The sequence below is a fragment of the Papaver somniferum genome, chromosome 2, assembly GCF_003573695.1.
Source record: "Papaver somniferum cultivar HN1 chromosome 2, ASM357369v1, whole genome shotgun sequence".
Lineage (NCBI taxonomy): Eukaryota > Viridiplantae > Streptophyta > Magnoliopsida > Ranunculales > Papaveraceae > Papaver > Papaver somniferum.
Window position 1 is genome coordinate 216,616,593 of NC_039359.1, and position 115,372 is coordinate 216,731,964.

The 115,372-nt window shown below is 37.4% G+C and overlaps 4 protein-coding genes and 1 pseudogene across 5 annotated transcripts; 4 read left to right on the forward strand and 1 right to left on the reverse strand.

Moving 5' to 3' along the window:
• Positions 1 to 22,140: 22,140 nt before the first annotated feature.
• LOC113350523 (eukaryotic initiation factor 4A-1) lies at positions 22,141 to 25,558 on the forward strand. Its single transcript, XM_026594669.1, has 5 exons — positions 22,141 to 22,293; positions 23,074 to 23,143; positions 23,273 to 23,382; positions 23,730 to 24,160; positions 24,456 to 25,558. The coding sequence occupies exons 2-5, from the start codon at positions 23,076 to 23,078 to the stop codon at positions 25,089 to 25,091; spliced, it is 1,245 nt and encodes a 414-aa protein (XP_026450454.1). The 5' UTR covers positions 22,141 to 22,293; positions 23,074 to 23,075; the 3' UTR covers positions 25,092 to 25,558.
• Positions 25,559 to 27,053: 1,495 nt separating this feature from the next.
• LOC113350524 (diacylglycerol O-acyltransferase 1A-like) lies at positions 27,054 to 33,525 on the forward strand. Its single transcript, XM_026594670.1, has 16 exons — positions 27,054 to 27,999; positions 28,882 to 28,962; positions 29,128 to 29,201; positions 29,347 to 29,422; positions 29,712 to 29,779; positions 30,559 to 30,682; positions 30,848 to 30,949; positions 31,114 to 31,215; positions 31,311 to 31,447; positions 31,538 to 31,619; positions 31,722 to 31,742; positions 32,152 to 32,214; positions 32,381 to 32,428; positions 32,642 to 32,704; positions 32,901 to 32,954; positions 33,044 to 33,525. Exons 1-16 carry the CDS (start codon positions 27,631 to 27,633, stop codon positions 33,146 to 33,148), a joined length of 1,569 nt encoding a protein of 522 aa, XP_026450455.1. The 5' UTR covers positions 27,054 to 27,630; the 3' UTR covers positions 33,149 to 33,525.
• A 977-nt stretch (positions 33,526 to 34,502) lies between these two features.
• On the forward strand, positions 34,503 to 36,644 carry LOC113350526 (chitinase 5-like). Of its 2 annotated transcripts, XM_026594673.1 has the most exons (3): positions 34,506 to 34,832; positions 34,878 to 35,142; positions 36,235 to 36,644. In XM_026594673.1, exons 1-3 carry the CDS (start codon positions 34,766 to 34,768, stop codon positions 36,257 to 36,259), a joined length of 357 nt encoding a protein of 118 aa, XP_026450458.1. In that variant the 5' UTR covers positions 34,506 to 34,765; the 3' UTR covers positions 36,260 to 36,644. The 2 variants fall into 2 exon arrangements, with proteins under 2 accessions (XP_026450457.1, XP_026450458.1); XM_026594672.1 differs by having other exon boundaries at positions 34,503 to 35,142.
• Positions 36,645 to 59,925: 23,281 nt separating this feature from the next.
• Positions 59,926 to 63,935, forward strand: LOC113350525 (probable magnesium transporter NIPA9). Its single transcript, XM_026594671.1, has 9 exons — positions 59,926 to 60,204; positions 60,973 to 61,071; positions 61,177 to 61,306; positions 61,600 to 61,688; positions 62,297 to 62,353; positions 62,462 to 62,520; positions 62,655 to 62,775; positions 63,168 to 63,316; positions 63,451 to 63,935. Exons 1-9 carry the CDS (start codon positions 60,094 to 60,096, stop codon positions 63,671 to 63,673), a joined length of 1,038 nt encoding a protein of 345 aa, XP_026450456.1. The 5' UTR covers positions 59,926 to 60,093; the 3' UTR covers positions 63,674 to 63,935.
• Positions 63,936 to 64,727: 792 nt separating this feature from the next.
• On the reverse strand, positions 64,728 to 66,006 carry LOC113354547 (annotated as a pseudogene).
• Between the last annotated feature and the right edge of the window lie 49,366 nt (positions 66,007 to 115,372).

Here is a 115,372-nt window from a genome sequence, read left to right on the forward strand (position 1 = left end):
AGGACTTATTGGTTGAAACAAAACGATTGTGGTGTATTTGGGTACCCTCGTCTTTTCATGGAGCTTGTTCACTAATGTTGATTATTTTGATAATTGTGGGATCCAAATATCGAACCAATGATCATAGTGAAACCTAACCCCGTGGATACGTCGCACAGTCTTTGATTATTTCGCAAGAGAGGGTTAGCACAATTGGTCAGGAGGGATGAATGCAAGCAGCAGGTCACGGGATCAATTCTTGCTTCTTGCATGTTTATTTTTATTATGCGAAATTTATACAGAGTTTCCTCTTACACAGTTGGAATTTGATTATTTCGCAAGAACTTTGATTATTTCGCAAAAGAGGCTTAGCACAGTTGGTATGGTGCGAGAAAATCCAAGAAGCAGATCAAGGGTTCAAATCTCACTTCTCACGCTTCTTTTTGTTGCACGAAATTCATACATTTCAAGGCATTTATTCACTTCTCTGATAACAACAACGACTCACATGAAAGATAAGTACCACTTCCTTGAACATTTTACTTTATACTAAGAACGAATAAAAAGATTTTTGATTTGATTTACAAAAAACGATTCAATCGCACGATAACAAAAATTTCAAGATTACAAAAATTACTAAGATTTCAAGATAAAAAAAAAAATTACAGAAAATAAAAGATTTTTGATTTGATTTACAAAGATTTCAAAGATTTCAAGATTTAAAAGATTACTAAGATTTCAAGATTACAAAGATTTCAAAATTACAAAGATTGCGAGATTTCAAAATTACAGAAAACTGAGAAAATTCAATTTACATATTTCTCTAGAATATTTCTTTTCCAGAGAATAAAAAGATTTTTGATTTGATTTACAAAACGCGATAGAATTGCAGAATTACAAAGATTTCACAACTACAAAGATTTCAGAGTTACCATGTATTAGAATTTCTCTTGAATACTTATTTTGATTCAAATGATATGATATTATGAGAATGAAAGAATGAATGAAAGAGATGACATAAATGAAAGAATGAATGAAAAATATGACAGAAATGAAAAGATGAATGAGAGAATAAAGAAACGCGAACATTTTGCAGAAACAAAGAGACGCGAAAATTTCGCAGAAACGCGAATAAAATTTCGCAGATAGGGGGGAACCTTTATGGCGTACACCCTAGTTCGCGAATAAAATTTCGCAAGAGGCAAATGTAAGACCTAAAGTACGTCATATAAGGGGGTACCTATTGCATGGCTCAGTGAAAGGTTACACCGCCCCTGGAACCTGAGTCATGGAGATTTGGGGTCAATAAAGCCCATCCGGGAGAGGCACCCTGGATTCTCAGCTTAAGCATATGACTTAGGTTGGGCGACTAAGATAATAAGGACTCTCCCAAGGAGTGAAGAATCTGATCAAGGCGCCGAGGTACACGGTTGAGTCAAGAGTGCCAGGGGCGTTTGAAGCGTCCTTGCCATTCTTGACAAGTCTTGGCTTATACTGCACTCGGCCCGAAGAAAACCCCACTTAGGGTGCAGTATCGTAACCATAAGCCCTATAGGTAAAAGGGATAAGAGGCTGCGAAAACAACTGGTTATTTTTAAGACCGGATGAGAGGATCTAACCTTGTATGGTAGAAGTACGCCTCCTTGAAGGGGCAACCAGGGGGAGATAAGGGAGGCACCCTCCATTAGGGAGCTGATAAGTGTCTTAAGACGCAAATGTCATGAGGCTTTTTACTCGCAAGGGTATTAAGGCTTGTCATATTTGTGCAACAATCCTGAAGAGGCAATAATACTATAGAAAAAGATAAGATGAGATCAATGGGTCATTACATGAAAGTGTGAAGACGTCCTGCGATTTCGTCGCAAGACGGCAATGTCATGGGGCTTTATTTTCGCAAGAAAATTTAGGCCTGTCATATTGTGGCAACAATCCTGAAGAGGCAATAATACAAAAGAAAAAGTTAAGGCAAGATCAATGGGTTTTTGCATGAAAGTGCAAAGACGTCCAGCGATTTTGTCGCAATGACAAGAGGTGGCAAAATAAAACCTTTAACTAGGAAGGCAAAATAAGACCACATAAGAAAATGAGTAAGCAAGTAAGCTTTCGAGAATGATTATATGTAAGAAAACAAGCTTGCGAATATGTACATGGAAATGAAACTGAGGCAGTGAAAATGCCGCATACTTGATATTATGATCATACTGTTGTGAGATACTAATAGTGCAGGAAAGAGGAAAGATGAAACACAAGTAAGAACTTGTGAGGAACAATAAATACACGAAGAGGAATGCATACACTAAAGAAAAAGCCAGAGAAATGAAGAATGGAAGCAATTTAAAGCTACATCAATTTTAGACGGCAAAATGAGCTAAGTAACACAAACATTAACTATACATTGCAATAGATAAGCATTCTCATCATACAAGCATCATACTCGCATCATAAAAGCATTGCACAAGCATTTCATGGCATAAACATTGCATACACATTTCATAACATAATCATCACATAAGCATTAGATTCGCAGAGTTATTCAGAATTTCGCAGAATTATTCAGAATTTCGCAGAGTCATTCAGAATTTCGCAGAATTATTCAGAATTTCGCAGAATTATTCAAAATTTCGCAGAATTATTCAAAATTTCGCAGAGTTATTCAGAATTTCGCAGAATTATTCAGAATTTCGCAGAATTGTTCAGAATTTCGCAGAATTGTTCAGAATTTCGCAGGATTATTCAGAATTTCGCAAAATGATTCAGAATTTCGCAGAATGATTCAAAATTTCGTCAAATGTGTCAGAATTTTGCAGAATGTGATTATTCCGAACGATATGATTATTTCGCTCAATTATTTCACACAATTATACACAACTTGAAGAGATTATACTATCACATGAGCACAACACATGAGACAGAGGCAAGATAAGAATGAGGAAACAATTCGCATATTCAACATTTTCTCAAAGATTCTACCCTTATAAATAAAGAACATAGGCAACTATGGATTACCAAGAAAACATTTTATGTTCTTTATCTTCTCGGCAAGAATCACCAAAAATGGAGTAATAATTTCGCATGAATAGAAGAAATACTTATTATTCTCATTCAAGGACGAATACTTCTTATATTTTGAGAATTGAATATTTCTTATACTTCATCGAGGATACTTCATGCTTCTTATACTTTTTCAAGGATACTTCATACTTCGCATACTTCAAGAGATGATACTTCTTATTTACTTCGCAACGTTCCAGAACTTCACAAAATAATAGAGGCAAGTACGTACTTTTCAAGTCCAGTATTCTTTCGCTCGTTCCTTCATCAATAAAGATTAAAGACTACTCCAACAACTTCAACAAGACGGATTTTTCCTTAAAGATTGCTCTTCAAGCAATATTCAAGGAAAAAAGAGGCAAGATGTAGGATCCAAATATCGCACAATAATAAGATCTCGCGAGAATGTAGGGAAGCTTGCGAGAGAACGTAGCGTGTGTGCAAATTAAGATCCAACGTGAGCCTGCGAGAACATCGCACGGTGATTCCGAAATTAGGGGAAATATTAGTTGTATCCCACCACATATGAGCTGTCATCCACTATGTAAATATCTATATAAAGAGAAAGGTAGGAGAGAGAAAAGTAACTGGTATTATTATTATCTTCTTATTCTTCCCCAAAAACCAGAGAGAGAGCTCCAAATACTCATTAATGGAGCCTCAATGTAATTCAATGATCATAGGGAAACCTAACCCCGTGGATGTAGATCAAATTGATCGAACCACGTAAATATTGTGTCTTATTTTCTATTTTCATTATTTTTATCTTTATTTTCATATCAAATAAGTTTAGATCTAGAAATCATAATCATGATAATACAAGGGGTGTGTTGTAGGATTTCCTGCAACTAAAATAATCATTATTTTGGTTTGATCTTTGACCAAAAGAGTTTGTATTGATTCAACAGAAGATCCTTTACTCTACCTTATCTCGGATCTAAAGATTGATTTTGGAGATTAATAAGTGATACTGCAACATATTTAGTTCTTTGTTGTTTAGTGGTACGTGATAGACACATTTTTGTGTCTACTTTGTCCTCAATTTATGTATTGTTGGAACTCTATTTTTGTACTAATATTGTGTTTTTATGTATTTTTAGGAAATAAACATTTTTGCAAAATTCGGCTCGAAAAGTTGATTTTGGCACTCGGAGGACAAGTGTTATTCGGACTCTCGCTTTTGGATAAGGGGTAACCTAATTACTAAGGGGCACCCCAGGTCACCCCCAAGGCATCTTCTATTCGCACCCCAGTTCAGGATAGGGGGCATATCATCTTCAACATTCAAATTCGTGTTTTGGCGGGAAAACCATTTTCACTCCTGACAGATTTTCAATCAGCAAAATGAAGGTGTTCTAGTGCGATTCAATCGCTGAAAATTGGTGAGAAGTTGTGATTTAACATGGAAAAGTTGTTGTGAGTGTTATCTTAGCTCAAATTAGGATAGAATTGGATAGCCAATTCACGGGCTCAAAACAGGAAAAACACATGCAGAAGAGTTTCTCTATGACTTCTGGAAGATTTTGTGTGTGTTCTGCTCGTGTTTCATGCATCGAGCAACCTGTTGGAGCATGTGTAATCGAATTGGAGCGTGCTGGACCAGAGAAAACGCGTGAAAAGCTAAAACAGGAAAGAAAATATCCGAAAATATTTTCTTTCACTGCCGAGGATTTGTGGAGTTATGGAGGAGATTCGATGCATGCTTCGGGTTTAAATAGAGTCCTTGGAGGTCAGAGAAAGGGGTTGTCGAGAGTTTGGGGTCGATTGGGAGACCACAGGGAGGTTGCAGAGGCGAAGAGAAGAACTGCAGGAAAGTTTCCTGCTGTTGTTGAAGAAGAAGGAGAAGACGAAGAACAGACGTCCCAGGACCGTCGTTCTTCAACAGTGTCAACAGCAGCAGCTAAGTATCGTTGTTTTACAGCAGTACATTTCTATCGTTTATTTCTGGACGCCTTTTGTGGGTCGTAGATTCACTGTTTTATAATTTTTCACTCTTTTAATCAAATTTTGAGCATCAATTATGTATTTTGAGAACATGATTAATATGACGAGTTAAACCCCAAGCACTGGGACGACGGAGGAGGCCGTGTTTCATCCATGTGGTAATTTAAATTAATTCTTTATTTACTTTTTGCACCAATTTTAATTGAACTAAGATTTTAATTAGTTATTTGTGATTTTATTTGATGGAGCATGCTTAGTCTTAGGGATTCTTGATGCGCCATGCTCATAAAATACAAGTAATATTTTATAGAATCTACTTTGGCAAAGAATAGAGTTAATATTTGTTTTGTTTTGAACTATAATCGCCTAGAATTAAATTCTGAACCACTTGAAAATGAAAATTGGCCGAATCTTTAGTCCCAGTTTCTCGCACCAGTGTTAATATTTTTATTGTATATATTTATCTTTTTTATTAAGTTTAAAAAATTATCTTTCACAAGTCCGAGAGTTTGAACCTCATTACTACAACCCACAAAAAATCATTAATCAGTACGATTTAAAGGAGTTGAAAGCGGAAGTCTTCACAACTAGTGAAGAAAATTAAGATAATGAAATTTGTTTTGGGATTCACGTGCATGGACCAAATTAGTTGTAGGCGCAGAGATACTGAAGAAACTAAGTATCGAACGAGTGTTTACTTGGTCTCAACTTTGCGAAGTTGTGGTAGTCAATTTGTATAGCATCTTAATTCTAAGAGCATTCAAAACTGGGCTAGGTCTCGGGTTTTCTGCCAGGCATTTCCTCGTTAAAAAAATCATGTGTGACTGTGAGATTTACTTTACTTTCGCATTACATTATTTATATTAAAGTAAATACACTTGTAGGGTAATCCACTTGGTATGATCCAATAATAAGTTCGGTCCCAAACTTTGACTACATACCAAGTTACATCTTATTGAAGTAATTTTTTTGCCGTTATTGTTTTGGTAGAATTACACAAGGTGTGGCCATATAGGTTGATATCTAAAAGATTGAGTGTACTCGGTACCCTTGTTATCTCAATAATATCAAGTTATCAGTGTCGTCGAAACGACTATTGTATATCATTCCTTAGTGATACTTTGATCATAGTATAATAACCAAGTCACCAATACGAAAGTATTTGTAACAAACTAACTTCGTATGATATGTTTTCAATGAATATAAACTTGAAAGAACGAAAGATACAAACTGAACAAGTCAAGCTTTTAATTATCAACCTCGAATTGAAGGATGTTGTCTTCGTTATCTTTGATACCTATTCAGTTCTTCATGAGTAACTAGAGAAAGTCTCAACATTTCTATTTTCCTAGTCTAACCTAAAGAGACTCTGAGTTTTGGAATTAAACTTGATATACAGACGCTTGGTGGGTTCTACCAAGAAATACCCTACAATTGTCGTTGCATTACTCTTTTTAAAGAGAATGCAAGACTTCTCAATGCGACCAACTTCTCCAAAATGATAACAATACTTATCAGATTCAGAAATTCTCAAGGGATTCACCTTGTTTTCAAGTTGATCAAGACGATGCAAGAATTCAAGAATAAGTTTGATGGCACCAAAAATATCTCCGTATATAGACATTCCTTAAAGAAATTTAATGCCAATATTTTAAGACAACGAACCTGATATTCTTGACAAATGAATTTTTAATTTTTGCCTTTTTTTAAGGAGCATTCCTTTTTCCTATAGATTTCTTTTCACCAACTATCAAGTTTGGAACTTTAGTTGAGATGATAGCATTTAAGGGGATGAGAGCATCAATTGATTCTTTAGACAAAAAACTCCGACGAATCCATAAGAAATCCCGGTATACGTTGTAGGTGAACGAGACGAGCTTCCCGAAATAATTTCCCGTTAAGGTAAAATCTTTGGACCACTACAAACACAGACTAATTAGGTCCTTACAGTGCTTTTCTACTCTGATACCAATTTTTTTAAATTGAGAGGGTACCTAATACACCACCAACTTTTTCGTTCACGAACCTGTATGGAAATTTCCTTGTACAATCAACTAGTATATAAATTAAAATATATTTGTACCTGATTATAAAGCAAGGTCAACCTATTATGTACTCAAACTGTACATGAACTGAATTCTAACAAGGTAAGTTATCAAATGTATATTTTATAACAAGAATTCACATGAACAAGTCTTGTAGGTTCTTTACTTTTGAGTTAAAAATTATATAGGTTGATCAACATACTACATGTGATATTTCAATTATAAATATAAACACTATTAGGCATAAAGAAATAACACAAGGTACTAGAAATTTTCGTAACGAGGAAACTACAATCTTATAGAAAATCCTCGGAACCTCGTCCATCATGAACACCACACTGTATTAAAATACGATGATCAAGGTAAGATTCCAAATAACAAAGATCTATCAGGTAAAAAAATAATGTGATTGGGTTTCACGAGTTTCAAGTGAAGCCTTAAAAGTTGTAACCTAATTATGTTTCTCAAGGAAATATAGGTTTATGGAGGCAAACTCTTACAAAAGAAAAAATGCACAACATGCAAGGATTGAGAATCCTTGTTCCAGAGAGTCCTTATTCATAATGATAAATAAGGCTAGGTTGCTAAAGGTTCAAACAGTTATTACTTGCATTTCTAAGTAAGTTCGTGAACTAATTTCCATATTTACGAATTTCTTTGATCCCAAGTACTTTCAATACTGCTTAAATTACTTTTTTCTTGGTCTGAAGTAAACTTGTTTCTATAGTTAGAACATTCTAGAAATAAAGTTATTTCCTTTGATAGGAAATGTAACTGTTAATTAGCTTTTACTCAATTGGAAAAATAATTAACTTACTCACAATAACATGGCACCAAGAATGGAAACCAATATACGTGCGAAAAGTTTTCCTTGTAATACAAAGATGGATAGTGCATACATGTATTTGTTAATAATGACCGTGCACCATATGTCCATAAACTAACCAATATGGTCCGTGAATCAATCAAGCAAGTTACGGTTCAATACTACCAATTTCCATATAGTTCGTGAACTAAAAAATGAGGTTCGCGCATTCAAGGAGTTTTGGTGTCAACAGAACTAGCTAGCCAATATTAGAGTTCAGAAACATCTAAATTGCCAGTTCGATAACTGAAGCTTAGATTTTTAGGTACTTCTTGTGCAAGCATAATTTATTGAACTATTAGAGTTGTATCAACCTCCAATACAATAAGTTCTTTGAACATCTTCGCTCGCGTTTTAGTCCCTCAAATGTGGTAAGTCATTTGATAAAGATCTCGCTGATATCTTCGCGTGACCTTCAGTCTTCAAGGGTATTCATACGAGACTCAACTACCCAAGTCTAATCCTAGTTTAAGACTTATATTAATATACTTAAAAATCAAGAAATAGTTTTGGTAATTCAATATTGACAACAAACTTAACATACCCACACTTGTGGGTTCAACCGAACAGTGCTCTAATAGGTATTACCCCCATATTGGACGAGGTTAGGCCTAACTAATTCAGTTTCAAGTAATAACTACTCCTCACAAGGTTTGCTCTTAGAAAGGTTATGGACGTCTGTATTTTTAAATTAGTCTAATACCTGCAACTTAATGATTGATAATTTGTTTTCTGATCCATCCAATTGGCTTATATAGTAATTACAACGAAAAATTATAATTCAACACATATGCTACATATAACTATTTTTCAATGGATTCCGAAGCGAATGATAATATGACGGAGTACGAAGCAACTCACAAGTGTTTTCTGGATGATCATCAGACATATTAAGGAGCATTACCAAACATCGGATCACATCCACAAGACTTTTCCACAGGTTGTTTGGATACCACTGTGTACACATATATCTCACTATCAGACACGTGTATATAAAAAGATACGTGGAAAGCATGCAGGCCAAAACATCAAAACATGATGCGCCACGAAACACCAAATAAACCCCGAGGAGTTACTTTATCGCATCCCCAAAAGAGAAGCTAGGATCAACGGTGGAGAGAAAGTTAGCTGACACGGACGTGACAGGGGCAGAAGACACTTGTCTGACACGAGCAGACCCCTCAACTACCCACATTAAACACTCTGAGCAGTGTACGTGTCGATCAACCTGTGGAACGAGCGAGGATGCCTCTGCGGGATCAAGGGGAAAACGCAGACCTCTGCGTGATAGACGCAAGGACACAAGAAGATAAGGTTCCAACGGTCATCAGAGATGGGTCCCACATTCTAACCTTATAAATACCCCGTCTCCACCAAGAGGAAAGGGGATCGGAAGAATCAGGAAGGGAAGGAGAGAGAGAGAGAGTTTGCAAGTGTAAGTTAATCATTTAGAAGAGAGAAACATGTAAACCCAAAAGTCATTCGACTATTCGTGTAACCGTGAAGAATATAGTAAAACAACAAACCCCGTGGACGTAGGCCTTAGTGCTGAACCACGTAAACCTTGGTCTTATTTAAATTTCAACACTTTATATTTATTTAGCCCCATGGATCTTTACTTATACGTTTTGTTTTCTTTGCTTGTACTTATATCCCGTGCGCAAACGCCTCGCATGGAGTTGTTAGATGAGGCTATGATAAACCCGAAGGTTTTGAGCCAATGAATCAACACTAGGATATCATCATCACAAATCTCCTTAGATGATGATGATTGATTGTGATCACTCGGATACCTTCGTGATTTGTGTGTTCACAATTTGGCGCTAGAAACAGGGACTTCGTCCCGGTAAAAGATTTATCTTATCCTGTGATTTCATTTTAAATTGGCATATGATTGCTCTGATTTATCAGCTCGGACCGTATAAATCATTTGTTAACTGTATTGTGTTAAAAACCCACCTTTTATGTTCGATAAGATTTATTGTTCTAATCCGCGGATTTACGATTTTATTTAAATCCCATGCGAACCCGTCTCTCTGGGGGGTTTTTCGTAGTTTTTATACTAAGGATCTCCTTTAGTAAAACTTTAACCCGTATATTGTAACTTGCGTGTATTAATCCTCTCCAGGAAGAATGTATTTCGTCAACTAACCCGCTTCACGCGGATATTCCCGTTTTTCGTTTGAAATGCCTTATGCAGAAAGGACGTATTGTGAGTAAAGAAGGCGAGTTTCGGCGAGATTTCATTGTCAACAAAAGGACACGTGATGGAAAAGACGCAGGAAGCAGGAAAATCCAAAGCTTTGTCAAAAGAAACACCCAGGACAACCCCGGTCATCACCCGAAGCAAACAGAAGGGAGATAAAGCTAAAATGACCAGTCAAAGGCAAGATACTGCGGAAAGCACTTCACCTATGAACGCTAATTCAGTTGCAGCGGCGACTTTCAGAGCAGCAGCGACAAAGTACGGTGCGGCTGCGGTAGTCCCGAAGGCTGTAGAGGCTAGCAATACTTGCGCCATGAATAAACTTAACCAACCAAGAGAAAGGGTGGATGAATCCAGAACATTCCAACCCGTGCACCTTCTAACTTTTGGAATGCCACCAACAAATGATCAAAATCAAACCATACCGGCGGCTCTAGCACCGCAGAGGGGCACTCACCCCAATTTGGAAATGCCAGCGATCGAAGCTGAACCCCTTCCACCTTTAGTGCAGACCATGGAGGAGGGCGGCACCATGGATGTAGTAGCACGCGCTGGGACCCCCAATCAGGGGTCCAACCAATCACACCGACTGATGGCTGAGCTTGAGGAACTGAAGAAGAGACAGCAGGTTTACGCAGATGTTGTAGCCCTGTTGGCCAGAGAAAATCAAGATTTAAAGGAGCGGATTGCTCTAAGCACGAAGACCAGCCAACAACTTGATGAAGCAAACTCCAAAGCACCAGAGCCAAACCGAGACTATAGAGTCGTCATAGCGGCTAATGAAGACGCGACAAGGGGAAGTAGCGTATCTGACCCGGATTATGACGATGGAGAGTCAGACGGTAACGAACAGAAGAATTTATGGCACCACCGCGCAATGGAAGAACTACGAGATGAGATGATGGCCGAGATCAGGCAATTAAAAAATAAACAACGCGGGGGGAGGTTAGAAGAAGTCATGAGAGAATCTAACTCCATGCCCTTAACTCATCGCTTGGCCAACACCCCTATTCCACTGAAATGCCCTGTCCCAACGTTCGAATGCTATGATGGATCCAGCGACCCTGCTGCACATATTCGGTACTACAACCGTGTCTTAGATAGATGGGGTCAGAACGACGTCGTACTCTACAGATACTTCCCGTCAAGCCTGAAGGGATCGGCGTTATCATGGTTCGATAACCTGCCACCAAATTCTATCCACTCATACGACCAACTCGCAGAGAAATTCTTAAGAACGTATATGTACAACAAGACTTTAAACACCGGAATGGATAAGCTCTTTTTACTAGCGATTGGCTACAAGAAAACCACGAGGGAGTACACTAACAGATGGCACAAGATCTGCCAAGCCATAGGTAGCGTGGACCCAGTGGTAAGCATCAATTGCTACAAATGGGGCTTAGACCGAATGAGTCCCCTATTTGTTGAGATTCATGGGAGCGTGCCTAAGACAGAGGGAGATCTTTGAATAATTATCGAAAAGCACGCTCGACTTGAAGAAATTCAACGGGAAAACCCGAGGGCATATCCGCAGAGGTCTCACCGCACCAATTCAGCGGAACAAACCAATGGGGACAAAAGGAGTTGCTCAGGGGAGAGACCTCACGAAGATAGGAAGGAACGAAGGGATGAACGAAGAGCAGGTGACCTAAAATTCGAAGATCAAGTTTACACGAAACTCAATGCTAGCTATGCTCGTATCCTACGAGAGATCAAAGGGAGGGAAAACTTGGAGTGGCCATGGTCTAAGAGAAAGCAGCCCCCGAGATCCGAGAAGTCTAAAGATTACTGTGAATAACACTGTTTCAACGGACACCATACCGAAAAGTGCAAGAACCTTAAAATAATGATCCAAAAATTAATTGATGCGGGAGAGCTCAAACATTACGTACGAAAGGATGTTACCGAGGACAGATCTAAGCGAACCAAAACTATCCAACTTCCGGAAGGAAACCGAACAATCAACACAATCTCGTGTTCTGAAGCCACATGACCCTCACTTACAGCGCAGATAAGAAAGAGGTTACGGAAGAAATTCGAAGACCGCTGCGAATTATATAAGGTCGATGGGATAGTGGTGGACGAACACGAAGAATGGATGGAATCTCCTATCATCTTCGATGCCGAGGATATCGAAGAAGATATGGAAGACCATAACGATCCCTTGGTCCTAACACTACCAGTAGCTGGATGTAACCTCAAAAAGATCCTCATAGACGGGGGAAGCTCCGTAAACGTCCTATTTTACGATGCATTCAAACGGATGAAGCTCCATGATGAACAGTTAATGACCTCTTATCACACCATCTATGGATTCAATGGAGCAGCCACGAAGCCCTTGGGAGACATCGTGTTGCAGGTTAACGCAGGGCCCATGAAACTGGAAAACCGATTCAGTATGGTGGACACCCCTTCCCCCTACAACGCTATTATTGGACGAAAATGGATACATAAGCTCAAAGGAGTTGCGGCAACGTACCACCAATATCTCAGATTTCCAACACCTGAGGGAGTAATGGAAATCAAGGGAGATCGGATAACTACGAGAGAGTGCCAGGCCACTCAGGATCATATCAACAACGAGCAAGAAGAGCAGCGAAAAATCCGAAGAGTAAAAAATCAAGAAACCGCGAAAGAGAAGGCCATAGACCTGTTCCTCAAGGAAACTACAGGGAAGGGCTTGACGAAAGATGATAATGTCCTAAGCACAGAAACAAGTACTTCAACAACCAGCGAAGAACAGAAACACGCTAAATAGCAATTAAAGAACGTCCCAGTCCTCGGAAACCCGAAGCCTGTGTTCACACCAGTGGAGCCCGTAAAGGAAATCAACATAGGAACGGAAGAAAACCCGAAGATGATCAAAATCGGGACCATAATGGACGAAGGAAGGGAGCATTCCTTAACCAAATTACTTAAGGAATACGCGGATGTGTTCGCCTGGAAGCTAGGAGATATGCCGGGGATTGACCCAAAAGTAATCCAACATGAACTACGCATCAAACCGGGCACGCCCCCGTTCAGGCAGAAAATACGAAAAGTAGCTCCAGAGTATCATGAGGCAGTAGAAACAGAACTTCGGAAACTACTAGACGCAGGATTTATCAAGGAATTCAAGTATCCTACCTGGATCTCCAACATGGTCATTGTTCCTAAGAAAAATGGAGGGGTTAGAATATGCATCGACTTTACTAATCTCAACAAGGCATGTCCAAAGGACAGCTATCTCCTGCCGAGCATAGATCAACTGGTTGAAGCAGTGGAAGGGTACGAAGAGCTGTCGTTCATGGAAGGATATTCTGGTTACAACCAAGTAGCCCTGGCAGAAGAAGATCAGCCACACACAGCGTTCTACACCCCACATGGCCTTTATTGCTATACTAGAATGCCTTTCGGACTTCGAAACGCAGGGGCAACATACCAAAGGATGGTCGATGCTATCTTCAAGCCATGGATTGGAGGAACCCTAGAAGTCTACGTTGACGACATGCTCGTCAAAAGCAAGCTACGTAAAGATCACCACCAGGACCTGAGGAATATCTTCGAAGCAATGAGACAACATCACATGAAAGTGAATCCGGAGAAATGTACTTTCGGTGTCACCTCGGGGAAGTTCCTCGGGTATCTGGTAACAAAAAAGGGCATCGAGGTAGACCCAGCAAAGATTCAAGCCATAGTAGAGATTCCGTCCCCAAAGAATTTAAAGGAAGTACAGAAGCTCAATGGATCTATAGCAGCGTTGGGCAGATTTATTGCACGGTCTTCAGACAAATGCAAACATTTCTTCAATATTCTCAAAAAAGGGAGCAGGTTCGAATGGACCGCTGAATGCGAGGAAGCATTCCAAAAAATCAAAGAACACCTAGCCTCAATCCCGATCCTGCAGAAGCCAGACCCTGACGAGGTTTTGGCACTATACATAGCAGCAACAGAGGACGCAGTCAGCGCGGTATTAGTCAAAACCAATACAAAGGTAGAACAACCTATCTATTACGTCAGCAAGACCCTCAATTCTGCGGAAAGAAATTATACTAAGATTGAAAAACTCATCCTCGCACTGGTATGGGCTACCCAAAAACTGAGAACCTACTTCCTAACTCACCTCGTCAGGGTCCCATGCAAAGCACCATTGGAAAATGTCCTCAAAATCACGGGAAAAGTGGGCCGAATAGCCAAATGGAACACCCATCTGGATCAATTCAACATCATTCATGAAATTCAACATTCTCGGAAGTCCCAAGTTCTGGCGGATTTCTTAGCAGACCTCCCCCTTGACAACGACGAAGAGATTAAGGGAATACCAGAAGCCGAGGAAGAAAACAAGGATCCAATGGATATCCTCGAACCTGCGAGTCAAAGACAATGGGAAGTCTTCGTCGACGGATCCAAAAATAAGGAAGGAGCAGGAATAGGCATTGTCATTATCACCCCAACTGGAGAAAGGATTATACAGGCACTTAGATTGGAATTCAAAGAGCATACCAACAACATTGTTGAATACGAAGCTGTCGTACACGCCCTCCGTATAATAATAGAGATGGGGATAACCGATGTAAGGCTGACAAGTCATTCGCAGCTTGTCATACGGCAAATAGGGCTCGAGTATAATGTGTACGATGACACCCTCTCAGCTTACATGGCCTTGGTCCAAACATTGGCATCAAAAATCCCGAACATTAAGTTCCGGCACTTATGCAGAAGGGACCTCAGGCACGCGGATGCCCTAGCATATATATCATCCATGCTGAGGGATAAAAATGTCGAAGCTATTAAAATAGCAAGGGTATACGATCCTTCGATTGCATCTCAATTCTCCTTCTCTACCAACCAAGATACAGTGGAAGAAAATATCGAAGACCAGGTAGGAGAAGACATCCATAATGACTTTGACGAAGAGGATATCCTGTCAAGAGCAAATCAAGATGAAGACTTCAGCAACGAAGATGACTGGAGAGTGACAATTCATGCCTTTCTCGAAAAAGGAAGCTTACCTGCGGATCAGAAACAAGCTAGGAAGATACTCTCCAAAGTGGGAAGATATGATCTTCGGGATGGGGTCCTGTATAAGAAATCCTTCCTTGGACCATTACTACATTGCTTGTCCCGGAAAGAGGGGCATCGAATTCTAAATGATATCCATTATGGTGACGCGGGGAATCATAGCGGCATGAGATCACTAGCTGACAAAGCAAAAACGCAAGGATATTACTGGCCGACAATGATACAGGATGCCGCGAGGATGTCCCGACGATGTGAAGAATGTCAGCGCTTCGCAAAAAAGATCCACGCGCCGGCGACAATGTTAAACTCCGTTGATAGCCCGTGGACATTTGCAAAATGGGGCGTAGACATCGTCGGGCCTTTCACCGAAGGATCAGGGAAAAGACGATTTTTGATAGTAGCCATGGACTACTTCAGTAAATGGGTGGAGGCTAAGGCCTTGGCCAGGATCAGAGACGTGGATGTGTTTACTTTCATATTCCAGAACATCATTTGCAGATTTGGTATACCCGCTGAAATCGTATCTGATAATGGCAAGCAATTACAGGGGAAGAATATAGACATGCTCTTCGATACTTTCAAAATAAGAAAGAACAAGTCCACCCCCATATACCCTCAAAGCAACGGACAAGCGTAAGCTACCAACAAGACCCTCGCCCTTATACTCAAAAAACAATTAGACGAGCATAAGGGAAGATTGTGCGAACAACTGCACAATGTGTTATGGGCATACAGGACAACACGAAGATCCGCCACCGGGGAATCCCCGTTTCTTCTAACTTATGGAGCTGAAGCAGTCATACCTACGGAAATCCTCATGCCAACCACGAAGACCGAAGCTTGGGAGAAAAACCTCACAACAGATATGATGTTAGAAAGGTTGGACGACTTGGAAGGAAGAAGGGAAGTTGCATTACAAAAGATGGAAAATTATCAACGAAGACTAGCAAGGGAGTACAACAAAAAGGTAAAGCTGCGGAATTTTGTAGAGGGGCAGTATGTGTTGAGAACAATCCCACGGTATCATCAAGAAAAGAAATTGGGAAAATTAGCACCTACGTGGGGAGGACCTTTTGTAATACACGACGTTGCGGGTAACGGTTCCTACTACCTTCGTAATATAAAAGGCGAGGTCCTCCGGCATCCTTGGAATGCTAAGTGGCTCAAACCATACTTCCCATAGGAGCAACGCAGACTTGAATCTGCTTGGAGTGTACCAGAAGAAGAAGGGAGCCTAACCGCTCCACATGTTTCTATCTCTGGAAGAGGAATTGCAGGCCTCAACTTATCAATCAAACAAGCTTTCAAATTATCAAATCAGCGGAATCTATCGACAATATTGGGGAAAGTAGTTAATCTGCAATCTCTCAGGGCTCCCTCATCAGTGTCAATAAGTGTAAGACCAGGGGGAAGGCACCCAGGAGAAAGAGATACCCAACCAATCTTAAGGCAACGGGTCGACGGAATGGGTGTGTAAATATTTTAATCCCATATCCTAGAACGCTGCCCCGACCCCCACCGTCTGGGAATCCTCTGGCCCAGGATTCGCCAGCGGGGTGACAGGTCTCAAGACGAGCACGAAGGTACCTTCCTTCAGTATCGCACTCAAACACTTAAAAACTTTTGTTTTGTTTTTTCACAAATGCTTAAAATAAAAACAAACCAACATTGCAGGTATATCAAGAAAAGGATCCATTTCATAAAGGATGATTACAAAAAGTGAAAGGCCAATTCAAGGATACACATCAAAAAATATTCATTTTACAGGATATCAGCAAAAAATATTCTTGTTACATGATTACAAAAAGGGAAGGATAATGATGCCGCGGCCCCTACAAAATGCTGCGGTCTCTGCCTAGATTGCTGCCCCATCGGCAGGATTATTCCGAAGACTTGAAGGGACGCTCCCACCATAAGAGGGTCCCGAGAAGTCAGGAAAGGCAGAAGGAACTGGACGACGAGGATAGTTCTTCACGAGACCATGCTCGTTCTTTAGGCCAAGTTCTATCCTCTCCAGCATCTTGTTCGTCTCCTCAGCCAATTGACAACGAGCCTTGTGCTTAATAACTGTTGTCCGCTGTTGGGCTTGGGATAATAACGAAGATAGCCGATTCACTTCTCTAGAAGCATCACCAACGGCCTCCTCGCGGGTTGCCGCTAAATTCTTGAAATGATTGGTCTGTTCTTCCTGCTGCGCTAAGGAAGATTGAGCCTTTTCAAGTTTTTCATTTGTGACGCGAAGGTGTCCCTCGAGCTCTGAAAAAGACAACACCACGGAGTTAGCGCAGAAAAAAAACACGGTCACACTCGATGAAATAGGATTATACCTTCGACACAAGCCGAAGCCTCTTCATACTCATTAACAACGGCATCTCGCGCTTCATCAAGATGGTCATATTCCGCGGATAATTTCTTATAGTCTAGTTGAAGGTTGGTGAGAGTAAATTTACAGGCATCTAATTCTACCTGCTTCATCGAGTCCATGTGATGAAGATGGTCGACCTATTTATTTATCTCTGAGACCCCTTTGCTAAGTCTGTACATACACACTTCAAGATTCCTCTCAGACTCAGCCTGACGAGCTACTTCAACGCGGGACGCGGCAAGGGCCTTGCTTAGAGCATGGGCTTCGGCACGAGCATCATCTCTTTCTCTGACAAGACATAGCATATTATCCTTAACCCCTGAAAGAGGAATGGATCGAGCCTTCTGTAATTCTTCCTCCAGCAGCTGAATCCTAGACTCCAGCAAGGAAGTACGCTCACGGGCTTCCCGCAGACTATCACGTGTCCACAGCAGTGTGCCATTAAATAAAGCACGATCATGGTTGTACAGATTTTGCATGTCGACCATCTGAACATGCCTTGCGCGCCATACCTCAGCCCGAGCATCCCATTTCTTGGCTTCATTCTTAATTTTCTCAACCAGATCTCTAATACGATATTTTTGCCGAGCTCTTTCGTTTCGAAGCCATATCAGCTCGGGGACGCCACCCACTGGAGATAGGGTGGGGAGACTCAGACAGAACAACTAAGAAATAGAGGAATGACGACATACTGCGAGGGAAAAAGAACCAAACCTGTGAAAGTTGAAACTTGGCTGCGAGTTTGCTCTAACTCAGCGCGAACAGCAACAAGCTCGGAACGAAGACCGGCCTCTGCTTCACCCAGCTTCTCTTTCTCCTTGAGGCTTTTTCTCAGTTCTTCTATTTCGACCTCAGCCGCAGATAATTCCTTTTCTCTGTGACGAAGCTTAGCCTCGAGCTTCAGAGATTTCGCTTTGAAGAACTGATACAACACGTGGTTACAATGCTCACTCCTCATCATCTACACATCAAGATGACAAACATTATTTCACCGAAGCATTCGATTGTCACGAAAAAGTATGTACGAAAATTTACCTCCAAGACACGCTGCTGCGGAAAGCCATATTGATACCCGTCGGCGATGGCCATCATATCTGCAACGGAAGTAGGAGGCTCCGGCACAAGGGTAGCTTCGGGAACACTCAAATTTTTTCCCCAGGCTTCAGACACCCACGCCTTAGACGACATCTCCATCATGCGACGGGTATACGCAGTAGATTCCTTTTCCCCAGCAACAACAGGGGCAGGATGACGGACAAATAGAAGATTCTTTTCCTTGAACCAATCCATGATGGCGTCCTCGCCCTCAGACGTCGGCGACTGGGGAAGATTATCAGCAGGCGCATCAATGACCGATTTCCCCCTTCTCTGACACGGCCCCCTCAGCACAAATGTCGGCATGCTCCTCCGCGCCTACATGCGCAGCATGCTCCTCCGCGCCACCATCTTCAACAGTAGCGTCTCCATTACCATCACCACCAAGAACATCCCAATTATCATTGGGGGAAAGTAAAGAGAAGTCCTCGGGAAAATCGAGGGCATCGTCAAAGAACTCACCCGTGGAGTACATCCGATCAAAAGAAAAGTCTTGAGAGGCGGGAAGGGTATCCACGACATCACCAGCAGGGACAGAAATGCCTCCAATAACAACGCCATCAGCCACCACGGCTTTGTTCCTTCCTTCATCACCAACATGACCAACGAAGACCTCTTATTCGACATTGATAGGGGAAGTACCAGTACGTTCCTCCCCATCTGTAATCTCCTCATCCTCAGCAAACTCTTCGTTCACTGGACTAGTAACTTCTTCTTGGGCCTCAGCCTCGCCCATCACAATAGTAGAAGACTGCTTCGGCTTAATCTTTTTTTTCTTCAACACCTGAAAAACAACACCACAAAAAGAATTATTTTTCCCGTCAGATGAATTTCTAAAAAGAAGAAGCGCCGCTAGAATCCGCGTACCTGAGCAGTTGAGGTATTCTTCGGTGGAAGTATAGCACCAGAACCTTCCTCCTCGTCTCCCTCTACGACGTCAATGGCATAAGGAAAATTCATACCCGCAAAGTTCAAACGCCAGGGACAGAAATCTCCATAACGAGCAGGAGGAGACTCGCGTGGATTACTACTCTCGGTAGGCCACCAACCGCGGGGACCAGGAATCCAACCGTAAGCCCACGGACCAACTATTTCGATAACGGTGGCATGCCACTCGTAGTCATGATCGCGCTTGATCCTCTCGCGCGCTGGGAAGAGTTTCCGATGACTAGACCCCTCCGTGCCAGGAACATACTTCAGCTTGGCATCGCTGACCTCATTTAACAGACGAATCTCGCCCCGAGGAGCAGCGAGATTCCGAAGGCTGACACTCCACGGCTTGCGGTTCCTACTATTGACGTAATCACCGAAGGAGTTATTGAAATTCTCAGGAGTATACCATTCCTTCTCCGCGGGATTGGGGACGTAGCAAGTCATCGACGTCTCCCCCTTACTCCGCAGATAGCACTCCTTCAGGGCGTGGAGATAATTCCCCGATAGTTGGATATGGAACGGCTGTGAGTATTTGTGGAAGAGCCTTCACGACTAGCGAGCACGTCATAGTAGAAGGAATCACCTGATTTGTACAACGGCAGCATAAGACCAGCTTCGAACGCTCCAACCGTCGTTAACAAATGAAATTCATCGAACTCATACTTTGAGATAAGCTCATAAGTAATATCATCCTCAAGAACAAGTTACACACATTCAAAAACATTACCAAAGATCAAAAAACCACATCAATAGCAGTACACACACGATAACGCAGAAACCCTAAAATTAGTATACATGCTCAAAATTCCATAAAATTCAGACCCTCAAAAACTCAAATACAAGCAAAACAGTGGCTTCCTTGATTTAAGATAAAGAACAGGGGCAAACTAGTATGCAAGCATCAAAAATAAGTTCTTAATCACAAACAAGGAACAACAGTAGCAGAGAATTTACAAATCAACACAGCGTAAAACAGTGGAAACAAAGAAAAGAAAAACTTACCGGCAAAAACAGCAGCAGAAGAAACAAACAGTGGAAGCGGGCGTGATTAATGCTAAGGTGCAGAGAATTTAAGATCACAGGTTCAATAAAGACTGACAGAGAATTTAAGGTCACAGGTTCAATGAAGACAGACAGAAAATTTAAGGGCTGAAAAACAAAGAACGAAAACTGAGAGAATGTTTAGGAAGAATGAAATTAATTTTCTTTCTCTCCTTAATATACCCGAAAGAAAGAGAAGGAAATTAATGGAGGAATGGGAAACGTGCCCGTTACATAAGCAGTTAATGCACGAATAAAAGACGTGCCCAAGTATCTAGGAAAAGTTATTAGGAGTGAGAAGAATATGCGACGATAGTTTTTCTTCAAGGCACCCATTAGACATTCAAGCCCGAAGAAAAGGGGCAAATTGTGTACACATATATCTCACTATCAGACACGTGTATATAAAAAGATACGTGGAAAGCATGCAGGCCAAAACATCAAAACATGATGCGCCACGAAACACCAAATAAACCCCGAGGAGTTACTTTATCGCATCCCCAAAAGAGAAGCTAGGATCAACGGTGGAGAGAAAGTTAGCTGACACGGACGTGACAGGGGCAGAAGACACTTGTCTGACACGAGCAGACCCCTCAACTACCCACATTAAACACTCTGAGCAGTGTACGTGTCGATCAACCTGTGGAACGAGCGAGGATGCCTCCGCGGGATCAAGGGGCAAATGCAGACCTCTGCGTGATAGACGCAAGGACACAAGAAGATAAGGTTCCAACGGTCATCAGAGATGGGTCCCACATTCTAACCTTATAAATACCCCGTCTCCACCAAGAGGAAAGGGGGTCGGAAGAATCAGGAAGGGAAGGAGAGAGAGAGAGAGTTTGCAAGTGTAAGTTAATCATTTAGAAGAGAGAAACATGTAAACCCAAAAGTCATTCGACTATTCGTGTAACCGTGAAGAATATAATAAAACAACAAACCTCGTGGACGTAGGCCTTAGTGCTGAACCACGTAAACCTTGGTCTTATTTACATTTCAGCACTTTATATTTATTTAGCCCCATGGATCTTTACTTATACGTTTTGTTTTCTTTGCTTGTACTTATATCCCGTGCGCAAACGCCTCGCATGGAATTGTTAGATGAGGCTATGATAAACCCGAAGGTTTTGAGCCAATGAATCAATACTAGGATATCATCATCACAAATCTCCTTAGATGATGATGATTGATTGTGATCACTCGGATCCCTTCGTGATTTGTGTGTTCACAACCACATAAGAAACAACTTTGGAATAATTTTTTTTTTTTTTTGTTACTTAAATTAAGTCGACTCGAAAGTTATTTTAGGAACTAAATTACAAAAGGATTGAAAAGAAATAAACCGAATTTAGGAACTAAAGTTATTTCTGTTTCTGGTTGCCGAACATATACTCGAATTTAGCTTGGACTAGCTTGCACCCCATACAAAGTAGAATCATACCCTCACGTGTGGGAACTGACCCTTGTTTCCCCTAGAGGCGGTTTAGCGAAAAAAAAGGCAAGGAGATCTCACCAAAAAGACATAAAAGCAGGGTAAGATACGCGAATTCTCCAAACTTCAAGGGGTCCGAATTAAATTATAAAAGGGCATTTTCGGTATTTGCGATTACCCAACCCCTTTAAGCATTAGATACGACGAGACCGCTACTCCTTTTTCGTTATTCTATCATCTCTTTGCGTTTCTCTGAAACGCAATTTGTGAAACCCTAACCCTAAAACGCACACACAGCTCCCTCTTTTCGATCTCTCTACTCACTCACTCTTCAAGGTATTATTCTCCTTCCAGATTACTACTCTCTTTACATTGATTGTCTGTGTTCTTGATTTTTTTCCGATTTTTTCTAATTTTTTGGGGGGTTTTTTAATTGATTTTTTGATCTATTTTTGACGAGCTTCTGAATCTTGTTTATATGTTAGGTTTAGTGGATTGAGTTGTAGATTTAATAATTTGGTTATAGACCGATTCATTTGATAATTTGGTTGTTTTTGTGTGTGTTTTGATTGGGTATGTATAGATGTAATTTAGTGTTTTTATTTGGTTTATGTTAATCTGGGTGTGTGTGTTTTTGTTTTTAAAGATTAGGGTTTGTGAAAAGATAGCAGCTTTTTAATGTTTTTGAAGATTAAACTATTAGATCTTGTTATGATTGAAAAGATATGTAGACTTTGTAGCTTGTCCTCAATCCTTGAAGTAAGGAGTGTACTTTAGTTTGGGTAAGAAGATGTTCAGTTAAGGGGATGTGAAGATGTTCACTTGTTGGGTTATGATTGTAGGTTTTTTGATTTGTACATTGAAATTGGAAAATATGTTTTTGTTGTTGTGTCTGAAATTATAATGGGGCAATAATGCGTTTATTGCAGACTCTAGATCTCTTATTTTTTTGGATTATGAGCAAGTTTGATTTATTAAAATATTTGGTTCTTTTACAAGTTTATACGTGTATAGTTTTCTTAAAGTAGTTGTGTGTTGATGTTAATTGCTAAGTATGGTTGTATAGTTTGGATATTGTTATAGAATGTGTCATTTCTCACACGTTTTAGTATTCAGTCATGGCAGGACTCGCTCCAGAAGGTTCACAATTCGATGCTCGTCACTATGATTCCAAAATGTCTGAAATGTAAGTTCTCCATTTCATGTGTCTGCTTTGCAGTTTTATTCCCCTCGTGCCTTGTTTTGTGATCTTTTGAGCACTATTATTTTGGACCATCATATCGTTCTTATTCTTTGTTGGATTGGGTGTGCACAGACTTCAAGCTGAAGGAGGACAAGATTTCTTTACCTCGTATGATGAGGTTTTTGAGAGCTTTGACTCAATGGGCCTGCAAGAGAATCTTTTGAGGGGCATATATGCATATGGTAGGTCCTCTGACTCCTCTCATATATGCATATATAGTTTTTTTCCTCTTTTGGTATGTTGTTTTTTATTTTGGCAACTGCGTATAAGAAATCCTGTGTCGATCTACATAGCCTTGTGCGGTTGTTGCAGAATTGCTTCGAAAATGGCTTAAAAATTATCCTGCTTATCTGAACTGGGAATTTGTTTAGTGTCCGCTTAGGCTAGACTTGGATGGATTTTTTATGGTTGAATGACCTTGATGTATGTGTTGGATGTAACCTGTCTTTTGAAGTAGAATGTGCTAGTTATTATTTAATGTCGAGGATTTTGGGGATTTGGATACTGATCTCTTGTATTAATTTTGTAGGTTTTGAAAAGCCCTCAGCTATTCAACAAAGGGGTATTGTTCCATTTACCAAGGGTCTTGATGTCATCCAGCAGGCACAATCTGGAACTGGAAAGACTGCTACTTTCTGCTCTGGAATTCTACAGCAGCTTGATTATACTATGGTTGAATGCCAGGCTTTGGTTTTGGCACCAACTAGGGAACTTGCACAACAGATTGAAAAGGTCATGCGTGCTCTCGGTGATTATCTTGGTGTGAAAGTTCATGCTTGTGTTGGTGGAACCAGTGTCCGTGAGGATCAGCGTATTCTTTCCAGTGGAGTTCATGTTGTTGTCGGAACTCCTGGACGTGTGTTTGACATGTTGCGAAGACAAGCACTTCGTGCTGACTGCATTAAGATGTTTGTTCTGGATGAAGCTGATGAGATGCTTTCACGTGGTTTCAAGGATCAGGTTAGCTTTTCCTTGCAATTTTTATACTGTTTCCCCTTTTTGTCTTTAACTTTGTGCTCGTACCCTCTATTTCCATTGGTGTAAATTTTCCATGCGGAAACAGTCTACCTGAAAGATTCAAATTATGTAGAGTAATCCTGGGATATTGTTTGTCATCTTTGATTGATAATGAATCCAATCACTACGGAAGTCTTGTATAGTGTAAAATTTTTCTTTTTTTCACAGTTGACCACTATTCATACTTCAATTTAATAATCGCATTTGTCTGATGTTTTCTGTTATTCTTCTCCTGCAGATCTATGACATTTTCCAGCTCCTTCCTTCTAAAGTCCAGGTTGGAGTGTTCTCTGCCACCATGCCACCTGAGGCCCTTGAGATAACCAGAAAGTTCATGGACAAACCTGTTAGGATTCTGGTTAAGCGTGATGAACTCACCCTTGAGGGTATTAAGCAGTTTTACGTTAATGTTGAGAAAGAAGAGTGGAAGCTTGAGACACTCTGTGATCTCTATGAAACTCTGGCCATCACCCAGAGTGTTATCTTCGTTAACACCCGACGTAAGGTTGACTGGCTTACCGACAAGATGAGGAGCCGTGACCATACCGTCTCTGCAACCCATGGAGACATGGACCAAAATACCAGAGATATTATCATGCGTGAGTTCCGATCTGGATCCTCCCGTGTCCTCATCACTACTGATCTTCTCGCTCGTGGTATTGATGTTCAGCAAGTTTCATTGGTCATCAACTATGATCTTCCTACTCAACCAGAAAATTACCTTCATCGTATTGGACGTAGTGGTCGATTTGGAAGGAAGGGTGTTGCTATTAACTTTGTGACTAAAGATGACGAGAGGATGCTTTTTGATATCCAGAAGTTCTATAACGTGGTTATTGAGGAACTTCCATCGAACGTCGCAGATCTCCTGTAATTGAATTGATGATGATGAAGACGTGTTTGGTTCCTAGGCTTTTATTGACAATGATGGTGGTGAAGGGGACTTATATCTATTTGGTAAGAAGTGATATTTAATGTTTTTTTTCTTTGTAGGTTATCTACTTTTTTTGTCCGTAATCTAGGATATACCTGGCTATCTCGTGATTTGGGTCCTGCACATTTGCTCTATGGAAACCGGGCATGGCCCCAATATTTTGGTGTGGGTGTGTTGGGCATCCATTTTTGCAAATTTTGTTGCAGGTAGGGTTTTGTAATCTTAAGTGTCTGGTAAAAACTACCCAAATGAAGGTAGTTTTGGATTTGGGTTTCACTTTGTTTGTTTGGGGTTATTTGTGTCTTTTTTTTTTGTGTCGACTCTTTTTATGATTAAGAGAGAATACTTATGTAGAATGAAAACCATGATTTGTTAATTTATGTCAGATCCCTCTGACTATTACCTACTGCTGCCTCTCCTTTACTTGAACATGTTTTGTTAGTACCTTCATTTATGCTTCCCTATCTTTTCTTGGTTGTGTGCTTGGTGTTCGTCGTTCTTGTCTGTAAATCCGGTCTCAGTGTTACTCTTAATAAGTAGATTTTTTTGACCATTTTGCATGGGGAACAAGTAGCTTCCCTATCTTTTCATGGTTGTGTGTGTGTGGGTGTTCTGTCTTTCTTTCTGCAGCAGCTCTGGTCTCAGTATTACTCTTATAGGTAGATTTTGTTTGACCATTTTGCATGGGCAACAAGTAGCATTTTTGATATCCATGTACCAGTTAAATCTCTGCTGCGCTTGGCCTTGGCCTCGTATAAACCTCAATTTGTTATTGGTAGTTCCCAAATGGTAGGAAAATGCATGCTGTCGGAACACTTGGGTGTCAGAACTCTTAAACAATTCCGTGTCTTCAGTTCTAAATGTCTTATATGCAACTGCTGCATTTGATTCAGCTTGTATTCCGGCTACAAGTTCATTTGAATACGAAGAATTGTTCAGTTAAACTTAGATCAGCTCAATTTCTTTGGTGAGCTCTCCTTACCTGCCTACTCCTATACTCTTTTGTTCCACTGTAAATTTCTCATATACTCTTTTGTTCCTCTGTAAATTTCTTCTAATTTGGTCCATTTCTTTCTTTGTTTCTTTTGATTATGGTGGATGTTCATTTCCTTTCTCTAGATCTGTCTGGATCTGTTTCGAGTTCATGTAGGTTATCTGTAGTTCAGTCTTCTAGTTCCAAAACTTCCTTGTAAGGCATTCATTGTTCCTGTCTGAATGCTTTCTTCCTCATTCTCGAATGTTCGAGTATATGTTTATTATGCTCACTCTGAACCGTCCTTCTCATCACTAGCACTGTTTTTTTTTTTCCCGCTTGTCGCATTTTTTCCTATCGTCAATTCTGCTTTGTTGATACCATCAATCGCTCTCATGCATCAGCAGCCACCACTATCAAAGAATCATGATGACAAGCACTTAACGTTAGCACAATGCTGCCAATATGGACCGACTGACTTGACCACCTCCTAAACCCCCCAAAATCTCTATTTCTATAATAAATGTGAGCGGCTCATCATCATCACTAGATAACAAGAATCTTTGTCATTTTATTAATCAATAGATGATGATATTGCTAAACAATTGAGGTTTGGTAAAGCAATTAAAAAAAAATGAACTCCTGTGATGCACTTTTGTTGGTGACCACTCATAATAATTTGGCTTAGCGTTTTATATATTACTTCTTGTTATCCATTTTAACCACTACAGACAGTGATTGCAATCAAGCCTTAGAAGGAGGGTTTGTTGCATATTTTGAGTAATTTATGCAAACTTAACAAAGACATAGTCCAGGCAGGTCAGATTCATACGCAACATGAAAACTACTCTACTGCACTTTCTTGAACAATTTAACAATTTTACTTCGACAACCGCCTAAGATGAATTCTCCGCTTAAATAAATAAAAAAAACTCAATTCAGAAGTGTTAGGATACCTAAAGCAGAAGTCTTAGGATGCTCATGGTCGACTGAGTGTCATGGCAACTTAATAATTTTGGGTGCAACAAAGCCTCCCTTTTCCACCAAACCTGTCTATGCACTTGCACAAGGCGTGCAGCTGGGCAGTGTCAGAAAGATGCCTCCCCTCCGCCTCCCCTAAGGCATAGCCTGACTGAGTACTTACAAAGTTATGGGAAAGGCGATATCTGAATTATCATCTCCATCTCCAATTTCCCATAAAATAAAAAAAATAAAAATCACATCTTTCCAGGTTATTTCATAGATTCATATTCCCCAGATCCTTTCGATATTCAGAATACCCACCACATTGGTAACGTGATAAGGGGTCACGAAATAGGTTATGTCGGTTACCCGGTACTACAAGATCTTAACCAAGACTCTGTTTTTTTTTTCTTCTTTAATAAAACGTCAAACTTCAAAACAAAGACTCTGTTTTTGTTTCTTGCGTCTCTCTGTTCTACTTGTACCAAAATATCTCAATTCAATCAAAAATATCAGCTTTAATTTCTTAATTCCTCTATAAAAATGGCGATTTCTGAATCGCCAGAAATCTTTAATCACCAACTCCAACATCAAGGGGAACACTCTATACGAAGAAGAAGAATAGATGCAACTACTGCTACTACAACTAGTAATACTAGGGATAATGATAATGGGAATGATGAGCATTCTTCTTCAGCATCTTCGTCCTCAATAACTGATGAATTGGAAAAAAAGAATTCATCTGAGTTTTACACCAATGGGAAAGTAGAAGCGAATCAGATCGAGAATCATGAGAATGAGAAGAAGAAAGATGGCGGTGATGTGCCAATTAGTTATACGTATAGACCATCAGCTCCTGCTCATCGGAGAATTAAAGAAAGTCCTCTTAGCTCTGATGCCATCTTTAGACAGGTTAGTCATTATCCAAAATTTCATCTTTTTCTGGGTTTTTTCTTGGTTTAGGTAATTCTTTGTTGATTTTATGAATCTGGGTCTGGTTTATTGAGTTCTAATTCAATTGGGTTGAACCAATTTTTATATCTAAGCAAGCTGTTAGAATCAGTTCCAAAATTAGGGATGCAGAATTCACTGCAATTTCTCCAAAAACCATGAAAATTGATTCTTGATTATGAGAGGTTGATGGCCTACAGAATTACTTCAATTGGAAGTAATTCATGATTTCAGTTTAGTTATTTTTGAAGTGTGGTCCCCTTATGGTTAGACCCTGCAACCCCAGCATATGGATATGCTGTGTGCTATTTATGTCTTTTGTTGTCTTTGAAGTTAATGCTAGTTATCTGAATTAGAGTTAAGGTTTTGTTTAGGGAGCTGGGTTTCGACTTGGTTAGTAATGTACCGTATAGGAAGTGTTGTTGGATGTTTGTTCGTGAAGTTAGAGGAGTTGTATGATACACTAATCAATCCATCACCAGCATCGGGTTTTGGTAAAAAAAGTAGAGAATGAAAAATTAGCTATGAGGTTTCCACTTAGAAGAACTGATGCTAAACATTTATATGTCAAATGCCGCTATGTGACAAATATATGTCATTGCAAAATGTAGTAGTTCCAACCTTCGCTAAGGTTCAGTCATGGTTTTGTGTAGACTGTAAGCTTATTTGGGTGCAACCGCCAAGTAATTGCAATTGATAACTTTAATATGTCATTAGCTATCTAGGAATATGTTATTTAGAAGACTATGTGGAGCTAAGCGTTTCTCTATTTTTTCGGTTTCCCTTGGTTCTTGGACCATGTTTATACTGATTAGCTAATTCTCAGGTGATATCTTATGGCAGAGTCATGCAGGTCTTTTCAACCTGTGTATTGTTGTGCTTGTTGCGGTGAACAGCAGACTTATCATCGAGAATCTAATGAAGGTGAACAAAGACTCCTTTCTCTTCCTTGCAGTGTTTTCTTGCTGAACTTTGATTCTGATTATGATCCTTTGGCTTGTTGATGAATCATTTTCTTTCACGATCTTTCTAGAGGGAATGCTGTTCTATGATTGGAGATTGAAACTTTTTGCTGTTTTCACTTTGCAGTATGGCTTATTAATCAGATACGGGTTTTGGTTTAGTTCGAGATCACTGCGAGACTGGCCACTCTTTATGTGTTGGTAAATGGTTTTGTAGGTTTTTCCTACTTTTTTTCCATTAAACAAGAAACCAACTTGGATTGAAGCATCTTCTTGGGGAACTCATTCATCTTTTCTTAATGCATATACCTGACATGACATGTTCCTTTTGTTGTTTAAACTGCAGTCTCAGTCTAAATATCTTCCCACTTGCTGCTTTTATGGTCGAGAAGTTGTCTCTACATGAAGTTATTTCCGAATATGTAAGTAGTTTATAATTTTGTAACTCCCTTAATGCTAATTCACTTTCCTTGAAGGTATTTTTATCTAAATCGGCAATGAAGCATATATCCCCATTGCGGCCATCTCGGCTCACCCAAAAATGCCTTCAGTGATTTATTAATTTTAAGTGTCGTATCTTTCAGTTTCTTTCCTCATGTCTGTCCCTCTTGACACAGTATATGTCAGTCCTCATTGAGTGTATCGTCCATAAATATTCTACCGATGCATTAAGTTATAGGCTCTAAGACTAATTCTCGGACATATTTTCAGGTCATTGTTTCACTTCATGTATTGATTACGTCGGCTTCAATCTTGTATCCAGTTACTATGATACTCAGGTTACTATTCTCATCCTTCTATTTACATATTAAAAGGCCCTCCTAATCCTGAGCTCATTGATTATGAATGACCAATTTGATTAGATTAGTGTTGGTAATTAAATTTTCGAAGAAAAATAACCGGAACTTTGCCTCCTGTTATTTTCTCTTCATGAAAGGTTGCTGGGATGACCTTATGTTGACACAACTAGGGGGATATTCTCTCTTTCCTGTTTTTTTATGCATTATTCTCCCTTACTCGGACTCCTGCTCTTCATGATATATCTTGTTTCCTATTCTATCCTTGTACCATAGTTAGCATAAAAAAGTCAGTTTCTTACTGGTGAGATGCCTTGTTAAGAGGATTCAGTGAAGCTTGGAAATTCGTACTGCATGGTCATTGAAAATGTTGATTCTATCTTGAGTAGGAACACAAATCTGGACATATCATGTCTCTAGTCATATTGCATATCATACTGAGCTTGGCTAATTCTAGAATAGTACCATGGATTGACACATTTCAATCTTATCATTCGACTTCCTATTTGCTGCGATATAATTTTTTTTTTATGATTTTGTCGTATACCGAAAACAAAGGGTCCATTTCATGAGACATAAATGATTGATATCAAGTGTTGCAGGAATTTGTTGGTCTTTGTGTGAAAACATTTCTGTTAAACAGCCAGGATGGTTGTACTTTTCACTTGTTTCAGCATACACAATTGCACACTGATTCCTGTGTTCATCAATTGTTTGTTTATTTCTTTTATAACTTCATAAGTTATTTTTGAATTGTGCAGCTACGATTCTGCGGTTGTATCTGGGATTATATTAATGTTGTTTACCTGCATCGTATGGTTGAAGTTAGTATCATATGCACATGCCAATTATGACATGAGGGCACTTGCAAACTCAGATGACAAGGTAACTGCGCATCTCCATTGCACTTGAAGTTTTTTTTTCTTTCTAAGTATGTACGACTTCTTGTGTTTGGAAAGCACTATAAACTACATTTTCTGAATTTCATGTGATACAACTTTGAATGAATTCAGTATTCCTTATATGAAAATAGTTTCTTTGTGATGTTAGGTACCTGGTTCACCGTCTGATTCTGCAGATGCGGTTGAGAAATATGAGGTTAGCTTCAACAGTTTGGCATACTTCATGGTTGCTCCAACATTGTGTTACCAGGTAATCTTGATTTTACTTCTATTGTCTAGCAAATCTTCTTGTAGCTATCCGTGTAACCATGGGTTAATTTGAATTGCATTTTCTTTCTTATTGATGTGTAACTTTAGTTTTGACAATTGATGAGAATTTCGCAAATTTGTTTCCTCTGATGTTCATATCACTAGACAAGCTACCCTCGTACAGAAAGCATCCGAAAGCGTTGGGTGACTCGTCAACTGATTAAATTGGTGATATTCACAGGAGTTATGGGCTTTATCATCGAACAAGTAAGCGACCATTTCTTATGTGGGAGCCATTTCTAATCAGATTTCGAAATGACATAAAGTATAATACTAAGAACCAATTATAATTTATTCTGCAGTACATCAATCCAATTGTTCAGAATTCTCAACATCCTTTGAAAGGGAACCTATTAAATGCCATAGAGAGGGTGTTGAAGCTATCTGTTCCAACACTATATGTGTGGCTTTGCATGTTCTACTGCTTTTTTCACCTTTGGTATGTCCGCTTTCTTGACTTTGATGAAGCATTTATTTTCATGCTCTTTTATCTCCTGGTTCTTGGTTATTTACTTATTCGTATATACAGGTTGAATATTCTAGCTGAGATCCTCCGCTTTGGGGATCGTGAGTTCTACAAAGACTGGTGGAATGCAAAAACCGCTGAAGAGGTTAGTTTCCTGAGGATTAATCTTACAAGACATACTATTCACAATGTTTAGCCGGATATACGTTTCTTTGCTGACATTTGTCTTTCTTGCACTGTGTCACAGTATTGGAGAATGTGGAATATGGTACGGCAACTTCCCCCCCTTTTTGTTACTGTTGTTTCAGGTTTAGTGTTTGGCTTTTATGTTAGAAGTATTGCTCTGATGCTGTTTTAGGGTACTCTTGTCCGGTTGATCCCACTAAGTTCATTTAAACCTCACTTTCACAAGACAAAACTTAAGAGTTCCCATGAATATAACTGGTGTTACTAATCCGACATAAAACTACAAGCACCCAGATGCCCGAGGAATTCGATAAATAGTTGCCTGTTGACCATCATTGTACCACTTAAAAAACCATATGGAGATAGATTTTCAGTTTTCAGTACATCCACCAAACAAATGGAAACACTCACAATCCAAGAAATCTAAAAATAAAATGAAGGAGAAAATGGTAAATTGTGTTCACTGATGATTCCTTTCTGAATGTCAACAGCCTGTTCATAAATGGATGGTTCGTCATATCTACTTTCCGTGCTTAAGGCATAAAATACCAAAGGTATTTGATCTCTCTCTATCCCATTCTAGTAATTATTCCATTCTATTCTTGTTGGTAGAAACTCTATCATGCCTTATATTTTACAGAAAGTGCTATTACGACCTTATGGCTTGTTAGATACTCCTTGTCCAGAGATTTCATCAACTTTACTTTGGTTTGATTTTAGGGGGTTGCGATTGTAATAGCCTTCTTCGTTTCTGCTGTCTTCCACGAGGTATATTCTCATTTCCCCTTCATTGTTTTCTTTGTGGAAATGGTGGTTCCTTTTGATGTTTAAACATTAAAATATACATTATCTTATGTAGTGTTGGATCAATGTTTCCAGATTCACAGCTTCATCTTTATCCCCGAACATCTTCCCTTAATAATTGGGGATGGGTATCATTTCTTTCGTTTTCTGATGTTTCGTGTCTTTTATTGTCTACAGCTATGTATTGGTGTCCCCTGTCACATGATCAAGTTTTGGGCATTTATGGGAATAATGCTTCAGGTATCTTTTTTTTTCTTTCTTTATTCAAGTTTTACTCCCCCCGTTTCATGAAAAGTGATACTTTCACTTTTCAATTTGTCCTATTTTAGGCAAAAATGAAAAAGTGAAAGTATCACTTTTACTGAAACGGACGGAGAATTTACTCTCTTGTTTGGTTCTTTAGTTACTTACTTGTGCTTGTATTGCTTTTGGATAGGTTCCTTTGTGCATTCTGACAAATTTCCTGCAAAATAAGTTCCAAAACACTATGGTACGTCGCTTTCCCACAACTCTACTCAAGATCTGTCTTTTTGGTACCATGAATGAAACAACTGAAAAACTCACATGACGATTCTGCAGGTGGGAAATATGATCTTTTGGTTCTTTTTCTCGATTTTTGGTCAACCGATGTGTGTCCTGTTATACTATCACGACTCGATGAATCAGAAACTGGGAACTGATTGAACTACTAATACTTGCCCGTTATCAAATAAACTCGCGTTGGCCAACAAAACAGAAGCTCATTAACTGAAGTTAGGTGTCTGTATATAAAAACACATCTTGCGATTTCCTTGTTATTCGTGCAGCCATGATCTGTACCGAGCCTACTAACAATGTGTTTCCCATGAAGAACCTGCATCATCCATATAGAGTATTTTGGATGATTTACCACCTCTCTAACAGAAGATGGGAATTTTGATGAATGCATCTCAGCTAATTTTGTAACACTACAATTTCACTCTTGTATGATTTTCAATTGTTTGGTTGTGCATTTCTAGATCGTGTAAAATAATCTGTTATTCTCTTGGTTTTTGTTAAATGTTCAGTTGATTTGTTAATGTCCATTGTTACTTTAGATTCTTCCTCTAGAGGATATTAGAAATTGAAAACAAGCATACTGCGCCTTTAGAATCACATCTGAATTGCTCAACTCCTGTGTAGTTTCCTGCGCCACTTTTTAATGAGAACAACAGCTCAGAAATAGGATCCCAATTTAACATGGTTGTTATAAAGGGATCCCACCCTATTCAATGCTGTTTGTACATTGCATCTTACACTTCGGTAGGGCGCTGGGCAATGGTGGGGGTCTGCATATGTATTGTATGGTCAAGTGTTGCTTACTAGGAAACCAATAATGAATTTTGGGTTATGGTGCATATCGTGGAGCTGATTTTCGTTCAGAGTGGTAATTTGATTTCTTATTTATTACCGCAATGCAGATTCTGTGGTTCACGTAGTTTATTTTTTCTTCGTTGGATAATAAACTTGAAATCAGTTTGAGAACATAATTTTAGAATAATTTTTAGAATCCTTATGAAACTAACGGTTTTTGTTTCTGACCTTTCAGATTCATTTCTGCTATTCCTGGAGGAGCAGAAATGCAAAAACACTTTTGCTTCTCGTATCCAAGCACTTTCTCCCGGTTTTAAATCGATATAGTGATTAGTTGTCCCGCGTGGAGTGTAGTAGTATGAGTATCAACCACTAATGTTGTTTATTTATAGTCAAACTTACACCATGTGCTCTTCATTACTACAAAATTATTGTAATCATTCTTCAAAATAATTCTTAATGAAATCTTAAACTAAACACTACAAGATCAGATTTCTCATTTGACTAACTTTGACTACAAATTATTCTATAACAAAAAAAACGGGAAAAATAAAATAAAAATAAAAATAAAATCCAAGAAATTCCACCCAAGAAAAACAAAAATTTCCTACAATGTCAAGGTCTTTTGTGCTGTTTAACTTTTTCTTCTTTTGTTACCAAAAATTGATAAAATCTAGTGGATTTGTTTTGGATGAATGATTGATTTTCAATTTTTGAGTTATCCCATGAAGAAAATTTAACTACTCCACATCCACAGTAAAAAAAAATAATACAAAAGTAAATTAAAATATAGAAGAAGAAGAATCTCAGATCCCCAACAAAGCAGAAATATAAAGAAGAAGAAAGCCATTAAAGAAAAGGAGTAAAGACTGGGACTTTGAGCAGCTGTCTGTCTGTTACCAAATTCAGCAAAATCAAAACTTGGGTTTGCTCTGTTCTGAAGAAATCAGGATTAAAGTTTGGGTTTTTATGGAGGATTTTAGATCTAAGTCTTGTGGGGATGGAAGGAATAATATGCAGATGGAACCGTATTATGGTGGTGGAGGAGGAGGTGGTGGATGGGGGGGTTCCGGTGGTGGTGGTGGTAATATAAGTGGGATGAATGATTTGAGATGTCAAAGTGCTACATATAGTAGTAATAATTCATCAGTGGTGCCGCAGAATGGTGGTATGAAGGATATAAAATTGAAGAAAGGTAAAAATGGTGGTTCATCATCATCAAAGAGTTGGAGTTTTAATGATCCTGAATTGCAGAGGAAGAAAAGAGTTGCTAGTTATAAAGTTTATGCTGTTGAAGGAAATATCAAAGGGTCTTTCAGAAAGAGTTTCAGATGGCTTAAAGACAGGTATTCACACTATAATCTATCTATGTTCAATTCTCTGATTCATTCTATTTCAATTTCAATGTTTGTGTGTGATGCTCAATTTTGTAGCTTTAGATAGATCTATTCAGTTCATAGTATGAAGTTCAGTTGATTCTTTATGAAACAAAACCTAGTAATTATGAGAATTTTGATTATGGATTTAGTGCCAATTTTGATGATTTGGAAGTGTGGTTTTATACTTTATATAGTATGAAGTTTACTTGATTTATGTTTCGGTTTGCGAAATCGAATAGCATCTCTTACAATTTGATGTTCCTGCATCTATGGCCTCGAGTATTGTCATTCAATTGACATATTACTGCAAGATTGGTTTTCTGTTGTTTGAGATTAACGAAGAAGAATGGTGATTCTGGAAGCTAACTTAGATTGTGGGTAATGGGATGCGAGATCTATTTATATAGACTGATTTCTGTTTTATGTTCGTTCGTTCTGCAGTTGTAATGTTATTAGCTTTGATCCAAAGAGTTGCCTAACTTGATCTAATTGTCGTAATCTTCATTTGTAAGAAACTGACATCCTTTTGATTACGTTCTAAAGTACTTAAAGAACTGCAGTGGGTTGCTTAGAATTTGGACAACTTCAGTATGGTTTCCGAGAATGTATGGTTGCTTCTCAAGCAATGGAGTCTGTCAATTGTCCGATCAGGAAAACTTGAATGTGTTGCCTTTTGTTCGTGCCATCTTTGTGTTATGAAATTCAGTTCACGTAGTATCTCATTGTAGATTGAAGCATTTGGATACAGAATTAGATATGCCTCATTGTAGATTAAAGCATTTGGATATAGAATTAGATATGCAAAGAAATGAAATGCTGGTTATTGTTTACAAATTAGAGGGAGTTTGGATCCTGTACTTGGCTATGACAAGAACTACACAGTGAATAGTTTGTAGTCGAGCGCTAGTTTGCAGAACTGTTTCACTTGATAGGTTATAGAAATTCCATTAGTATAGAATAATTTTTGATAGTTAAAAACTGTATTCGTTATCTTTGTTGGCACTAACTTGAGTTCTATCAATCAATTGTACTGAGCTCTCGTTCTTGTGAATTCTGCAGGTTTTCTGCCATCACGAGATTATAATCCGTAAACTTATTTCTCGGATCAAATTATTAAGTTAATGCCAGATTCTGCAGAGGTGAAAGAAGAAGAAGTAAGTGCTGTTTTTGGATGGTTTTCAACATTTGCATATATCAATCATCTCTGGGGTCCGAATCGCAGGTTATGTAAAACAAGGATAGAGACACTTTTAACATTCCTAATGGATTGTGTATTTTTTTTTTCTTTCCAGTCAAATATTATGCAATATTGTATCTTTCATAAGTTCTATAAGTGTTATTAGGTAATCGATTAAGGAATGATAATAACGTCGAGAAAGTTTAAGAGTTTGGTTTCGTCTGGACACCAGAATGTGACATTTATTTGTAGTTACAAAGTTTTAATAGGTAAAATCTCTCCTTTGATGGTATCTGTGACTGTGAGTGATCTCTTTGTCTGAATAGTAGCAGATTCATAAGTGAACACAGTAGAATGAAAACTGATATTATCGATTCAACAATACTTGTCAAGATCATTGGCCCGTCTGGCTTGGGCGGATGAAATGTGGTGTTTTTGTCTGTATCCAGTACTTTTTAAGTCGGAGGTTGCAGCTTGGGATTTTGAGATGAAGAGTTAAGCTTCTGTGAAACAAAAACCAGAAAGCAATTGCTCAGACCAAGTCTTATGGTCATGTTGGGAAGCACTTGTGTTTTTGAACCCATCATGCCGATCAAGTTCACACCCATTCTTTCAATAGTGCATTGTTGTCCATTTCATTCTTCAATGTTCACGTTACTAGGTCCTTTGGACTCCAATTCCAGCTCCAAAATGGCCAACAATCAAAACGCCTATTCATTCTGAAATTGTCTGGAATGAACTCCCCAGCATTTGCTTTAGGAAAATTTGTTGATTGGTCCAAAGCCCATATAATTATTTATAGTAAGGTCCAACCAGATGTTTTTTATCCAGAGGTCCAAAATTAATTAAAACATAGAAATGACCGTAATACCCCCTGCTACCAAACGTGTGTGTCTACACTGCTTACAAATTTGAGTACATATCTGGCACACTGCTCACAAATTCGAGCACATATCTGCTAATAAATTTGAGTATATATATGCCGCACTGCTTACAAATCTGAGTACATATCTGTTGCACTGCTTACAAATTCAAGTATATATCCGCTGCAAAACTTTTGTATTCCTCAGAATTAGTTTCAACTACCTCATCTCCCCCGCATTTCCATTAAAAAACATGAAACAAGCAGACTGGAGGTGTTCAAACAAACATCTTGTTGTCAACATAAGACCATCCCAATCTTCATCTTCTACTTTGTCGTGAATGTTCTGGGTCATTAGAAAAAAAAAGAAACAGATAAACATTAAAAGAGTAAATTTTTTAATGGCATAAATATGCTTAACAACACCCAGGACTTGTTTTTTTTAAGATGGGTAATAAACATCACAAGTTTTGTGTACTTACCTCATTAAATTCAAGATGAGTCAAATTAGGTGCTGCTTTGAGCAGTGGAAATACTGATTTATCAATAGTTACTTCCAGTTCTAGTAACAACTTCTCCAAATTATGAAATATAGGTACAATGTTTACGAAATCGTCCGCAACGGATATTGTCTATTCATCACAACTAAAGCAACATTAGCAAGTATATTAGTTTTTATGAATCTGCTTGAGCATATATTACATAAAAATTTAAAGAGAGCAAAAGAAAGAAGAGTACCTGTAGGGTTGCAGCAAATATTGTTAAATTTTTTACATGTGCAAGCGCTTGAAAAAACTTACTTACAGCTGCACCTATCTTTCGCCCCCTTGGTACACAAAGCCAAACGCTTGCAGACTCTAGTGTTTGAAAACTGGAAAGAAAATATTCCTTTGCCACCCAATCATGATAGGTAAATGACACTAGATTTGATGCATTAATTTTGAGAGCACAGTCTTGTAAACCATCATCATCATCACATCTGCCGTTATCAATTTCCAAAATATTTGAATTAGAAGATTACCTCAACTCTGAAGCTTTGACAAAATGAAGAATCAACTCTTAATTAATCACCAATTCGAGTAATTTAATGCTCAATAATCATAACAAACTCATTACACCAGATATGTACTGTCAATTCATACACATATTTCAGTATTATCCATATGTACTAATGGATCAAACCAAAAAAAAGTGGCAAAACACTGAACAAACAGAATCAAAAGAATTTTATATCAGTACACCAGATATGTACTGTCAATTTATACACAAAAACAAACTATAACAAACCCAAAAAAAATAAGAGAAAACCTATAGATTCATAGTAACCACAAAAAGAAAACAGTACGTCATATATGTACTGATAGGTAATACACAAAAGAAAACTGAAAAAAAAACCATAAAAGTATCATATCTACTAATGAAATAAACACAAAACATGATTGTTTATTTAGATCTGAAATTGTTCCATCAAAATCCACCAGTATATCATATACGTACCGATGATTAATACACAAAAACAACTTAAAAGCATATCAAAAACAACCAAAATGAAACTAAAATCAGTTGCATGTGAAAACCAAGTAATGAATCTCTAAAAACCAGAATCGAAACACTTTTTTTTCTTCAATATTCCATATATATACTTCTAGATCGAAGAAGAAAAATATCAAAAACTACAAAAATAACAAAACTAAAGCATAATTTTTCAGTACATCATATATGTACTGCTGATTCATAATCTAAACTTCAGCTGCATGTGAAAAGCTAGTAACGAATCTATGAAAAAAATAGAATGGAAACCGAAAATCATTGTTAATATACATACCTGGAAACACAAACAATCTTCTCGTCGTAAATCATAACGATGCATCTTCTTCTTCTTCTCAAAAATAAACTAAGTTTCTATCAGTACGGGATATACGTACTGTTGCTTCATATACAAAAACGAACTGAAACACGTCTAAAACATCTAAAATGGAAGTGGCATAATCGAATCTAGCAACGAAATGAACAAAAAATGTGATTATTCATCTAGATCTAATATATAGTCGACAAATCAACCATGGAGATCGAAAACATAATCAAGCACAACAATGATTATATCGCCAAAAACCTTAAAAGAAACATTACAATAGAAAAATCTTCATCATCTGATTCGGTAGAAACGAGAAAGAATAAAGACAAACCTCCATCTTCATCTGCAGCAATGGTGAGAGGAAAGAGAAGAAGAAAATGAATATGAAATGTGAATAATATTTCTCCTTCTTTTAACATATTAAATATGAAAGATTATTTGTGGTATTTTCATATTACGTATACCTGATCTCGCACGTGTGCAGGACCTGGGCTTAAAAAATTTGGTCCATTTTCATGTTTTCTTTTAATTATGGACCTCTGATTACTGGGCTTTAATGGGTGGACCTTCCACTAACTAAGAACATTATAATGGTACCTATTGGTAATTCCTACTTTGCTTTACTACTTTTTTCCTGGATGGATGGTCAGATGGTATGAGGATTGGGCTGGGCCTGCTCAGGGGACAGACTCAGTAGCTTCAAAATAAATTTTTTAGGGACCATGTTTTTTTTTGAGGGGACCATGGTTTTATTAGGCCACCTTCCCTATAGTCATAAGGGGTGTCCTAAAACGTTGAAATGACTAACCTACCCTTAACCTAATTTAATTTAAAACCAATCTAATAACCACCTATATATATATAACCACCACCTCCTCCCACCACCACCGCCGATTACCACCACCACCACTTCCGATTATCACCACCACCAACCACCGATTACCACCACCACCGCCCACCACCGCCGATTACCACCACCACCACCTCCGATTATCACCACCACCAACCACCGATTACCACCACCACCTCCTCCCACCACCACCACCACCGCCTATTTAAGAAATGTAACAACATCAATGCAATCACAATTAAGTTCTGTTACATGATAATTTTATCGAGTATAAAAGACGCCAGCCGCAGCCTGATTCTGCCATGGGACCACTCCGGAGGTATTTTCCAACAAACCCTTCACTTTAATTTGATTTTGATTGCTTCAATCGAATATAAATCATCAAAATAAGGTTTTAGTAGGAGTTACAGAGCCATGTTCGGTTAGGTCGATTTTCCAAAAAACCCTAGTTTACTAACCGAACTTCTTGAAAATGAAGAACACGAAGAACAGTTCGGTTCTATTGGATTTAAAACTAAGTCACCGAACTCTATGTTCGGTTGTTTCGCAAAAAATTTTAAAACTACAAAGTAACCAAACTCCACCCTTAGAACCGAAAAAAAAAAACAAATCCAGTCTAACCGAACTGTGTTGTTGTGGCCACTATCTTGAGTTCCAAAATAACCGAACTTAGCTAATAGAGTTCGGTTTTTTCGCAAAAAATTTTAAAACTACAAAGTAACCGAACTTATCCAATAGAGTTCAGTTGATTCGCAAAAAATACTTTTAACCGAACTCCTTGTATTAGAACAACAGAAGTCCATAAGTTCGGTTTCTTCGCAAAATAAGGATATCACCGAACTTTAGTTTACGAAGATAATGAGAAGTCCACAAGTTCGGTTCGTTCGCAAAAATGTTAAGTTTTCTTTGTAACCGAACTCTACCTTTGAAACTTCGTAACCGAACTCTACCTAATTCGCCAAGAAATAAATTTCGTAGTAACCGAACGTTTGCCTAATTGCATATATGCATATATAAGCCCAGTTCGGTTGATTCGCAAAATATGTTGAAGTTTGCGAACCAACCGAACTTCTAACACTAGGTTACTTTTAACCCGCAGTTCGGTTGGGAACTTGGTTGCGTTGAAGTTTGCCAACTAACCGAACACACAAGATGTACCCAAATAAATTGTTAAGTTCAAAGTTCGGTTACCTACCATTTTATCCTAGGTAACCGAACATTACACTGTACGACCAAAACCTCCATGAACGAGCGAGTTCGGTAACCTGCGTGTTTGGAAAACATAACCAAACTACACTTTCTGGTGTGTTTGGTTACATGTTCTTGACATATGGTAACCGAACCGACCCAAATCTATATAAAATTTTTCATTTTTTTTGAAAGTTTGGAGCAATTCAACCAACATTATCTAAGTTTGAAGCACACCTGGGTACCCAAATACCCTTCCTCCGGTTGTGGTTGGTAAAATCCATCGTTTTTCATGTTTTCCTTCTTCATCTTCTCTAACTTTAATCTCTCAATAATTCTACTTCTTAAAAAAAAAAACATCTGATTTTTTAATCTCACTAATTATCTTTAACTTAATCATCTCACTAATCATTACACTAACTATTATTAACACTAACTAATCATCACCCAAAATTAATCAGGAGGGTAATTTAGGTATTAATATAAATATCCAGATAAGGGGTGACCTAGATTTACTTCTAATGTCTTTACCCAAAATAAAACCATGGTCCCCAAAAAATCGTTCCTTCAAAATCTGTCAGGGCAGGTTTATCCCATGCATGTCATATATAAATAAGAAGGAAAAAAAACCTAAAAACGAGATTTCTTTGCAGAAGCTGAAGAAAAAAGAGCGAAGCAATGTCAAGCATTCCAGAAGAGATGTTCTTGGAAATCCTTTTGAGGGTACCAGTCAGAACAACATTTGTATGTAAGTGTGTTTGCAAGTCTTGGTTTTTGATAATTTCTAATCCTGATTTGTATGTAAGTGTATTTGCAAGTCTTGGTTTTTGAGGGTACCAATACAATGATGTTCGGGATGACAATGCCTATCGTGTCCGATTTAATGTCTACATGTTAGACCCAACGAGGCTACAATTACTTGTGTCGAGTCGTTTGACAACATGTTTATTCCGGGTTGCCCGATTTAATGTCCACATGTTAGACCCAACTGAGGGGGCGTGTTGAGATTATTACTCCCACATATAAAGTATTATTTAATCTCTTGCGATTTGTTAGCCTTGGGCAACCCTAACCTTGCAATCGGTTTTCAAGGTTAGTTAGGTCCATGGACTTCAATAAAACTAACCACCAACTATATGTCCCTAAACACCCTTGTTCTAAATATAGAAAACTAATTAGTTAGAAAACTTAATGGCAAATGGAAGTTCTCTATTGGTCTCCCATCCAAAATTTTCACGTTGTCCTTGATTAGTTCATTAATTCATATTTTTTATAGTTTTTTTTATATCATACACATATATACCTCACTCGACTTTAATTTTCATTTTCTTCGACAAATTAATGAAGAAGAAGAGTTGAAGCAGACATCGAACTGAGTTAACTGAAAAAAATGGTTTTACCACAGTTACATAGTGAAGTTAGATTGATAATTGAAAAGAATTATTAGCAGAACTGCTCATTACTCTTCATTCTAGAAGGTGCTAATAAATAGTTCAGATGATAATTTTACATGAATATAATATCTGAACTTCACTTTATGAAGAAAAACATTGAATTCATGTGTCCTACTTTTTTTTGTGTCAAACTAGCCGTATCTAAGTTCGGAAATTACATAGAAAAGTTCGACTGATAACTTGCAGCTGAACTGAGGTATATTTTACAACAAAAAAAGGCCCCTAGGTTCTGCTAATAACTGCGTTCTATATTAAAAAGAAAATTAAGAAAAATTAAAAAAATTCCCCTAGGTTCTGGCCTTTACTACATTAGGCGAGCTAGGTGAAGATACAATTACATTTCTGAGAAGATTGAGAAACTGTCTCATTAGTCGTGATGCTAACTCTAAAATAGGTGGTTCACTCTTTCATAGGCTAGGCATAGTTATAAAAAAAGGTGTAGACACCCAGTTTATCGCTCGGTTGCCTTCCACCGAAGTTATTGTTGATGAATAATGTATCGGAGATAAATTTTATAATAATATATCTTTAATTTCAAATAAAAAATATTTTAAAAATATAAAGGATGAGAGTAGCTTTCCGATTAACGAAATATATCAATAAGGTGTTTTTGTTTGTACCAAGACCCTATTTTGGCATTGTTCGACATGCCTATTAAATTTTGAGGAAGCTTTAAAATAAGGTTATATATATGAGGAAAGGGCCGAGACTCTCCTCGGAGACGGACTCAGACACTCAGTTGTTTCAAATCTGTGAAGGTAGGTTTAGCCCTTATATGAAACATAAATAAAATAAAAAAATCAAGAGATTCAAAACCTAAAATACGAGATTTGTTTGCAGAAGTTGAAGAAAAAAGAGAAGCAATGTCAAGCATTCCAGAATATTTGTACCTTAAAATCCTTTTGAGATTACCCGTGAGAACAACATTTGTGTGTAAGTTTTCTTGCAAGAATTGGTTTTCCACAATTTCTCATCCTGATTTTGCTAATTTACACCTCAATCAAAATTACAGAAGTAATACTCTGACGGCGGAGGATCAACCATGCATATTTCCCTCTTCAATTTACTCCATAAATTGTGATACATTACTATCGTCAATGAGTGATAATAGTGATAATGAAGATGATTTTAGACTGGATGATCCGTGGGATTTATTCATATATGTTCAATTGTCGGGTTCATGTAATGGACTGCTTTGTCTGTGTAAGGTTATGTTCCTGAAGAATTCATTTGTTTCTGGAACTTAACCACTAAGGAGTTTAAGATATTACCTAAACCACCCAATTATTGTTAAGTTTATAATTTCATGCACACTTTTCGTTATGACTGAAAGAATGATGATTACAAGTTAATAATTGTGGTAGACTTTCATAGACATAATAAAAGTTATTTAGTCAGCGTCTATACGTCAAAACATATTCATGGAAAGTAGTGACACAACATGGAGCACTTAATTTGCTAACAGAAATCTGAATTGGTTATGTGAAACGCTTGATAATGACTACACTAATCTGATAATCTCTTTAGGCATTATTGGCGAAAAATTCAAAGAATCAATTGTAACTGCTAAAAGAAGTTTTAGATGAATGTGATATTATGATAAATGTGGGAGTGTTTGAGTGATGCCTTTGTGCACTTATTACTCTCAGTCGGTTGGAAATTTGGGTGATAAAGGATTATAGCCCCTGTGAACATCTTTTCTGGATGTATTAAAGAGGGCCTCTCTAGCCGGTGAAAAGTGGTCGGTGTCCATAATATTGACAACAGTCTAAATATTGACCAAGATGATGGAAAAAGTACAACTGGTCATATATTTTATCTAGGAGAAGCACCTATTACATGGTGTTCACAGAAGCAAGACACTGTAGCCCTCTCATCCTGTGAAGATGAGTTTATGGCTGCAACAGAAGCATCTAAACAATCAATATGGCTTCAAGAACTGTTGGGTGAAATCAAAGGAAGAGAACCTAAAAAAGTTCTCATCAAGATTGATAATAAGTCTGCAATTGCACTCACTAAAAATCCAGTGTTTCATGGGAAGACGAAACACATTCACAAAAGGTATCATTTCATACGAGAATGTATCGAGAAGGAGATCATCAACGTTGAACACATACTAGGAACTGAGCAGAAAGCAGATATATTGACAAAGGCATTAGCTCGGATCAAGTTTGAAGAAATGAGACAATTGATTGGAGTACAAGATATGTCACGGGTAAGGTTGAAGCTTAACGGGGAGAATGTTGGTTAAACTTCAACATAGAAGTCACTAACAAGCTGGTTAGGACAAGATTAGGAAATTGATGTAATCCTAAGGGAATTAGAAGTCATCTAGTTCTAAGAAAAGGAAAGACATGTAATAAGGTAATAGGACTAGGAAAATGAATTCATAGTTCTATATATATATGATCACCAAAGTTGTGGTTGATCATATGAGCAAGATTAGAGCTTGTGTTTAGTTTTGAGAGATTTTCTAAACATCAATAAAGAGAGTTGTCTTTATATAAACTAAGTTTCATCTTAAAGTTTCCATTACTAACAACCATTCCTGGTTCGGCTCCGATAACGGAATTCCGGGAGGAGTCGATCTAAGGACACTGGATCCCTTCGGACCTGGAGAAGGTGTGACGCTGGGTCAGTGTTTGGTGAACCAACTGCTTTGAATCCAATGTGTGTAGCGATTTCCAATGGAACGTTCTACCTGGGTGTAACGATTGAAACAGCGAGAAAGAGGCTCATTTCATTTAGCCCCGGCCTGGATTCCCGTATCTACGGGCATGGAAGTCAGTGCTAATTCTTTTAACAGAGCTGAGTGACGTAACACGCGTCAGTGCTAATAAGTGTCAGCACCTTCTAGGCCCTTTAGGGCTCAGACTCATAGATATCAAGATAAGACAAGACCTACAGACTAGGAAGACTCTATCTTATCTATATCTAATTCAAGCGAGAGCCGCCAGATAGTTGGCGGAGCATCACCTGCATTTTTGTGTATTCTTCTTCCTTTCCTTAGTCTTTCGTTCTGTCATATTCCTAAGCCTTCTCCTCTTTACTTTTTATATTGCCATAATTAATTATTCCAATGGGTTTTTAGGGATTAGCAGGTAATTTTCTGTTAGGAAAAGAAAAAAAGAGAGTCTGTTTCATCGGCTCGATCGAGGGGAGTAAGCAAGAACTCTTTTTCAAAAGGCATCCGTTACTGCATGGATCACTAAAACTCCGTAATATTAGGACTTACTATCTTGAAACCTCTACCCTTTTTGAACTCCAGCTGCTCGGTACTAGATCCCTCTGCTGTCCCTACCTTGAGTGTGCATCTGTTTTCATACCGGGAGGTTCTAAGAAGGAAGGCTGAGTTCGTACATTATATTAATACCCATGAGAGAATTATTTACATCACATATTTGAAGCTTATAAGGTCCTTAAGGATGGGGAGATTCTAGTAAAGAGTCACCGGGATTTAGTTATATACGAGCGGCCAGAATGATTCAACAAATACATAACCAAATACTTTTAGTTTGGGTAAAAATAATAGGTATGAAGACGGAGAAGAGGCTAAAGAAGAGCAGTAGGAATATATAACATTACTTCTTTTGTTGTCTATTTTTTTTTCAATATCCATTCGGGTCTACAACTGTTTTAGTGAACCATGAGAAGTAAGTATGAATGGATAAAAAGTAAATATTTTCCACTTGACAGTGTTAGTTTGTTAGTTTGATCGTTGAGTAGTTCTGAATTGGGATTGCTATTGGTAAAAGTTATGATTATTTATTTAAGATTATAGGAGAATTATATATTGATAAATAATTTTGATATAATCATTTATATGATAAATATGTATAAACATTTTTTTCTTCAAATAATTGATTATATTAGAGTAATATTCTCAAAAAGGAGAGAAAAAATAATGATCTGGGATGTCTTTTCTAGTTCGCTATTGTTTTTTATGTGTCTCCCTCTTTTAATTGTTTAGAGAAAATAAGAACAAAAAATCCAATATAATTTTATTAAAAAAATAATTGATTATGCTAATTTTTTTTTGAATTCTTTTTCATGAAAATAATGTATTTTTTCAATTTTATGATTAAAAATTATCAATTATTTCAATGGTTATCAAACAAATATAGAATTCATTATGAGCTGCATAATGGATTATGGGCTGATAAACAATTACTCCTCACGTTTCAAGAAGATATGATTGTTTCATTGTAATTGGTACATGAAATAAGTCAATCTTTTTGAAACGGGAGTAGATAATAGTTATCAAACAACCCCATTATATTTTGGTTTACAAAATTGAAATTTATTTCTCGGGAAATAGGTGGTCTTGGATCTTTTAGTCCCGAGTATCGGTATTCGATTGACATCTTACTAATATATAATATCGGTCTGTGTTGTTTTTAGGAATTCACTTAGAATTTTTGAGATCTTGGGACTCGGCTTTAGATGGATATATGTTTTATGTTCAATTTATAATAGCAATGTTATTAGCTAGTGACTATATATCCCTACAGTGGTAAAGTTCAATCTTGTGACAGAAGTCGTCGTTCCTTTGTTACGTCCGCAGTGTCGTATGGGTATGTCCCGGGCGGTAACCACAACATTCTGGCCTCTCAGAGCAGGCAGCCACGTAGTGCAACTTAATTTGAGTCATTGGTTTGTGTCCTCGCCTGAATATCAAGGTTATGAAGGTCGAATTGTCTATAATGCAGTGTCTGTATTCATTCAATGCAAAGCCTCATCTTGACGGACATAAAATATGTATCGTTGGGTGGGACGTCAAGGATGGGGTAAGATACCTCATTATCAAAGACTCATAGGGGATTGTCTGGGGTGAAGTGAAGACGTACATTTTAAGCTTGCGATGACTGATGAGTGGATTGCTGGATTATGCGACATAAATGTAGGTGTGGTGTATCCAATCATGCATAAGTAATGATAATTCACGTATCTAAAGAGTTCCCACATTCATCCAGCGCTTCGACATATATAATTTTATTTGTGTCTCTTCTTTGTGCAATGCTCTACAATTCATGAATTACTTCATGAATTACTTCATCAATTTCGAACATCTACGTGGTTCACCACTATTTAGTGAGGTCGCCTCTAAATATTACTCCCTCTATCCTAAAATTCTGTCCTCTATTCTATTTTCGTCTGTCCTAAAATATTGGCCAACTTCTGTTTATAGTCATATTTTTTAGTCAAACTCTCAAATATATCCTTCAATTTTTATAATTATAAGATTATTTTTAAATATGACCAATCAAAAATCTTCGATGATATCTTCATCAATAGGAAACAAATCTATTAAATCAATCCGTAAATATTTTATTTTTATCTTCTATTTAAATGTATTAAATGATATCTTCCTCAATAAGAAACAAAATTATTAAATCAATCCATAAATATTTTTATTTTTCTCTACTATTTACACATTTCTATAAATAATAAAATTACGAATTATGTATTTTTCTTACATGTTGCATATACTCCTTTTAATTTTAGTAATAACATAATATTTAATAGGGATAGTTTGGTACATTCATCCGGTCTCCTTAATATCTTGACTTAGTCAAAGCGGACTAAAAATTTAGGACGGAGGGAATATCTGTTGCTAATATTTATCATGGTGTTATTTGATATCATATCTAAGTAGGACTCACTAGTTCGTATTGTTCACAACTTCACACAATATTTCCTCATTTCCTTTCTTGTTCTATAATTTTGGTTGCACGTAAGATAAATTAAACAATACTTTACTTTTTTGTACTTGCTTGAAACCAAAACCTATACAGGTAGGTCTCAGATAAGTAGATCCATGCAACAAGCTATCATGTAATCCATGATTCCCTTGACATTATGTCTTGTGTGATTCAGAACTTTTGAATGATTTGAAGTAGCCTGATATTTTGGAGCTAAACTATTTTGCTCAACTTGAACTAGTCTTTATTTATTATCTCTGTTGGCAGTAAAAAAACATCTTTTTATTTTATTTTATTGATGGTAACAGTAGTTTATCCAAAAACTTATGAGCGGATGTTTTTTTATAATCTGAAAACTTATATGGCGGATTGAATCATTAAGTTATATAAATTTTGTACAAAATGATAACTTAAGTGTTTAATGTAAAGAAAGGATAAAGACACTTTTAACACTTTTTAGTCTAAAATTTAAAAAGTGATAGTATATGTTTTCCAATCAACTGAATCTTTGAAGGAAATTGAATCGACAACATCGTGCGTGAGAAAGTTTCGGTTAAGTTTCATTAAAACTTCAAATATACTTCTCGTAAATATTTTCCACGGATAGAAAATTGAGGAAGCTTAAGGGTGCTCCCAGAAAAAAGTAATAACTAAGTCTGTCTAGTTTGGAAAACAATAGAAGCACATGTTGTTTACAACTGCATGTTAAAAATGAATGCGAAATTGGGGATAAAAAAAGGAATTAGGGGATATTGATTACTTCCCCAAACCCATGGTGTGTGCTAAGGGGTGATTTTTGGGTATGCAAAAACTAAAGTACCCTTTGATTAATTAAAAAACGTTATGAAAAGACCATTATACCCTTTCTCCTAAAACACTAAAATCAAAAACCAAATTCATATATCCCTCATTTCAGTACCGGCACTGACCTAGGGTTAGGTTTTGAAAGAAAAAAAAATCATTGTTCTTCGTCGATTAATCGTATATTCAAAAATTTCTTCGTCGATTAACCTACGTGAATCATAAACAATTCCTCCACGAAAGAAAACAAATGCCCAATCGAACTCAAAATCGATTGCTCAACAAAAACGGGAACAAAAAATTGCTAAGATTGCTCAAGAGCAAGAAGAAGAAGATTTGGACAATCAACCTCTCACAACCATGGCTTCTGTGAGAAGGTAAGTGATTTTAAACTACTTTATGAGTGTTTAAATCGATCTATAGCAATTGATTTAGGTTAGAATCGCGAACCCTAAATGAAACAGTTGAGTTTCAGTGAGTACCGACACTGAAATATATATGAATACAGTGCCGGTTTTGTTGTCCGACATTCAATCCTGGATGAATGTAATGCCGTTTCCAACCCCAGATTCACCTGAAACTGAATTTTCTCCACCGGCATAGAATTTGGGTCGAAGTCTATGCCGATTTTTCAGTACCGGCAGTCTTTAATAATAATTTGTGTATGCCGGCAGTGGACTTAAAACATACAGGAGAGTTTATGAAATTGTCACCAGTACCGGCATAGATTTTGGGTTGCATTACATGCCGGTTTCGGGTACCGGCATTCATTTGTAATAATTCGAGCATGCCGGTAGTGGACTTAAAACATACAGGAAAACTTAAGAATTTTTCACCTATACCGACATAGCTTTTAGATTGATTTGTTTGCCGGTACAAAGTTACGACATGGAATTTATTTATTTTGAGAGTGTCGGTAGTAGTCTTTTGATATCCAGGAGAATTACATATGACTACCGGGATTCTCGATAATCAATCTTCACTTCTGGAACACTTAACCGGCGTGGTTAGTTTAAGTATGTCAATGCCGGTACAAAAACTGAAAGTGAGTTGTCTCACATTCATTTCGTGTGCTTATGATATAGGTCAAAATCCAAGGAAGCTAACAAAAGAAAAACTAAAGATACGGTCACTAAGAGAAGAAGGAAGGACGGTTTTGATACTCCTGAATCTCTCCCTCCTCGAGGGAAAGATGAAGGTCGCAAAAAGCATTTGGGGAGAGTAGTGGTGACCGTAGTCGAGCTGTAATCCGTGACCACGATGAGCAAGATGAAGAGGAAAGTGAGGATGAAGATAATGTCGTTCCTCCAAGTCAATTAGCAAGCCAAAGCGAAGTTGGTGGGCCAAGCCAACAACCAACACAAGGCAATGGCAAGAAGGGCAGTGGCAAAGTGAATGTTAAAGGTTCTCACCTTCCTCATATTAATGACATGATACCTGACCTTGAACGTGGTATAATTTGGGGTGAAGCTCTGGAACCGAAAACACTATTTGGATACAAGCACTCGTGGGCTCGTACTATCTATCAAACCTATGTAAGCATTTTTTATCTTGTGCATATATATTGTTGTGTATTTATGTAAAATATCTTAATTGTATTGTCTCCTAATTGTAGGATCATAAGAAGGTTGTGCGTGTTTGCCGAAACCAAGCCGCGGATTGTTGGAAATTGTCCGAGGAATGTGAAGAGGTACAACAAATAATAATGGATTCTGGTCTATATGCTTTGGTTGAAAATTATGTGAAGCCTGATTTCGTGACTGTCAATTGCTTCTTCGAAAGGTATCATGGTGAAACCGATACCATGCACTTCCCTTTTAGAAGGTTCACTACTAGCAATCCATTAGTAAAATTCAAGATATTAGGTGAAAAGTATTCTTTGGTTACATACCGGAGGTATTTTATAGTATTCCTACGTATCCCGATAAAGCGGCTTTGCATTTGTTGGATCAACATATGTCACCACCTAAAGATCGATTGAAAATTAGTTCCAAACGAAATTAAAACAGTATGCCGGAAACCCGTACCGGATGCTCGACCAATGTTCCGGCATAGTCGAACTTAGCCAAAACTGAAGACCAAATTTGAAACATATTCCGGCATAAAATATTCATTAGACAGCAACGCCGGAAGAAAAGGTGTCCGCATTCTCGTAATTTATTGTCCCAAGCCGGTACACGCTTCCGACATTAAAATTAATTGATATGTAATGCCGGTATTTAGCTTTGGAAAACATTTATTCCTGTATGTTTTTTGGTAGGTACTGACATTGTAAATTTTAAATTTAACTACGCCAGTTCCGCTGCTGACATTATCGGTATTGATGGTACCACGCCGGTAAGGAGTTCCGGTGTTGATGTTTATTAATTTCCCATGCCGGTATTTGGTTTTAGATGGAAATGTTTCCTGTATGTTTTTCATGCAGTTCCGACATGGTAACCTATCAATGAACCCATGCCGGTTGAATATTCCGTAGTATATTCCTTGGTAGGTAAAAAAGTTAACTGCGTACCAACATAGTTTTTTGGTAGAATACTATGCCAGATAAATATTCAAAATGGGGGATATCTCTCTACCGGAATGGTCGTAGTATGAATACCGTGCCGGTAATGAGTCTATCGGCATGGTATTCATACCATTTCCATGCCGGCACCGAGGTTTTACAGTTGAAAAAATGGCGGATTTAAAGAAAAAAATCGATTTTTCAACCTCCTAGCAGCTTTACCTGTGTATTGGGGATGCTTGCATGTTGTGTAAGTTTACTTTATTGTGTAGCTTCTTCGAAAAACTCTTCATACTCGTCAAAATCATCATTCAAGGGTGTTGGCTTAACAAAGAGTTGTAATTGAGAGTTGTTGTCTTTAGCTCCTTGTTGTAGTTGAGCTAAAGATTCAGAAGCTGCAATTCTCTCCTCACAATCATCTTCCATTTTCACAAAACAAATTCCACTCAAAAATATTTTCCCCTCCTTCTACTCTCACCTCACTCACCCAAATTCAAATAAAACACACACTAATCATTTATCAAAAATCTTATGATTTGACTAACTATTATTAATCACTAATCAAAAATACTTAGATGAGGGGTGACCCCGAATTGATATCTAGATCCAGTTTTTGTCCTTTTCTTATATCCCCCAATTCCTTTTTTTATCCCCAATTTCGCACTCTTAAAAATCCTTAGGCATTTATCCCAAAACATTCATCATCAAACGACAAATACATGCATACTGAAATAAGGTCAACCCATTTTATGCAAAATCATGTACCATGTTTTCAAGTGATAACAAATATGAGTCCATGATTATACCTCCTAAACACCATTGTATATGCGATAGTTCTATCAACCAGAGGTAGAGCCAGTGTAGGGATGTATATTTACATCCCCATCCCAGTTGTTTTCAAAGCCTAATTTGAGCTCAGTAATCAATTTTAAGGTTATCAATAAGTCTAATTTTGTTTTTTGCACCTCCTATTTTTAATCCAACTAAAGTAATTTTTTGCACCCTCTACTTAGAAATCTTGGGGCTTTGTTCCTGCTATCAACCCGCGAGATAAATCTCATTATTGATTCCTCTCATTTTTCTCTCTCTTTTCTATAAGGATCATGCGACCATAATGAGTCAACTCAGTCTCTAATATTTTTGCATTCTTCTTATTTTCCAATCATTCTCATCATCTTTATTTTTGACTTTAATTTGTTTTAAGTATTTTGATGCAGTATTATTACTTGTTATTTTTTTCTTCCATGTCGTGATCTTATATTCGTAAATTCGTATTTATAAACTTAGTTTGTCGAAACATTATTGTTCATTTTTTTATTGATGTGTAACTAATTTTTTATTTTTTCTCCAATATGTGTTTGCATTTTGTTGTATCTTTAATGGAGTTTTCCTTTTTGTATGTTGTGATCAAAGCATTTGTTCAGTATGTTTACAAGTCTTTGATAGAAAGAATCGTATTTGTTGGTATTGGTTGTATATGGTGGAAGGAGATTTGGTTCTGGTTCAACTTGTTGAGTCAAGGTTTCAAGGTATGCCGTATCCTAGCAAATTCAAAAGATTTCAAAATTCAAAAAATCAGTTATAAAGATAAAGTTTGTTTCCTACTTATCCTCTATTGATCAATACCTAGTTGTAATACTGGACATCCAAGAAAAAAATAAATAAAAACTATCAATTTGTTTCCTTAATTATATCCATAATGTATTCATATCTTAATACCAAATATATTTCCTCAACCTTAATTTATATGACCACAAATGTTACTTCTCAATATTATCACTTTATCACCACACACCCCAAAACCATCTTCAAAATGGAGGAGAGAGGTTCTTCTCAAGTCGGTGACTTGGTTAACAAGTTAAAGTAGGCGACATTGGATTTAGGAGCCATCGATGGAGTTGTGATTTTCCAGCAATCCAACAATAATGAGGAAGAAGAAGATTGGAATTAGGGGTCTAGTGTCATAAGAAAAATTATCATAAAAAGAAGAATTAGCCATCATAATGAAATAGTGGGGATTTATCCAAATATAATGATATTCAAGTTCAGCAACTAGAAACTTTTAAACAAGATTATTTAAGAAAGACCATGGAGTATCAATAAGCACCTTCTTGTTGTGCATGATTACATCCCATACATTTTACACATAGAAAAATTGTGGTTTCGATTTAACTCAAGTATCTTCTGCCAGAACATATGCATATAGACTAAGATGGGTGAAATAATAGGAGATATAACTTGCATTGAGCATAAAGATGCAATATCAGTGTGTAGTGACCCTGTTAAAGTCTGTATTAGCATTGATCTTCCCATCCCATTAAAAATACGTGTTAAGGCAATCACTGATGCTGGATTATTATTTTTTTTACGAGAGACAACCATATGGCATTTGTATTGAATGCTATGTTATAAATCACTCCAAAGAAGCATGTAAAAACGCTACCAATTTCCTTGCCAAAGCTCATGAAAAGCCTTACTTCTTTGGTAAAGTCGGCAATACCAAGAAATTATCTCAACTATATCCACCAATACTGCACCTGTAGCTAAAAAGAATCAAAAGAAGTTTGTCAAGACAACTGTTTTTGTCCCCTCTAAGGATGAAGTTGTTGCAAAATTAGATTTTTTACTCAAAATAGATATCCTGAAATCACTGATGATTTTAGATTTGGAAAAAGATGCAAGATATAAAATGACTCAACCCCTGTTGCTTTTGATGCTAAGACTTCTCCGAATAAATCCATCCATGATAACAACACAAACATTCAAACATATCAAAGGTTTACAACAGGAGGTAAACAAACTACAAACGTTGAAAAGGAGATTCAGGTAATTACTGCACTCTTCATTTTAATTAATTATATTTTAGAATATTTTTTCTTTACTGAATATCATTTGTTTCAAGTTATTATTTTACTATAAGTCAAATATTAGGAAAAATTATACATATTTACTATATTTCTGTTAGCTTGCATATTACTTAATAGGAACCGTTTCATCATGAAAGTCATTTCCTGGAATGTTCAGGGGCTTAAAAAGCACAATACTAAAGACCATATAAGAGATCTCATTAGAAATCAAAATCGTAATATTGTATTCTTCTATGAAACCAAATTTATTGAAAATTAAATGAAACCACTCTTACCTCATACCAATTTCCTAATACTCCCTCCGTTTCTAAATAATAGGGTGGTTTCTATAAATAGATGTTTCAAAAAAATAGGCTGGTTTCCTAATTGGGAAAGTCAAATGTTACTTTAGTTTTCTGGGACCACTTTTCTGTTAACTTCTTTTGATGACAAGTGTCATATCGATCATTTCACTTTACTTTTTTTGCTGACAAGTGTCATGGAGACCATTTCACTTCACTTCTTTTATTGAAAAGTGTCATGAGGACCACTTTCAATGATTAGTTCTCTTAATTTCCTTAATTTTCTCTAAAATCAAAACCAGACTATTAATTATCTAGGAACAGAAGGAGTATAAAATGTCTCTCTTATGTGGGTTTATCGAGAAATATTGCTTTAATGTGGAAAGGCGGTGTTTCTTGTGAAGTCCTAAGCAGTGAAGATAATATAATTCATTTGCTCATCCAAGATGATCCAAGCCAACCATAATGACTTTTATCATGTATGTATGGTTATGGTAATAGTACCAAAAAGAAAAATCAGTGGAGTTTCATCAAAGAAATATGAAATAATATCACTATAACCTTGTGTATCACAGGTGATCTGAATATTCATAATTTAAATGCTTCTAGTTCTTCTTCAAGTAATAGCTCGGTCGTTTAATTCTTCATTATGTGGGTTTAGAAGTTTCATAAGGCATGAGCTAACTTGGACAAGTAATAATTTATGAACTGATAATTAAAAGGAAAACAATAATTGATGTGGCTCATGGAAATGCTGCATACAACACTAATTTTCTTGTTTCTAAATTACTTCATCTTGACCAAGTTGGCAGTGATCATTGTCCCATTACATTGGTGTTTGATTACAACCAACCAAAACATTGAAAACTATATAAATTTTTTCTCACTTGTTTACATGACAAAAGTTGTGCGGTTGAGATAGCTAAATATTTGGGGAAATAAGTGCAAGGTTATGCGGCGTTTAACTCACCAAAGGACTCCAATTCACTATGATAGCTCTATCAAATTAGAATAAATCTCATTCTGGGGATATTAATCAAAATGTTGATAATCTTGAGCAGCAACTATGTGCCACACGTCCAAGCTCAACTTTAATCTCAAGAAAATACTTCTAAATCATTTGAAATCAATGAAAAACTGCAGAAATGACATCAAACACAACATGAGTCCAACAAAAAGAAATCACGAGACAATATACTCAAAGATATGCGAACAATAACATCAAGAATTTCCGTACTCTTACCAAAAGGAAAGAGCTAGAAATAATATCGATTCACTTAAAGATGAAGATGATGCCTGGTTTCATTTTATAGATGAAGTAACTAATCTTCTAACATATAATTTCAGGGATATAAGTACTTCTTTTAATCCATATACTGAGGAGAGGTTCTATAAACACTTGCCAATAATAATAACTGATGAAGATAACATGATACTTCTTTCCACTCCAACTGATGATGAAATATTTCAAACTCGCAAAAGTATGGAAAATTGGTCAGCTCCATGTCCTGAAGGTTTTCAAGCATGTTTCTACAAATCTTAATGGAACACAATATGTGATGATGTATGTGAGATGGTCAATAACTTCTTCTCATCTAAACATATCATGCATCCACTCAACAAAACCTTTATATTCTTAACACCGAAAACAAGAAAACCAACTACTCCTTCGGTGTTTAGGCCAATTTGTTTTATATAAATAACACCTCTTATAAAATTATCTCAAAGATATTGGTTAACAAAATGAAACTTATAATGGAGAAGACTGTATCACCTTATCAAGTTGTTTATGTCTTTGGAAGGATGATAAACGACAACACCATAATAGGTCATGAGCTTATTCACTCCATGAAAAGGAAAGAAGGTGAAAGTGGATGGTTGACTTTAAAAACAGATATGTCAAAATATTTTGACAGGTTGAAATGGAGTTCAATTCTAAAGGTACTGAAGAGTTTTGGATTTTGTGAATATCAGATCCAATTAGTTCAACAACCCATAAGCACAATTACTCTTTCTATGCTTCTTAATGACTCTCCTTGTACTGAGTTTCAACCTTCTAGGGGAAAAAAAGACAAGGAGATCCCTTGTCTCCTTATCTTTTTCATATTAGCAATGTAATGGTTATCCAAAACCCTTAAAGATGTTGATGCTACATGTGCTCCTCCTATAAATCATCTTTTTTTTGTCCAATTTTTTGCTCATGCTAATTTAACCAGTGTGAATAATCTCTTACATGTTATGCGTGATTTTTGTTCACAATATGCTTAAGTAATTAATTTTGACAAATCTTTTACTCAGCAATATGGATTCTGAATAATATGTGCTACTCTTAGTCACATTCTTGGAGTGAAAAATATGAAGAAAAAAAAAGAGAAGTGTCTTGGTTCTCCTTTACTTATTGGTAGATGTAAAATGAATTCATTTGAGGAAGTATCCATTGCATTTGAAAGGAGACTTGCTAACTAGTAAGGATATAAAATCTGTTAAGCGGTTCTCAAGTCAGTTCCAATATATCAAATGATCACTTTCAAGATGCCCCAAAAAGTTAATCAACAAGATGGATTTGATGCAAAGAAAATTCTGGTGGGCTCATAAATACAACATATTTGCTAATCCCATTGCATGGAAGACTTTTTTATCCATTTCGTTCCAGTTCAAACCAACTGCAATAGTTCCTCGTACTCGGAAAGTAATAACGAAAATGCCTAACCCAATAGCAGATTCCGCAACAGGCGTTTGGGACGGGAAAAAAGGGTTGGCGGATAAATAAATCAAACATTTCATTGGGCCTACTATACCCATTTGGCTCTATAAGTGAGACTGAATTTGATAATGGAATCAACTGACCGGCATGCGTTTTTTCTCGATTTTTGGTCATTGTGTATACATAAGGAATTTGTTGGTTTAGATTTTAGATATCTTAAGATGCTGAATCATGATTTACTCACCAATATTTCATAGAGAATTTGTCATCAATATGATCTTCTCTGTGTTAAAATTCAAAGGCAAAATATTTCATAAAAGAGGATTTCATTCACGTCAATACAGAGAAAAGCAATACTTCTTGGATCTGGAGGGTGATCGTAGAAGGTCTTTCAACAGAATGTATGCATAAGTGAATAGTGGAGTCAAGACCAAAATTTGGTATGATAGTTGATTATGAACTTAGATAGCAAGCTTGTTCCTTCTTATCCCTCTTGTCCGAACTTTATTTTTGTCAGTGGGTTTATCATTCCCAACACTTCCCTTGGAATGTTATCTTCTTAACATTCTATTTTCTCATAATATGATTAAGAAAATTATAAGGATTTAAATTAATCTTCATGAGGATGATATCATCACATGGTGATCCACCAAGGATGGATTATTCACTGTAAAAAGTGCATACAATAAGACAACAAGTTGCACTCAATATTGTTCCTAAAAAAAGATGGAAATCTGTTTGGAAGATGAAGTTACCTCACAAAATCAAACTTTTCATATACAAGTGTACTCTTAAAGGGATTGTCCCGAAAAGACAGAAGTTATCTCAATTCAACGATACCATGGAAACACAACGCATCATTTGTAGATATTTATAATAATATATTTTTATATCCTAATCAAGTACAGTCATGCTAGAATAGTATGGAGATGTTTAAACATCAATATCGATCAAGTTTCTTATAATTGTGCAAGTTTTAAGTTGTGGATTGTATCTTGGTTCTCAAGGTCTCAGCTCACTAAAGTTGTGGAACAAAACACTCCGAATTTTACCTTGATGGTTTGTCGCTGGGTCATCTGGAAAGAGAGATGCAAATGCATCTTCTAGGATAAAACTTTAAACCCTATATCTATTGTCTATAAAACTAGGTTTCATCTCTACAATTTTAGTTTGTTTGATCAAAGTTCAACTAATAAAAACATTTTTTTTTCAGTTGTACATGATATCTCTGATATAGTTAAAGTTACGGTAGACACCTCTTTTGCTTACCTTACTAATTTTGTTGGCATTGTCATGGTGTTTTTCTCTGTTGCAACTATCTATGATGGAGTCAAAGGATCTTATGTAAATGGAGTGATTGATCCTGATTTACTATTTCATGACCTTTTCAAGCCCCGAAACCAAATTGGGTTGAGCTAAGGCTAACCCCTATGGGCTAGATTGAACTGCTAGATTGGTCAAAAAGTGTTGCAAATCATGAAAAAAGTGTGGGAAAATTTTTTACACTGCTAGTTGATAGTTCTCTCTCCTAGCAACTGCCCGCAGTTCAACTATCAGCGAGATTGAAATGCTGAACCGTTTAACGCTCAAAAAGTGGTCTAAACGCTGAACATTCAGCGCTGGGAGAAAATTTTATATCTAACGACTGAGATTTAAAGCGCTGAACCGTTCAGCACTGAGCGCCGAACGGTTCGGCGTTATATGGTGGTCCCGCTGCTAATATAGCTGCTAGATTAGCCATCCCATAGGACTTAGGAGGTTTCCCATGCTGACGTGGATGGCCAATCTAGCAGCTAGATATCTAGCCCATAGGACTAAGCCTAATACTAAGAGCAACTGCAGTGGTGCGAGTATAACCAAAGATTAAAGACCAAAAAAAACGACCAAATCTGAATTTAGTCTGGTGTGTGACGCTACGGGTAGAAGACTAAATTTGGTCGAGAGTGCACTATACGTTCGCCTGGTGTGGGGCGTAAACTACACGTACGGCCGATGAGATTCCAAAAATAAATAAAATAATAAACAACAAAAAAAGTGGGGCGGAGGTTAAAAACCCGCATATATAAAGTGAATTGAAAAAAAAGAGTTGGGCGGAGGTATAAACCCCGCCCCACCCAAAAACAAAAAAAAAATAAAAAAAAAAAAACAAATGGGGCGGAGATATAAAACACGCCTGGTGTGGGGCGGGGACTTTATGCATGCCTGGTGTGGGGCATTAACTATACACTCGCCTGGTGGTGGGGCGTTAACTATACGTTCGCTCGACTATATTTGGTTTTGGTCTTGATTTTGGACCAAATATAGTCTGAGATTTGGTCTTTAGTCCGGATTTTAATCGATAGTCTGTCCGCTGTGTCTCGTTTTTTGACCAAATATTTGGTTATACTGGCCCACTGTGGTTGCTCTAACTATACTACACAACTCCGTTCCGGTTTTTCAGGACCAAGTGTATATACACTAAACCATATTAATCCTATTCTGGTCAGGATCAAGTGGAGATCTCTTATGATTATTACTTTAAGAAACAAAGAATCAAAAACACCAACATTTCCCGAGGAATTAGAATTCCGGGAATTCCCAGAAAATCCCCCATTTATTCACCCTAAGATCTCAAAAACCAGAGGAGAAGAAGAAGAAGAGGAAGAGGAAGAAAAATTCCCAGAGAGACAGAAAGATGTGGGAACCAATCTGTTTGACATTAGCAGCAACAGCAGGGAATAATATTGGGAAAGTTTTGCAGAAGAAAGGAACTGTTATTCTTCCTCCTCTTTCATTGAAGCTCAAGGTGTGGTTTCTAGACATGGGTTTGTGATTTCTAATAATGGGTTCTCGTTGAATTTCTGTTTTATCACTTCTTAAATCAGTTTCTGAATCTGGGTCAATTTTGTTTTTCTTATTTTAGATTTGTATGTATCCATTAAGCATGAAGATTGTTGATACTATAGGAAACATGGAAAGTTGATCTGATATTTGAATACGAAATAGAAAACCTAGATGCTGGATTGAAGAACAATCCCATTTGCTTTTATGTTATTTATTGATTATAGGGTCTCTTTTGTTAGGTATGAGTTTGAGGTGTAGTGTAGTATTAAGTGATCATTACTGAATTATGTAATATAGAAGCTTACAGAATAAATGACTATGAAGGGTACTAGTAGAATGTGAATTGATGTTTTATGATTTGCATGCTATCTATATCGTTAATTGAAGTTATTGTATTTTGTTTTCTAAGCGGACAATGTATGCTATGAAGCACCCATACTTCCATGTCCTATAGCACATATAGGTCCATGAATCAATTTGTTAACTAGTTTGGTCTTATTGATGTCTTTGTAAATTATCCACAGGTAATTGGTCCCGTTTGTGACTCTTTCTTTGTTCATGGGATTGATGTTGTCATGGAGAAGCTTAATTTTGATTCATACTGATAGACCTTTATGCGCGGTCATTCTTGTTAGTGATTCATGATCAGTGGTGTTATATTTTAATCTGGAAACTGATCAGTCTAATTATTTTATACAATCTTAAAGTGGTTTCTGTTTAATGTGTTTAGGTTGTGAAGGCATATGCGTTCAATAAAGCTTGGATTATAGGTTTTCTTATGGATATTTTTGGGGCTCTGTTGATGTTAAGGGCTTTGTCCCTAGCTCCGGTAAGTTCAATTCAGATAAAGTTATTTCAGTTGGTTTCTGAGCCATTATGTTCAGTTGGATGAGTAAAATATATCTTGATTATCCCTTTTGTGCACTTAATACAGGTTTCTGTTATTCAACCAGTTTCCGGTTGTGGACTTGCTATACTTTGTATCTTTTCCCATTTTTATCTAAAGGAGGTCATGAATGCTATTGATTGGGTGGGGATTGTTCTAGCGGGTGTTGGAACTATAGGTAATGTAAGTCATAACTATGTTAGCTTTTCCCATATTAAGTTTGCGTTGAGAGGCCACACGTAATGGTGATATGATTCGTTCTGTAAACTTGGATAAGTTGTGCCAAGATAATGAGATGTGGTCAGCCGCTCAGCTGGTATGCTGACATGGTGGCTGAATTAAGACGAGGAGAGAGAATTAAATGACGATACACTTCCTAGAAGTTAGATTAGATATCTAGGAGTGAATCATTGAGTTTATTATCTATTTGGTTTATGCATTTTCATGAGGGCATATTTTTGTATCTTTCAGGTGTAGGTGTTGGAGGAGAGGAGCAAAAGGCTTCAAGCATAGATATCTTCCATCTGCCTTGGCTGGTTGTCATTATTGCTATCTTGTTTGTAGGTATCATATCTTGTGCGCCATCTATTTTAATGGTTTATTTGTGGACTAGGTGTTAAAGAATCAGATATCTATAGATGTCTAGATATACTTCCCATATTGTTCTGTAAACTCTGTAAGTGCTACTCTAGGTTTATACTTTATAATAAGTGGACCAAGTGTGAATCACTATGATAACGGCTTTCTTTTTTGAGATACGATATGGTCAGTTTTATGGAAAAGGACATTTTGAAGTTTGAAATATTTCACGTGACATGTTATAATAGGAAAATCGACAACATGATAATAGATCTAACTATTGTGTCAAACTTTCAAGTATCGGGACAATATGTAAGATGTTGGATAGTTTGTGGATGGAAGTTGCAGAATCTAGATCTTTGTATATTCATATATTTTAACCAGGATTTGGTCCTGATCTACTGTTAAAGTGTTGTGAATATGTATAAAAAACTGTTTACTTTCTCTGTTCAGTAATTTTCTTTGCACAATTGTTAGTTACATTTGATGGAATATGTATAAAAAGCTGTTTAATTGCGTACATTAGTTTGTTAAAGTTGGATTTGATGGGTATACTATGTATTCTTAACAACCCCTCCTATGGAAACAGGTGCTCCTTAATACATGGCTTCGCATCTGCAAACGCCAGCGTAGAGAACAAGAGTTGGTGCGTTCTCTTTTATGCTTATGCAACAATTTGTTATTGACATCGGTTTGTAATTAAAGTATTCACGCTTTCATATTCTCCTCTTGGATGTTCTGCTTTGCCATGCAGATGCAATCTGATGTCGTGGAAGAAATTATATTTGGCTTGGAATCTGGCATATTATTTGGGTGGGTACTGTGACCCTTTCTTTTGAAATCTTATAGACCTCAATTATGCTTTTCTTTTATATGGAATGCTAGAACCCCGTAAATGAAGTTAAAGTTAACCTGAAAAGTACTAACAAATCCAAATTTGACTGCAGAATGGCTTCTGTGATATCCAAGATGGGATTTGTATTTTTAGAGCAAGGCTTCTCCCAGATGTTGGTTCCTGTGTGCTTATTAATCAGTATCTGCTGTAGTGGCACCGGATTCGTTTACCAGGTATGTAAATGCCCAACATCCTTCTATCGCTTCAGCTTTACTTGAATAAACTGCAGTATCAATCATGTTTAGCAAACCCTTTTTAAGCTGTTAATCCTTATCAAGAATATGCTGCCAACATATAATTGTAGGTAGTATAAGAAAGTTGTCTTGACCATGATAATTTTAATGGGCATGTGGTTCAGCTTTGGGTGCTTCAATAAAAAATAATCAATTAGCTACCGGATCACCTCTTTTTCAATTGCATAATGAACCCAGCGTACGTATAAAACGATAAACTGAGATACAGGGTAGCCTAAGCTCCAGTTACATGATTATATATTTTCTTGTGTTCCCTGATGCTATTAATAGTTTGGTTCTTTTGAGAATGAAACTGACTTATCTGCTGACAGACGCGGGGTTTAAAACATGGGAGAGCTATTGTGGTGTCAACATGTGCTGCTGTCGCATCCATTGTGACCGGTGTACTTGCTGGTATGTTTGCTTTAGGTGAACAATTGCCTTCAGCTCCAGCTGCTCGCCTTCTCCTTTTGCTTGGATGGTTAGTTTGGATTCTTGTAGCTACCAAATTCTAGTTTTCTAGTTAGTAGTTTTCTTGGCCGAACACTGGTTCTTTATAGAGAATTGATAGATTACTGAAACAAAAAATTGATTTCTTATTTACTTCTACCACAGGGTATTCATCATCTTTGGTGTGATTTTACTGGTGAGTTCAAGAAGATTGATTCAGCACCTTCCACGCCCACTTCGGCGTCTTGTCCGCAGTAGCACAGAGAGGAGTAACAACCTCCGGCGATCAAGTTCACTGCGAACGAGAGAGTCAAATCCAAGTGCTGTCATCCAGGCTACCACACTACATCATCTGTTAACAACTACCACTGCAAAGGAGAAAGCCTGAAAAAGAAGTGAATGAATTGCAACAAAGGTATAGTAAATCTCAAAGTATTTTGGTTATGACTTAGGGTTGCCAATAGTGGAGCGTGAACAAGTAGATATCTAATTCGATGTACCCTTTGAAAAGAAACAGATCAAAAACGAAGGCTGATTGATTTTGTTGAGCGTGTACAGCATTATCACACCTAATACATGATTTATTTGTGATCATGAAAAATCTCTTTGTTTTTGATTTTCTTCAGCGCTTATTTGGCATTACATGTTTAGATTCACTGTAAGAAACCAGAGAAATTTGGGCGTACACAATATGATATGAATCTGCTGTTTTTACTTCTATCCATCTATGTTTGGTAGATTGGTTATTACATTTAGGACTAGCACTCAAAAAGTTGTAGGGGTTCAGTCCAACAATTTCAGTCTGACCCTGTGAATCTGACCAAGAAGCGTCTCCAAAAACGGATTCGGAAATATAGGTGAGATGTTGAGAGTAGGAGCGGTGACAAAAATGATGATCAACTCTTGGCACAATATGATCAAGAAGAGTCGATCACCATTGTTATCACCAACCTTCTAAGTAACACATCACTGTATCTTTCCCATTCTCAGAAACACAACCAGAAAATCCCCAAGAATAGAGAAATAGTGATTGAACTGCACAATGGGCTGCACCCCCAAAAAAGTTTTGAACCTAGTCCTTGACTACATGAAACCCAGAATTTGCTAACCTAATTTACGTCAACCTTGGCAATATACCCAAAACACTCGCAGAACATAGACAAAATAAATTCAAGGATTCTTACTTCTGCATTCTACAATTACGAAACCGGAAATTGGATCAGTTGTCCAAATATTTCTAAAACATGGTTCTAATGGACGAGTAAAAATTGGTATGGATGAAATGGACACCAAAAAAAATAGCAAGAATGAAATTGGATTCATCCTGGATTAAACTTAAAAAATAACGAGGATGAAACTGGATGCATCATGATGTAAATTAAAAATAAGAAAAAATATTTTTAAATGGATAAGATGAAAGTGAAACTGTTTACATTCTCGTCCATTTGAACAGTATCAAATTTTACATGTCTTTTTCACCAAGGAATTATTGTTTTTGGTCTATTTAACCAATTTTGTGTTACCAAAATGACCTCGGACAGTAACAATTACTCTCTCTTAATTGGTTTGAAAGTTGAAACAGTAAGTCAGCAACACCTACGCATTGTGTAAGTTTCAAGTGAGAACTCATGACTAGTACCAACTTCTGACAACTTTTGCATATTCAGGCGCCTGAAAAAAATCAAGAACCCTGGCTGACATCTTCTGGCAATTCTACTTGAACGGTTACATTGCTGATCTTGTACTCTTGTTTGACATGTTGGATCACTTTTTTTAACACTATAAATGGATTGGCATCAGGTTTTACCTGAATATGGCAAGACAATATTACTTCCCCTGAAGTTATAGACCAGATATGGAGTTGATGAACAGCATCAACTCCATTAACTGTTTCACATAAATCACGTGCAAGCTTGGCTGAATCAATATGACTCGGAACACTCTGCATCAAAACTCCAAACATTTTCCTTATCAGTGTAATAGTTGTTCTGAGGACCAAGACCGAAAAGATGAACGTGAAAATTATGTCAACAAAACCTCCACTTAGGTTTGAGCCGAATTACTATTCCCCCGATTAGAACTCCGATACTCTGGATTAAATCTCCCATCATGTGTATATAAGCTGATTGTATGCTGACATTAGTGGTATGAGATTCATGATCATGAACATGACCAAACAGAAGAGCCAAAAAAATATTCAAACAAACCTCTAAACTACCGATCAGGACCATTATCCATCCATGAACATCATGACCCTCAGTTCCATGGATAATTCGGTCGATGGCCTTGTAGCATAAAATCACGGTTACGTTCCATGTAATCAAGACTGATACAAGAGCACCTAAGATCTCTATCCTGAAGAAACCATAAGTATATCGTGGAGTGGCTTTCCAGCCTGAAGCCCATAAAGAAAACAAAGAGATGGCGAAAGATAGTATGTCAGATAACATATGAGCAGCATCAGTTTGAATCGCAAGACTATTTGATATAATTCCTCCCACAATCTGACCGGACATAAAAACCATACATATTGCAATAGCAATCAGAAGCTTGTTCTTCGATGCCACACGGTGTTTAGCATCTTCAAAATTTGTTGCTTCATCATCATAACAACACCCACTTGGTGCTTGGGGTATCTCGATAATCTCTCCCATGTTGCTTCTCTGCATTTCCATCTTCCTGTGAGGGGGGCTTCTTGCGATGCTGATGAGGTTAATCACAAGTTCGAGAGAGTGACAAACAAAGCAAGGGAGATATCCAGCCAACTGGAACAAATAAGAGAGGGGAAAAAATGGACAAAGCTATGGAATTGCGTAAAGAAACATTTCATTTCCATGCGAGATTCATGTATAGAACAAATAACGTGACATTTTTTAATGCGGCTAAAAACTGATCTCGTACGCTATACTAAACTACCAACTTGGAAAATGACACTCTATGCATATTTATAAGAAACGAACGATGAGATAACTTGGCGATGACTCTCTCATCAACTACAATTGCATGCATGACAAAATAGGTCACATCAGTTTGTTTCATACATGAATTTTTCCAATGGACGATTATGCAATTTTCTTGTTCACTTCACATCTTTCTGCGACATACACACACTTTTGGTTGGATAATTAGGGGGTAAAACAGAATTTATATGAGCCATCTAGACACTTCATAACCCTACGTCCCTACCTTCGATGGATACAAGGAGGGTTTTGAGAACCATTGTTTTTCCTTCATAAGTGTTTCAGTTTACAAAGAGTCTTAGCAACACACGTTTTGAGCAAAAGACAAAGGATTACCAAAGAGAGAAAGAAAAGACGTACGTACATTTTGATTCACATAAAATACGTACGATTGCAAGTCTTGCAAGAAAACCAAAACATCATCATCAAATCAAGCTTTATATACATGAATGTTTCCTCTCGTCGCATTCTTCTTATCACAATATAATCACCATGAGTAACAAGCATAATCGAAGTCTTTTGTTCTTCGTAACATCTTTTTATTTCTATTTCAGTATATATATTCAAGGTTACGATGTTCAGCGTTCAATGGCAGTTTTGCATACAAGCTACAACTTTAAAAACAGATTCACGGTGGACTGTCGATGAAAACGGACGTAGGGTAAAGTTAGCGTGCATAAATTGGGTAAGCAAAGCTGTACAAAATAAATAAATAAATAAATAGGGTAAGCAAAACCATAACCTTATATTGTCCATGCGAGAGAACCTATGGTTGCTGAAGGGTTTGTTGGTAAGCAATCTTTGGATTCGATTTCAAAAAAGATCAGAACCATGGGGTTCAATCGCGTTCGGTTAACTTGGACTTTGTTCTTAGTTACTAATGATTCTTTGGCGTCGGTCACTGTTCGAGAATCTTTTCAAAGCCTAGGACTTCATGAATCTCACTGTTATAAAACAAGGTGGCATTTGACTTTGAGATCAAAAAGTCATAGAACGGTCAGGATTGATCCGAAAGGTCCATCCAGTGGTCTATGTCATCCGGATGGAGTTTTTGGTTTGGATGAGTAACAAATTTCAGTAAATGTTAAGTTGTGGGTTTTGGGGAAAGAAATTACTAGAGACTGATGCTCGGGGTCGACTAGGGTAGGGCCGTTCAGATATTCCTCTTCTAAATCTGTATACACATAATCCATCTCTCGGCACGTGTCAAAATATCTACACGTGGAAGACATGCAAATCACTATATCAAGGGGCACTGAAGTTACGAACCCCCGAGAAGTAGGGAAGAATACCCTAAAGTTTGCTTTATCCGATCTCGAGGAGAACCCGAAATCGACGGTGGGGATTAAACAGACTGACACGAGGGTGATAGGGCCTGCAGACAGCTGACTGTCGCATGCAGACGACCCAACCACCCACATTAAATGCCCTAACGATAGGATACGTGTCAAGTTATCTGAGGAAGAAAAGGCATCGATCCAGCGGTATCAACAACAGTCGCTGAGGGCATCGGTTCGGAACGAAGATACCAGCGGGATTGACACAGAGAACAAGAAGATAAGGTTTCAACGGTCTCTGACAAGGGACCCCGCATATTTCCCTATAAATACCCTTCTCCACTAAGAGAGAAGGGGTGACCGATTTGTAATAGAAAAGAGAGAACTAGGAGAGAGAGAGGAAGAGTAAGTATGTTTTCAATTTCCTCAGTCTTCGTATTTCACTTAAAGCCAATCGGCTACATTTGTAACTCTTCAACACATAGTGAAACTCAACACCCCGTGGATGTAGGCCTTAGTTCTGAACCACGTACATCTCTGTGTTATTTACATTTCAGTACCATATTTATGTTTTGTTACTTCAATCTAGCTTTTCTTGCTTAGTGATCCTATAGGATGAATGATCTAACTCTATTCCGACTAGACAATGATGAGTCTGAAGACTCTGAGTCGATGAGTCATCGTATCTATGCTATTAATAACCATCATATTGTGTGTATCGCCCCTTATTTATGATTGCGAACATTGTTTGTGGACACTTGGATGCAGTCGTGATTTATGTGTTCACAAGCGCTAGAAACAGGGACTCTGTCCCGGTAAAAGATTTATCTTTCCTGTGATTTTTGAGCCCTTGGTACTATTCCTCGTGAAATAGTATCTTGGACAGTTTATTCTAATTTCGTTATGGCCGCCTTCAAAAGCCATAGCAATTCTAAAAAAGGTTTTACGATGATTTTTCTACAAACTCCATTTTGGACCTGTAAAGAACAACAGATCTGCCTCCTTGGATCTGTTTTCTCTATTTTAAAATAACGGATTTGCCATCTTTGTCCTTTTAAAATGCCGAATATTTCAACTTTGAGTGTTGAAACCGCAGATTCGGTACCTTTGCTGTTTAAAACAAGCAGATATGCCAACCATTATTGATTAAAACGCAGATCTGTCATCTTTGGGTGTTAAAACCACGTTAAAACTGCAGATCTGTCATCTTTGGGTGTTAAAACCACATTTAGAACTCCCTCCTGCGTTATTCTTAGACTTCACGACGAGTCAAAGGAATCAAGAAGATCCAATACCTCTGAAGAGGGGAGTAATAGATGGAATATGTTTTTCATACCTTCGGTGTCGTGATCGTCCGCACTTAAGTTTAAGTTTGCTAACAAAACCGTTGTGGTCCCCTTTCTCTCGACTACTCGTCGTATTTTGCAGAGATCTGACATGGAAAAAGTCAAAGAGGTAGGAAAAGGAAAGGCCCCATCGAAAGAAACACTGAGGACCACACCAGTTGTGACCCGTAGTAAGCAGAAAGGTGAGAAGGCGAAGACAACAACCCAGAAGGTGGACACAGTAGATATCACCTCACCAATGAACGCCAGCACGATAGCGGCAACAGCGGTCAAAGACATAGCGGCACAAGCCGATAAGACCAATATAGCAATTGGATCACGCGTTCATGAGCAACGTGAAGGGTTTGCAGAATCAACAATGCACCTGGCATCCTTCGGAATTCCGCAGACAAATGATCAGAATCAGACCACTCCGGCCAATCAGCTATTTCTAACGATGAATCAACCCATCGTAACGCAAGGAGAGCTACCAATAAGGATAACCGATCCCCCTTCCCCCCACATCCATACAATCGACGAAGATCGAGCCATGGCTGTTGGAGGGCAAGGACAGGTCGAGACCCCAAACCAAGGATCGAATCCCTCCTCCCAATTGATGGCAGAACTCGAAGAACTAACGAAGAATCAGAGGAAATACGCAGAGGCAGTGGCATTGTTGGCTAGAGAAAACCAGGATCTCAAAGACAAGATGGCTCAGAGTTTAGGGGTGGAAAACCAACATGACAAAGCTAATTCAAAGGCACCTGAGCCAAATCGCGACCAGAGAATGGTCGTAACAAACAAAGACAATCCCGAGCCCTTGGACCGAAGACACTTCAGGAGAAACCGATCCTCAGACCGGTATTATGTCCCCGAAGATTCAGATTACTTTGATAGTAATGACCGAAGAGCAGGACAATCCGTAACAATAGATCACCACCACCGTGCGATGGAGGACCTTCGCGCTGAGATGATGACAGAGATCAAACAGCTGAAGGCCAAGCAAGGAGGTGGAAGATTAGAAGAAGTTATGAGATAATCTAATACTACTCCGCTAGTACCAAGCTTAGCCAAAGCTGAAATCCCCAAGAAATGTCTGATTCCAGCATTTGAATGCTAAGATGGATCCAGTGATCCCGCAGCCCACCTTCGGTATTATAACCGTATGTTGGCCCGGTGGGATCAGGACGATGCGATCCTTTGCAGATATTTCCCTTCAATCTTGAAGGGATCGTCTCTATCTTGGTTTGATAACCTACCTCCCAACTCCATCAATTCGTACGAGAAACTCGCTGAAAAGTTCTTAAGAACTTACATGTACAACAAGGCTGTCCACGCTGGGATGGAAAATTTATTCTCATTGGCCACCAGATACAAGGAGACGACCAGGGAATACACGGATAGATGGCATAAAATATGCCAGGCTATAGGTAATGTAGACCCAGCGGTCAGCATTAACTGCTAAAAATGGGGACTAGATAGGATGAGCCCGTTGTTTGTCGAAATTCATGGGAGTGTGCCCACGACTGAAGGATATCTTCGGGTAATCATCGATAAACACGCTAGGTTGGAAGAAATCCAGCGAGAGAATCCAAGGGAACATGCTCAAAGATCTCATCGAACTAACTCCGCAGAATAGGCCAGCGGATCGAAGAGAAGTTTAATCGAACGCCCAAACGAAGATAGGAGAGGAAGAAGAGAAGGCCCTCGGAATGATGATCGAAAGTTCGAAGATCAGGTTTACACAAAGCTAAATACAAGTTATGCTCGAATCTTAAAAGAAATTAAGGGTCGAGAAAACTTGGATTATCCATGGTCAAAAGGGAAACAACCCCCAAGATCTGAAAAATCTAAGGAATGCTGCGATTACCATTGTTTCAATGGGCACCAAACCGAGAAGTGCAAGAACTTGAAGATAATGATCCAAAAGCTTATCGACAACGGAGAACTTAAGCAATATATAAGGAAGGAAGAAGTAGATGATAGGCCAAAACGAAGAAAGCAAGTTCAATTGCTTGAAGGAAATCAAAATCTGAACACCATTTCGTGTTCGGAAGCCACGTGACCGTCTCTAACAGCGCAGATTGGAAAAAGGCTGAGAAAACAGTTCGAAGACTACTGCGAACTGTACAAAATCGATGGGGTAAATAGACGATCATGAGCAATGGATGGATGCACCAATAACTTTCGAGGCAGACGATGTGGAAGAAGACATGGAGGATCACAATGATCCTTTGGTCCTCACACTGCCCGTAGAAGGTGCAACATCAAGAAAATTCTTATTGACGGAGGAAGTTCAGTCAATGTCTTGTTCTATGATACGTTCAAACGGATGGAGTTAAGCGATGAACATCTGATATCTTTGTACAACACCATTTATGGATTCAATGGGGCTCCCACGAAACCGTTGGGGGACATTGTTTTGCAAATAAATGCGGGACCAATGAAGAGAGACACCCGTTTCAGCGTAATAGACGCTCCTTCCCCCTACAATGCTATCATCGGAAGAAGATGGGTGCACAAGCTCAAAGGGATAGCATCGACTAATCATCAATGCCTTAGATTCCCATCACCCGAAGGGGTAATGGAGATCAAGGGTGACCAGGTTACTGCTCGGGAATTCCAAGCTATGCAAAACCAGCTTAATAACGAGCTAGATGAGCAATTAGAAGCCGGAACAAAGAAGTTGCGAAGGAAAAAGCAATTGATCTTTACCTCGAAGGAATCTCAGGAAAAATCCTGACGAAGGGGGGCGACGTTCAATGCGCTGAGGCAAGTACCTCAGCGGCCAAGGCGGTTGAGGAGCCTACCAAATAGCAATTAAAGAATGCCCCTCTCCTAGGGGAATCAAAGCCTACGTTTACGTCTTTGGAACCCGCTAAGGAAATCAACATATGGACAGAGGAAGATCCTAAGATGATCAAGATAGGTACTTTAATGGACAAGGAAAGAGAACTATCCCTAACCAAACTACTCATAGAATATGCGGATGTCTTCGCGTGGAAATTAGGATATATGCCAGGAATAGATCCAAAGATAATTCAACATGAGCTCCGTATAAAACCTGGCACATATCCTTTCAGGCAGAAGGTGGGAAAAATAGCCACGGAGTATCATCAACCCATTGAGAAAGAGCTTTGTAAGTTTCTAGAAGCAGGATTCATCAAGGAAGTGAAATACCCCACATGGATTTCGAACATGGTCATCGTGCTGAAGAAAAACGGAGGGGTGAGAATTTGCATCGACTTCACCAACCTCAACAAGGCCTGCCCTAAGTACAGTTATCCGTTCCCTAGCATCGACCAACTGGTCGAAGCTGTGGAAGGATACGAAGAACTGTCCTTCATGGACGGTTAATCAGGATACAACCAGGTTTTCTTGGAAGAAGAAGATCAACAACACACAATATTGTACACCCCTCACAGCCTCTATTGTTACACAAAGAAGCCCTTCGAACTGAGAAATGCAGGGGCAACATATATCAGAGGATGGTTGACGTTATCTTCAAACCATGGATAGGGAATACGCTGGAGGTCTACGTAGATGATATGCTAGTCAAAAGTAAGCTACGCAAGGACCATCACCAGGAATTGAGAGACATCTTCGAGGCCATGAGGAAACACAACATGAAGGTAAACCCGGAGAAGTGTACATTCGGTGTTACTTCAGGGAAATTCCTTGGGTACCTAGTAACAAAAAGGGACATCGAAGTCGATCCGGCCAAAATCCAAGCCATAGTGGAAATGCCATCCCTTAAGAACTTGAAAGAAGTCCAAAAACTCAATGGATCCCTAGCATCGCCAGGGAGGTTCATCTCAAGATCGCCAGATAAATGCAAACCTTTTTTCAACATCCTCAAGAAGGGATGCAAATTCGAGTGGACCCCTGAATGTGAAGAAGCTTTCCAAAAAATTAAGGAGTACCTGGCGACGATCCCCATTCTCCAGAAGCCGGATCCGGAAGAAGTATTGGCTCTTTATATAGCTGCGACCGAAGATGCGGTCAGTGCAGTGCTAGTTAAAACTAATACGAAGATTGAGCAGCCAATTTACTATGTCAGCAAGACCCTTAACCCGGCGGAACGAAATTACACGAAAATCGAGCAGCTCATTTGGCATTAGTATGGGCAACCCAAAAGTTGAGAACCTATTTCTTGACCCATTATGTTCGTGTCCCCTGCAAAGCTCCATTAAAAGCTATTCTCAAGAGCACTGGGAAAGTTGGAAGGATAGCAAAATGGAACACACATCTTGATCAATTCAACATAATCCATGAGATCCAACATTCTCAGAAATCTCAATTCTTGGCAGATTTCCTAGCGGACTTACCTCTGGGCAATGACGAGGAAGTCCAAGGCATGCCAGAAACCGAAGATGGAAAAGACCCAGTCGATATTCTGGAACCTACAAACCGAAGGCAATGGGAACTCTTCGTCGACGGATTCAGAAATCGGGAAGGCGCTGGCATAGGCATCGTAATCACCACCCCCGCCGGAGAAAGGATCGTCCATGCGCTGAGACTAGAGTTCAAGGGGCATACCAATAACATCGTTGAATACGAGGATGTGGTACATGCTCTTCGTTTAATAATAGAAATGGGCTTAACCTAAGTACGCTTGACAAGTGACTCACAGCTGGTCATACGACAAATCGGGCTAGAATACAATGTCTACGATGAAACCCTTTCAGAATATATGGCGCTAGTCCAGACACTGGCATCCCAGATACCGAACATCAAATTTCGGCACCTATGCAGAAAAGAACTCAGACATGCCGATGCCTTGGCATACATATCATCTATGTTAAAAGATGAGAGCGTGAAAGCAATCAAAGTATCCAGGGTATACGAACCTTCCATCATCCCTCAGTAATCCCTCGCTACACATCGCAAGGACGACATTGTGGAGGACATTGTTGGATGATGTAGGGGAGGATATTGCCGACGATTTCATGGAAGATGACATCGTAACAAAAGTAAACGAGGATGAGGAATTTACCAATGAAAAATATTGGAGATCTGAGATTCATCTCTACCTTAAAGAAGGTACTCTACCTGCAGATCTGAAACAAGCCAGGAAGATACAAGCCAAGGCAGGAGATATGACCTCCGCGACGGGGCCTTATATATAAAATCTTTCCTCGGGCCATTACTACGATGTGTGTCAAGACAATAAGGGCACCTTATTCTAAAATAGATCCATTACGGAGATGCAGGGAATCATAGCGGAATGAGATCGTTATCGGACAAGGCGAAAATGCAGGGGTATTACTGGCCGCACATGATAAGATATGCAGCTAGGATGTCAAGAAGATGTGAAGAATTTCAATGGTTTGCAAAAAGGATACATGCTCCCGCAACAAAGTTGAATTTTGTAGACAGTCCATGGTCTTTCTCCAAATGGGGAATAGACATCGTTGGACCCTTGATCGAAGGGTCAGGGAAAAGATGATTCTTAATCGTAGCCATGGACTACTTCAGCAAGTGGGTGGAGGCCAAGGCTCTGTATAGAATCCGTGACTCAGACGTATTCACTTTCATCTTCCAAAATATCATTTACAGGTTTGGTATACCAGCGGAAATTGTCTCCGACAATGGCAATCAATTACAAGAAAAAAACATAGACATGCTTTTCGATACCTTCAAAATCAGGAAGAATAAATCAACATCAATCTATCCCCAGAGCAACGGGCAGGCCGAATCCACAAACAAGACTATCTCCCTCATCCTCAAGAAACAATTCGACGAACACAAGAAACGCTGGTGCGAACAACTACACAACGTCTTATGGGCCTACCGAATCAGGCGTCGGTCCGCCACCGGTGAATCTCCATTCCTCCTTACTTATGGGGCCGAAGCGGTCATACCAACATAAATCCTTATGCCAACCACGAAGACCGAGGCATGGTAAAAGAACCTCACCACGGATATGATGTTAGAAAGGATAGATGACTTAGAGGAAAGAAGGGAAGCATCGTTACAAAGGATGGAAAACTACCAGCAAAAGTTAGCAAGGGAATACAATAAGAAGGTTAAGCTTAGAAATTTTGTAGAAGGGCAGTATGTGCTGAGAACTATACCCCAATACCAGCGAGAGAAGAAGTGGGGTAAACTAGCACCAACGTGGGGAGGACCATTTGTTATACATGACATCGCAGGAAACGGGTCATACTACCTGCGTAACCTCAAAGGAGAAGTCCTCAGACACCCTTGGAATGCTAAAATCTCAAGCCATACTATCCATAATGTAGTGCAGCTCTGCACCTGCGTGAAGAGTACCGGAAGAAGAAAGCAGCGTATCCGCTCGGCATGTTTCTATCTCCGGACGAGGAGTAGCATCCCTCGATCTATCAGTCAAAACAATCCAACTTTTTTAAAAATCTATCCATTGGGGAAAGTATTCACTTACAATCTCTCAGGACCCCCCTATAAGTGTTTATAAGTGTAAGACCATGGGGGAGGCATCCAGCAGAAAGAGATACCGAACCAATTTTAAGGAAACGGTTCAGCGGAATGGGTATTTGTAAATATTTCAATAAACCACCACATATCCGGGGACGCTGCCTCGACCCCCACCGTATGGGAATCCTCTGGCCAAGGATTAGCCAGCGGGGGATTGGTCCCAAGATGATCACGAAGGTGCACACCTTTGGCATCCCAATCAAACACTTTTATCAGTTAAATTTAACTAAGCATCTAAAATAATAACTGACCTAATGTTGCAGGTAGGAGGGAAATTGTAAATATACCAAAAAACGGTGATCTATTTCATAAAAGTTGATTACAAGATCGAGGAAAACACAAGAAACAATATTATATCCAAAAAATGGCCCGAAGCCAAGTAATCAACAAAGATCAACTTCATATAACAAAAGAGAAAGAAATCTATTTTCCCTTAGATGACTCAGCGTGGTCAGTGGGATTCTTCTTCTGAGACGAAGGAACACTCCCACCCGAAGAAGGACCAAAGGAGAAAGTCAAATGTTCGGGCATGGAGTGACGGGAATAGTTCTTGACCATATTATGATCCCTTAGGAGGCCTTGCTCGACCCGTGTCAAAACCTTGTTGACCTCCTCAGCCAAATGACAGCGAGCCTTGTGACCAATAACAGTAGCCCGAAGCTCAGATTGGGACAATGAAGAAGTCAAACGAGCCACTTCCTTAGCTGCCTCCGTCGCCGCTTCGTCACGAGATCCAGCTAAACCTTTGTAATACGATGTCTGGCTCTTCTGCTGCACTAGGGAATATTGAGCCATTTCAATCTTTGCATTTGCAGCGAGAAGCTGTCCCTCGAGCTCTATACAAGGAAAGAACGCAGCGTATAAGGAATTAGAGATACAAATTTACACACCAAAAAATAAACATATAACTCCGACTCTAGCCGAAGCTGCCTCTAAATCATAAACAACAGCGTCGCGGCCTTCAGCAAGAAAATCGAACTCATCGGATATTTTCTTATAATCCAACTGAAGATTTGAGAGAGTATATTGGCTCTCATCTAACTTTACCTGCTTCATAGAATCCTGGTGACGAAGGTGGTTAACTTCATCATTCATTTTTTCTATCCCTTTAGTAAGCCTATACATATTCATCTCGAGATTCCTCTCGGACTCGACCATACGGGCAATGTCCGTACGAGAAGCAGTCAAAGCATTGCTAAGAGCATGAGCTTCGGCCCTAGCATCGTCTCTCTCTCGAACGAGCTACTGTATATAATTAGTAACCTCAGGACCATGTGAAGAGCGAACTTGATGTAACTCCCTTTCTAACTCCTCTACCATGGCCGCCAAGCTATAAGCATGTTCAGTTGCCTCACGAAGATTCCCACGAAAGGTAATAAGACTATTTTGCATATCAATAAATTGGGTCTCATGGCCCGCAACCCAGCTAACAGCTTGTTATGCTCGTCGGCCCGAGCATTCCACTTGGTGGCTTCACGCTTGATTTTCTCCACTAACCCCTTGATATGAGAGGCTTTTCGGACCCTCTCCTTTCGAAGCCACATCAACTCTCGATTGTCACCCGCTGGAGATAGGGTGGGACTCAGATAGAACACCAAGAAGACGAAGAGAAGGTAGCAAAGAAAAACAAACCTTTAACTAACAAAGAGCCCTTGCGAGCTTCCTCCAACTCGCTGCGAACAAGGGCCAAGTCCATTCGAAGCTTCTTTTCCTTAGCGCCAAGTTACTCTTTCCCTTTCAATATGTCCTTCAAATCCTGAATCTCTTTAACCTTAGCAGATATGAGAGACTCAGCGGTGCTCAACTCCTCTTCCGGATGACGAAGCTTGGCCTCAAGCTTAAGGGCCTTGGACCTGAAAAACTGGTACAGAGTGTAGTTGCAATGCTCACTCCTCATCATCTAATTAAGCAAAGAATGAGAAGAAAGTAGAAGTCAGATCTTATGCTCACGAAACATAATGGTGACCAATAAGAAATCCAGAGAACATACCTCGAGTACTCGCTGCTGAGGAAAACCATATTGATATCCATCAGCAATGGCCATCATCTCAGCAACCATTGAAGGAGGATCGACCAGAAAATTCGAAGAAGAACCTCTTAAATCCTTGTCCCACACTTCTGCAACTCGCGCCTCAAGAGTCATCTGCATCATCTGACGGGTAAAGGCATCAGATTTTTTTCTCACCGGGAACCAACGGTGCAGGGTGGGGCACGAACATCAGCTTTTTCTTCATCATCCAATCAAGGATGGCATCGTCACCCTCAGACGTCAGCAACTTAGGAAATTCCTCTGAGGATGATTCGACAATAGTACCATCGATGACAACTCCTTTTCCGGTATCAGGATTCTTTATAGCTTCAGAAGTCTTCTGAACCTCCTTCTCCCTGTTAGCAAGATCTTCTGCATCTTCACCCTCAGAGTTGTCTTCCTCCCCAACGGTCTTGTCACCCTCACCAACGGGGTCACCACCAACCCCCCCACCGAGGACATCCCAATCATCATTGGGAGAAAGAAGAGAGAAATCTTCTGCCAAACCCATGGCAGCGCCCATGTCAACCGGGCCACCCGAAGAGTAAATCTTTCCGAAAGAGAATTCTTGGGAGGATACATGCATTGAAGACTGAGGACCCGCTCCAGCATTTCCTTGACTTCTTGCTGCACACCTCCCCAGCGGCAACCTCATGTTCTTTAGCACCATCGCCAGGAATAACTTCTTTTCCAGCAGAACCCTCACCAACATGCTTGGGCTCTTCATGTTTATGGGGGGAAGTGTCGGTACGCTCTTCATCATCTGATAAATCCTCCTCCATGAATTCTTCGTTCACTTGACTTTTCACCTCATCGGGCATTACCGGCTCTTCAGAAACATCAGTAGAGGATTGAACGGTTCCAAGATTTTTCTTTTTCGTTGCCTAAAAATCGATATGAAGTTAGTCCGATGAGTTTTTCTCCTCACTTTGACTAAAATGTCAAATTCAACAGAAAAAGGGGAAATACACGGCCTAACAATAAACCATGCCTTGACGGCAGCGGAACTCTTCAAAGGAAGAGCAACATCAGAACTCTCCTCCTCATCCATATCAACAACGTCGCAGGCATATTCAAAGTTCATGCCCTCAAAGTTTAATCGCCACGGTCAGAAATCACCATAGCGAGAGGGAGGAGTTTCACGAGCTTTGCTACCAACAAAGGGACGCCAATCACGTGGACCAGGTATCCAACCATAAGCCCAAGGACTAATAACCTAAATAACAGTAGCATGCCACTCATAATCATGATCACGCTGAATCCTCTCACGATTAGGAAAAAGCCTCCACTGGCCTGACATTTCGGTACCAGGAACGTATTTCAGCTTGGTACCACACACTTCGCTTAAAAGATGAACACCACAACTAGGTGTCGTAATGGTACGAAGACCCACACTCCAAGGCTTGCGGTTCCTCCCATTAACATAATCTCCGAAGCAGCTATTAAAGTTCTCAGGAGTATACCATCCCCGCTCAGCTGGGTTAGGAACGTAGCAAGTCATCATTGTTTTCCCATTACTACGGAGATAACACTCCTTGAGTTCACGAAGATAATTCCCAGTCATCTGAACCACAGAACGACAGTGTGTAGAAGAAGTAGAACCCTCACGATTAGCCAAGGCGTCGTAGCAGAAAGAATCGCCAGATTTATACAAAGGCAACATCAACCCAGCCTCGAAGGCCGCCACCGTAGTAAGCAGATGATACTCATCGTACTTATAGCTCGATATCATCTCAAAAGTAAGATCATCATCAGGAGCATAAAATCTAACATCAAAGTGTTCAAGCTCGTGATTCGCTTTAAAGGCCTCGAGATCTATGTGCTTGAAAGTTACCTTCTTTCTGGCAACAGAGATGCTCCGTATTAAGGGAAGGGCCTCGGAATCCTCGTCTTGATCTGGAGAAGACCCCTGCGGGGGACTTAAGTCCGAATCTTTTCTCTTGAAAGGCAGGTTCTTGGACGGACCAATTTTTGAAGCACCGCCTTTAATGGTCTTCCTCTCGTCAGAACGGCCGGAGGAGGGGGAGGCATCGTATCAGGAGCAACTGAGCGAAGAGTTTGGATATTCAGTGGCGGCTCAGCGGGATAATGAGAAGTAGGTGGCGCTGCTGTAGACCCGTCCCGTTGGGTATCCACTGGACGACTAACAACGTACCTTGACCCTTGAGGGCCCCTCGCTTGATCCCCCTTCTTAACAGAAGGAATTCTAGAACTTGGGGCAGAAGAGGTCCTCTGGGCGCGAAGATCTGGATGCAACGACCTAGTTGTACCTCCTCCAGGTGGAGATATATTTGGGTCCCTAGGAGGAGTCCTATGAGGGATCGGCGGCGGAGTCTGGTAGGGATCCCGATGATGATCAGCCATGTCTACAAAGGGGCACAGAAACAACACGAAGGTCAAAACGAAAGAAACCATAAGAATCAAAAAATGAACTTTGCAGGTTTTGTAAGCTCATCATGAACATCATTTGAAAACCCTAAAAGAAAACATCCAGCGGAGAACCCTAGACTGGTTACAAACAATAATTTCAAAGAGCGAGAAGTTTGTAGGTTTAGTGATGAAGAACATGGGCAAGTATACATACTTTCGTATATTTGTTCTTCATCACAAAACCAAGAACACAACAGCAGAAAAGCAAGACAAACACAATTAAAAGAGAAGGATAAAACCTTGTTCCTGCGTTTCAAGCCTACAAAGGCGAGTGATGAAAACAGCGACAAGCAGACAAAACTTTGGAAGATCCTAGGATATTCTGTCTCTAGCAGCACCAGCAGTAAAGAACTAGAGAACAAAAGGAAAGAATAAAAGAAGATGATGAAGAGTCGGGAGTTAAAGAATTGTAGGAGACAGGGAGAGAATGTGAATTTATGCCAAAATTAACATTCTCTCCCCCCTTTTATAGCACCAGGAGTATTGAAACCAACCCACGAATCAATAAGAAGTTATTGCAAGGACGTGGGGAACGTGCCCTAAAATCTAGGAGAAGTTATTAAAGAGAGATGGGAAGATTATGACGACAATTATCTTCTAACTTTGACTAAACCCCACAATTGGAAGAAAAGGGGCAAATTGTATACACATAATCCATCTCTCGACACGTGTCAAAATATCTACACGTGGAAGGCATGCAGATCACTATATCAAGGGGCACTGAAGTTACGAACCCCCGAGAAGTAAGGAAGAATTCCCTAAAGTTTGCTTTACCCGATCTCGAGGAGAAACCGAAATCGACGGTGGGGATTAAACAGACTGACACGGGGGTGATAGGGCTTGCAGACATCTGACTGTCGCATGCAGACGACCCAACCACCCACATTAAATGCCCTAACCATAGGATACGTGTCAAGTTATCTGAGAAAGAGAAGACATCGATCCAGCGATATCAACAACAGTCATTGAGGTCATCGGTTAAGAATGAAGATACCAACGGGATTGACACAGAGAACAAGAAGATAAGGTTTCAACGGTCTCTGACAAGGCATCCCGCATATTTCCCTATAAATACCCTTCTCCACTAAGAGAGAAGGGATGACCGATTTGTAATAGAAAAGAGAGAACTAGGAGAGAGATAGAGGAAGAGTAAGTATGTTTTCCATTTCCTCATTCTTCGTATTTCACTTAAAGCCAATCGGCTACATTTGTAACTCTTCAACACATACTGAAACTCAACACCACGTGGATGTAGGCCTTAGTGCTGAACCACGTACATCTCTGTGTTATTTACATTTCAGTACCATATTTATGTTTTATTAATTCAATCTAGCTTTGTCTTGCTTAGTGATCCTATAGGATGAATGATCTAACTCTATTCCGACTAGACAATGACGAGTCTGAAGATTCTGAGTCGATGAGTCATCGTATCTATGCTATTAATAACCATCATATTGTGTGTATCTCCCCTTATTTATGATTGCGAACATTGTTTGTGGACACTTGAATGTCGTCGTGATTTATGTGTTCACAAAATCTAAACTCGTATCACACTTTGGTCAATTCTTCATTTTTCTCAACTCAACCCAACCATATCTACTTATGCTCAGGCGAAGGAAGGCTAGACCGTTATACTATTGTCTTGGTCTCTCAGTCCGCATTATTTAACTATCCATTCTGACCTCATGTATCCTAAATGTTGAAAACTAATTCTCTTCCTAAATTGATGTTCTAAAAAATTTACTTTTTGAGGCATGATCTGAAAAAGCGGGGGTCTAACAACCTCACCCAATATTTCTGTAGTTGCAGGAAATCCTACAACACACCCCTTGTATTATCATGACTATAATTTCTAGATCTAAACTTATTTGATATGAAAAGTTTAGATTCCTCGCATTCCTTCTTTTTCTTTTAAAAGTTGAAGGTAACAGAGATTTCTCTTTTTCCTTCATGATTGGTGCCTTAACAATCGTATTAACATCTTTTCCATCAGAAGACATGATGCTTGGAGTATCCATAAGAATATGGGTTTGTGAGAGGAAAACACAATTTTAAACTCAACAAGTAGTCTTAGGAAGAGTTTTAGAGAAGGAAAAAGAAATATAGGGTTACGCAACCTTTAACTTGTTCGTGCACGCACAACTCTGAACCCTAGAAAGAGTAGAATTGTCGAGAATAACCCTCCTTTATTGATAGACAGGTAATTCCAATTTTTCATCAAAAAACAAAACTAACAAAAGAAGAAAACAAACTATTCCTAAATCTTGAAAGGTGCACAACCTTGTCTCTTTTGATCAGGCACGTGAGACAAGATACACAAATCAACACAATCAAGTTGTGTTGCGGTGAACAAAAACCCGCCCACCATGTTCCTTTTGAGAGGAATCCAGAGACCTATGTCTATCAAAACGATTGGACCATACTTTCTTATCTTATGGTCTTGTTTTATCCTTGGAAACTAACTTCTTAGACGAAGATAAAATCTTACATACCTCAGCGGTCTTTTGAGCAAGTTCAAGCTTGTTTGCTAATCGATTTTCTCTTAGTTGAAGTTTGTTGACATGTCTCAATTTGTGTTTGTACTTGTAACACTTTGATAGTTCATGCCATTTGAGTGAATAGTATGAGCACGTCAAACTTGGATATAATTCATGCATCTGAAATGTGCAAGCTGCTAGACACATTACGGTACCTGAAATGTCATACAAAGAGTTTCCAATAGAAAGTTCAATTTTATCTTCCAGATTTATTGAGTTTTATTTTAAAATAATATCGAGATTGATGTATGTATTGCTGCAATTATCAAAATCATTATTTTCAGAAAGAAGTGCAACACTTGATTTTTTCGTCTTCATTAGAATCATAGTTGTCAGACATTTCATTAAGAGTTGCACCAAGACCTTTGCTCTCATTGTATTTCTTTCGATTTGGACACTCATTTGCAAAATGACCAAAACCTTTACACTTAAAGCATCGAGGCATATCCACGTCATCAGTTTCATCATTATCCCTATCTGTAGGAGTAACACGATTATGAAGTTTATCTGATGACTTGGATTTAACTCTGGAGAACCGTTTACTTCTCTTCAAAAGAAGATCCCTAAACTGTCTTGTGATCAACGAGACTGACTTGTCAAGATCTTAATCTGATGAATCATCCTCAGAAAGATCATCTTCAGAGATGTAAACACTTTTACTTTTATCAAGTAATTTAGTGTTCTTTAGTGCTTTGAAAGCCACATCCTTACAAGACTTGGACGTGTGCTCATGATCAAAGATCTTCAACTTCCCAACCAGAGTATTTCTGGACAGCGTTGCGAGATTATTTCCTCCAATGATGGCATGCTTCTTAGAATCGCATCTAGATGGCAATGATCTGAGAATTTTCATCACAATGTCCTTTTCAGGAATAGTCTTACCCAATGCAAAAGATGCATTAACAATTTCAGACACTTTGTGATTAAACTCATAAAATGATTCTTCATTTTCCATACGAAGGTTTTCCCAATCAGAATTTAGGTTTTGAATCCTATCTTCTTTCTCACTGGTATTTCCTTCAAATACGGTTTCTAAGATATCACAGGCTTCTTTCGACTTTGTGCACGTAGTCATATGATGCTGAAGATATGGGGTAATGGCATGTATGATAGCATTTAGGCCGTCAGAATTTTGCTTTGCAACAAGGATTTCTTCAGGACTATATCTACCAATATCCTTACGAATAGATACATCTCCTTTTGTATTAACCGGAGGATCATATCCATTAATGACATGCACCCATATTTGAAAATCACGCATAGCAATTTTCCACCATAAGTAGTTTGAGCCATCAAAGACTGGTGGTACGTTTATGGAGATAGAATTCCTGTTCATAGAGTCAGATCGCTACAAACACGGACTTATTAGGTCTTTAAACATGTTTTCCTGCGCTGATACAAATTGAAAAAGCGGGGGTCAAACAACCTCACCCAATATTTCTATTAGCATCTGTATGGACTAACTCCAATATACTTTTAAGAGAATCTGTTAGAGCATAGCTCGTTTGAACCCACCAAGCGTTGGTATGTCAAGTTATTTGGTTGTCATATTTTAGTGAACCAAAACTCATTTAAAAGTCGTTTGATTAAATGTACTAGAGTCAACTTCGTATAGGTTAGCTTGAAAGTATTAGGATATGAGACATTACAAGTATTGCGAAGACTTGAAGAAGTGAAGAAGTACGGAGCTACAACCAACATCACCCTTCCACTTGAGGTTAGTGATATTTGAGTTGAACTGTTTCATTCCCTTACGTATCTTTCAAGTCGTGCATATTGAAAACAAAACTGCGAAGCATGAACACTCTAGATAGATATAGTATTAAGGAATTCAATACGAGGTTTATTGCTTAACCATTAAACTTTGTAGATAAGACATCAACATAATCGTATGAATGCTATTGTGATTATGTATGGGTATGTGGTGAGGATTTCATCCTAGGAAACAATATTGTTACATGTGTTTTAAGGAAGTAAGTTCATGAACTTTGTTTGTGAACCGAAAAGGAAATGGCCAGGCGTTATTGGGGCTGTTCTTAATTGTATATCTTATGAACGACCAATATGTGTGATTAGTATAACCGCTCATGACTTGTTTGTGTTCTTGGTAAAACTATTCACATGAGGCCTGACTTTTGTATTGGTATGACTTTTATTAGTGAAAGCGATCTTAAGTAATCACCTGTTGGTATGATCGAGTTTGTGTAGTTTGTAAGGCCTAACATTGGGTAAAGGGGAACCGATCCTAGTAAGAGATGCAACACGTCACAAAGGGGAATTGATACTTGTATGGGGTGCAGCAAGGTTTATAGAAGAAAGGGGAACCGATCCTTTGGACATGTGCAACACGTTTTTAGGAAAAGGGGAACCGATCCTATAGACATGCGCAACACATATGAGTTAGATACCATATATATGTGGGGAACCGATCCTAGTACCTAGTCAAGCGAATTTTGGTAAGCTAGTGTGACTATGCACAGTACTCACATGGAGGTAGAACCGAAACTTGTTTTGGTAGAACCGTTAAACCCATGATTTGTGATTGAGAAGTTCTTAATCAATCACATAGCTCTTGAAAGTCAGATGAACCAATTATAAACTTGTTTGGAAGTGTGGTAAATCGGTTTCAAGTGAGTAAGTATGAAAGAGGACCTACAAAGAAAGGATGTCGACACAGTTTGAACACATGCAGTAATGTGTGTATTTTTTATTGTTCAAAGATATTCCTTAATGGCTAAGAAGGAAGTAAATCCCAGGATCAAAATTAAATAAGTTAAGAATCTTTTAATTAAGGTTTTTAATTATATATGGAAAATAAGAATTAGTAATGTGCATTTGCTAGTTAAAGATTTTCCAAGGAGATTTTCGATCATTATTTTGGACAGAGCATTCTCAGGAATTATGAAAACCAAATATGGAAATTATTATAGAATATCTTGAGAATATTTTCGGTTTTAGAAATTCCTTTGTGTCCAAACTTCCTTGTTTATAAATACTTGAAGTTTGCATTTCGGGCAAACTAATCCTTTGTGACAGTAAACTTCCTCTGTTGTACTGTCACTGGTGAAGCCGCCTATTCGGAGAGGAGAGTAACCTAATTAGGCGAAATCTCTTACGGTCGCTCAGTTTAAAGTCTTCTTTGGGATTGAGAAGCTCTAGCGCGTACTGTTGGTGGGAAACTAGATAATTGCGGCTTATCTTTTGTTTTCATATTGATTTGATTGACTAACGGTGGTTCAACTTTGATTGCACCTAGTTTGTTTATGCTTGAAAATATTCTCTTATGATATAAGATTCACTCAAACTAGTTCAAGGTTTCGATAAGGATCTTTAGACTGTTGTTAGTGCTAAAGACGATCTTGTGATAATCCATTGTTAACAGACTCCGTTCTGTGTGTGATTGATCACAAGAGATTCAAGTAGTTGTGTGCAGGTGTTGATTGAAGATCTAAGAAGATTTGAAGACAAAGAAGAGATAGAAGATTTCTGACTTGGTTATATGTATCTTTGGTGCAAAATACTTGTTTCGGTAAAAGAGGATCCAACTATAATCGATCTATCCTTGTGGTATTTTTATAGAATAGTTGTGTATATCGGCATCAATACGTTTCTTTGGGATTAAAGGTATTGATTGCAAAACTTAACGATTAACTTTTGGTAATTGAACATAAGATAGATCTTGGAACCTGGCAAAGTAGTTTATATTAAGATAAACAGAAGATCCTTTGTCCAACTCATATCACTTGTTTGAAGACAGTTGATATCAAACAGATTTGTTGTTCCTTTACTGTTTGGAATACGAACCAAAGGAATTGGTCCAAGTACGTGACTTGTTTACAGGTCGGAGGCGTGGGAATACAGACAGAACTAGGTGAACTATATGCTTAGTTGTTTGGTCTCACCTATACGAAGTTGGTTTATTTTGTATAGCATCTTAATCCTGAGAGTATTCAATTCTGGACAAGGCCCCGGGGTTTTTCTGCGTTTGCGGTTTTCCTCTTTAACAAAATATTGCTATGTCATTTACTTTATATTTCTGCATTATAATTTTTTTATTATAATTAAAGTAAATTATACAAACGTTAATTCTCATTTACTTGATAAGCAATCCTATTGTGTTTGGTTAAGTCCGAACCTTTGTATCAAGTAAACATACTTCGTTGTTGTATCGTCTCGATCTCGTATCCATAGACGATCACATAAAGTGTGAACCGATTTGTTGTATTGTCTCGAATCAGTCCATAGACAATCACTTTCGGAGAAAGGACTTATAGGAAGAAAAAGTTTTAGCTTGAGGTATATTTGGGTACCCTCACCTTTTTAGAATCAACTAGTCAGTCAGACTCAATCTTAATAAAAGTATATCAAAGAGTTATATCTCTCTTTCTCGATTCAATACTTACTCAAGCAAATAGAAATCTGCGAGTCTAATTGAATACAAGAGAAATCACTTGAACGGTACCAAAGACCAATGTTCAAGGATCAATCAATTTCAATCAACAACCAAAGGTTGGATTTCCCAATTGATCGATTCAACGCACAACCTGTGATATTTCAATTACATAACAAAATATAACGCGAAAAAGAAATAACACAGGCACCAGAAGTTTTGTTAACGAGGAAACCGCAAGTGCAGAAAAATCTCGGGACCTAGTCCAGATTGAACACACACTGTATTAATCCGCTACAGACACTAGCCTACTACAAACTAACTTCGGTCTAGGTTGTAGTTGAACCCCAATCAATCTCACATTGATCCAAGGTACAGTTGCGCTCCTTACGTCTCTGATCCCAACAGGATACTACGAACTTGATTCCCTTAGATGATATCACCCACAACTAAGAGTTGCTACGACCCAAAGTCGAAGACTTTAATAAACAAATCTGTATCACACAGAAAAGTCTACGGTAATAGATAAATCTGTCTCCCACAGAAATACCTACGATTTTTTGTTCCGTCTTTTGATAAATCAAGGTGAACAGGAACCAATTGATAACCTGGACTTATATTCCCGAAGAACAACCTAGAATTATCAGTCACCTCACAATAATCTTAATCGACTAGCGAAAGAAGATATTGAGGAACTACCAAGAAAATAGTTGGGTCTGGCTTCACAATCCCAATGAAGTCTTCAAGTCGTTAACCTATAGGGTCTCGAGAAGAAACCTAAGGTTAAAGGAGAATCGACTCTAACTAATACAACTAGTATCACACAGGAGGTGTGTGGATTAAGTTTCCTAGTTGCTAGAGTTCTCCTTTATATAGTCTTTCAAATCAGGGTTTGCAATCAATGTTAGATTAGTAACAAACATTCAATATTCACCGTTAGATGAAAACCTGGTTAGATTCAAGCTGATATCTTTCAACTGTTAGATCGAACTTAGCTTGTTACACACAAATGAAATGCACGTTTATTTAGGTTTGTGTAACCGTACCCAAACATGTACACTTACTTGGTTCAACAGTAGTTAACCAAATGGTTAGCCATATGAGCACTTCCATATCAACCATATTCTTCTTTACCACAACTAGTTCAAATGACTCAAATGAACTAGTTAGAGAGTTGTTCAATTGCTTAGATCTTATAGAAGTATACAAGACACAATCGAAGCAAAAATGATTTGATTCACTCGAATCAATTCATGAACTTTATAGCCACGGTTTGTAAATATGCATTCCTTAGTTTATATAAGTTTAAGTTCACGAATAACCGTTTTTAGAAAATAACCAACTTAAGTACGCATACTGGTACACGGACTTAAGTACCCGGAATAAGTTTGCTTTCAGTTTTTCACAAATTCCAGCAGAAATTCTCGGGACGTGAACTTCCGACAATGCGCGTATTGGTACCCGGATTTTATTTCCGGTTTTCCTGAGCAGCAAAGTACGCATACTTTGGTTCAAGGAATAAGGAATTACACAAGTATATGTTACCACACAATATTTATATCCTTCCAAGGTTATATATTATAAACACTCATTTCAACCATTGAAATATTCTTAGAGGACGTTATATAGTTGTTGTTCACAAACCATTTTTCTTCAAAGCAATTTTCAAGTAATTGAAACTTAATATGACTTACATCACTAGTAAATATAAACTTGGCCAAAGAGAAAGCTTACCAACACATATTTCGAGAAATAGATAAGCGAGATAAACTCGACTCGAAATAGAAAATGTGTATAATCAAAGTCTAATTAGCAATACGACTTTTGTCTCAAGATAGGAGATAGAGTAGACAGACTTTTGAGTGATAGATAAGTTCAAGTGTCCATATACCTTTTAGTCGATGAAGTTCCACCAGTTCCTTGAGTAGTTCTTCATCTTTGTATGATGATCGCCATGGAGTCTTGAGCTCAAGTACACTTTCTATCCTAGTCCGAGACTTAGCTAATAGTAGAGTAGAAATCAAGACTTATAGTTCGACCGAGCAGTGCTCTAACATGATCATCAGTAATTGTTATTGAATACAAACATGACATTGATATGGTATAATTATTAAATCTTTATCTCAAACCTCTGCCTTCTCTCTCACTCATCTTTTATTCTTTCGCCTTTGATCATTATTCTTTCTCCACTAAAATAAACCCTAACTATTGAGACCCGTAGAAGCGTCAAAGCACTTTCACCAACTAAAATTTAGGAGACCGAAGTAGAGGTTAAGGTACAATTTCGATGTTAACTGAATTTTAGGGGCTTTCGTTGAAGTTAGTTGGGGGTATCACTGATTTTATAGCAGTAGGGAATCGAATAAGGTGATTGATTTGATTAAGAAATTCCATTATAAAGGTAACTTTTGAAGTTCTATTTTCAAACTTATAATTTAACAATATAACCAAACATTAGGATCATGATGGAAACTTTTTATGGAGATAAATGTTAGAAATTGTGCTTGATTTATGATGGAGATATTTTCTGAGATAAATATCGTGTAAGCAACTTCATTCAGACCATAATCTCACATAATAGAACTTGACTTTCAATAACTTTTCAAGATAACTTTCTGACATGTAAAAGTTACACAATGATGATCCTTGCATCACCATAATGATTATGTTTGTTTGACTTTTAAAATATAATCCTTAGATTGGATTTGTTAAAAATTTTACATTTGGCTAATTAATGTATCATGGAAACATGATGCATGTAGATTGTTCCAATAATTTCCTTGAATCAGTATTGGTCTGGACTATTGATGATAACCGAACTATGGTGTTGGAGACAGTGACATCTTAATCACTCAGAGTGATTGGGAATTCTTTAGCAAAAAATTTCATGCAACTCAGTATTGTCTCAATGTGGGGTGGTAAACCAAGGTACCATTTATTCCTTGATTTCTGTAGTTTGCTTCTTAGATTTAAATATTAATGTATAACTAAGACTATCTTGGTTTCACACAAGTGTTTGTACTTTGAGTGAACAATTTTAAGTTCTGTCAACTTGATTTAACCTTTTGGGTAGTGAGGTAGTGAACTACGCATCACAAATCAACTTGATTTTAATCAAGCATCGTTAGCTATGTCCAGAAGAAATAAAAGGCGTACTCTTTTGATAAGTCAATTATGTTTTATGCAAAATATTTGTATCACTAACAATAACTACATTTATATTTTAATGACATTGTTACCAATTACTATCTTTTGTTCTCATAGTGTTTTGTAATTGCTTTATGGCTTAGTTTGGTGTTATTTTCTAATGACATGGCTTAACTTTTTTTGGTTCCCTTTAGACTGTTCATGACGTGTAATGGTACAAGTTGGTTTACTAAAGTTGATACAAATTTTTCGAACATTTATCAAACTGAGAACCAAAATATTGAAGTCTGTTGACTAGTCAACATTTATGACTAACACGATTTATAAGAACCGTGACAAACAAAACCTAAGGCCATGTTTGATATGGCTTTTAAAAACCATTTTATATTTTATATTTTTAAAACAGAAAATAGAATGAAACACGTTTGCTAAACATGTTTCCTGAAAACTTTTCTCCATTGTTTTCAGGTTTTAAAAACGAAAAAAAATGAAAACATCGTATTATCGTTTTCTCTATATTTTTCCCTTTCTTCTTTCAAATGAAAGGTATGAGCTACGGTAAAAGAAATGGAAGTATGATTTCTTCAAAAATCTATTGCATGGTTAATTTCTCTATTCAAACATTCAATCTTCTATTCACTTCAATTTCCAAAATAAGATGTTGTTCATTTGTTTTCATGTTATATGAGAGGATGAAACTGATAAGGTAATTAAACCCAGAATCGTTGCCTATACCATATTTCTCAGTTGTTGTTGCGAATTAATTCAAATTTATTATGAGTTTTATTTGTTTTGTGATATTTTAAGAGACATTACGATCATAATATTATAACAATCACTTTTCTGACCAAATAAATGGAAGATTTGTAATGCGCATGAACTTTTTGGTAAAATGACTGAAAGGATATTAAAAATTAATAGTTATAAAAAATTTCATGTTACATTAGATCCACTAATTATACAGAATCTATAATCAGTTTTGAATTATTTGATGGGGTTAGTAAATATGAACTGTTGTTGGTTATAATTTATAACTAAGTTTTGTTCTTAGAAAATATATTGTCCAACATAGTTTTTAAAATTTCACACCAAAAACCATTTTCAAATCTCATGGAAAATGAAAACAAGAAAAAACGATATGTTTTTTAGAAAACAGTGTAGAATGATTTTTGAAAGTTTTTTTTGAAAATTGTACCAAACATGCCTTAATTTTTACACACATAACAAAAGAAGTAGAAATCTTATGAATACTATGAACATTTCCAAATAAATATTTGTTTATCATATTATTTACATGTGTTTTTTTTACCTAAATGTATTAAAACTAACCGTTACTTTTCCAAATGAGACTCTATATGTTCTTATTTTTATGGGGTCCAAAGTTATATTTACTCAATATTCATACACCATACCGGAAAAATTAAAATTCGAGATGTTTAATTTGTTTTATCTAAACAAAACCTAACATACTATTTTCATACACCGTAGGGGAAAAATTAAAAATCATGATGTTTAATTTGTTTTATCTACAGAAAACCTACATGCTAGACAGACAAAAAGTTCATACAACACAAATCAAACGAAAGTCAATCTAATAAGTAATAACCCATCACTCTCCTTGACCTTCCTCTCATTGATAAAAAAAAGTACTTATGAATTGTTTGATCTAACAACATCATTACTACAAATTCTTGAAAATGTTTGAGTAGAGATAAAACATCTGATCCTTTAAGTCAGTAGTTCATAAGTGTTAATAGTACGTACATCGAGTTCAGCCGTAAAGTTGATCTCATTGACGAACAACGAGCAAAACTAACAACAGATGAAGATAATCGTGTCTTATCATGAGAATACATAAACAATACCCAATTGTACTTTTCTAGTGCATCGCAACATGTAGAGAAAGACAAACGTGTCAGCAGTCATCCAAGCTAAAGATTTTTTTTCCGAAGCTGCTACATATCTACCGGTTTCATACACCGGATGGATACACCCCTATGTGGCAGTCATCCAAGTCATTATTCAAAATTGCTCATTTTTAATAATGACTTAGAAGGTATATGAATCTTACTGGAATAATTGCACCAATTACAATGGATCCCTTGACAAGTACTGTCTCATTTCTCCAAGATCAATAGCACCACAAACATAGAGTACGACACAACACGGGTTAATTACTCCAATATCTTGGTTCATGCTTTTTAGCATTATACTTGTGAGACAACAAAGTTTAATAAAATACATGAACCAATCTAGTTTCATTTGGCAGCTCCACCGAAAGTTTTACGTTATTAAAGGACAAAGGGGAATATTTGTGGTGTTAACAGCATATATGAAGTCTGGTAAAATTTTCTTTTATTCTGCAGGTCCAGTAATAATCTTTCAGATTTTAACATCAGTTAATACAAACCAACTATGTAAGATGTTAACATTAACTTTCACCCTTAATATGGAATTAGGAGATACTCATTTGGTCGCCATAGAGCAATAGACTTCGTATTCGCCCAATCAATGCGAAGGTGCGCTATAAATGATTCAGCCTGAAGATGACATTTGTGTCAATACATTTGGCTCATATGAGCTAATTAATCAGTATATGTGCATGACTGGAACTGTATTAAAAGAATTTCCAAAAGACTCTGTAGGAATTTTCAAGTTCCATTTAAGCAGGTCATGCGTAACGCCGTAACACCGGTACCACGTTCCTCAAGAAGCTCAGTAGTCACTAGTGAGTACGTACACACCAAAGCGAATTCTCACTAGAAGGCAAAGTGAGTCAAATCTTTAGGATTTTAGCCAAGTTCTCTGGATAAAAGTCAAATAATAAAATCTTTATAATAATGGGACGTCAGGTCAAACTTTCAAAGTCTGGTTTATTTAATCAGTGGTGCTACACGCACCGTGACTTTTAACCGAAACGCATCGAAACATAATCTGATTGCGTCCCCATCAGCGTGATTAGAATTGGGATGGTAGTGTGGGAAAGTGGGATCCGAATATAATTTATAGCGTAATAATACGGTTAAAATTAAGTGAAAGATTTGGCTCAAAAGAATTTAGGATCAGCACCACCTCCTCCACCGATTTCAGCAGCAGTAGCACCACCTCCTCCAGTGACTAAGCCAGTGGATTTTGATGGATCTTCTTCGCATGATAAAGGGAAGACAAAGGTTAAGTTTCACATCCACATTGGTGCTATCGATCTTGGTTTTTGGCCCACCTTTGGGATTTTTGGAGGAGGTGGCGGAGCAATCATTACCATCTGTTGTTGCTGCTGCAGGAGGAGGAGGAGGTATGGAAACCTTCCTCCTGCTCCATGCATCGCAGTAGCAGTGATTGAGTTCAGAAGGATGGTATTTTAGTTTGATTTGATTAAGAAGGTTCAGAGATTATATTGAGGTTTCACTTTTATCATCAGTTTCAGAGATTACTTTGAAGTTTTAGGCTTTTAGCACTGAACTATAAAATGTTTCACTTTTATTTTGGGTTTTTACAAGTACCTTTAGGTTTTCTTGAAACAAAATTTTATATGTGTTGTTAAGATTTACCGTTTTGATTGAGAAATTACATTCTCAGATATTTGGTCTTGGTATATATCATACATTATCTTTAAAAAAAAAAAAGGAAATGACTCAAAAGAATTTATTTCATGAAATTCGAAGAAGATATTTAGAGTATGTTGAGTAAAGGAAAAGAGATTCTTTTTATATCCCGAATATGGAAGAGTATAAACAATAAATAAAAAGTAACATCGTGTATATTATGAAGACAAACTTGTTAGTCATCCTCATCGAGTCATTTCTCATCCTCTCATCTTCTTCTGATGGATCGGCTTTAGGTTCTAAGATTGTCCGCTTCGTAGCACTGTTAGCAAGTTTGATTCTTACGCGTTATGTAGCTATACTAGTACTAGTAGAAGGAAGAGTGGATATGGCGAGTATGCTAAAAAATGAAGAAGAAATGACATGAATATAGAGAGGCAACTATTAAAACAAGACATGTATGTATAAGATTTTTCATGTACAATTTTTCTCTTTTGGTTTCTCTTTTTGGTGAAATAATAAACATGATAACATTGTATTGTTTTGTTTTGCGTGTGAAGGATCCATGGGGTGTTATTTATGATTGCATTGAGTTCCAAAAACAACCTGCCTTTGATCATCTATTTGTTAAAAGATTATAAAATTGAGGTATTTTATACTCTTGACTTTCTCATGCATAAACTATTTTGTTTTTGTTTAAACCGATAATAAAGAATGTGTTGATAAAAGAAATGTACAAAAAATCGTACCACATAGAAACTCACTTGCGTATACTATATTATCTCACGTGGTGGGGGGCTAACTGAAGTTTTAATCAAATTTAATCCTGTTTGATTTTAACTAAAATCTCTTATTTTGCAATGAAGATAAATTAGGAACCTATATATACATTACTAATCATTTTTGTTTTACAACACAGTTTCTGTACACCACACTTTTTTAATTTTTTTTGTTTTAATTTGAAGCAATTGGTGGAATTTATTCAATTAATTTCCTAGAGTTCGAATATAACTTGGGACTCCAAATCTCTAATTAACCAATCAATTTTATGAAAATATGATCAATTTTTATCCAATTTGATCGAACTGAATTAAACTGAATGAAAACGATGCAAAGTAGAATAGATTACTTTCAAGGTTTTTAGGTCGAAATAATGAACACCCAACTCGGGTTTTGATCGATTTGATGGTGCTTGATAATAGTTGGGTGTAACTCTTCGATTATCAAATCAATTTTGGGGAAAAAACGATCACTTGAATCGACTAAAAGTTTTAGAAAACCATTGTGAGACTCACATATAGAAGGATTCCTTTCGTTTGTCCAGTTATTACTTTTTTTACTAGCCTCAAATATTTCATGAGGTATAATTTTGTGGTGAATTGTTATTAGGCAAAAAAAGATCTTGTTTTCGGCAATTCCTTCAATACGTCGAGAAATCAACTTGATAAGTGCTCAATAGGGACTTCCAATTCGTAGGAAAACCAAAGAAGATTTAATCCGATCCAAATTATCACTAAATTTGGAGGGTAATCAATTTGTAAGTAACTAAACATTAACTTTCTCAGTGTTCTCACCGGTTGACACTAAATTTATTTTAGGATTAATTTTAGTAACTTATTGAGTCTTCAGGTTAGCAAACTGGGATCTTTAGCGAGCAGGTGCTTCATATGAAGCAAAACTTGGTGAAAAAAATTTATGGATCAAGCGGAATAGTTAACGTCTGGAATCCTCATGTGTCCTAAGATTAATTTAGTTTAGTTGAAATCGCTCTTCAATCTGGTTCAATGGACGAAATAAATGTCATCAAATTTTGGATGGACTGTATGTATCAAATCACATTTTTATTTTACACAACTTTAAAGTTTCTATACTGCACATCTAAAACATCTTATTCACAATGCCATTACCTTTTTATTTGTTTGATTCTGCCGGTTTAATAATACTTTAACAACCATGATGGTTGTTTTGTCAGGTATATCAAATGTTGTATAGGGATTATGTGACTCAAAGTTTTATATATTGGACTGTAAGTTTCTAAAACCCATTTTTTTTTTATCAATTTTTTTGTATCCCTATCGTAATATATATAATATATCTTGTTGTTTTACTTGTTTGGTATTTGAAAAGGCTGATGGTGGGAAGAACACGGGTTGTTATAATACCCTTTGCTCCGGTTTCGTTCAAGTTCATCTAGTATATACTCCTGATATGCCTTTTTCCAGGACATCAGAAATTGGTGGCCGACAAGAATATAGTATTGAACAGATTACTCTTGTAAGTAATAAAAAACTGCTCATTGCAACTGTGTAATCATGAGAACTTTTTAAACAAGTCTTGGATATTGAATACCTATATAGATTGTTAAAAGTCAAAACCTTACTAGGATGATATTAGCTTGTGCTTCCCTCAAAACCACAAAAACACAAAAACCCTTTTCAAACCGTCGTTTTAATCTCTTTAAAAACCGTATACTCACACCAGCACACAAAACTGGGACCCCATATTTTCCCTCAGGGGAAGGCCCACCCAAATCTGTGCGTATACGGTTTTTAGGTGGTTCAAAAGGACGGTCTGTCCAGAACCACTAGAAACCCTTATATTAATTTCAATAATGTGGAATTTTAATATTGTTATATTTCATGGGATGTCAAGGAACACATTGAATACGAGGAAAAAAATAATTCAAGGTTGTGAATATGGATGACAAAATAAAAAGCGCAAAACTACCAATATTGTGAATCCGGAAGGATGGTTGAGGACTTTTGCTAACACATAGTAGGTAGGCTTGTATTCGAATCTCTCCGATAACATTTCTTGAAATGATTTTTTTTTATATCTTCAACTCTAAATGATTTTTTTTATTTACAACAACCCTTGTGAATGTTGTTATACAGTTATTCACTACCTTTACGATATCAATTTTTAAAGTCTAAAGGTGGTCACTACTCTTTGCAATTCTTTTCACACAAAACACCGAGGTTTTGATTCTCGTCACTACTCTTTGGTCCTAAGAGTTGGACGCTTATTACTTTGAAAACTATTTTTTTTGAAAAAGGTTGTAAAACATGCCACCTTTTACAACTTTAAAAATATGAGTTGTCCATCTACAGTTGCAGATTACTATTTTTAAAAGTAGTGTTAGGTTCTTCGATTATTTTTCGAGTTTCGAAGTCGTCATCAATACGTAGCTGACCTTCGGAAGAAAATTCCGAAAGGTATTATGTATCAAATGGATTGCAATATAGGCATTGTTAGAACTACAGGTGTTGGCTCACTTGGTAAGTTCATTAAGGGAGACCTCAATTATTTGGTTCTTCTCGCCACATTTACATCAATCCATTTGATACATAATACCTTTCGAATGTTTGTTCCGAAGGTCAACCTATCACTACTTCCGAAGGTTTCTTCCGAAGGCCCGTACATCATAATACATAATACCCCTCGTACATCAATCCATCTAAATTTGTTCTGGTAAATTTGTTTTGCTTTTTATTTGCATATTCTAATATACATCATCTATCTGAAGTTTTTCTTGTCGAAAAAATTATATATCATCTTTATGGAGTAGAAAAATTGATAGTAAATGCGACAACAAAAACAACGTAGTTTTTCATGACGACTTACTCACTACCTAAATCTAAATATGTATGTAAAACTCGTTATGAGTTTCTTTTCGCTTGGAATTTCCACTTCTTCTCCCCTTTGTTTCCACAAAATGACAAAGGTTCGAGCAAATAAAGGACAAACCAAAACGATCTTATAAATCTAAAAACTTGTATCCAACCTACAAGAGTTAAGGACGAAGGTTTCAAATACCATTTTAGATAACCAATTTTAAAACCAAAACTACAAAAGTAATTTAGTTTCAATATGTTATCAAGGAAACAATTTCCTGAAGAAATTTTCCCTAAAATCCAACAATTCGATTAAGAAACTCAATTCTTTTGTTGGACCGCTTGCGTATGTACAATCGCTTGTTTCGATAAGAACAAAATAAAGGTCAGAATTAACTTTATTTTTCTCATCAGGATCCAAGTATTCAGACAATAACTTAGACCTTTCCCTTTAGACAAGACAAACACTAGGTAAGTTAACTAGTTTTATTGTCAAGGCATTCGATTAGATTTGAATAACCGAATCCTCCAATTGATAAGTCTAACTAAGATCAGAATTAATTTAGTTTCTCTTATCTATAATCAATTGGACTAAACAAATGATCCCGTATTTTTGTTAAGCCGCAAACAATAGATACAAACAAAAAAAAATCTGACTTGCACAATTATTTTCTTAACCGGAAGCAATTGAAACAAATATATACATTACAACACCGCAATTGGGCCGAATTTTGTTAAGCAAAAACACGTGATACCCAACAATAGGAAGATACCAAACAATAAGCCAAATAAACTGACACAGTTTTTCTTAACCGAAAACAATTGAATCACATAAATAATCCATACACAATATAATATGACATATCAATTGTACCGAAATTTTGTTAAGCAAAAGAAAAATATATGCAATAAAATCAAGCTTTTCTTAAACAGGAAAATGATTAACTAATAACTCGTTACCTCAATTTCCGCAGCCACATTTCCCCAGAAAGATATATCATTAAGCGCAAGTTCAAATATGAACTCTCCCCCAGTGTGTTGTCATCCTCTCGCAAGAACAAAAGAACAATAACAAGAGCAACCTTTACCAGAAAAAGTTTGAATCAGTTTTAATTAATATGTGCCAATAGCAAAAGTTGAAAACCCGAAACACATATGTTATGCCAAACACAACTCATGTAAACACAAGTTGATTCAACATATTGTGATCTTTCACATATGAGTTTCAATCGGAACACCTTATGATCCTTTGATAAAGACTACCAACATGAGCTAGAACTTAATCCCGCTAAATCAAAAAGCCACACAAATCATAAGGTTTTCACCATATAAGATCGAATCTTTAGGTTAGAAAAAATCGAAATCAACTCATAAACCGAAAACACATAGCAAAAATATAGACATTCATTCACAAGCTATGTAAGCGGAAACTATCACATGAAACAAAAATTATAATTAATAGTTTTTAAATAATATTTGATAGTTTTATTCAAATTAGACCTTAGACAGGGATATCGAAGTAAATCAATACATTGATGTCTATTTCCTGTTTGAGATCTAAGAAGTAGAACACTCCTTATCTTCGAGCCATTTTTGACATTATCAATGTTCAGGATACCTTGCAGAGTTTCTAGATCTTTTCAAGCACCAGAAGATCAGTTCTGTTGTTAAGAATCTGTGAATTTCCTACAACGATTTATTCTTTGTTCGATTTCCAATCATTTGGCTTATTTCCTTTTTAGAAATAGCATTAGTGCTCCTTATGTCATCAAAGTCATCTCCCATTGTGACTTCACAGATTATGGTAATGAGATATGGGAATCCGAGATTTCTCTTGATTCCTGAAGATGAAATAGAATCTGATATCTTGATCATTTGAATGATAATGATCCCACAGAGATCAACTTGTGTATGTCCATTCAACAGAAAGTAAACAAGTTCTTCAAATTCCTTATTCCAGACTGACTTGTCTCTTGTGCTTGCAAATAGAGTTGCTATAACAAGTTTTCCGAAAACCCTTAAGTGAAAAGGTATATCTTTGGTTGGTAATCTACCTTCTTCCCAATCAATCTTTTTTTCCAATGAGACGGGTTGAAATGATATTGTGTTCAATTTCAACTCTAGTAATCATGTAATTACATTCTCTAGTAATCATGTAATTATATTCCATACTGTACTTGATGATATTTGAAATCGTCTTACAATCGACATAGTAAATACCATAACCAACAAGAGTAACAAAGGTAAGCTTCTCATGATCAATATTTTGAATATTAACATAGAAGATTCTTACCAAGTCAGGTGAGTATTTTTCGAACCCAAACAAATTTCCCTAGTTTCGGTCTTGAACAAACTTCACATAATCATTATCTTGGGCTTCTGGATCAAATCTCTTTTCAGCAGTAAACTCTATTCGTTTGATATTTTTGTATTTCTAAAACATGAACTATCAACAAAGGAGGTTGATTTAAGATTTTTCGTGGGTTGTAGTAATGAGGTTCAAACTCTCGGACTTGTGAAGATTAAATTTAAAGATTTGATAAAATTATATATACAAAAATATTAACAATGGGTGCGAGAGGTAACCAAGACACTAGATTCCACTATTATGCAAAATTAAATGATAAATATTTCAAAACTCTATTCAATTCTTAAGTCCTCTTTTATCTTTAATTCACTATCAATCATACAGATTCTCAAACATTATTTGCAAACCTTAAGCATAGATTATCAAGAGATTAAACCAAGCATATCCTATCAAACTGAATAACAAATAATTAAGACAATCATTCAAACAATTTAAAACTCCGCAAAAGCAGCGATTAGGTGAATTATATAATCAAATGAAATAGTTACCCATTTATGTTGCATGAATAGCTTCCTCCATTGCCTTGGTTACGAGGGAATTAGCTCATCATAGTATAAATGCTCTCAAAATAATTTATTATGGCTCAAAAATGGTTTACAAATGATGAGAAGAAGAGAAAATGGTGTAAACTGTAATCTGCGACGCACAAAAAGCGTCACAGAATGAACGATAAATGACAAGTGCTGCTGCTGTTTAGACTGTGCTGCGACCCACGGTTGTGCGACTTAGACCTTGTTCATAAACGACTGTCCTTGCGAGTCCGTTCTTCGTGTTCTTGGTGTTCTTTATCATCAGCAGCAGCAACAGCAACAGAGTTTCATCAACTCTTGATTTCTGCTTCTCTGGCCCTCCTATCGACTCCCCAAACTCTTGACCACCTCTCTGTAGCACATTAGGAACATATTTATACGTAATTGAACCATTGAATCTCCTCCATAAACTCCAAATAATCTTCATTTACTCGGCTATTGAAGAAAAATATTTCGGAATATTTTCTTCCCTGAATTATCTCTATACGCGTCTGGAGCTGTAAATGGTGAGTAGATTTTCTTTGTTTATCTCAAACACACTTCAGAATATAGCCAAGCCCCATCCAAACATGAGCAGCACACTTCCAAGTCATCAAAACCCCGTGAAATATTTTCCATGCACGCGTCTGCTCTGCTTTCATCTGATGGATTTTCCAGCCAAATTTGATCGCATCCAACACCCATATCCTTCCTGTCTAGCCCAGCAGAAGATACCCAATGAGTTTCAGCCATTGAATCGGCCTGAAACTCCTTCAAAAATCGATTGGCAAATATGCCAGTAAATAACCAAATTTTCTCGCCAATTTTGGAATTTGAATTTGGGAAGAAAACTGGCCTCCCCCTAATCCAGTTCTGGTGTCCCTTTAGCAATTGGGGCTGAAATTGTAATATTTGGGTGGAAATAGTAATATTTCGTGGTTCCTCCGGGACATTTCTGTGACGTTTCCAGTGCATTTCTTGGGTTCCTTTAATACTTTATCTTGGGGGTGTAAAACACCACTTTTTGAGCCCATTTCGCCGCAAGGGCTTATTTCTCTAAAATTTCCTACAAGAACACAAAATAACACAATAAGTACTTAATCGAGTCTAACAATACAGAATATTGAGAACAAAATAGACACATAAATGCGTCTATCAAATACCCCCAAACTTATTATTTGCTAGTCCTCGAGCAAAACTAAAAAATAAAACCGAGTTAATCTCGGGTGGGTTTAACAGAGGTGTACCCACAAAAACCATGACTTCTAATTGGTCACAAGTATCCAAAGAGCTATGAGGACATACATATTCTCAACCTATCTCCAAGTAACTAGAATGCCAGAGAAATTAAAGGTGTCAGCTCTAAAGCTGACTGAAGAAAAGGGGAGACACATCCGCACGACTGCTAGATAAAGAGATATCCGTTACACAGCTAGATAAACATTGTAAGATGCGTCCGCTGCTTTAAAGCTGGATAAGATTAGGAGAGAGATAAAGATGAGAGGGACATCTTCTACACAGCTGGACTAATTACGTGTGATGAGTTAAACCAGTGCTAGAAATATCTTGTGCCAGATTGAAAGCAGACTAACAAAGCAACCAAAATGCATCTTTCTTCGACTCTCTCACAGTGCTCAGTAGAAATAACGTCTTCTTCGGTCTTCAACTGTTGATGATAAACTCTCGAACCTCATAGAACCTTGACAATTAACTCTTCTCTTCGATTTCTTGCTTGACTTATAAATTTCTTCTTCCCTATGGCCTTATTGAACAAAAAGAACGTAATGATGTTTTTTTTTTTCATTTTTCATTTTTTTTTTTTTGTTTTTTTACAAGACAAAAATTTACATGACCATGAGAGAAGGACTTTAGAACTTGGATCTTCACAACTTGTGATGTCTTGGTATCATGAACTTCAACAACTTATATCATTTTCTCTTGTAACTTCTTGTAACTAAGTCTTCAACTTTGATTTTTGAATTATTCTTTTCTATTGTTTCTTCTAAACCTTAAACGTCTTCAACTTTTTCATAAATTTTGATGTCACTCCGCTTGTTGATGATGATAAGTTTCTACTGAGAGAGAGTCGTAATCCAGTAACTAAGACTACATTGTGAGGTTGCTCTGTCTTTCTGGCATTTCCTTCTGACCTACTTGCCTTTCCATCATGGATGGTTAGGTCCATCACGGTTACCCTCTAAAAGGAACAAGTTCTCTCCTGAATTTCAAGGATCTCAATGTCTTTTTCTCTAATGTCTCAATAGGTTGTTATCTATAGCATTCCAATTTTTATCTTTTCGGTGAGAAACAGTATGTAAACTTAGCTAACCGGGTACTATGTGACGCTAGAATTTTCAAAAATGCGACTAAAATGTTTCTCACATACCCCCAAACTTAAATCTAACATTGTCCTCGATGTTCTAAAGATAAAATTAAAAGCATGAACAAGGAGAAACTTTTACCAATGAAGCAAAAGAGATAAGGAAAGATATTACCATGTCGCATGAATATTGGGTTACCTCCCAAGAAGTGCTAAGTTTAAAGTCTTCAGCCAGACTAAGCAAGGATTAGTCACCACGTAGAATCATATAGTAGTAGCCGGAATAACTGTGGGTCATCTGGATCAAAAAGTGTTACCCACAAGAAGAGGAAACTGCAACAGACCAAGAAGATACCGAACATACCCTTGCTTAAGACAACTACATCTGGTTGTGGTTCAGGTTCAGGCTCTATAAAAGGGTCTAAATAAAAGGTTTTCATCGGTTGGATTTCCTCAAAGCTAAGATCCGGTTCAGGTATTAGAGTCTGGAAAAACTCAATTAAGAACTTATAAGCACATAACAACAACCTGAATAACTGGGGATCCTCTAAGTCAATCAGATTTGACTCACACAGCTGACCACAATGAAAGAGGTGGTCTTCCTTAAGAAAATGTGTCGACCCTAATATCCTAAAGTGATTAGGTTTAGTCTCAAAACTTAATAACCAACACATCTTAAAATCAAAAGTTCCCATAATTGGTAGAAACGTTTTTGGTGGGAAAACAAAGTCAATCTTGGGATTATTGCCTGAGTTAACCTCATCAACCATAGGATGCGTTTCTAACAGTTGAGACTCGTGTTGAATATTATTAAGTTCGGTAAAACGAGTACGAAGATAGTCTCGTAAGATGGGTGAGGCATTGATGTCAAGTCCCAAGTGAGGGATATTTTTAAGAGTTAAAGAACATGGAGAATGATAATCACCCCCAAACTTAGAGTTTTCGGCGTCTCTAGGTAGACTGGTCATAATCTCCCTAATTTCTAGGTTATCAGATTCCTGAAAGTGGGCGATTGATTTTTCTAAGTCAGGTTCATCCCCTCTAATATCTACGATTTCTTCTAAGACTATTGTTTCTAAATCGTTTGACTCGAAAACAGTACTCTCAAGATAAACTGGTTCCTCTAAACCATCATCGGTTTCGTAATCATCGTCTAAAACGGGGGTATTTCTAGTCAAATCCTCGTCCTTTTGAATAGGTAAATAATTATTAAAATTATTTGGTTTTGAACTACAAATATCATTATAATCATCATCACCATCCTCCTCATCATCATCACAATATAATTTTTGATATTCACGAATTCTCAAGCTTTGTTCCCAACTACATGGTCTATGTTTATAATATTTCTCATAGATCGTTAGAGGTGATTCCTCAATAAAAGTTGGAGTATCCATATATCGCTGCCCACGCATATATTCACCAAGAATCATTTCCGAAGACGTCTCTTGATAACGAGAATTTCTAGACATATATTCTCGCAACGTCATCGCAGGTGGCGTCTCCTCAAAAGGATTCATCACCGAAGAAATATAAACTACAGAGGGATTCTATACAATCACAAACAAGGCCGACTCGACTCCACCAAAGCAAACCTAAAGATTTCTAGCAAACAAAAAGCATGATGGCTCCACTTAGATTGTTTCTAGACCAGCTTCTATCTCTCGAAGGGGAATTCGTTACAGTTTGAGCAACACCTCTGGATCAATCCGAGCTAATGTGAGATGAAACTGAGGCGAGGGAAGCTCAATGGAGCTTTGATACCCAAGGCCTCACTGGCATTACAAGGCGGCTTGTTTCAACTCCCAGAAGTCACCATGAACTTTGAAGTTGCTTAAAAGGTAACCAATATCCTTCGAAAATTTTTCCTAACAAGCTCGATACCCTATAGGTCTCTTTCTAATCAGATTTTAAAGCTTGGGTTCGCGTTAGGTTTTGTTTTCCTAAAACGGGCAAGAAGGGAACAGTGATGAAATCCGAACCCTTATCTTGTTTAGGCCAGGCCTTGCCCTTTACTAGGAAAATAAAGACAGTCCGGTTCGTCCTCAAACAATTATCACCTTAAGGCATACAGTAACTCGCTTGCAGGGGATTCGCGAGTGTTTCGATTGGACTTACCTCCCGTACCAGACGGGGGATGAACCGTTGTCGTCGACTCGGGCCACGACTCCTATGCCGTGTACGAACCCGAGGGGCCGAGACGATATAGTAATCGTCGTCCTTCCCTGCACACAGTTTATATAATTTTTTTTTTTAATAATACCCTTCTGTAGGGTTAAAAAAAGAATAAAGTCCGATTGTCCAGAATAAAGTCCAAATAAAAAGTCCAAAAATTACAAAAATTATGAAAAATAAAGCCTATTTACAAATCCTAAAAAGAAAAAAATTATGCCTTTTTTTTCTTCTCTTTTAGCTTTTAGCTTTAAGCTTTTTGTTCCCAAGTCCTTAGTATTCCACTTCGAACCTGTAAATCAAAGACACAAAAAGAAACGTAAAAAGGAACAAATAATAGTAAAAAAAATAAGTAATAAAAACCTAAAAATTCTACCTAAGCACAAATCCGCGTGGGCGGCGCCAAAATGATTTAAGATTTTTCGTGGGTTGTAGTAATGAGGTTCAAACTCTCGGACTTGTGAAGATTAAATTTAAAGATTTGATAAAATTATATATACAAAAATATTAACACTGGGTGCGAGAGGTAACCGAGACACTAGATTCCACTATTATGCAAAATTAAATGATAAATATTTCAAAACTCTATTCAATTCTTAAGTCCTCTTTTATCTTTAATTCACTATCAATCATACAGATTCTCAAACATTATTTGCAAACCTTAAGCATAGATTATCAAGAGATTAAACCAAGCATAACCTATCAAACTGAATAACAAATAATTAAGACAATCATTCAAACAATTTAAAACTCTGCAAAAGCAGCGATTAGGTGAATTATATAATTAAATGAAATAGTTACCCATTTATGTTGCATGAATAGCTTCCTCCATTGCCTTGGTTACGAGGGAATTAGCTCATCATAGTATAAATGCTCTCAAAATAATTTATTATGGCTCAAAAATGGTTTACAAATGATGATAAGAAGAGAAAATGGTGTAAACTGTAATCTGGACGCACAAAAAGCGTCACAGAATGAACGATAAACGATAAGTGCTGCTGCTGTTTAGACTGTGCTGCGACCCACGGTTGTGCGTCTTAGACCTTGTTCATAAACGACTATCCTTGCGAGTCCGTTCTTCGTGTTCTTGGTGTTCTTCATCAGCAGCAGCAGCAGCAGCAACAGAGTTTCATCAACTCTGGATTTCTGCTTCTCTGGCCCTCCTATCGACTCCCCAAACTCTCGACCACCTCTCTGTAGCACATTAGGAACATATTTATACGTAATTGAACCATTGAATCTTCTCCATTAACTCCAAATAATCTTCATTTACTCGGCCATTGAAGAAAAATATTTCGGAATATTTTCTTCCCTGAATTATCTTTATACGCGTCTGGAGCTGTAAATGGTGAGTAGATTTTCTTTGTTTATCTCAAACACACTTCATAATATAGCCAAGCCCCATCCAAACACGAGCAGCAGACTTCCAACTCATCAAAACCCCGTGAAATATTTTCCATGCACGCGTCTGCTCTGATTTCATCTGATGGATTTTCCAGCCAAATTTGATCGCATCCAACACCCATATCCTTCCTGTCTAGCCCAGCAGAAGATACCCAATGAGTTTCAGCCATTGAATCGGCCTGAAACTCCTTCAAAAATCGATTGGCAAATATGCCAGTAAATAACCAAATTTTCCCGCCAATTTTGGAATTTGAATTTGGGAAAAAACTGGCCTCCCCCTAATCCAGTTCTGGTGTCCCTTTAGCAATTGGGGCTGAAATAGTAATATTTGGGTGAAAATAGTAATTTTTCTTGGTTCCTCCGGGACATTTCTGTGACGTTTCCAGTGCATTTCTGGGGTTCCTTTAATACTTTATCTTGGGGGTGTAAAACACCACTTTTTGAGTCCATTTCGCCGCAAGGGCTTATTTCTCTAAAATTTCCTACAAGAACACAAAATAACACAATAAGTACTTAATCGAGTCTAACAATACAGAATATTGAGAACAAAATAGACACATAAATGCGTCTATCAGAGGTGATTTTATGTTTATCTTCTATTTTGTAAGGAAATCTGATCTTATCAATCTCATCGTATGTAACAAGATCGTCAGAAGTTTTGTTATCACTTGATTTCCTCTTTTTCATATTTCCAAATATCAATGATATATGAAAAATCCTATTTTTAGTTCCGAACAATTTCTCCCAGGATTTTTTTAAAAACACCACAAAATAATCTTCTTTTATAGAGAGTAAAGGTATTAGTTTTCGGAAATAATTAGTTTTAGGAAATCCTTTAAAAATCCGAAACCATAATTTGTGGGGAAACAAATCCGATTTCGCAACAAGGTTTATCTTTTGGAAAACTGATTTTTCTTGGATCAAACCTATATTATGGATCAATTCTATATTTATGCCCACATATTTGTTAACTCTATGATTGCTAGAACTTGATAATATCTTTTGAAATTCACTCAAAACTTTTCCAATAGAGTATACAATAACAAATTTGAACATAATAAGATATTTATAAAAAATATCTTTAGAATCACAAATACAGTAATACTTTAAAATATCACTAGCTTCATTAAAACAATTGTGGGATGTATGAAGCAATCCATTGTTAATAGAATTATTAACTGAAAAGTCATTCATTGTGTAGTCACAAGGATTCCAAAATCGCATTCTAATTATCGATACATTGACAGTCTTAGATCTTAAAAGGTACATACATATATTTGGGTAACAAATCCAACTTGTATTTAAGATCCCAGATTTTTCATAATAGTCATGGTTCGTATATAGAAAAATCCCAAGTGGAATCTTATGCATTTTCAAGATCAAACATGTCACATAGAAAATTGTATCAGTGTTACTAATCTTGCTAGTATTCAATACCATGAGATACAATTTTATGATGGTCAGGGGATTAAGTTAAAGACATACATAGACATAATCCCAATTCATAACAAATTTATGAACAAGAGTATTATATACTTCATTCATGTCTTCCACCACGAGTCTTTGAAGTAGTCAAATCCTTCTACTACGTTAACTGAATCAAACACTAGATTCAATTCTTAGAGGTTGGATCCCACCAAATACGAATTGTTATATGTTTTCGGGTTTGCCCGCTCTGATACCAATTGAAAAGATGAGGGTACCCAAATACACCATAATCTTTTTGTTTCAACCTATAAGTCCTCTACCGAATGTGATCGTCTATGGACAGACTCGAGACAATACGACAATTCGGTTCGTACTTTGTGTGATCGTCTATGGATACGAGATCGAGACAATACGACAACAAGATAACTTTTTTGATTGACTATGGATACAAGATCGAGACAATAAAACAACAAAGTGTGTTACTTACTTTTAATTATAAGAACCAAACTTTATAGGATCACTACCAAGTAATGTGGAGTTAACGTACAAGTGTAATTTAATTTTAACTATAACAAAAACAATTATAATTGCGGAATAGAAAAGTAAATGACACAGCAAGATTTTGTTAACGAGGAAACCGCAAATATAGAAAAACCCCTGGATATAGTCCAGTTTTGAATACTCTCAGAATTAAACCATTATACAAAATCTGATACCAACTTCGTATAGTTGAAACCAAAAACACTACCCCTAGCTACTTAGTTCCCTCAGTATCCCTGCGCCTTCGACTTATAGTGTCACGCATGTGAATAACAAGTCCTTTGGATTGTATTTGTTTGAGAATTGTTCGGTCGAACTCGCATGAGTTGCTATCTCAAGCATGTTTGTCAATGTTAGTGATCAAAACTATAAATCTTGAATTCTAGCCTATTTATAGATGTCTCGGACTAGAACATAGTTTGTGTAGTTGAGCTTAGACTTCACGGCATTTATCACTTGCAGACGAAGAATACTAAAGAGATCTTGTGGAACTTCATTGACAAAAGTTATGTGGAGACTTAAACTCATCTATCACTTGGAAAGTCTATTTCTACTCTATCTCCTATATTGAGACATAAGTCGTGTTACGATATAGTTTTCTCTATACACATTTGAGATTTCGAGCTGAGTATAACTCGCTTACATATTTCTCGAAATATGTGTTGGTAAGCTTTCGCTTCGACCAAGTTCATCTTATATCATGAGAAAATTACCGAGTAACATCTTACATGCTTTGTGTGATACAATCATTTGGTGTAAGACTTGGAATGATTATTTCAATATCTTGAAAATTGCTTTGATGCTAATAGTGTGCGAAAACGGCTATTGTCATTATAGAAGAATGTTTCAATGATTGAAATAAAGAGTTTAAAATCTTGTAACAGTCTTTGGATATAAGCATAGTGTGTTCGCACATTAGTGTATAATTCCAAAACCGGGAGCCTAAAGTATGCATACTTGTGTGTATACAAAAAGGTTGTAGGAGACTGGGTAAGTATGTGTAGCCGTACGCATACTGGAGGAAGTTCACGTCCATGAATTTCTGCTGAGTTTGAAAACCAAAACCAAACTCAAATCCAGTTACTTAAGTACGCATACCCATACGCATACTTAAGTAGGTTACTTTCTAAAATCGGTTGTACATGAACCTAAAATATTTATCAATAAGGAATATAATCTTTACAAACTGTGGCTATAATGTTCATGTATTTATCCGAGTGAATCAAAACGATTTTGCTTCAATTGTGTTCTTATATAAATCCATGAGAATATAGCAACTGAAAAACTCTTTAACTAGTTTAATTTGAGTCATTTGAACTAGTTATGGTTAAGATAAATAAGGTTGATATGAGAGTAATCATATGGCTGACCTCGGTTAACTATTTGTGAACCAACATGGTGTACACGTTTGGGTAAGGTTACATAAACCTAAATGAGGGTACATTTTATTTGTGTGTAACAAGCTAAGTTTGATCTAACAGTTAAAAGATATTAGCTTGGTTGAATCGGGTTTTCATCTAACGGTGAATATTGAATGCTTTGTTACCAATGTAACTTGGATTGCAAACCCTGATTTGAAAACTATATAAAGGAGAACTTTAGCAACCCTAATCCCCACACCTCCTGTGTGCTACTAGTTGCATAACTAGAGTCGATTCTTCTTTAACCTTAGGTTTCTTCTCGAGACCCTGTAGGTTAACGACTTGAAGACTTCATTGGGATGTGAAGCCAGACCCAACTATTCTCTTTGTAGTTGCGTGATCTGATCTTGCTGTTTCTACCGTGATTGAGTGCAATTGTAAAATTGGCTTGAGATTTATATCTCCGATAGGCAAGATAGAAAAGTAGTCACAAACACCTTCGTCTCATCGTTTGTGATTCCACAATAACTTGTTTCGCTAGTCGATTAAGTTTATTGTGAGGTGATTGATAATATTAGGCTGTTCTTCGAGAATATAAGTTCGGTTTATCAATTGGTTCCTGTTCACCTTGACTTATCAAAATACGCAACAAAAACTCTTGGGTATTTCTGTCGGAGACAGATTTATTCAATACTGTAGACTTTTCTGTGTGAGACAAATTTGTTTATCAAGTCTTCGACTTTGGGTCATAGCAATTCTTAGTTGTGGGTGAGATCAGCTAAGGGAATCAAGTGCAGAGTATCATGCTGGGATCAGAGACGTAAGGAGCGCAACTGTACCTTGAATCAGTGTGAGATTGATTAGGGTTCAACTACAGTCCAGTCTGAAGTAAATTGGTAGCAGGTTAGTGTCGGTAGTGGTTTAATACAATGTGGTGTTCAATGTGGACTAGGTCCCAGGATTTTTCTGCATTTGCGGTTTCCTCGTTAACAAAATTCTGGTGTCTCTGTTATTTCTTTTCGCATTATATTTTGTTATATAATTGAAATATCACAAACAGTGTGTTAAGATTAATCAATTAGAACATCCAACCTTTGGTTGTTGATTTATATTGATTGTCACTCGAACATTGGTCTTTGGTACAGTTCAAGTAATTCTCTTATATTCAATCGGGCTCGCAAATTTCTATTTGTTGATTGCGGATTGAATTAAGAGTTAGAGATATTAAACTCTTTGATATACTTTATTTTAGGTTGAGTCTTATTGTCTAGTTGATTCTCTAGAAAGTGTATTGGAGTAAGTCCTCTCAGATTTCCAAACGAATTGTTGGGTGTGGTTTTTAGACCCCCGCATTTTGAATTGGTATCAGAGCAAGCAAACACTATAAACCTGGTAAGTTTGTGTTTGACCGATCCCTAAAAGACTATCCCTATGGGAAAATTCTTTGAGTGACTTGCTCTTGGCATCTGTAACGCACACCAGAGTCCCTTAAAGATTGTTCAAATATTATTATCTTTTTCTAGACCTACGGTCTCTCATGATAATCTTGTACCATCTTGAATGCTGGAAAATCTAGATGTTATGAAACAGTCTAAAGGAAAAATTTAAAAAACCTCTAAGAAGAATTGTCAAAGGAAACATGATCAACCCCCAAAGGTATGGACTCTCACAAGAGTTGCTCTTAATTTATTTGAGGAATACTATCATAATGGATCAATTGACAAGGATCTGTTTAGAGCGTTTGAAAATGTTTTGAAATTCTTAGAAAAGCTTCATTCCATAGCAGAATTGAATTTTTCTGATAAAATTTTTGTACCTGTCAAATCATGTTCTCATGATGTACAAAATTTAATAACTACCAACTCTTGTGAAGTTGATAAGAAAATTTCTCGCAAGTTTGGTAGAGAGGCTGTTCATCAGAAAAAATCATTCCTTTGGGATAAGAAAAAGATCTCAAAAAATCCTGAGTATTTTCATTATACTTCTGATAAAGGTACAAATATCAACCGGAAAAGATGCATGAGGAGTTCTCTGCATATTCCGTCACCTGGTAATAGGCTTGGCTCTACCCCATTTGTATATAACTTGGAATGGGGCAAGTAACGGTTTGATTATGTTTGTGTAATCTTTTTCTATTTTAAAGGCTTTTCAAAAGGGTGTTGTAAGTGCCTCCGGCCATGTTGCTTTTTATGTACTGGAGATTTCTCCCAGTATTCAAACCTTGGAAAAAGAGGAAATCCCACTTTTTTTTCTTTTTGTGGGTCGCGGTACGTGTACGGGTCCAAGCCCATTTGTGAAGTCTATAATAAGTAGGGTACGCATACCTCTCTTCCTTCCCAATCTGTCCGCGTACGTGAGCCGCCTCTAGGGTTCATGCTTTTCCTCCATTAAAAACATCTTTGAAGAACAAAGAGTGAGAAGTCGTTCAAAGGGATTCCAAGTAAGTTTTTTTTTTCTCACTTTATTATCTCCTTTCTAGAATTATGAAGAATTTCAAGGATACAAAAGGTTTTTCAAATAATTTTGGTTCTTCATCCTCTTCTATGAATCTTCCCATTAATTAAAATTCTGTTAGGATTAGATTTGTTAATGATTCTTGTGGCAAGGTTTTTGAAAGGATTTCTTCTACTAAGTTTATTCTAGAAAAGAAATTAGATGTTGGGAGTGGTTATAAGGAGGATTGAATTTGTTTCGAAAAATTTAAGCTTGGAAACATCTTTGATGGTCTTGGTGAAGGATTTGATACTCTTACTAGAATCTTTTATGCCAACATTTATGATGTTGATCTTGAAGACATGGAATTTAAGACCATGTTCAATAGAGAAAGGATTCATGTTAATATAGAATTAATTTCAAAGATTACCAAAATTCCTTTGGGTAATTTACGCTTTCCTAGGCCAAGTGATGAAAGACCATCATATGAAACCATATCAAAAGGGCTTTGTGGTAAAAGTGTTGTGTGGAATGAAGGAAAATTTCCTACTAAACATCTAGATTTTCCTTTGATGTCCTTTGGAAAATTTGGTATATCTAATCTTTGTCCCTCCACGGCTGAGAATTCTCGTTGGAGTCGTGAATTCGCGGAATTGGTTTATTTCCTTGTAATGGAAACCAAAGGTCTTGATATTTGTGGATTTATTATTTATCAAATGTTATCTATGACATATTCCAACAAGAAGTTAGGAAACCCTTGATTGATTGAGCGAATTTGTCGCAACTTCTCCATTGAGCCTATTGGGAACTCCATTGGAACTCCCAAGCTTGTGCGGCCGTGTACCTTCAATCGGATGAAGGAGAATGCTTGCAAGAGACAAAAGTGTGACACAATTGATGGCTTGAGTGATCCTTCCTTGAAGCTTCTTCGCCAAATTTACAAGGGTGTTTGTAAGTTGAATACCAAAGTAAGTTGTGTACAAGAACAATTACTTGTGATTGCTACCAAGTTTCCCGATATTAAGGAAGACATGGAAAAAGTTCGTTCCACCTTCATGGTCTCCAATGATGAAAATGATGAGTAGTTTCTCTTGCCTCTTAATGTTGGTTTTAATTTGTTTTGGTTTATTATGTCTAGTAAATCTTGTTTCTATGTTTTAAGAAGAATAACTAGGGTTTGGAATAGCCATATTGTGAGTACACATAGCTATGTCCAACGTTTTTCATCTTCAATATTTTTAGATTTATTTAATTAAATTCTAAGTTATTTGAAAGATGATTTTTGCAATTTTAATCTTTATGATTTTATGTATTTCAAAGTGTTAAGGGATATGTTGTTTACATCAGTGAACCTGTGACTGTCACATACTTGTTCAAAAGTTATCTTTATTATGTCGGTATGAAAATATTGATAGAAGATAGAATGAACTTTTGACATTACAAAAGTTAAAGCCTTTTATGTCATTTTTTTTATGGAAGAAAGGATACAACTTTTGTTTACAAGGATTAAGTCTATTGCATGTCATTGTGCAAATAGTGATGGAAAATAGAATGAATCTTTGTCTATTCCGCAGTATTGGTCAATCTCCGATCCACATTTTTGTGCATATACTGTGTTGCTCCATAAGTTTTCTTATGTATGATCATGGCCAATTGAATTTATCATTCTCTTGAGGTCAGTTTAGTTGTTGCTCTGTAAGTCCTCTTATGACGAGCATGTCCGATTAAATTAATCATGGGTTTTCTTGTGGTTAATTTAATTGTGCATTTCGATTGGATTAATCATGGATTCTTTTGTGGTTAATTCAATTGAATACTTTGGATTCAAATTCATGTTTTCATGTGATTTGGTTATGTCCAAATAAATCCTTCTTTTCTTGTGAAAATAAGGTCGCCTTTGTTGTTCTTTCGTGAATGACATTTTATGGGGGAGAGTTCTTTTTAAAATTGTGCTTAATTGCCAAATCTTTGTGGGGAGTGCGGCTGTAGAATATTATAGGGGTTATCTTGTACCATTATAAACTCCTTGATGAATGCATTTAGCTTCGGCTTTATGATGGCATCTAAATAAGTTTATATGGTATTCTCTTTTGGTCATGAAGTATCTCTATGAAAATTTCATGAGGATCCCACTAGTTTTCGTACCTTTGCCAATTTATATTGAAAAAAAGGGGGGAGAATTAATGTGTAATGTGATACTACAAATACATATGGTTTACGGATCATTATGCAATGGGGAGTGGTTTTCATGTCGAGATGAAGTATTGACTAATGGGGAGTGATACATATCACCATAGTATTGTTGTAAGAGTTGTGATACAATAGAACTTTGATGTTGTGTGATAATAATATGACAATGTATAACAATGATTAAGAGCACTTTGTTTTCTCATTGTTATCGCTACGGATCTTCAACAACTATGATGCTGAACTTACAACCTTTAGGATCATGGAGTACTTGGAAGTGACGAAGATTTCGAGTCGCGTTGAAGATGCCAAGGATATCAAGCATTTGGATGAGAATCTACAATTTTTATTTATTTTGTAATCCATATGTATTGATAGTTTTGTCACTAAAATTAACAAAGGGGGAGATTGTTAGAGCACTGCTCGGTCGAACTCGCATGCGTTGCTATCTCAAGCATGTTTGTCAATGTTAGTGATCAAAACTATAAGTCTTGATTTCTAGCATATTTATAGATGTCTCATACTAGGACATAGTTTGTGTAGTTGAGCTTAGACTTCATGGCGTTTATCACTTGAAAACGAAGAACTACTAAAGAGAGCTTGTGGAACTTCATCGACAAAAGGTATGTGGAGACTTAAACTCATCTATCACTTGGAAATTCTATTTATACTCTATCTCCTATATTGAGACATAAGTCGTGTTACAGTATAGTTTTCTATATACACATTTGATATTTCGAACTGAGTTTATCTCGCTTACGTATTTCTCGAAATATGTGTTGGTAACCTTTCGCTTCGACCAAGTTCATCTTATATCATGAGAAAATTACCGAGTAACATCTTACATGGTTTTTGTGATACAATCATTTGGTGTAAGACTTGGAATTTTTCGATAATGATTATTTCAATATCTTGAAAATTGCTTTGATGTTAATAGTGTGTGAAAACGGCTATTGTCATTATAGAAGAATGTTTCAATGATTGAAATAAAGAGTTTAGAATCTTGTAACCATCTTTGGATATAATCATAATGTGTTCGCACATTAGTGTATAAGTCCAAAACCAGGAGCCTAAAGTATGCATACTTGTGTGTATACAAAAAGGTTGTAGGAGACCGGTAAGTATGCGTACTCGTACGCATACTAGCGGAAGTTCACGTCCGTGAATTTCTGCAGAGTTTGAAAATCAAAACCAAAATCATCTAGTTACCTAAAGTACGCGTACCCGTACGCATACTGGCGAAAAGTTCACGTCCGTGAATTTCTGCTGAGTTTGAAAACTAAAACAAACTCAAATCCGGTTACTTAAGTACGCATATCCGTACGCATACTTAAGTAGGTTACTTTATAAAATTGGTTGTACATGAACCTAAAACATTTATCAATAAGGGATGCAATCTTTGCAAACCGTGGCTATAATGTTCACGTATTCATTCGAGTGAATCAAACCGATTTGCTTCAATTGTGTTCTTGTATAAATCCATGAGAATATAACAATTGAAAAACTCTTTAACTAGTTTCATTTGAGTCATTTGAACTAGTTATGGTTAAGATGAATAAGGTTGATATGAGAATAATCATATGGCTGACCTCGGTTAACTATTTGTGAACCAACATGGTGTACACGTTTGGGTACGGTTACATAAACCTAAATGA

Excerpts from the sequence above, each read along its gene's own strand:
- LOC113350526 (XM_026594672.1), top strand. The coding sequence starts at position 34,766 with ATGGAGGATTTTAGATCTAAGTCTTGTGGGGATGGAAGGAATAATATG. Across the intron at positions 35,143-36,234 it reads TTCAGATGGCTTAAAGACAG|GTTTTCTGCCATCACGAGAT; the intron begins GTATTCACACTA and ends TGAATTCTGCAG.
- LOC113350525 (XM_026594671.1), top strand. The coding sequence starts at position 60,094 with ATGTGGGAACCAATCTGTTTGACATTAGCAGCAACAGCAGGGAATAAT. Across the intron at positions 61,072-61,176 it reads GGGCTTTGTCCCTAGCTCCG|GTTTCTGTTATTCAACCAGT; the intron begins GTAAGTTCAATT and ends CACTTAATACAG. Across the intron at positions 63,317-63,450 it reads CTTCTCCTTTTGCTTGGATG|GGTATTCATCATCTTTGGTG; the intron begins GTTAGTTTGGAT and ends CTTCTACCACAG.
- LOC113350523 (XM_026594669.1), top strand. The coding sequence starts at position 23,076 with ATGGCAGGACTCGCTCCAGAAGGTTCACAATTCGATGCTCGTCACTAT. Across the intron at positions 23,144-23,272 it reads GATTCCAAAATGTCTGAAAT|ACTTCAAGCTGAAGGAGGAC; the intron begins GTAAGTTCTCCA and ends GGGTGTGCACAG. Across the intron at positions 24,161-24,455 it reads CACGTGGTTTCAAGGATCAG|ATCTATGACATTTTCCAGCT; the intron begins GTTAGCTTTTCC and ends CTTCTCCTGCAG.
- LOC113350524 (XM_026594670.1), top strand. The coding sequence starts at position 27,631 with ATGGCGATTTCTGAATCGCCAGAAATCTTTAATCACCAACTCCAACAT. Across the intron at positions 31,620-31,721 it reads ATGCAAAAACCGCTGAAGAG|TATTGGAGAATGTGGAATAT; the intron begins GTTAGTTTCCTG and ends ACTGTGTCACAG. Across the intron at positions 32,215-32,380 it reads TAAGGCATAAAATACCAAAG|GGGGTTGCGATTGTAATAGC; the intron begins GTATTTGATCTC and ends GTTTGATTTTAG.